The 102,440-nt window shown below is 38.4% G+C and overlaps 1 protein-coding gene across 9 annotated transcripts; it reads left to right on the forward strand.

Moving 5' to 3' along the window:
• The first annotated feature begins 22,737 nt into the window (after positions 1-22,737).
• On the forward strand, positions 22,738-100,260 carry EFR3A (EFR3 homolog A). Of its 9 annotated transcripts, none has more exons than XM_080611017.1 (24): positions 22,738-22,791; positions 27,815-27,868; positions 43,701-43,777; positions 45,520-45,647; positions 46,408-46,558; positions 55,571-55,692; positions 59,290-59,439; positions 63,963-64,100; positions 68,737-68,815; positions 69,710-69,845; positions 71,837-72,001; positions 76,181-76,295; positions 78,915-78,966; positions 81,941-82,113; positions 82,552-82,627; positions 85,479-85,640; positions 87,460-87,591; positions 88,100-88,167; positions 89,282-89,409; positions 92,846-92,934; positions 94,256-94,304; positions 95,374-95,477; positions 96,029-96,078; positions 97,290-100,260. In XM_080611017.1, exons 2-24 carry the CDS (start codon positions 27,859-27,861, stop codon positions 97,393-97,395), a joined length of 2,460 nt encoding a protein of 819 aa, XP_080467143.1. In that variant the 5' UTR covers positions 22,738-22,791; positions 27,815-27,858; the 3' UTR covers positions 97,396-100,260. The 9 variants fall into 9 exon arrangements, with proteins under 9 accessions (XP_080467143.1, XP_080467148.1, XP_080467144.1 ...); XM_080611022.1 differs by having other exon boundaries at positions 22,741-22,791; positions 43,625-43,777; XM_080611018.1 differs by lacking the exon at positions 22,738-22,791 and adding an exon at positions 23,143-23,186.
• The last annotated feature ends 2,180 nt before the right edge of the window (positions 100,261-102,440 follow it).

Here is a 102,440-nt window from a genome sequence, read left to right on the forward strand (position 1 = left end):
TGCAAGCAGAAGGGTAATAGTGCTAGCAGTGCTTCAGACAGTCCAGCTATTAAGGTGAGAGGAGATTAGATGTGCCTGAGCAAAGCATCAATGTATTATTTCCCTTGTTAGAAGCATGATTTAGCTCCTTGGGGATCCCGGCCCCATCAAGGAATGAACTGGTAGCAAGGGAGGCTGTGTGCAGCCTGCTGCCTTGCTGTCTTGAGCCCTGTACCAGCAGGCTGATCTCCCCAGGCTGGATACAGAGGCAGCAGGGAGAGCAGCATTCCCAGAGAGCAGGTCAGAGCATCTGGAGGCACCATCCTCAGCACTGACTGTTTGATTCATCCTTGATGAATTCCCCATCTGATATTGCAGCTTATTAGCTGAACACACAGATTAGGAAAACATGTCAATTTGGAAAACCAAACCCATCTCTTTTTTTTCTTAATAGAACAATCTGCTTGATAGAGGGATTTGTACAGGTTTTGGATTTGTCAGGCAAATGCTTTGTTTGGCTGTAGTAAATACGCTCATTTAGCAAGATTTCAGTTTGACCTTTTTGTACTACATTAAATACTCCCCCGTGACTGTGGTCAGGACACTAACCTAGATCTGTGCCCAGGGATATAATGAGCATTCAAAAGCATAAACAGGAGAAAATGAAAGGCTCCAGCCTTTCTAGGTGGGTAGAAGGGCATGTTTCTGAGTGGGATACAGCTGGTCCAAAGTCCACCCAAGTGCTGGGTAAAATTGAACGTGATCTTTCTCTCCCTTCTCTATGGCTTGTACTGCTGCAACCTTCTGATGTCTTGGCCAGGCCCTTCCACTCAGTACAGGCTATTTATCCCACCAAGGACCTGTGCAGTCAGCCAGCATACTGCATATGCTACAATTATGTTAAATTCACCATGAGGGTTTGCAAACAGCTTCTTACATTTCTATACACAAAGTCCCATGGTGAACCTTTGCCCTTACAAGTGCAGACATGCAGTACTTACATACCAAGAAGCAACGACACGATGTTTCCCCATAGTCATCGCTCTCTGTATGTACCAAAGTGATTCTCAGCACTTCAAAGCTGCCTGTACAGCTGTTAAAAACCAAAACAGAATAAAAGAAGTTCAGGACATGCTGTCAGTTAAAAAAGAAACAGAGTTGAGTTATAAAAGTCATATTAACTGCAAAGCAAAGCCTCACAGATGATGATCTATGTGTCTGTATGACATTTCATTTGGTGCTTTTTAGGGAGTTTTCAGAAACAATATATTTTAATGAGTCACGGTAATGACTTAAAACCCAGTTAGGAAAAGACACTTTCTGCAAAAGGCTACTTTTAATTAGGAATGTGCAATATTATTCAGGAAATATCAAATATCTGTTGCTCTTGTAATAATTTTTACAAACCTAATGCAAAACTTTTCCTTGGTAACTGCTGTTACATAAACCCTGGCCCAAAATAATCATTGTTATTTTTTTGAGTGGCAAAGAGAAATAATTTTCACTCAGATTCTTTATGGTTTATGGTCAGAACCTTTTTTTCAAAACAAACAGAATTAAGATTACTTAATACACAAAACAAATCTAAAAAGTGGCAATATCCATGGGCTAGTGCTGCTTCACTTAAGCACCTTTCCTTCATTCCATTTCGTTGTTGGTTATGTTGTGTCTAGTCTCAATGTGAAGCTCATGACAGAATGAGTGCCATTAATTTAATGAAGTTATTATAAAATGAATTTTTTTGGAGTTAAGATGATTTCTGAAAGGTAAGCATATGCACTGCTGAGCTTTCAAAGATTGGAAGAGGAAAAGCCAAGTAGGCAGGAAAAGATGTGCAGAACAGTATCCTAATGGACCCTGAGAAGGACTCAGGAGAAGGAAATGAAAAGATATGACCACCCGCCTTAGTGGGAGCTATCCCATAATCAATTACTGAGACCAGAGGACATTATTCTTACAACAGGCACCTTTTCTGGGCTGAGGAAGCAGAGGTAGTCAGTAAGCAGGAAGAGGCTTTCCCGAAGAAAGTCAGATAAAAGATTAAAGTAGTTTACATGTTCTGAGGCACACTCTTGGGTGTAACTGTGTCTCCCCAAACCCTCTGTAGCAACCTTAATGAAAGAAGCCTCTTACCTTAAGGAAATAAGGGGAGGCATACAGGGATGCTGAGAGGGACTCTTCAACAGGGACTGTAGTGATAGGACAAGGGGTAACGGGTTCAAATTTAAACAGGGGAAGTTTAGATTGGATATAAGGAAGAAATTCTTTACTGTAAGAGTGGTGAGGCACTGGAATGGGTTGCCCAGGGAAGTTGTGAATGCTCCATCCCTGGAGGAGTTCAAGGCCAGGCTGGACAGAGCCTTGGGTGAAATGGTCTAGGGTGAGGTGTCCCTGCCCACGGCAGGGGGGTTGGAACTGGATGATCTTAAGGTCATTTCTAACCCAAACCATTCTATGATTCTATAAATAAAAGTTAAATGCATCAAACTGCATGATACAAAACTCCATCATGACTATCCTACTACTTGTTTAGCTTTTCATCTGTAATTTTGCTGGTGAAAAGTGGAGGTGCCCAGAGCTAGATATCTAACCAGTCTGCATGGAAAAAAAGCACAGAATTCCATAAAATGGCTGCATTCTTCTCTTTCTGTACTGGACCTGGCATCACTATTTGGTGAAATTAATACAAATTCACAAAATCTCCTGGATTTTTCAGCTTTTATTATGAACATTATGAACAGATCAAATAAGATGACACACACGTCATAGAAGGAAGCAAGGAAAGCACTTGAGTTGATTGTGTACAGAGTGGTTGGGAAGTGGAACAGGAGTCAGGATTCCTTCGTAACCTATCAGGAAACTATTTTGCATTATGAAGGGTTTACCAGTGTTTCTGAACTGATTTCAATGAATGTATTTTCATGAAAAACTGGATCAGTTTGGTCTTTATTTCCAAATAATTAATGTTAAATTTAAGCTAGTAGAGCAAAAGTCTATTAATTCAAAAGAAAAAAAGTTGTGACTTTCAGGGAAAATTAAACATTACATGAAGTACCTCTCCTATTCTTTCTAAGAGATGATTAAACACAGGAAATTTTTTGAATCTATGCATTAGTAGTCACAACAAAGAGATTAAGAAAAGCATTGAAGGTGTTACAGAAGCAAGCAATAAAAGGACAAAACCCACAAGTACTGAAAATTATGAATAGGAATTGCTCATGGCCACCCAGTCTCTGAATGACTTATAATTAACTTCATTTTTCACCCACATAAAAATAAACAAAGGCTATGTTAAACGATTACACACAACCAGTTATAAAGGAATGTTCTAAATGCTTCACCCCTAGCAGTGTTCAAGGACAGGTCGGACAGAGCCTGAGATGACATGGTCTAGGGTCCCTGCCCATGGCAGAGGGGTTGGAACTACATGATCTTAAAGTCCTTTCCAACCCTAACTATTTTATGATTCTATGATTCTGTGGAATTGCCATGTATGGTAAGTGCTTAAGTATTGCCATAAATACAAAAAAGGAAACAGGAAAGGCACAGATCCTCCCCAGACTCTTTGGTCAGGGAAGGGTGGTTCTGACACTTTGTCTGACCTCGCTCCACACAGGTGGACCTGGTGAATATTTATTTCTTCGTGACAAATACACAGCACTCGGTGCTGGTGCTTCAGAAGGTGGCATTGTGGAGCTGACTCAGATCCTCCCTGGGGGGCTGCAACTCTCAGAACAAGATTTATCAGTTATCTGAACCATAAAACATGGTGCACCTGACATGAAGCAGGTCAGGAAGGCATGGCAAATTTTAGAAAAGACATAGAAACTCAAGGTCTAGTGACTTCTCATCATTAAAAGCCATGAAATCACTCCACCATTAGCTAAGTGTGAAAGTGCATGTCCCAACATCCCAAACATATTCCTGCTTGGATAATTCAAGTCTGCATGGCCAAAAACCCCTCTTCCTGTTGAGTGGACACCATCTTTGTGCCACCTTTTTCTTGGCCTCCTTTAGAACAGTTGCTTTCCAGGTTTCCTCTTCTGTTTGCATCTCTTTGTTTTGAATTTCTTTCCCCACACGTGTTAGCTCGAGTCTTTTTCCACGCTGAGTTTCATTTTGTTATTTTCAGCTTGGCTTTGAATGAGTTAGATTACGCTCATGCTGTAGAGCATTGCCAATTTGTCACACCATCTGTTTCAAAAATCAGAAAAGAAGCTGAATCCCTTAATGGGATGAAATAACTGTACTTTGCTCTGGGAGTTTTCTTCATGGGGTATGTATCCACTTGTTGATAGTTCCATCCTTCATGGCTCAGTAATTTAAATACCACTATGTTCTCTGCCATTATGGCTCTTTGAAAGCTTCATTTTGCTAAGACTGGTGACACTCTATACAATTCATTTCGCACTTTCAAACACAAAAAGATCTTTACAGGTTTTCTAAAAGCTCAAGCACTAAAGAAGAACAGCATGTTTTATGAGACAGTAAATAGGTAGCTCTCCCACCGATATTTAAGGCCATATAGATTTCTATGTTATCACCTAAAACAATAAAAGGAAGTCATTTTAGTACTCCTCTTTCAAAATGCTTGTGATTTTTATTTAAACTGAAATTTACTCATGCTCTTGTCCATATCCAGTTGCTCCTGCCTTCAGTAAATTAGACCTGGAGGATTTCTGAAGAGTCAGTGTGCATATGCCCATCTATCCCCATGGCAAATAGACAGAAAGCAAGCTGAAAAAGGTCCAAGAGAAAAACAAGGGGCACGGGAGCCTAATTAAAATGTGGCTATGAGAGTGAGTAAGAATTGTTTCTCCTGTGAGGACATATGAGCATGAACTTATTACAGGTCAGTTACTGCCATCTTCCTGCTCATCTCAGCAAACTGTCAGTGAAGGTGAATGCATAGGTCTGCAACAATTAGATATGATCAGGATGTTTTAATGTGAAGGCAATGATCATGTATACTAGAATTTATAACTATGCTTTCTAATAATATAGTCCTGTGTATTCATGAGAGTGAGGTGTTTCATTCGTTCATTTCAGGGTTTTCTAGTGACTGACTTGGACCTGGTTTCTCCAGAGGATGGTTTTCCACACTTACAGGAGAACAAAGAGCAGAGCTGGCAGGATCCTTCATGGCATGGGCCTTTCAGGAAAAGGAGCCACCAGGAATTTTCAAAGTTCACAGATAAATAGAAAAAACCCACCATTCAGTTTTCTCTGAGACTAAGGAAGAGCATGGCAATGGCAGGGGATTCGAGAGGAGCTGAAGACTTCACAGTTGTCAGAAGTTCATGCAATACCTGTTGACAGACACCTGTTTCAAGCACAGCCACAAGCTGTGGAGTGTCACAGTTATTGTAGTCTTCACTCTCTGCTAACTAGGTTTATCTTCAGCACTTTAAGCTTTCTACTTCCTTCAATTGACTTTTGTCTTCTGTTGGATTTGCTGGAGTTGTTCTGGGGAAGATGGCTGTAATTTAAGTGTAGGAATATGTACTAGAACAGAAAGAGTAGCCAGAAGGAAGTGAGTAGTAGGGGTCTATGTTGTCTCTCAAGCATATAAGCTGTGGGCTTCTCTATTCCTGGAGCTGGGCAGCAGAAAAAAAGTCACTAAACAGTTCTTAATTCCATCTTACCTCTTTGTTTTATGCACTCTCCCTTTCCCTCAGTATTATACATAGTCATGGACATGGATCCTTTTTAATAACAAGCTTTTACGGCATCATCTTCCTTTGTATATCACTGTTCTTGTATTTGTTTCAAAGGATAAGGGAGGAAAAAGCAGAATTAGAAAATAACGATGTCTATTAGGAAGGATTAGACTGCTGCTTCGATTCAAGGAAGAGTTTTTCAGGTCAGATAATTTTTAATAAAACACTCATTCTTCCTTCAGCTGATCTCATCTCCTAAGCCCTGGAGTCTTCTCATCTTTCTTCTTGTTTCTGTGGGAGTTTTGATTGCATAAGGACTGCACATGTTCACAAGATTCATGTTACTTTTAATTTTTTATATTCCTCTTTCAGATTCATTATTTATATGCACTCTTTAGAAATTATCAAGTTTGGTGTTACTAATTTAACCAACTCTTCCAGATCCTTTTGATGGTGCATTGTTATGCAGCTCAAGTCAATGAATAACAAAGCAACATTTTTTCATTCTAATTACCCATCACTTTTTTAATAGCCTACAAAATAAAAATGACAAAAAGTGATTTATTTTTCTGAGGCAATGACCACAAGTTTGGTACATACACTCTAAACCACTCTTCATCTTGAAAACATAAATCAGCCTGTGGCACTTTATGATGTTATCTGCACCAGACTAATGTGATGGATAACACACACAGAGCTGTGAATTGCTGCAGTGTCAGATGTTCTGGTAACAGAATAAACTTATGACTATACCACAGATTTCATGTTAACTAAAAACATGCATTTATGTTTTCCCCATGGCAAGTTCTGTGCTGACAGAAAATACTTTTTCATTCTGTTCCTTAAATGCAAGTCAGCACAGAATTCAGTACTCTCAAAGAATCGTTGCCACTAGGACTTAGAAAAATAGATGTTATTACAAGGATCTAGTCAGCCAGCAGGTTGATTAGTTTAAGCATTAGGTCCTCAAAGTTCTGAGCTCATGTTTCTTTAGTGTGTGGTGTCCCTGCCCATGGCAGGGGGTTTGGAACTGGATGATCTTAAGGTCCTTTCCAACCTCAACCATTCTATGATTCTTTGTGAATGAAATGAGCCGTACATGAATTCATTTTTCTTCTCAATCTGCACATTTTGGACTATTTATAGATACTGCCTCATCTTTTTTCTTTTTTGTTTTACTTTGTCCAAGATGGGCAACTCTCTTGAAAGCTTGTGAGAGCAGTAAATTGCCTGAAAATACCTGTTTATGCCAGTCAGTCTGTGATGATACCTGTTAATCTTTGCTGCAGAAAGACAAAATTATACATAAAACCAGACAAGAGTTATAAGAGATTCTCACACAGCCTCTACAGACCTCTGAAATTTTCTAGGCTTTTTTAGCTATTTAAATTTGAAGGTGCCTGAATTACCATCGACCCATGTTGTTGTTTTTACTTTTTAGATGCTAACAGACTTTAAGGGTTCTCTAACAAAGGCTCCTATTTATTGAGAGGACTTTTTACTCCTTTAATGTCTGTTGAGGAAAAGTCCAGCCCAAAACAAGGATCAATTTTTTAATCAAAATAGTGAAATTCAAGAATTACATAAAAATTACTATTCTATACAAGGAATACCCATAATACTTTGTTGATGGAAGCAGATCAGACTTAACAGAATTAATTCCTTGTTTTGCTCTTCTTGTATGGGCAGCTTTTGCTTTACCTATTAAACAGTCTTTACCCCAATTCATGGGTCTTCTCACTTTTACTCTTCTGATTCTCTCCTCCATCCCACTGGTGGGGAAAGGGCAAGCTGCTGTGTGGGCCCGAGTTGCTGTCCAAAGTTAAATCACAGCAGACGTCCTGGCATAGCTGGAGTACTCCTGGGATGTCAACATGCAGAGGTCTTCAGCAGGCATTTTGCCCTGAGTGGATAGGTCTAACCTGAGGATTGTAAATGGCAACACTGCACAGGACTTGTGCAGGAAGATTGATCCTGCAGCCTCCAGGGATGGCAAAAAAATTGTACTTTTACTGATTCATAATAGCACAATACTGTGTAACTTGTCCCAAATTCTAATTACATTTATCAAGGGGGCGGGGAGAGAGGAAATCTGCAACAATCACATTGCAGAAGGCAATCCCATCAAGAGGTGGTGCTGTATGTTCATTTTAGCGTTAAGTTTCATCTGATGCTCAGTGCTGGTTGGGAAAAAAGGGTGGGAAGCAAGTGCTATTCATCTACAATATGGTTGTTACAATCAAACCATTGACCTCTTTACAAAAGCATTACACTACTGTCTGCCCTACTGCTGCTGGCAGAATTTGTATCGACTCTCACTGAGAGATTTGTGCAGCGTAAAGTGTGCATCAGCCGATTTTCACTTGTACTTCAAATCAGTTGTGGCTATAAATTCAAGGTGACCTCTGAACCCTTCTTTTCAGTTGAAGTATTCTACAGCTTTGGTAGCAGATGTTTTTACTGTCACTGATGCAAAAATTGAACCTCTGTTATTGAGATTATATTCCACAAGCGTCTTGGCTCGGTGAATCATTATAGGTAGCTGTTCTACTACAAAACTTATAGGGAGAAGGCTTTTTTTTTTTAGGGATTTAACTCACCATATTACATGTGAAAACTGGAAGCTGTTATTAAAACATAATGGATATGCCATTTGGCCAAGAAAACACAAACCCTTGCTTGATTCAAAGTTTTGATTGTGATACTGAGCAGTAGATTTGATTCTGTCTTATTTTGCTGAAGGCAAGTTTCCAGAACTAGCAGAAGCATTAAGTGGTTCCGGAAAAATCAAGAACTAGGAGGTACAGGCTGGTCAGCCTCACCTCAATCCCTGGGAAAGTGATGGAGAAAATAATCCTCAAAACCATCTCTACACATATGAAAGACAAGAAGGTGACTGGAAATGATCAGCAAGGATTCATGGAAAGGAAATCACATCTGACCAACCTGACAGCTTTCTAGTACAAAATGATTAGCTTGGTGGACAAGGTGAAAGTGTATCTTGACTATTGTGTATCTCGACTTCAGCAAAGCTTTTGACATCTCTTCATTGACAAACTGACAAAATATTGACTAGATAATGGACACTCAGGTGGAATGCAAACTGGCTGAACTGGGCTCAAAGATTTGGCTGCTCTGCAGCCCCACGGCCAGTGCCTGGGCATGGACACACAATCCAGTACCATATGAACTTCTCCCCTTTTCCCGGCACAAATGCAAATATACTCTAAATCACTGAGATTGTTTAACGTTTAGGTCAAACCCCAAGAGCTGGAAAAACCTGATCTTCCACTGACTGCTCTGGCAGGAGAACTTACAATGCATGGCACTTGCAAAAGGAAAATAAGGAACAAGATGCTTCTTTCACCCCACTTCTTAATCATATACTGAGAAACAAGTTAAACTTGCCAACAGTGTATTAAGATAAATGGAATGGACTGCAGATTATCTACAGAAAGAAACTGTCTAAACATGTAGCTTCTCTGGTTTCATATGAATTATTTTTCAGGTCAGATTAGTCTCCAAATAGCACGCATGTAACATTTTTCTCTCTGCCTACTTTAAGATTAGTGTATACTCAGGACATTTATAGATGCAATTATGATTTCATTAGTATTGTATTTCAAAAGGTACTTTTATTAAAGTATTACAATGGGGGCAAAGTGAAGCAACATGCATTGCAGGGGGTAATTTTGTGCTACAAAGTATGTTTTCTGCAGTTTGCACTTTGCTTGGTTAAAGAATACAAGCCGTTTGTGGAAAAGTGGGTTGTTTTGCTATATTAGGCCTGTTTGAGCTGCCACAATTAACACATGAATTCTTCTAGGTATCAAGATCAATGTTCAGGACCAAATTCTAAGAAGCAGAATTCCTTCAGTTGTGTGGCTGCTGACGGTGGCTGGCAGACAGGTGCTCACTCAGCCACCCGCTCACTCCCTTGTCCTCTTGAGGGGAACAGAAGTCAGTTTGCAAAAGGAACACAGCAGTTCAGAATATCAGAGTTCAACTTGGACCTACAAGAACTACAATTTTATGTGAATGTGACACTAGAAATCAGGTAATGTAAAATTACACTGTGATAAAAAGCAGGCTGTGCACCAACTGCTGTGATTTTAGACAACTTATGGAATTCTGTATGTGTGCCAAAGCCCTGGCTACTGGATTTTAGAAATAGAGTTTCACATAAGAATTTAAGTCTCTGATTGCCCTGAATAAAAGATCCAAGTGTAACCGTAATTCTCAGACATCAGAAGGATCTAATTCTTGTTATTATTGCTTAAATCTTATGAAAGCAAAGCCAGCCTTATGGTTTGGAAGAAGCAGGAAGAGAAGCAGAACAGATGAACGCATTTTTAGAGCTTGGATTACTGATACTATGTGTGCCATAACAGGCCAAGATAGCAGGTGGAAGGACGGGCAGTTTGCAATGTTATCAGAACAACTTGCTCCAGTACAAGTGCTTTGCATTGGTAGAAGTGAATGTTCTTTATAGAGGATGCAACAATTATTGATCCCATTTCAAATACGTGAACAGGAGAACAGATGAAGTGTTTTGCTCCTAAGCACATTGTAGGGCAAGGACAGAGTTGGAGTCTTGAGTCCCTGCTTATGGAGAATTCATGGCAAGAGTAATTTATACAAACTATACTCTTCAAACAGCCAGCAAATTTAACAGGAAAGGCAAATTTGCAACAAAATGCTCTGACATGAGCTTTATTTCCTGCAGATAGATTTATTAATCAGAACTGGAAAATGTATAAAAATGTTCCTACAATCTCTGTAAGATACATTGTAAAATAATGTAGGAGGTAGGCATCAGTGTCTCAGCATATCCCTAGGGAGCCTGAAATTAATAGCTATATATATAACTCAATTATATTCTGAATCTTAGCAATAGCAAGGGATGTTATGTATGAGCTGAACCATACTGTTATTCTAGTGAGATACTGTCTTGTTAAAGGAAGCACATAATTGGGTCAGCAGGCAAAATTAAGGAGAGGAGGGAGAGGGCTAGTATTACCCCTTAATCATTTCTGAAATCTCAGGTTTCTTCCTTGTGGGTAAAACACAAGGGATTAATTCTGTGAAACACAAATATTAGAAGACCAGTGGATCCTTCTTGCTTTTTGTCTCCCAGTTCTGAATGTATCTTAAAGCTTGTGGACAGTCTCCTGCCTGTAACTGCTTGCACTTCCCCTACTCCCATCAAATGGCAGCCCCTGAAGGGTGGAAGAAGTGCCATGGAGAATGGCCTTGCAGACTCCCTTGCAAGGTGTCTCTTTCAGACACAAGCCTGAAACCTGCTGGTGGAGATAAAGAGAGGCTTTTGCAGGGTCAGTAGAACTGGGTGATAAAAGAATGGTACTACCATTCCTTTCACCCTTTATGTTCCTCTCACACAGCTTACTTGAGTTCTCTCCAGAGAATGAAGTCATCAGCATACGGGAATCTTCTGCAGTGCTGGAACACTTCATGTAACATTGAACTGTCAGTTAGCGTGTTACAAATGAGCAATCATATGCCGCTTAGCATCTGTATTCAAATGAACCATTTACTTCAGCAGATGTAACAATAGGTCTATAACAATTTATTTTATAAACATAAAATTCTACAGTACAGGATCTGTTAGCACATCCTTCACTACACTGCATCAGCTTGAACCTTAAGGGTACTTCATACATTAGGGGAAAAGCTGTGTAACAGAACACTATTTCAGCTGTTCATCATTCTGAGTCTGAAGTCACAACACAGCAGCCTGGGTGACATCAGCTACTGGCCTTGATTTCTTTCCTCACCAGGCTCATCACCACATAGAAAACTGACTATCACATCTACTAAACTGTAAGCATTCAGCTGAGATTTTCATTTCTTACTGGAGTCTTTTGAGCTGTTTGGTTTCCCCCCTCAGCAAAGTGGGATGGGAATGTAAGTAGGTGACATGCCTGTAGTAAAAACACAGCAGACAGTAAAAGATTTCTCAGTTAGACAGCATTTTTGTCAGCTAATTCTATCGAATTATCTGAACAATAAAACCATTTTAGTGGGAGGAAATAGATGACTGCTATTACAGTAACCCAGTTATCCTTCCATAAATTAAAAGTAAGAAAAGTACATGATATTGCAATAGTTACAACACGATATACTACTTCTAAGAGTCCTCTGAGATAAAAGTAGATATTTTCAATTACTTGGCTCTGTTCTTCCAAAGATTAAAAACATTATATATAAAGTCTATACTTAAATAAAAACCCAAAACTAAATCCTGCATTGAAAATCCATTCATGTGGCAAACAAGGAATGGTGCTTCCAGTTGCTACACCTATTTGCTTTCCTCTTCATATACCAGCAGGCTGTATACACTACTGTTGTGGTTTAAGCCAGTCGGCAAGTCAGCCACGCAGTTTCTACTCCCCCCCCCCCAACCCTTGGAGGGATGGGGAGGAGAATCGAAAGAATGTAACTCCCACGGGTTGAGATAAAAACAGTCCAGGAACTAAGGTATAACACAAATCACTACTGCTACCACCAATAACAATAATGATAAGGGAAATAACAAGGGAAGAGAATATGATACCATCTGCAGAAAACAAGTCCAACTGAGCAGAGCATGCCCTTCCAGGTAACTCCCAGTTACATCCCTGGGCATGACGTGCTGTGGTATGGAATACCTCTTTGGCTAGTTTGGGTCAGGTGTCCTGTCCCTGCTTTCTTCCGGCTTCCCCTCCTCCCTGGCAGAGCATGAGACTCACAAAGTCCTTGGTCAGGGTAAACATTCTGACCAGCAACTGAAACATCGGTTTTATCAGTACTATCCCCAGGCTGAAAGTCAAAAACACAGCGCTGCACCAGCTACTAAGAAGGAGAAAAAGTGACTGCTGCTGCTGAACCCAGGACAACTACTCTGTAAACGAAGCAACGAGCTGTTCATCTTTTTCTGTTCTCCATGCAAAACCACCATACTAACTTCTAAACAAGGCAACAAAAGATTCTGATATTTCAGGAGCATGCAACTACCTTTTACTCCCTAACCCATTTACAATATATATAACCATGTGCAAGGCACCCTAGGAATGACTGGAAGGCAAGTAGTTGGGAAAAGATTCCTGCAGAGTCTGTATTTGTAAAATCTGTCCAGCTATGTTGGATAAAAGGCATTAAATATGATACTCACAACCTATGGATGAGTCCTATCAGTACTGGTGTAGTATTATTGTATCTTTTTTGAGGTTCATGAATGAAAGGCCATGAAGAAAATGAATTATTTCCTCTTGGAAAACTCAGAAAGAACCAGAAATTAGCACACGTAAGGCCTGTGCCTAGTGCTGTTCATGTTTGCACTGCAAGAACTTGTGAATGAAATCATCATTCTGCTAAAATAAAAGGAATACCTTTTAACTGGTTCATAATTTCTTCCTATTTACAGTTATAGATTATGGGAAGAGCATCTCCAACACTACGATATCGAGGATTAAAAAAACCCCACCTTTTGGGTTTCCAAGGAGTTGAAAACTCAGTTTGAAGACCAGGCACTGCAAAAAAAAGGAATCTTTTATCAATGACATTTTGCTGGGAGAAGGGAGCTGTGTTATTATTTTAGCTCAACTAGAACTTTTTGTTTGCTTGCCTTATTTTCTTCAATACTCTAAGGATTTAAATTCAGGAGATTAAAAATTCATGCAAGCTCTCTTGTTTCAGAAACTTTAAAGTGGAAACCAGTTCAAGTATTACAGAGTATTCTTTTTATTCCTCAAAACCAACAACTTACTATTATTAACAAAAATGAAAGTAATTTTTTCTGCAGGCTATTTCAGAAAAAAAAAAAGCAAATATCTCTTTCATGCTTTCTTTAGAAGGACATTCATAAAGCCAGCAGAAAATAGAAGCAATTGGAATACATAAGCTATTTAGAGATACTTGCTTAATCTCAGTAATTACCTATATAGTAGAAAAAGGACTGGTTAGAAAGGGCTATTTTTTCTATTTACAACTTTAAAGAGTTTGCCCAAATGTTCTAGACACAGTATAAATGACCTAACTGCTCTTCTGTCAAAATCGTACCAAGTAGAGAATATGGTCAAGCAACAGATATTTTCTACGTAGCAGACAGAGCAGATGAATGACTCTGAGGTAAATTTGGTTCATTCACTTGTATACAGTCTTGCTTACTTCAGTGAACTCCTTCAAGGTAAGATGACGCCAGAAATCAACCCTGTCAATGAATTTCTGAATAGCATTTCTTAAAGTGGTTATGGAATTCAGCAATCTTGAAATCTGCATTTTAACACCAGTTCTCTTTACATTTTTGGTGTGTTTCGGTTTTTTTAGTCAAATCATATACTATTTCAACACACGCTCACTCCTTCACTTTCTCAATGGGCATCTCAATTAGCTTGGAAAAGTCAGATGAAGTTGAGAATCCCTCCTGTTCCCAGAGAGCAGAGATAAGGTTCAGGGGATTGAAATGGACATGGCACTTGGCTGTGCAAGTTCTAGATCACTTTGGGCAAACTTAGTACATTTCAGTGCCTAAAGGAAAAGAACATGAATGACAGCCAGCACCATGGTACTTTACTGACAGCAGTAACCTAGCTTTGGAAATGCTGGTCTTAGAATCATAGAATCATAGAATAGTTAGGGTTGGAAAGGACCTTAAGATCATCCAGTTCCAATCCCCCTGCCATGGGCAGGGACACCCCACACTAAACCATGTCACCCAAGGCCTCATCCAACCTGGCCTTGAACACCACCAAGGATGGAGCATTCACAACCTCCCTGGGCAACCCATTCCAGTGCCTCACCACCCTCACAGTAAAGAATTTCTTCCTTATATCCAATCTAAAATTCCCCTGTTTAAGTTTGAACCCGTTACCCTTTGCCCTATCACTACAGTCCCTGATGAAGAGTCCATCCCCAGCATCCTTGTAGGCCCCCTTCAGATACTGGAAGGCTGCTATGAGGTCTCCACACAGCCTTCTCTTCTCCAGGCTGAACAGCCCCAACTTTCTCAACCTGTCTCCATACGGGAGGTGCTCCACTCCCCTGATCATCCTCGTGGCCCTCCTCTGCACTTGTTCCAACAGTTCCATGTCCTTTTGATGTTGAGGACACCAGAACTGCACACAATGGTCCAAGTGAGGTCTCACAAGAGAAGAGTAGAGGGGCAGGATCACCTCCTTCAACCTGCTGGTCACGCTCCTTTTGATGCAGCCCAGGATACAGTTGGCTTTCTGGGCTGCGAGCGCACACTGAAGCCGGCTCATGTTCATTTTCTCATTGACCAACACCCCCAAGTCCTTCTCTGCAGGGCTGCTCTGAATCTCTTCTCTGCCCAACCTGTAGCTGTGCCTGGGACTGCTGCGACCCAGGTGTAGGACCTTGCACTTGTCATGGTTAAACTTCATAAGGTTGGCATCAGCCCACCTCACAAGCGTGTCGAGGTCCCTCTGGATGGCATCCCTTCCCTCCGGCGTATCAACCGAACCACACAGCTTGGTGTCATCGGCAAACTTGCTGAGGGCGCACTCAATCCCACTGTCCATGCCACCGACAAAGATGTTGAACAAGACCGGTCCCAACACCGATCCCTGAGGGACACCACTTGTTACCGGTCTCCAGCCGGACATCGAGCCATTGACCACAACTCTTTGCGTGCAGCCATCCAGCCAGTTCTTTATCCATCGAGTGGTCCACCCATCAAATTGATGTCTCTCCAATTTGGAGACAAGGATGTCATGTGGGACAGTGTCGAACTGGCTGACACCTTTCTGAGCAGTTTTATCCCTAAGGAATTTTGTCTTACAATGTGACACCTCATGTGAATCCTTAATGAAGGGCATAGGGCGTATAGAACCAGGTTGTAAGCACACAGGACCAGCTGGCATACCTGAGAGCAAATCTGAAGCTAGTTCCAAATTTGATAGTCACAGATGTCATATCAGGGCATGACCTCTTCCCAGGCTGCTGAATTCAACAGAGACTAGATAAAGGAAAACCTTTATCACAGTTTTCTATTTATGAACTTGGCATATTGGCATAACTAAATGCATGAAAAAGGGAAGGGATTTTTCCAGGAAAGAAGCAACAACATCCACTCTTCTCCACATATACCACCTTCAGAGGATTAAGAAAAGATGTACTTTAGACCTAGGAGAAAGACTGGAGTGGGAAAGCATGGACATACTGGAAGTGAGCACGTAGTTACCGGCAGTGACTTGCTTCTGGCAAGGGGCAGTTTCATACAGCAGTAGCAATTGCCCTTGTGTACAAATACTCCAAAAAACAAACAGAAAACCCCAACAAGTTTTCTGTATTGAAAACTTGACATCCCAAACCTTAAGCTCTCCGTGCCTCAGTTCAAATGAGGTAAAAGTGTCTTACATACTCATCTCAAGAAGTTGCTGTGTAAAGCAAATTAACATGTTATGTTTTGGGAGGAACTCAGATAAGTCTCAACAAGCACTAAGGCAAAAGTCCACCAGGAAATTAAGTTTCAAAAGCAAAATCTGAAGAGATAAAAATGCTCTACTGGGACACACACGGAACAGTCATTTGTTAGCTACCTCTAATCCCAGCAATTCCAGTTAGGCAGTACTTCTCACAAAGATCAGCTAACAGCAGAGGAGTGGTGGGATTCCTGTGTCTTAGAGGCTGTTCTCAGCACAGGAGAGGAGATGCTGTAGTGAGCATTGATGACTATTGTGGTTTAACCCCAGACAGCAACTAAGCCCCACACAGCCATTCTTTCACTCCCCCCGCAAGAAGATGAGGGAGAGAACTGAAGAGTAAAAGTGAGATAACTCCTCGGTTGAGATAAAGACAATTTAATAGGTAAAGCAAAACATGCACACACAAGCAAAACAAAACACAGAATTCATTCAGCACTTCCCCTCAGCAGCCATGTCCAGGGAAGGAGGGCTCTGTCATGCCTAATGGTTACTTGGGATGACAAACACCACCCCAAATGTCCCCCTCTCCTTTCTCCTTCCCCCAGTTTATATGCTGATCATGATGCCATATGGTCTGGAATATATCCCTTGGGTCAGCTGGGTCAGCTGTCCTGGCTGTGTCCCCTCCCAAATCCTTGTGCATCCCCAGCCTGCTTGCAGGTGCAGTGGGGTGAGGAGCAGAAAAGGCCTTGACTCTGTGTGAGCACTGCTCAGCAGTAAGGAAAACATCCCTATGTTATCAACACTGTTTCCAGTACAAATCCAAAATACACCTCCATTCTAGCTACTGTGAAGATAATTAACTCTATCCCAGCCAAAGCCAGCAAAATGACCTTGTGCATTTCAACCAAGAGTGGTTTCCAGGCTCTGGTCTCCTAATGTCAGGCCATGTTTTGCGGCGGACTGAAAGACACGGACTCAGTATGTGATCTGACTAAGTCATTTATTCCCTTTTTTTTGTCCTTTTTATAGTTACAGACAAGGATCTTGACTATGCAGCCAAACAGGATATTCATGTACTCGGCAGTCTCACCTCCTCAAGAACATGCAAGCATTGTCCCAGAGTTCTGAAACAAAAAGTCATCAGTTCTGCCCTAGTGGTCTGGGAACAGATCAAGTCAGCACAATAAGCACACTCTCTCACACACGCTCCTACACACGCTTCTTTTGCAAACACAGTTGTGTGCCCTTGAATTCCTGATAGTGACTGGCCAGGAACCCGTTATTCTTATTATTTATAATCTTGTTTGCTTTAGAGAGGCCTGAGAGAGACACAACTGCATGTCCTCGATTTTGAAGCATTCCCACAGTGTTTCACCATGCAACTGAGTCCTCCTCATAGTCACTGTTTTCCCTTGTATCCATGCTTCAGGCTTTTATCCCAGCCTAGGTCTTCTTGACAATACTACTTCTTGTAACAGGGTAAAGAACACTGAGAAATGTTTTGAAGTAAAAAGGGATGAATCTCCTACTTGGTTTTGATAGTAGATCTGAAAATAGTTAAAATTTTACCTTCCTACCATTACCTATTACAACATAACAGCTTTTCATACTGTAATTTTATACCCATTTTCCCTAAACATACTCCTGCCTAATTTTTTTGTTTATCTGTATTTGCTTGGAAGTATTTTTAACATCCTAAACCAGGCCAATTGGCACCAAGTCAGCACAACTCAATTCATGTCAGCTTAATCCTGCCAGTTCACACAAGCTGAGAATCTGGCCCACTGTGATAGGAAATTAAGTTGGATTTTTTTTTTCTCAGTGGAGGCTGCCACCCACAGTCCTTTTAGAGATGTTTATTTTAATGACCCTGACATGTCTTTCTCCAAAAGGTATTGACAGGAAAACATAAATATTATCTTTCATTGATCAGTGGAACAGGTGAAACCTGATTTCCCATGTGTTTGCATCCTACACACCTGTGCCTCCACTGTCATAATCCCAGTTCCTCTCTTTTTTATCATGACCTCATTCATTCCCTAATACTTTTAGCAGCTCTCCCACATTCCCTCACTATCATCTGAGAAGAAGGAAGTACCCATCAGGCCTGGCTTGGTGGTGTATCTGTAGCTTGTACGCACAGCATGCCTGAGCAGACCAGGCCAAGCAACATAAAGAATGAATTCATGTGATGCTTTTTTCTCTCTGGGAGGTCACCAACTCACATCAATTTTGCCCAGCTTTTTACAGGTTTTCACACAACCTCCAGAACCATTTTACCTGTGAGACTTCCATTTGTGTCTGTCTGTGGCTGAAATTAGCCTTGTGGCTCCCAAGATATCAGGGACTGACCAGTGTGATTGCAAAAGCCTTAGAAACTAAGGAAAAAGAAATAAAAATAAATTGCATGGAACATAATGTGCATTGTTTGTTATCAGTACTTTAAATGACAGAATAAATATTTTTTGCAGCAAAGCTGGAACATATTCATTCTTTTCTAGAGGGTTTTAATTGATTCTCAAAAAATAATCTAGCTGAGACTGAAAATGGACAAAAATAATTAGATTCTATTTTTGGCTGTTATGGTAATAATAAATTTTGACATTAATTTCCTATTATATAGCAGAGGGAAGAGAACGTCTCAAGTGAAGATATACAGAAGATGCTGAGGTACATCAGCTGCCCAGTGGAATGGGTTTGGGACTTGACTTATAGGTCACTGATTTGGAGTAGGAAAACTGTGAGGTGATCAACTGGCACTTATCCATATAGCCAGTCCTTGACAAACAACACTTCAGTAAATCTAAGTTTCACGTAGGGTATTTGAGGCATCACATTGCCATTCTGTATTGGTAAAAGTTCTCTACTTCATTCCCCTTCTGCCCCCAGTTGGACAAGTAAGTTAAATTTTAATAGCACAGACCTCATTTAAATATGGTATTATAAACCCATTTAGCTTATAGAAACACTACCCATCCTAAAAATAAAACCTATCAGAATTGCTCCAATCTGCCAGGAAAATTATAACTGTAGACACTCCTGATGCTAGAGGAAAGGATGAAGGGTATGTAATCCAATGGAATAAGAATGTCTCCTCTGAATAAAATTGTTATAATGACTCTTTAGACCAATTAATGATTTAAGAATAAAGCACCTATGTATCATAAACTATTATTTGTTATCAAATACATACATGTGTGTATATATACATCATATGAGAACTTTTCTTACATACCTGACATTTTCATGTTGACATTTTCAATTTTGATGTGGAATTTATTCTCTGCGTATCTATGGCCATAGTTTTGACAAGTATTTGGGGATTTTGGATGCAATTTGAAGATTCTTGCTCCGAGACATCTGCAAGGCACTAACTTTTCTGACAGCGGCTGCTCAGCACTTTCTGAGCATTTCTAAAAAGTTATAATCATTCCAATCTATTTTTGCTGTGCCCCTGACAGCTGTCTTCCTGGTGAGCAGAGCTGTCACCGAGAAATCTTGCTTGAGAAGAGACTGGGGATAAAAAAAAAAGATACCTACTAGGAAGAGGCTGGATGGTTGGGGGGGTGGAATTGGCATGAACTCTCTGCTCTGCTTTCAGGGCTGGTTCATATCGGCAGTTTGCATCCACTGTGCCTCCTGCCAAAATGAACAATGTAAATGTCTTAACACAGGCCCTGAGGATCTGATTGCTGCAGTCTAACTATTCTTGGTAGAAACATCTTCTATCATCAACTTATAAAATACTGTAATTACCACCCATTTATAAAAACAAGCATACAAATATGTGATTGGAAAAGTACATCACCAAATAACTATTAATAAAATTATTATTTAATTGGCAACTGATTATATAGATGAAATATATTTCAGTGAAATGCCTGTGAATGGTTTTCCCTTCTGGTAGCTGAGCAAACCATAGAGCTATTACTATGAAAACTACTGCCTTTTCACTACAAAAGCCCAAATTAATTGCTATAATGGATTTTAAAGTGCAGTGGTGAGCAGCTTAAGTCGATCACCAATTTGCTCTTTGCTCATTCTGTTGATGAGTACTGTACATTTACTTGTCTATTTTTCTCCATCTATCTAATTGTATCTTTCCTACACAGGTACAACATTAACTTTCTGCCATTCCTGCATTGTACTGCTGTTGGAGTACATTAATTGCTTTAGGATTTTTTACTTTCTTTCTTCTTTTTCTTTAAAACTCCTTGAAAAGAGCTCATAAAGAGCTCATACTCTTAGACCATCTAAGGGTAACTAATCATTTCTGTTACCCTTTTGAACCTCTACTAGCTTTTCAAACTAAAGTACTTCTTCCTGCTTGCTGCAGACATTGAACATTTGATTGTACTTTCATGTGACTTTAGTTATCCAATTAGAGATCATAGAACGCTACTGCCAAATTACTAATGCGATTCACATTTTAGTACTGGCCACAGAACAGGATGTCTCTGTCTCACCCTTTAGATACTTCAAGGGTGAAAGCTTTAAAAGTTATGCCTATGGGATTATTATCACTTTTAAAAACAATTCAAAAGCAGGCCACACAGGACACAGAGTTGTGTGCGTGTGTGGATCAATACATGCATGAACTTTTGGTCCCCAAGATTTAGGAGATGTTCAGTCAAAACTGGCTAGTTCATTTAGATGGGCTTGGGATGAGGGGAAGCAAAACCAGACAGTTTGGCTGCAAATTAGGCATGCAGAATTTCATAGGTATGCAATGGAACTTTCTGTTGATCTTACTTGGTAGTTTGATTGTCACCCTAGATATGACCAAAGGATAAGGTCCATCTTTCATAGATGGTTAATGACAAATTGGTGCGGGACAGAAAAAAGGCAGCTTGACGCTCTTCTGTTGTCCTCACTAAAATGAAAAACTCTTGTATTCCACAAGTAAATTTGCTACCTGTTACACAGCACATAAAGAAGCTCAGGGAAATCAACACATAAGTATTTAGAAGCTACAGCTTTTTGCTCTGAACTGAAATTGAATTAGGAAAACAGTTGTTTGAAACAAAAGCACTACAATTAAGCTAAGGACTTTCATGAATTTTATTGAATATTAGATACTACATGGTTTATATAATAAAGTCATAAAAAAGCCCTGCTTCCAAGCACAGCAGATCTCCTCAAACAAAGCTTAATTCCAGCAAGATATTTACTCTATGATTTGAGCTTTGCAAGTCTACTCCATACTCACAGATGTTTATAACATAATAAAACACGAGGAAAACATTTCAAAACCCCTCAGAGGTACTCATCAGAGACACAGGAGCTGTAACATTAGACAACTGAAACTTTGGTTTAAAACCATTTTAGTGTTTCTTAAACCAAAAGAAAAAATAGAGAAATCAGGATGGTACTCACAGTGCTACATTTAAACCTGTGAGTACTGGCTGAATGAACACCAACCTGGGTTGCTGCTTGTCTCATTCAAACAGCTAGTAAGAACTAGTATCTGCACTATTTGCCAGCGTTTTCCTGAAACCATATGGCATGACAGGTATGTTGGAGCCTGCATGCCCTTATGCACAACTAATAGACATTTGCCTGTTAGAGAAATATAGCTTGAATGAAACACTTCCATAAAGAGCACAGGCTGCCTATAGCTGGTGGTCAGAAGAAAGATCTTCAGACTAAAGCTGCATCTGACACAAGTTGGGTGGTAGTGAGGCACTGGCACAGATTGTCCAGAGAAGCTGTGATTACCCCATCCCTGGCAGTGTTCATGACAAGGTGGGTCAGGGCTTTGAGCAACCTGCTCTAGTGGAAGGTGTCCCTGCCCATGGCACAGGGTTGGGAACTGGATGAGCTTTCAGGTCCCTTCCAACCCAAACCATTCTGTGAATCAGGAGAATACCTTTGACTCATCCATCTAACTTGACAGTTGGACTGGGCTCTCTCCTTTCAGGAGGAGCTATCTAAAACAATGTATATATGTTTCAGATTTACTCTTGGCTGTCTAGAAAATCAGGCATCAAAGGCAACAGGTTTTGTACCTAGTAGCATTACTTCAAGGAGAATGGATTAAGAGATTACTGCCTCATACCAGGAGCTGTTTTGTGTGGTCTCCATTGGGGTTGTGCATCATGGCCTTCGTGCTGGACCCTTCCTTCAGTCGTGGTAACCAGAGCCGAGCACAGCTTCTGTCCAATTCACACTAATAATTGCAGAAACACGCCCGTTTAGGGTCCAACTTGCTTTGTCTGAAGAAAGGAACGCCTTTTCCCTCCCGGGCACCCCACTGCCCTTCACAGAAGTGACTCCATTTCCTCACACACATCGCGGCCAGGACAGCCACCATAGTCACAGCCTCATGTCTCCCAGGGAGAAAGGCTCTCCACCAGGGCTTCAGCTCACCCGGACAACCGTGCCCCTATTAGACCCCGGTGAAACCAGCGCCCCCCTCATGGCCCCACCCGGGGCCGGCCCCTGTACCCCATGGGCCAGCAGCCCGCACCGCAAAACATGCCGGGAATTGTGTCCGCCAGCGGCTTCGTTTGCCCGCCCCGGCCTCCCTTCGCGGTGCCAGGGCACGGAGCATCCCTTGGCCCGGGACCGCTGCACCTTGTCGGGGTGCTCCCTCCTCCGCCGTGACCCCTGGTCATTGCTTGTGTGTGTAGGGATAGACGGAGACAGGACGCGGCACGGCTCCTCACACGACTACAACTCCCGGCGTGCTTTGCGCCCGGGCGCCTTATGGGGGGGTGGGGGGAAGATGGCGGCTGGTAAAGCGAGTCGGAGAGGTGGCTGAGGTGAGTCTAGGGCCGTCAGGAAGCGGTCTCTTTTTTGTCTTCACCTTCACAGCCGTTTCCTTTCCCCGTTCTTTTGCTCACTTCCCCGCTCTCCGCGTTTGGGAGCGAGGAGGACGCGCTAGATAGGCGGGCGCTGAGCGGGGCAGCGGGACCCCTCAGGGCGGCGGGAGGGAGGCGGGAGAAGCAGCCTCAGAACGTCGCCTCAGCCCTGTAACTTGGCGCCCTGCATGCTGTGGGCAGCGCGGCTGACTCGGGATAGCGTGGTGGGTGCTGCCCACCACAGACTCTGTCCCGGGGGCCTGTGATAGCGAGCGGGACCCCCAAGTACTTTTCCCAGGAGAGGACTTGAGGTCCTGCCACTACTGAGTGGTCCCTGCGTGATGCTACTTCAAGAGGTAGAGACCTTCCATGAGGCGATCATATGTCAAAACCTTGTTATCAGTCGCCAGTCGTGTCTGATGTAGTGAGATATCCCAGTAGCTTCAGCCTGAAAGCAGCGAAGCAGTGGAGAACTGTGGCTTTGGGATTTCCCGGAGCTATTTTCCGTCAAATAGGCGATAACACAGCGAGGTATTGCTAAGCATTAACCGAGCACAATGCAAATGTACAATAGGGCTACACTGTGAGCTTTCTTAAACAGCTTCATCTTCTGCTTTAATTGTGCAGCATGGAGCCATGCTTTAGATAATTGAGGTGTAAGTCCACAAATCCTGTTACTGAGAACTAATTATAGTACAACTTCTCCTTTGTTGTGCTGAATACACCTAGGAAGGTATCCCATAGCTGAGATGCTAGGAAGAAAAGATCCTGGTGTGGACTGAGAAATCTCTGTGCTCTGTTGGAGAACTTGTGGAAAATCCTGTTACTTAGAAACAGCGCTTTAATTCCTACTTCAAAATAAAGTTTGCAATCTCAGATGTTTTACTTTATAAAGCTAAATCAAATGTTTGCTGTGCAAATTGAGTAGGTGAGCTAAACCCTGAATAACAGACAAGGCTTTGGGAAAATACAGGTCCTCTAATTCCTGAAGCCTTTGTAATGCATTCAGAATAATTGGAAGTCTTTTCTGGAGTAACTTTAGTATTCAGGGCATCCTGCTGGAAGCCTCTGGGTATGGATGCTCTGAAACATGTGAACTGTCCCTGAGAAACTGGTCGTTTGGGGTTGAAATCTTGATTGTAGTGTTCTGATATGCATAAAGGCTTATGCATAAGTTTTATTTACACCTTTCAATAACACTTAATATTTGTCCAAAAAAAGGCTGCTAGAATGGGATTAATTTCTGATTCAGGAAAAAAAAAACAACAAAACACAAATAATGGGAATTAGAATACAGTTTATAATTGAATAACTGCTTTAAAATTCAGTAGTTAAGTTTGCCATCCTTGTTATGTCGTTGTTATGAAAAAGTTTGCAGTTGATGAGCAATAACTTCTCTCTACTTCTGATCCAAACTTGTACAGGAGAAAAGAATAAACAAATTTTATATTACATGCAAGTGGAAGGAGGCATTAGAATGCTCGTCAGACTTGGCAGTTGAACTTCAAGTATAATGAAAGGGGTTAGTACTTCTAATTATGAAATCTAAGTTGTAAAATGCACAGGTTAGAAACAGCTTTGGTCAGTATCAGGCACGTTTAACTGCCCAGTCTAACTCTGTAATGAAGCAGTTATTGCAAAATTACTGTGTTATTTTTAAACAACTTTTGAAGACTTTTTTTTTTTTTTTTTTTTTTAGGTAAAAGCAAATCATGTTTTCTATAGTTAGATTAGAGCAAAACCTATTTATTGATGGATTTTTAACCCTCCACTGGCAACATGTGTACTGGGCAGAGGAGCATTGCTTTTAATTTTGTTAATGAAATGGGTATTGAGTTAAACTAGCCTTTGAGAAGGGGGGAAAGGTTGCTAAGGAACACTTATTTAATGTGCAAGGTTTTTCTTGTCCTGAAGCTGTCTGCTCAAGGCTGAATTCTCTAAGGTGAGGAAGGACAAATGTCCTTTTACGTGTGCCTGTTTAGCTGAACTGTCCTGGGTGGGCAGCCTCATTAATGCAGCCAGGCTCATGCAAGGGTTTCTTCTCTACCTGAGAAAGCTAATTTGAAATAAAGTCAGGTACTTCCATAGAACTGCACTGTGGTATGTGAATCCATCTTATATTGCATTTTTTGGATTCTGGGAATTACTGTTGGAGCCTATCTGTCTATATTTAGGAATGAGCATGTGACATGAATCTTGCATTGCACTGGACATTTGCCTGCCTTCAAAACTAAAGGCCTTGATTGATTTTTTAAAGTAGGAAATATGGGTGGGGAACCAAGTGATGTAAAATCTTAATGTGTAGTGTATTTTTATGTTTTTTAGTTCATGCCTGCCCAGCTTATGTTGCCTTTCTGACAGGTGCTTAAACCTCTCCTCTTCTTTGGCATAATTTGGAGGAGTGGATAGGTGCCCAGCTGGCAATTTTGTTTTGAATACTCAAAATCAAGTTAATAATTGGTAGCATTACATAATACGCTATCATAATCGTGGACTTACTGGTAGAAAATACAAAACCTCAGGTGTGCTGACTTCTGTTTCTTTGCTTGGAGCACAAGGGTATACATGTTTTTCTATTTTAGACCTTTTACAGAGATCTGTTGTTTTACAGCAAGACAAGATAAAGATGTCTGCTTTCCTGTTTGGCTTTCACTGACATTTATGGAATCTTGTGATAATAAGAAATAGTTTCTGCTTATAAACTATCTTTTAATTTCAGATCCCAGTTTAGTTAGAGTAATGAAGAAAAAAAATCACATGTAAGCATGTAATGGAGGAAGATGATGATTGGAACCAATAAGTCAAACCAAGAGTAGTTTTATTCCTGTTAGTGCAGCTTGAACCTTCTAGTACAGGGAATTGGCTTTGGATTTCCTTATCTTAGGCAAATCATTTAAAATCTCCTTAAAACTAAACTGATTTTTTTTTTTTGTTAAGAAAAATGACTTATGTATCATACAAGTGTTGATCTGCCTTTTAAGGTACATTCACTAGCATTACACTTTGATTACAATTGTGTTTAGAATTATTATTGCATCTTTAGGAAAACAGAATAACTTTAGTCCTCCACAGAAAGTAGACATGACTCTTAGTTACCTCTTTAGTATCCAGGGTCAGCTGCTTTGCTGCAGGAGACATTTTATAGGCACATAGCATCCTTAAGTTGCTTCTGGTCATCTGTTAAATACCACAAAATTACATGGAACATGTTAGTATGTGTTAGACTATTTAGGAAACTAAATTATATCTCATGATTTACCATCTCTCTGTTTTAATTATAACCAAGTTCTACTTCATAAAATTCTGTGTTTTGTTTTGTTTGTTTTTTCTTTTCTCTTTCTTGATATGCAAAATGTAATTCAGTGACAAACAGCAGAACAGGCTCATGATGGGAAGCTTCTTATTTTTAGTTCTGTTCTAGTGTAGCAGCTATCAGCATCTGGACGAGCCAGTGATTGAGCACTTTATGGAGAGGAAATTGTGTAGTCTGTTCTGCATGTAGAAGCCAGGCCACCTCCATATTGAATTTTTGGTCCTGTTACAGATCATAAATGATTAAAAATCTAGTGAATTATTTAAAAACAGAACCAAAAGTCTTCGAGTTGGATGCTTGTCTTAGTTGCTTGTGCAGCTTTTCTAGTAATTTCTGCATAAATATCTTCTAAAGGTTGTTGATTTTGCTGGCAACAAGAGTGTTAAAGTAGCAAAATATATTGAACACCTGATTGCTTGTGATGGTTAGTAAAGCAAAGTTTGGCGCTTGACTGCCTTGAACCTCTCATCAGGCTCTTTGCATTTTTATGTTCTAATATGTCAATAAATGTCTTCTGTAATCTCTCAGCCGAGTTCTTAACTACACTCTGTATTAGAGATTTCACTTTTCCATGTGTCTTTTGAACATCACAATCAACAGCACATTTCCTTGTAGAAAATTATGCTGCTACTAACTCTGTCCTTGGAGAGGGACATGCAGCCTTCTAATAGGGTAGCACATGTTAAATAAATTGCTTTGAAGCACTATTTTTAATCACAGTTGCTATCAGCAAATTAGAACCCCTGATTGAAATAAATGTACAATAAGAATAAGGTTTATTTTTAATAGCTATGAACACTGCTTGTGTCTTGTGACGGAATAAATGTTTATTCTCACATTATCATTGCCTGGAATTATAGGTATTTTGGTGTGCATATATAAACAACTATTAGCTGAATATTATTATTTTTTTTTTTATCTGTGGGAACAGTAACTCATTCCCTTTAACTGACATTTTTTTTATTGTATATCGCAAGGTACATTTGCAGGGAGGTTGCATTTGGCAGTTAATGAAACTCAGATGCGCTGCTTTAATATAGAAAAAACTTCACAGGTTGCATTTTAATGCTCAAGAATTAAATGGTAGATTTGGCTATTTTTATCCCCAAAATAGATTGTCCTAACTTCAGTTGAGTTCATTGTATTAGGATACCCAATTGCATCAAAAATCCTTTGAGCAACTATTGTTTATAGTAATTTGGTCTTTGATTTAAAATCTGCCTTTTTTTTTAAGACTGGGAGCAAAACATTCTAGAAAGTGCCTCACATCTTTTGCAGCCTCATTTTTCCGTGTACAGAACAGAAACCTTTGGCAGGTGTTTCTCTGGAGAAGTGGTATGATTTACATTTGAAGGGGAAGTATCCTGAAAGTCTGTATAGCATTTAGCATCCTAAACAGTGGCAGTTTGAAAGGTCACCCTAATAAATACAGAGAAAAATGTTTACTCAGGCATCAAATACAAGAGCAGAAGGACTAAATTTCTAGCACTGGCAAAGCCTACATTTATTCTAGTCAGATAAAGTGATATCTGGGTTTCTGTGGTAACAGTCTCATGCTGGAGCTGAAGAATGTGACTGTGGCTCATTCTGCATAAGTTACTATGTGTATTTGAATGTAAATTGTCTTAAATTATTGTCTTGACTTTTTTTTTTTTGTTGTTTTCTCTATAGTTTGTAATAGTTTTGCAAAATTGAAGACAGATTCCTGATTGACAATGCCTGGCAGTAAGTATTGTTAGCTTAAGTACATTAAAATGGTATTTAGGAGTGTTTACTATTATGATATTGTTGTTTGGGAGTTAAAAGTTCTACCAAAATTAACATTAAAATAAACCAAAAGAAAATATGATACTTGTAATCTATAAGATATTTCTAATTTCAGCATTATCCAGCCTTTGCTTTTGTGAATCTCTGTATCTTTTTCAAAGGAGCCTGGCATAGACTCTGCATTTTCCTTTTTGATCCGAATTTTACAATTTAACATTGAATTTTTTGATTTTAAAATATGTGCTGTAATAGTTGTATTAAAAAATAAAAAGACATTCTGATATGTCTATAAACTTTCCTGAGGAAAATTCCAAACATTGCTTATAGAAGATAAAATTACTATTTAGGATATGAAGTGATAAGACTTAAAATTTTTAACATTCAAACTTAAATGAGATTCCTGATGCAGATGCTTCAAAGAATCAAATTATTGTCTGCCTTAAAGAGTAGCAAATTTCCCTCACACAAAGGCTTAAGTTGTGAAATGTGTTGCAATAATATTAAATCCAACTAATTTTTAATTTTTCTATTTAGAAAAATCCTGCATGGTCTGTAGTAAAATTACTAACATCAGGCTTTGGGTAAAGCACTCTGCTTTATCCAGAAGATAAGGAAGTCTTCATAAAGTTACAGTAACTATCATATAGAATGCACTTTAATGATAGTTTTGTAATAAATTTCACAAATGTTTCATTTCATGAGGAAAATATTTGACCTTTTTTTTTGTTTTACAGTGACCTAAAATTTGTAGGAAGTTGTGACTGCTGGGTACCAAAAATGTTTTACAGTAATTCTATGTTATGTTGTTTGAAACCACAGTCATGTAGCATACCTTAGATGCTTTCTGCTTCTGTGGTAAATAGTTGAAATTATTTCTCTACGTAAGACATGAGGGTCTGTAACAAAGTAATGGCAAATACATATTTTATTGTACTTGTGCATAAGAATCAGCTGCCATAGATAGTTTTGACTGTGCTGTGGTTCAACTTTTGTAATAGTGTTTCACTGCTGTGCTTATATTAAGGCCTTTATCATAGTAGTCACTTCTGCTTTGTAGGAGTTTGTGGCTATTTTAAACAAACTGGAAAAACAGTATTATTAAACTGCAAAAGTAAGATGTTTTTGTTTTTCTAAACTGGGTAGGCTTATGTTCAGGGTTGTTATTAACACCGTTTATCCTAATGCATGTGGAGTCTGCATTACTACAGTCAGATGGAACTTAAAGGAGATGAAACCAACTGGTTCCAATCTTTACCTGTAGTGAGACATTCAGAACAATGAAGCCATTTAGTTCTGTTCTGTGTAGATTTTTAAGGTTTTAAGTGTATGGATGAAGGGAAGGTAACCTAACAGATGTGTGTGCATTGCAATTTGTATGAAGTAACAGAACTTTCTTAAATGTTTTCCTTCCAAAAATTGTGGTGATGAAGAAGTATGATTAGATTGCAATGCAAACAAGCATAACTTCTCATCAGTGTGCATTGAGACAGCCTTCAAGACTTCAACTTTGTTGTTTGTAAAAGGACAAGCTTCTGCCTGCTAATTTAGGATTGTTCTGCAGGATTCATTTTAGAGCATATTGACAAAACAGGTTGCTACTATTTAGTGGTATTTTGAAATCTGAAAGTATTTGTCCTTGAAATCTAAAAAAATCTCAGTTGTTTGTAAAGGCTGGGGTTTTATTTCTTTTTTTCCCCACATGGGGTTCTCTCATCCCACACATCAAGAAATGCACGGAGCATCTTTCTGAATAAAAGATGGAAAAGGCTGTTAGAGTGAAATATTAAAAAAAAAATGTTTTCTGTCATTCTAGAAAGATTTTTTTGTAAATAAAGTAGGGTAGTAGTATCTAGATAAAAGGAGAGTTTGATGGAGTTCTTGGGTCATACTGACCAACTCCCTCTCTTCCAGTGTTGTCATGCTTGCTTCCCTGAGTCTCTATATCAGTTAATATTCTTACCCCATTTTTGGAGTACAGTAGTTAGGGAATTCCTAGGTCTAAAAGTAGTGGCTTGGAAAATCTGGAGAGGTCAAGATACTGGCATTATGGACAGACTGGACAAGGAGACATTATTGGTCTTTCTGGGGACTTTAGCTGTTCATAGAGATGCTTTAGAAGTCAGTCTTGAAGTTATTGTACATGAAATGTTCACAGGACAATCTGCTTTTTGTCTCCTTTAATATTAACTGTTCAAAAAAAAAGTCATGTGGTCAGACCTGGGTTGTGGTATTGAGAGGGAGAGAAATGAACGTACACAGTTAACCAAAGGTAATGTTCATCTCATTTAACCTCATCTCTGTCATGTGCTGGTCTTTGCACTAGTTACACTTTACATATTGGATTATCAAAGCTTTCTATTAATGTTGCTATTTAGTGATCCTATTTAAGAATATGGGTACATAGTGCTCCATTGAGTCCTTAATAAAATAACATTAAAGTTTTAGTCTTAGTACAATAATAGCCCATAAATAGGAGATTTTCAATCTGCTCTCTCAATCCTAATCAAAGATTAAGATGTCAAAGTGTTTGTTTTTTGTCTAGCCATGCATGGTAGAATTTTGACATCTAGGCTGTAGTGGAGGTGTAGTGCTATAAAACTGCTGCAGCAGTGTGCAGAAAGCAAATTTTTTCTCACTTCTGTTATAAAATACAGTAGGAGTAGATTTGAGCCACAGCTATTTTATTAACTGATTTAGCTGTGCCTTATCACAAAGAAACCATGAAAAGATGAATTAGTCATTTTAGTTAAAAACAAAACCAAAGAGCTTGTAAGCAGACAGCCTTTGCAGTACAGCCAGTACATGTTTTACATTTGTCACGATTGTGCTCACAATTTCCCTTTTCAAGAGCTGGTGCAGGTTATTTTGTTTAGCACACTTCTGCTAGGAACACGGGTGGTTTTGGAAGGGTTTTGTTGGCCGCATTTGGATTGCAGTGTTTCAAATGCTTCTATTAAAGAAATGTTTTGATATATGAGTTAGCTATGCTTCTTTCATTAAGACTCTTCTTTTTGAACATTATGTTCCTGATATTCACACTTAATCAGATGCTTGAAACACTGTTTGGTAGATGAGTTGTTTTTTTTTTTTTTCAGAAACAGCTAACCTACTTACTTTATTAAATATTTAACTTAAAGGCAGATTTTATACTAAAATGAAAGTGCTTGGACCAGAAAAATGCTGTGTGATACAGGTGAGAACACCTGCTGTCTATAAGAATGTATTTTACTTTTGGTAGTTATGTGTAGTTTGGTGGTTTTTCCCATTTTTTTCTTTTTTTTGGTTCTTACTTATTCTATCAACATAATTATATCCTTGCTTTTCAAAGTTTTGTTAATAGTGATTGCTAGGTTAAAATGATTTTAGCTGCTGATTAGCAGGTCCTGTAACAAAAATTAAGAGAGCAACTAAATAAAAAGAAGGATTTTGACAAATGAAATTTTCCCACATTGTCACTTGAATTACTGTGGTGAAATTTAGTAATATGAGCCTCTCCTATGCTAGTCTGTCAAATATTTGCTAGTTAGAAAGAGAACACTCTGGTTTTTGAGATACATGTGTCAGTTTCGTGGAAAACCTTCCTCAGTTTGGCCTGTTCTTGGCTACAGTGCAGTGACTGTTTTGGTAACTTCAGAGTGCTTCTCTGAGTAGGCTCAAGGCATTGACTGCTTCTCACTAAACTATATTAAACATGTTGTTTCTTCAGTTTTCCATGTGGCTTTTTGCCAGTTGTCTTTGCAGAGACAGCTAGCTAGTCTGCAGTTGATGTGTACCAGGGGCTTCCCTGGTCTTTGTGAGATGAATGTAAATAGAATATTGACCATTGACTAGTGATTGTCTTTTTCTTTGATCTTGGCTGTTACTGCTTTCAGTTCAATTGCTTCATGATCTTTAAACAACCAACCAACCCCTGCCCCCCCAAACAAAAAAACCCTGTTAAAAATTATACTTTTCTTTTTGGCTAGAGCTTCCATGCCAAGTGTAGGAAGGAAAACAGCACTTGAAATGGAATTTGAAATGAATGAATTTTTAACTTCTGTTTAATGTTCTTAATGCATTTTAAGAGGGAGATAATCTTGCTTTGGGTTTCTTCCCTCAACATCAACTTTGGGAAATTAATTTATTTGTCTTTTAAAATTCTAATGTTTATTTTGTATATAACAAGTAAGTAATAACAAGACTGTTAATGAGAAGGGAAGATTTAGTTCCCTGTGAAATACCCATGGTGGCTGGAGATGTATTCGTAAATCTATCTGTATAAATATTTCATGGGCGAAGCATTCTAATGTTTTTAGGGAACATTAGGCCATAGCTCTAATTAATAGCTTTGTCCACTCTTTCTATCTAACATACATTTTTTTCCTCATCTCAAGTATGTTTCTCATGTACCCCTGATACTTTAAAACCCTAAATGGGACCTTCTATTTAATGAAGCATTTTTCATAATTGCTTTAATTTATCTTATAGGCATTAGGAACCCTATTAGTTTTCTGTTGGTATTGTTAACTACTTAGAATAGTGTTAAAATAAATACATTCTAATGCTATAAAATTTTAATTTCCTGGCTAGTAGAGAAGAGTCTCGTGGGGGAGTGTCTCAAATTGCTGTCTGCTGCTTTGTTCTGGTACCTTAGAGGATGAGAAACAGAAGCAGCCCTGTATCAAGTGCATCTTTCCGCTAGTGACCTAACCAACACAGGAACTTGAAAAACAGCTGCCAAGGGCATGTTGTGATTCGAGCTTCCTTCAGGTGTTTGCCATTTGCAAGATCTAGGCCAGTAAAGGAAAGTAACTGTATTTCAGGATATCTGTAACAGTTATAATACTATGGTCACAAAATATCCAATGGATTCTTTAAATAATAAAAGCTTTGGATATGTAAACACTTACAGGCTGGGGTTGTTTTTTTCTTCTGCTGATTTTTCAGGTGTCTTTTCTACACTGAAAAGAAAAAGTGGTAACTTCTGTAAATGTATCCTTTGACAGAGCTGAGTCAAAAATGCCCCCAACAAAACCCAAGATTTTTTAGCTGTCCCAAAGGTGCTTCCCTATTCTTTAATGAATCTCCATGGATTTCTTTAAAGCTTCCTAATTTTGAACAAGTGTTAATTCTCTTCATGTGCATCGTCCTAACCCCATTTGAGAAAGTGAATGTTTAGGAGGAGATCCACAGAAAATGAAAATCACTCATGTTAACAGGTTGCAAATATGTCTAGTAACCTCATTGACATCATTCCTCCTTTCATTCCTTCCATTTGTTTTGGAATACACTTAAGTATAGCCAAGAAAGGAACAATTTTGTTTCATCTATTCCTTATCAAAACCTGAAGAATTTCAAGCTGTGGTCATTTATGTATGCACAATCAGGGCATATAACACAGGAAATCATAAACTTTAGAGATTAACTTAATTCTATTCCCATCAAAGCCTTTTAAACTATACATGTGCAATTCATCAAATGTTAAAATGTAGCTTAATAGTTTTCTCAGGTTTTATTAAAATATAGCTATTGTTGTTATTTACAGAAATCGCTTTGCAATTGGTTTTCCTATCAGTCCATTAACCTTCATGCGCAGAATTGTTTGCTATTGATTTCTCAGTCATGGGACGAAAGGGTAAGAAGGCTCTGCTGATTATGCATGCAAGTGTCCTATTTTTTTATGCATGACAACAAAGGAAAATTGATTTTTGAGAAGGGGGGTAAATTTTCCACTCTGATTAAACGCATGTCTCTGTGGAAAGACCAGGGTAAACTGCTTTTAAAAATATTTTGGCTTTCTCTTTACATGGTGTATGGACTTTCTTTCCTGTCATTGACCTCTAGGATCCCCAGCGGCTCTCTAGAGAATCAGGTACCTTGTGAATTGCTGAGGATGGAAGTTAGCTGTGTACGTGACTCTTGGCTTTTAAAGATCGCTATTTCATTTCTAAAAAGTCAGCAGGAATTAGACGAGAATGAGTAGAAAGTGGGGGTAGGTAGATGAATGAGACTTACATCTACTAACTTGCAGATTTCAGCTAGTGATCATGTCCAAAGGTGAACAGTTTTGGATTTTGAAAGTGCTTAGCTGAACAGCCAAAGTTCTTCTTGATTTCATATTCTGGAGTTTGTGTCTAGGAGGTATACTAGCAAATTCTGGTTTTGGCTGATGTGTTCAAGGGCCTATGACTCTTTACTGATAACCCAGCTGGCTCAAAGAATACAACAAGCCTTTTGGTACCCATGTAGAGGTCAGTGTGAAATTTTCTGACATAGGGATGTGTCATAATTATTCACATTTCAAAAGTTAAAACAATTACAGAATTCTTGTCTTGCACAGGTATATTGAATAATCTTAAGACCAGAAAGTAATTTGTAAACTAAGAAACCTCTTAGCTTGCCTGTGTACGGAATACAAAGAGTGAATCAGTTATATCTATTTATGGAGTGCTTGCTGTTTTCTTGGAATATAAGTTCAAATCAGTAAATGTGATTTTTGTGTAGAATGAATATTGCAGTAGTCTGACTTGCATGCTTTTAATTCAGAGCAAAAAGCTTTAATTGGAGGTAAAGAACTGTTTAACCTTTGATAATCTACATGTGTTAACTGAGCTCATGTAATGAATGCCATTGAACTACTGGTATTTTGTGTTTAAGAATTTTGGCTTCTTTCAGATACTGAATTGTTCTTCTAAAGCCATGTCAGTAAGAATTAATCTTTTGTAAAGATGTGCAAAATCCCTGATAATTATTTGAGAAAAGGTAAAGATTTTATTTCAAAATAAGCATTTTTTATTGCTTTTAAATTCAATGGCTTTTAGAAAAAATAGATTTATACCATGTAAAGTTTGAGTAGAATTCTACACCTCAAGATTTTTAAGAATAGTTGGTGCCTGTATAACTCAGCCTCTCTTTAATGTCCAGCTTGAGATCTGTTAGAGGTCTTGGTCATGTAATTTTTCAAGAAAAGTGCAGTTGTGACTCCAAATTGTTCTTGGACATTGTACGCTATTTTGCTGATTAAGATCTGTACTTTGGCGTTATATGGGTACCGTGAGCCTTTAATTGTGGCTTGAGGATGCTTAGTCATTCCTTACGGAGAGAATGAGTAAGGAATTACAACCTAACACTTAGCTATATCATTATACTAAATCAGTGCTCCTTCCTGATACTTTGTAAAGCTGTTAATGTGAAAGGCAATATGTGAAGATAAATCTTCACAGATACTTTATTCATGTACTTCTGTAGTTCTACCAAGTACAGAATAATTTATGCAATTAAAACAGCTTTTCCTTATTTTCATTAAACAACATAACTGTTTAACGATAGAAAAGGGACTTTAAGATGCTGATACCCTACTTTTGAACTTCGTAGGATAAAATATAAACAGTTATTAAATTATAATTGATCTGTGTCTGGTATGATCGAACTAGCAGAGTTTTCTTGTAATAAATGCAGTGCATGCTGGATCCAGGGCTGTTTCTATATGTGTTTGGGTATTTTTCAAATGAGTTTGTAATTGATATTGACATTTTTCTTCAGAAGTAACAGAATATTATTTTTGCAAGCTGGAGCACTCCTAAGAGCTAATGGGAAGATAAGAACTGCAGGGATATTTTACAGTTCATTAACCTAGAAGGAGGGGTTTTGATGTAAATGCTGTCTTTCATGTCTCTTTTTAAAACTATTAATACCGAAAAGTTGTTGCATAAACTTCTGCCTGTTTGTCATAGCACAAAGTTGTTCTATGGGGGCAGGATGAACTAGGTAAAGCTGTCTACAAAGAAAAGAAAGTCTTTAAAATTAAGACTGTGGGCAGCTCTAAGGATCTGTTCATAACAATATGTAAAGAGATTTTTTTCAAATTTTTGGTTCCAAATTGTTTCATTGCTCTTCTGTGTGTATGTTGACATGTCCAAATTGCAATATCCTGTTTTGTAAGTGCCTTTTGGAAAAATCAAATGAGTAATTGTAGGCACTAACAGAGTGTAAACTTATTGGAAGATTAGTGAGACGATTAAACAAGAATTTGAGTTCCTAACCCTGTGTATCTTCTGGGACTCTGTTTTTCAGAGTAACATTGCAACATTTTTGTTTAAGAGTTTTATTCCAACTGCCCATGGCAGGGGGGTTGGAACTGGATGATCTTAAGGTCCTTTCCAACCCCAACTATTCTATGATTCTATGATTTTTCAGTAATACAGTTTAAACACTTTGTTGCTGAACAGGAGCAGACTGTCCCTGGAAGCATTCAAAAATCATGTAGATGAGGCTCTCAGTGATATGGTCTTGGCAGTCGTGGGGTAACAGTTGGACTTGATGATCTTAAAGGTCTTTTCCAACCTAGTTGATTGTATGATTCTAAGTTTTGAGCCGAGTGTGTGTGTGCCTCAGGAGATTGCTGTGCTGAGTTTTCTCAGTGTAGATGAGAAACACAGTATGGTTCTAAATTCACAGAAAAGTTTTCATCCATTCTGTCTTAAATTGCTTTCTATGTACAATGTGTATGTGTGGGGGCATCAAATGTTATGTGGTATTGAGCTACTTGTATACAGAAAGTTTTCTTTTTAATTAGGAAATGCTTTTCCATAATTTGTGTGTATGTACTGAAGTCTGTAGCTGAGTGTGCTTAAATGAGGGTAAAACTTGTTTTTGAAGCTTTGGCCGTGCTTATGCTGGCATTTGGGATGTTTTCATAGAAAAAAGGATATATAGAACAACACACTTGCATATCATATACAATTCAATGGTTTATGCTGAATTAGTTCAAATCTAGTTCCCTGAGCTATACCTTCTCACTGCATTAGCTTTAAGGCTTCCAGGAAGAAGGCCTGTGGACGTGAACCTTTGCTTTCTTGTCATCAAGACTTTTCATCATGATGCACATGCTTATTTTCTGCAAGGCAGGTGACAGACAGAGTTTACCAGTGCCATCCTTTAAGCTCTCTTCAAATGGTGTGAATGTGTTGTGTTGATAAAATCTTCATGACCTTTCAGAAGTAGGGAGTGTTTGACAGTTTCTTCTGTTGCTTGGTGTAGGGAAGCCACAGTTTCAAAACAAGAAGAGGCTACTAAGTAATACAGAGTTCAGTTGACCAGCAGGGTAGATCTTTAGACATTTTGACAGCTTTCCTATGTGTCAGGGGTCATTCCAGTTTCTTTTGTTATGCTGACCTTGGAATCAAAACATCTGCTGAGAAACAGAACTGTTTATGGTGTTTGAGTGACCATTTGTGTTCCAGTAGATACTAAGTAATCCACATGTGCTACTGCCATGAGCTTATGTCTTTAAATGTGCTGCAATAGAGTGGGAACAAGGTGATAAGAGAGGTACAGATGTTGCAGCTGTCCTTCTCAGTGGAACTCATGGAGGAGTGTAAAACAAGTTTGTTGGCCTTTGAGTGCCTACGAGGGTTACAGCATGCTTACCTGTCACCTGCAGCTGTCCTCTGCAGCCATGAGGTATTCAAGGATGCAGTATTCTGAAACTTGCTCATCTTGGTTAGAGAATAGGTTGAGGTCAAGGTGAAGCCAGGCTTTGAACAGGATAGCCTGTCTGGTACTGGGAGCTTACTTCTATGCCAGAGTCATCCCTGTGCTGGGGTGGCTCTGTTTGCCTGTATCTACTGGTCCTGGGAGGAACCATGTGTTTGGACAGGGAGAGACAGATCAAAGTATTTTGTGTTAAATAGTGGGAAGAGGAGGCTGATGTGATAATGTCAACCCTTCTTTACTTTTTTTATTCTGAATTAAATAGTAGGTAAAAGATGATCTTCTGGCACAGTGCGTTACTGAATGAGGCCTTTAAATACAGTGGGTGTTTTGACAGTGTTTGTTACAAATCTGCTCTGTGCTCTACTGCTTCCCTGGATGGAAGAATAATGCCAGTTCATGTGCTTCGGAGACTACACAAAGCATTATGAGCCTCCTTTTACCTCCACTTCTTCTTTAGTCCAGTAGTTTGCTTATGTCCCCATTTTCACTGATTTATGAAACATCTTGTTGCCAAGTCAGTATTTATTAGAAATGGGAGTATTATGACACACTCTTCTTTTTCCTCCTTTGGGTTTATCCCCTGGAACTCATTTCCCGACTGTGAACCCAATGTTGAAAGCAGGAATGAAAGTTGGGCTTTAGCAAGTGTTTTACTGTGAACAGGTTGTCAGTGCCAAATATGATGGAGAAGGGTAAAAGGAGATGTCTTAGATGTGTCTTTCCAGGTGTCTTCTGTAGTCACTGACAGAATTTCCTCTTCACTGATGACCTTGTTGTGGCCAACTTAATAGGAAGATAGGTAAGGGCAAGAACTAAGAAGCAAAATTCATAATAAGTCATAGAGCTTCTTTTGCTGGAACCAGATTAATTTTAGGTTTTCTTAATGCTGTATTAAAAATAGAGAGTGCTGGTACTATCTCAAGAGTAGGAAAGGAGGAGGCGGTGTTGAAAAGAACAGAAATGAGCAAGCGAAACAAAGTTACTCTGTGAAAACAACAAAGGTGGGAGAAAGAAGAGACAGTATGGAAACACTGCGGGCGGTGGAACTGGTGAAGAAGAATGCAACCAGAGAACTTGATGTAATGCAAAACTTCCTTTTAATGGATTAGAAGTCTTTAAAAGGCATCGTCCCAAAGATAATATCTTCCTTGGGGGTTTGTTTGATTTGCTACTGGGTCTGAAAGGATACTTCATTGAAGAGGCTTAGTGGTAAGCTTTGTAAAACTAGGGTCTTACAAAGACTAGGGTAGGGTTTGGGGTTCTTTTTCATACTTCTTACCGAGTAGCTCGACAGACATTGTCATTTCTCCTTTCCACAAAGAGTTCATATTCAACTTATTTTTGCATGCTTTTCCCTGTAGCATGCTGTGCATCTCTCAGTGTTGATCTGATCCAAGTATAGAATTACACACCTTGAAGTCATACTGCGCCAGAATTAGCTTTATAATTAGCTTTACTGTAAGAAGAAATTCTGGGGAGAAAGCTGTGGGTTTTTTCCATTTGTTTCAAATCAACTGAGCACCAAACTATTTTTAAGAAGAAATATAAAGTTGTCCAACCAAGGTAGTGGATGGAATTTTCCATGTTGGCTGTTACTGTGATTTTGCTGTCATGGCGGTCAGAAGTCCACATTGAGATGAATATCATACTCTCCAGACAGAGATTTCATCTGGACATTTTCTTTACCAAGTTTTGGTGGAGAGAGGCTGGAAACCAGCTGTTGAGAACTCAAATGACACCAGGGTGAGAGGTGGAGGAAAGGAGAGGTTTATGTGGGGGATGGGACCTCATCCTTGCTAAGTGATGAGGCCACTGTTCTCTCTGGGAGCACGCTCCAGGGACATTGCAATGGCTGATGAGCGCGTCCTTACAGCAGTTGTTCTTTTTATAGCAGGGTGAAGAATATTTTTAATTAACTCCCTTATATGGCCAGAATAATTTCCTTGTTCTAAAATATTTGATCTGTTTTTCATAGTGGAAAGGGAATGCCCTTGAAAATGAAATGCATCAACTGATATTAGCAGTTCAAAACCAAGCAGGTATAGTTAGTGTAGTGAAGTGTTACTTTATACACTTTACTCTGGCTATTTGAAACCAATTACTATTTGTTTGTATTTCTCATCTCAGATATAGACAAGTGAAATAAAATTTTAATGTATAAAAGTACTCAGTTTTTACATAATTATATAGTACATTGAGCAACCAAATGTATTTTTAATATTGCTCAGTTTCTTGATATTAGATTCAAACTTTTATGTTAATTATGCTATTTTTTGATAAGGTTCTTTTTAATTTTGTAAGACAGACAATAAAGGTACAGATGACCAGATACAAGCTTGAGACAACAAAAATATTCAGTGAGTGAACATGAAAACTTGGTTCAGGTCGTTAGTGTTCTGCAGACAGTTGACAGCAATATTAGCATTACAGAATTGTGGAAGAAATTCTAGCATGAGATAAATTATACAAACTATTTGTTTTCTGCTTTGGCAGATTTTGATAAAGAGGAAAATAATCTGGCAGCTTTAAGCTTGATAGGCAAAACTTGGTGTTTGATGTCTAAAGCCAGCTTGAAGGTTTTGTGTTTCTGTAATTTTTATGAGTAAGATGTAAGTGAAGATTCAGATAAACTCATTTCAAATAAAACTTTATTGCAATGGGTATTTTTCTGATTGTCACCACAGGGTTCCTTTAATAAACTGAGGTGACAGTTTCTGTGCAGCTCAGTCTTTTATCTGAGTTTCTTTGCGCTAAACGTTATGTTATTAGCACAGGTCTCTTAAGTTTAGAATTGGTATGGAATTGTTATTTGGTGGAAATTTTTAGTTGGGATTTTATTAAAGTCAGGACATTATGATTTCCATGGTTTATAGAAATGCCTATGTGGAAATCCTGTATTTGTGTTGCCCAAGTGGATGTAATGTAGGAAGTAAAACGATAAAATGATGAGATGTGCTGGGAAGCCAGAGAGGAATTTCAGAATGGTGTACCTCCAAACTGATTTTCTACCTGATGTGTCACAATCTTTATGAGTAAGGATGTAAAGGATTTAAATTCTGTAATCCTTGCTTCTTGAATTCTGAAGTATTATTAGAGATAATGTTAGTTTCATTAACCTATTAATTTTTTAAGTGCTTCTCTGATCTTAGAGATAAACCCTTTAGTTTAAAAAGCCTTTATGGTCAGCAGTCTGTCTTAAATAATTTTTTCTGGCCATTCTTCAGCAAGATAAGTGAGTATGTTCTGCCAATATATTTGTCACTCTGTAGTGATGTGTGGCAGCTGAATGTACACAGGTTTTCCTGAAACTCTACAGTTTTTTTAGCTTCTAGTCACAGAAATAATGACTGTGTTCTGGGGAAGTTAAAGTAATGAAACTGGCTCTGCAGTTTGATTTGATGAGCTGTGAATCACACATTGATGATGTATCTTTCATTCTTTTTTCTTTTCTTGTGCCTGGCCTTGTTAACAGAATTTGATACTCAAGTTTTTCACGTGCTTGGTGTAGGTGTCACAGAGCTCATCAGATAAGCTTCTAGTACTGCAGAGCCCTTGCCTGAAGTAACTGCTGCTGTGCTAGTGTGAGAGAGCACATTTCTGAAAAAAGAGAGTTCCCAGGGAGTGCGATCATATCCAGGATGAGGCAGTATGTTCAGGTTCCAACTGTTGAGCAAGAAAAAGCCTATGATTATAATTCTTCTTTTGATCCAAGACCATGTATGTGTTTGGGTAGGTGAAATTACCATTTTCTGATAATGTGGACTATTTCTTCTTACTGCTGTTGAGTAGAATAAATGTGTTTAAAAAGAAGAACCTGTACAGCTGGTTAAATACGTACAGTTTTTAATATGTAAAGTGCAGATTGCGGGACTCCTTTAGCAGGAGAGAAGGTGCATATTTAAACTCAGAAAATCCCATAATAAGTATTTTTTAAACCTTTTGTGTTGATTATCATGTAAGTGTGAACTTTTCTGTAGATACCGCTTTATCCTTTATATTTACTTGTGTAAAATGACATAGAGATGTCTTCTGGGGGGAGACTTAAATTGTCATAGGAATTTCTGTCGATAAACCTGCATAAAATGAAGTGGGTTCCTTTTGCCTGGCTTAGTGACCACGTTCTGTAGACCTACAAAACAGCTTATTTGTGTGAAGCGACTGTGTGCTTTGGATCAACTTTTTTATGGGTTAAATTTGTATCCGAGAAGTAGAGAATCCGTTTTCAATTGCTCAGCTTCTATCCATCTTTTACAACATTCATTTTTTCCAGTTTATGTTGTGAAATGTTCCTAGATTTTGTTTTATTTCTTTAAGTTCAGTCTATTTTCAATGTATGTTGTTAAGACTTGATTTTTGTACAATGTGTTGGGGTTTTAATATTCACACTTATTTTTTAACCTATTCCTATGGTTTCTATTAATCTTAACTGGTTATATCAAAACACTGAGCAATAGTTAATAGTTTTTCCACCAAAATCTATCTAATGACTGTTAATTGTTTTGGGATTTGCCTTTGGTTTCCTTTTTCTCTGTGTTGTTTGGGGAGTCTGTCACTTCATTATTTTTCTGATAGTGCTCTGCTTTAATTTCTCTACTGAAAATATCTTTGGAGGCTGAAAGCTTTGATAGATTAACTCTCACTTTGTGATACTTGAATGTTCTGTTGAATTTAGAAAGTTCTTTTAATGACATTAACATACTAATTTTAGTTTTATATTTTAATGGTAGAGAATTCTTTGAAAAGTTGTTTTGTGTTTGCTTTAGGGTTTTCTCATGTAAAATGTGCTACAGTTAAATACACAGCCGTGTAAAGATACTAGTGAAAATCCAGGGTGGGGGGAAGAGAAAATTGTCAAATCTTATGTTATATACTTAGCTAGGCCTTTTTTTTTTATGTCAAAATTCATTGTGTGCCATAAATTTGAAGAGCAGTATTTGAATAATACGGAGTTTCTATTAGGAGTTTTTATTTAGGGGGTTGGAACTAGATGATCTTAAGGTCCTTTCCAACCCTAACTATTCTATGATTCTATGATTCTATTAACTGAAACCGTCTGATACGGCTTCCAGAACAAGTTGGTGCTGTTACCTGATAGACTTTATCCTTCTCTAAGGAGTAATTCTATACAGGTTTTATGTTAAATTTATGTCATTAACAGAGTTCTGGAACAGCATTTGAAGATTTAAATTGCGTTTCTTTGCAAGGATTTTCTTCTTCTGTCACATAAAGAAGACACTAAAAGATTTGTTTTTAATTGCCTCTGTCTTGCATGCAGTTTTTACAGTATTTTCTGTTCTTGTTACGTTTTAGGTAGCTGAGGCAAAATATTTTGCTGCAGTTATTGTAAGAATATTTTGTTATACTGTTTACTCTGGACCAATGCTAGAGGTCCATAAAGTAGAAAATCAAGTAGGAAGACACAAGTACTAAGAGTCTTGAGCCAGGTGCAGAGCTGCGTATTTAACTCAAGAAACATTTAACAGGATGAAGTCTTGTTTTGGTGGATTTTGATGATCTTACTTGAATTTCCCAATAGTGAGTGGTATCTTATCCACTAACTGAAAGCTTTTTGATTTTCTTTTTGTACTGAGTTTTTACTTCAGGTGATATTTTTTAATATAAACTGGAATTATTTCAATATTCTAGTAGTCCTGAGAGCTAGAAAAACTAAACCATACTTTGTAGGTGTCTGTCTTTTTAAAGCAGGCAGTATGATACTTTTTAAATTAATAAAATTGCAAGTTGCATGAATTGTTCTGATGATCTTTATGTGTATTAGTAGTAGAGTAGAATTGAGATCGGAAAAATTCCTTTCTCCAAGTGTCTGTCTTTTGCCTGATGCCCAGTGAAATAGTGGAATATTGAAGCTAGCGTTTTATGTTGTGGTTTCTATTGCTTTATATATGTGCCTGTAAAACTTCGTAGACTTTGTGGAAAAGTGAACATAACACACATTTAGATATATTTTGAAATGGTGATCAGTCAGAATGAAGATGAAACAGCAAATGAAGTACTCTTGGTTTTAGTATTACTAAATTTATTTATCTTTCTGCATGTGTATTTTTTAGGATGGCAGGTACATTTCTAGTACCCAAGATGCTTGCATGTTTTCCTCTTGTGTTATATTAATAGTGTTGCTTATTTGACTTCTCAGTCGCTTTCAATTACCTTCATTTTGCTTTATTGCTGGTAGTAACTAGAAGCTGAACTCACTCTGCCTTTCTCCTCCTTGCTTGTCAGCTAGTCACTTCAAATGAAAACACCAGAGTTCCTAAAACTGAATTCTGAATTCTGTTGGGTGAATCTTCCTCTGCAGGAGTGTGCTGCTGCTGTGCTGCTTTGAGACCTCGCTACAAGCGTCTGGTAGACAACATATTTCCTGAAGATCCAAAAGTGAGTGATGACTTTAAAAGTTTAAGGGATATTTGAAAAAAACTGATTAGTAACTAATGCTTTATATTTTTTTTAATTTCCTATTTTAACGTTTTACAGTAAATTCTGGTTAAGCACTTTGTAGCTTTACTATAAGTTAGCAGAATAATTTAGCTGGAAAGAAACCTCTACAGATCATCTGGTCTAATTCTGAGAGCAGGGCTGTGTATATTGAAGAGTAAAATTAGGACGTTTTGCTCAGAGAAATAAAGATTTAATTAAACAGGGTATTCTGCAGCAGAGGTAGCGTTTAGTTTCCTAACTACTTAACAAAGGAAGTGTTTGTAGTTCTATGGTTGCAGGTGTGCACACTTTCCATTCTTCCACAAGATTTTAGTTTCCTAACTCTTGATGTATTGACTGTGTAATAAGTTTTTATTGTTCTGTAGACTGTTGTGATCCAAAAGGGTTTTTTTTTTTGGTTGTTTTGTTTTAATTTCTCCAGTTACTCATATACACTGGAACAGTCTCATTGCTATATTAAAGCCTGGTTCTTACTCTCTGAAAATAAGCAGCAGTGCATGTATCTGTATATAACCATGTGATGGTTCACACTGATCAAGAGCTTATGTATGGGCTGCAGTATTTTTTTAAATGTATTACCAGATTTTGTTCTCTTGTATTACAGCAGAAGCAAGCAGAACAGTCAGCATTTGTATAACATTTTCCTTATAGCTTACAAAGTATGTGGGCTTTTCTTTAAAATGTGTTGTTACTGAGTGCTGGTTACTCTCTTAAGTGTATGTCACTGAATTCAAGGGGAATGTTTTCTGCAGATACAGTGTGTTGAAGGCATGGAACAACATAGATTTATTTGTTTTAATCTACTTGTTTGGTACAGGTGTAGAAACACCCAGAATTACTACAGTTGTAGTCTTCCAGCTTTAATCTCACTCAGTAGCTCTGAGATGGCACTTCTTAAGCTCTGTTTTTTTAATTTGCATGGGCTCAGTGCAGGGCTGAAGCCAGGCTATGATGTTTTGCCTGTGTTAGAGGGAAACATACATGAGAAGACTTGCTTGATACAATGTATTAATTAATGGTTGTGTTAAAAGCGTCAAAGTCATTTATTTGAAAAGAAAAAGACAAAAAGCCTTATCCTTCTTATCTGGTAGTTATAACTACAGCCTCGTGTTGTATAACATATAACATTTCATGTTGGAACTAATATGCTAATCTTTGCTCTTGTTCTATACAGTTATGCTTCAGGTACCCTGTATGTCAGCGTTGTCCAAGATATGACACTGAAGAAATAAAATATTTAAAGTACAATCTTGTTTGTATGTAGTGTCAAAATTATTCATCAGATACACTTTCTCGGAGGTGAAGGGGAAAAGTAAAAGATTACATTGTACCAATAGGAAAAAAGTGTGTCTTAGAACTGGTGATACATCTCACTAAATAGTTTCTTTTGAATACCTGTCATGTGTTGCCTCCCATCCCCCCAAAAAAAAGATGAGAGAAATAGTTGCTTTATTTCTTTAAAAAATATTGTACTTACTTTATTATGTTGCTGATTTTTGCAGCAAAGCTGATGACAATTTTGCTCAAGTTGTGGGTTGTTTGGTGTTTTTTCAGTAGCTTATTCCCATGTGTATGGCTCAGATCTTTAAATGTTAAGTAGGCGAAAGGAAAAATACTTCAAAAGCTTTATACTTTCTGTGAACTTTTTTGCTTTATGTATTTTGTATGTCTGCTTTTAGGATGGTCTTGTTAAAGCTGACATGGAGAAGCTGACTTTCTATGCAGTGTCTGCGCCAGAAAAGCTGGATCGAATCGGCGCTTACCTAGCAGAGAGACTGAGCAGAGATGTTGTCAGACATCGCTATGGGTAAGGAAATAAGTCACAGCATTTAGAAATAGATGTTAACGTGTTTTTTCAGGCCTTTTGGCTAAATTGCATGTCAGTGGGAACTTTGAAACTCTTGCATACTCTTAAGTTCTACCTGAGCTCAAATTTTAAAGAATATAGAGTCAAAATAGGGAAAAGATTTTTAAAGAATGTGAGAATGGAGTAGGAAAATACTGAGTCTAAGAAGTAGCAGGATTTGGAAAAGGAAGGCAACATCCACCACAGGCCATCAGTTTTGGCTTTCTATGATGTCAAAAGCTATTTTCAGAAACTTTATAGAATGGATAAGTGTCCATTTTTTAGGGTAATTAATTTTGGTCACTGCTTTCTTTGCTGTTTTTATCTTGTTTACTTTGCATGTTGTTTGACTGTCCAGGAGCATGGCTTTCAAGACTGCAATTTGGATAGAAGGAGGATCTGCAGACTAGAAAGCTGGAATTTTGAAGTTAAACTAAAATGTGGTAGGAAAGAGAACTGGACTATATTTACTCTGTTACCAAGTATTATGACATTCCTTCTAAGAACACTCAATTCGCTGCTGCCTGCCTCCCCCCCAAAACAAGAATAAAAAATTAAAACGGATGTAGGAAATACCAGTAACTTCAGTTTTTAGACAGTGGGAAATCTATGCCTTCCATTCTTTCTTTTCTAAGTTTTGTTGTACTAAGGACCTAACTTGAGCTAATTGGAGTAATGATAAATGTAGCATGTCTTTTATGTAAGTCTCATTAATTTTCAGGTATGTTTTAATTGCCATGGAGGCATTAGACCAGCTCCTAATGGCTTGCCATTCTCAAAGCATAAAGCCCTTTGTGGAAAGTTTTCTTCATATGGTGGCCAAGCTTCTGGAATCGGGCGAACCAAAGCTGCAAGTTCTTGGAACTAATTCTGTAAGTAAATTGAGATGCTGAATCAAATCAAAGTAAAGCTTTGCTTATTTGCTATGGGAAAGTGGTTTCAGAAGTCACAAAGTACTTGCCAGTTACCATGAATTGAGAAGATTCTGTATGTGTCAGGGTATACCATTTTGCCCAAACACAGATCAGACACCAGCTGGAAGCAGAAATTCTGTTTCCTTCCAGTCTCTAAAATGTCTTTTGATGTCTGGCCTCATCCCCTGCAGAAATAATGTCATCTGGAAGGAACATGAAAACTGGTTTGAGAGTTTATATTTTGAATCTTTAAACAGACCTCCTGGACACATTGTGTAGATAAGAGAATGGTGGGGTTTTTTTTTAACTCTCCAGCAATGAGAGCAAAGGTGTGGGAAGGAGGACATAACATTCTTCTCCACAGCACTGACACTACACAGAAGAATTCCTATTAGCTGAAAAGTACCAGGGGGTAAAAATGCTCAGTGTTACAACCTCATCATTTTAGTAGCTTAAATATTTCAAGATTCAGATCCAGACTGAATGGGAATAACTAAAAGTGTCAAAATGAAGATTTAGAGATTTGGTTTTCCAAATAAAGTGATGGGTACAATCAGTATTCTAATTCTGTCACACTTGCCTTCTAGCTGCTGTATTTCCCAGGTTGTGCAATACAAATTTCATAAGTTCCAGGATTATGATATGGACTATTTTAACTTGGAGTGAATGCTTTTACATGAGTAAACAAGTAATGCCATTGTTAGCAGTGTCAGAGTTCTTTCTGGAGCCTGTAAAACAGCTGGGCTTTCATTTGGGCATGATTCCAGTTGATGGAATAAAACTTGAGTTGCAATTTGGGGAGATGGGAGGGCATCAATAAAGTGGTGCTACTCTGAAGTAGAATTCCTTATTGTGGTGAAATGCAGTGTTATGCAGGAGTGTCCCCTTGTCCCCCCAACTAATAGCTTTACTGATGGTAATGAGGCTACATATATCTCATTTCATTTTATACATATATATATATATAGAGAGAGATACTTATTTATTTTAACACATTTGAGCCAAACTACCCTACTTCTTTCAGTTTGTTTTGTATAATAATGCCTGGGTGAGATCTCTTAAAGCAAATAGCTTTGGAACTTACTTCCTGGGCTGCCAAATAGCGAGATGCACATCACTTTGCAGTTGTTTAAAATCCGTGGTGGCAAACAGTTATTGCCAACCTCCACTTCGATGTACAAGACATAAGTCACTTCTAATCGGATGCTGTTGACCAGAACTCCACCTCATGATAATTTGTTTGATATTCCTGTCAGTTCCTAATAAAGTCTTTTATAAACAAAGCAGATTAATGGACTTCCTAAATTAGGAGCTAATTTGTGTTTGTCTGTTGTAAAAACTCAGTAACCAAAAATTGTTACTTTTTCCTAAATAAGGTGTGGGATTCTGTGAGGAGAGTGAATCTATATGGCTCTTCAACAGTATCAAAAAGCTAATTTCAGCCTAATTGTGCTAATTTCCCTGATAGATGAAAAGATGGATTCTATTTGTGTTGACTGAAGAGGAGCAAAGTGTATTGGCACTGACAGCTTGTCTGTTACCAAGGACACTGACCTACTGTGCTCTTAAATAAATTCTGTTAGTCTTAGTGTAAGTTTCCCATCACATTTAGCCTCTTACTTTTTCCTCTCTTCCTGAAGGAAATAAACAAACAACAAAAAGAGTAGAAATAGAGGGACTCAATAATATTTCACATGCTTTAGTTATTCTGGTGTACCACTTTGGAGTGGAAATGAGTATTGAAGAGAAGAATAAATCGTGTATAAAGTGAAAGTCTTTCAGCTGATAAAAGTCAGGCAACCTTTAGAAAAGTTTCCATAATACTTTTAGGTTAAACTCAATTTCAGATCAATACAAATTTATAGTCTCCTTACACTTAAGAAGTTATGGAGTAAGATTGTGGCTATAAGATGATCCTCATTTTCCATCCCAAAGCTGCCTTTCAGAGCTTCACTGGAAAGCTCTCATCACTTCAGAAAGGCAGTTATGTTTTTCAAGTAAGATTCAACTGTAATACTCAAGTTGAATTTTCAGCCTCACAAACAGGTTTTACTTCAACTGTAGGGACTCATGATTGCCCAGAAGTCAGGGTTTCAAATGAAACAAATCTGTGTACTGAATGATCTGGGTAAAGTCTTGGAAAGATCTGGAAGCTCCCACTGTCTTCCAAGGTTGTTTTTGGTTTTTTTTCCCTGACTTCCAAATATCTGATTTTGGATGCAGATCTTATTCAGCTTCGTACTTGACATCATACAAAAAACCCTGTAAGTTTCATTCAGCTGTTTGTCTTCTTAAATTCTTTTTTGAAGTTAAATTTTGGGACTTAAGTTGATTCACTTTTAAAAAGCAAACGGAAAGATTTCTGGTTTAGATAAATTGTTTGTTTTTCATTTATATACTTTTATGCCTGATCTTCAGGTTACATATAATTAATTTCCATTACCTTTTTCTATATTGCATTTGTAAGTTAAGTTTGTTTCCTTTAACAGCAATGATTTTATTTTTCTTTTTCATAAAAATTGTAAATCTACTTTATATAGGCAGATACTTTGAAATTCAATAGTGGATATACAATCATAGTATAGTTAGGGTTGGAAAAGACCTTAAGGTCATCTAATTCCAACCTGCCTGCTGTGGGCAAGGGACGCCTCGCCCTAGACCATGCTGCCCAAGGCTCAGTCCAGCCTGGCCTTGAACACTGCCAGGGATGGAGCATTTACCACTTCCTTGGGCAACCTGTTATATGTTGAACACTGCTACTTTTTTTTTATGTAGACCAGATTTCAAATTGGCAGTGTCTATGAAGTTCAAAATGGCATTTTCTATCTTGGAAGATATTTTTATTAACCATGTGCTAGGAAAGCATATGCTGGTGAGGAAACTGAAAAAATGTGGTGGGGTAAGTGAGATTTCCTTGGCTTAAGTATTGCAGAATCTGAAGGCTGATGGCAGTAAGTTACATAGGAACTTATGGCAATGCTAAATTTCTCTCTCTGTTTTGCAGAATTTAAGTAACTGATTATTATGGAAAACGTGTCTCTCATGTAGAAGTAGTTGTGTTGCTTAGATCTATAGTGGTTATATTACTAGGATAGAATGAATTAATTATGCTTGTTCTTCCTGTCCAGGAGTGAAAAGCTGTAAAATCTTTGAACTTGTGGTCAAAATCTTTGTGACAAGAGAGAATTTTTTTAATAGTTTTAATTTTCTGCCAATTTTTTTTAAGAAGGTGCAGAAAATGTTTTTAGTGAGCAGCTGGCAAGTAATGGTAGGGTCATCTTAAACTGTGTTGGGAAAACTCAGTTGAATACAAACCATTTTAAGCTAATTTGGGATGCTGATGGGGTGAATTCTTCTTTGTATTTTGATAGTAAAATACTGTTTTTTCATCTGAAAAATAGCAGTTATATGTACAACCCAGTATTACCACACTTTAAATTTACCATAAACGCTTGCTTTAGTTGTTTGAGTGCTTTTTTTAAGAAGGGCACTTTCTTCTCAGGAGCAGTGAAATAATGATACAAACAGTGATAGTGTTTGGCTTTCTGTGCATGAGAAGATGACTGGTTTTGCTGGTTGTTATAATTTCTTATTTAAAAGAAGACAAGCAGTATCCCAAGCAGAGAAATGAGCAGTGCCTGATATAACAAGATTTCTGTATTTGTTAGTGTTAGCTTATAAAAGCAGTTGGTTTTGGCAGAATTGAAGTACATGTATATGTAAAAATAGTAGAAAATATCAAGACTGTGAAATTAAGGAATGTCAGGATAAATATTGCCAGTAGATTACTTATTTCTTTGTCTTGTTTGTCTGCAGTATAGTAATCTAGAAGTATGTGATGGAAACTTAACCTTTGTTACAAGATGTTTCTTTCATGACCAATCTGGAATTCATAGGATCACAGAATGTTTTGGGTTGGAAGGGACCTTAAAGACCATGTAGTTCCAACTCCTTGCTGTGGGCGAGGACACCTTCCATTAGACCAAGTTGCTGAAAGTCCTGTCTGTTCAAGGACCCCTTTAGGTACCAGAAGCTACTCTGAGGTCTCTCTGGAGCATTCTGTTCTCCAGGCTGTACAACCCCAATTCTCAACCTGTGCTGATTTAATATACGATAGAACTATTTAATCTCTAGGATCCCTGCTTTATCTTTTTTTACAGGAATTAAAGGTACAAAGTGACAGAAGTACACAAAGCACTCTTTCTCATCCTTTAGGTTATTAAATTATCTTCTATATTCTATGTCTGCATCTACTAGAATTTAAGTGATGCTGAATAAGTCACTTCAGGCAGTCCTGTTAGGGTCAGTCACAGTTATGTATTGCTTTCTCCACCTCATGCTCTCTGGTCTTGCAGTTTCATAGCCCCACTTACTAAGTGTCTTGTGAGCCAAGACACCATTAGTGGCTTTGTTACACAAGTGTACATGTGGCATTCAGGATAATTTTCATCCAGGTGGCACGAAGTAAAAATAGAAAATGAAACTATTCATCCCATACTGATAAAACTCAAAATTAGCAGTGTCAGCTGACCCTTCTGTTGCTGACAACCTTATCTTCTGATTATTTGTGGTCATTTCAATACTGTATTTGTGAAGTTAATTCATGAATATGGTGTTTGAAACTTTCCTGTTTAGAAAACTGGAAGTGTTTGTCTTGTTTGTATTTTTTGGTGAAGCACATGCATGTATTCACATACTTATTAGTGCTGTCCTGTGAAGTTTAGAAGAGTCTTCTGCATATAGGATATCATATTTCCGTATGTGATAGTTACCTACTAATGAAATACAGCAGTTTCATCTACTGGCTCAGTATCAGCGCTCCCTTTCCCCCATCTGAAACCTGTGAAAAATGCAGTCTGTGGAAGACAGACTGGGAGCTCAAATATAACAAAAAAATACTGCTCAGATCCAGCCTACTGGTTTTTTTTCAGGGAGATACTTTAAATACCATAACTGTAACTCAGATATGATGCATGCTGATTGTCTGTTCTTGAATTGCTGCAAAAACCTGACCTTCTTTAAAGACATCCAGGCTCCACTAAAGTTATGATTTTTCTCTTTCTGTACTTGCTATGTAAGAGTGATAAGGCAGTAGAAATACGTATAAGAAATTATGTCCTTAGAAATTTAATTTAAGAACTTGCATGATTTACTTAGAGGACTCACACAATCTCTGTCTTCCTGGTAATATGATCCAACTTTCTTGACACAGTCTGGAACAAACATCTTCTGACTAGATAATATATTTCTTCTTTATTTCATGATAGATCTATATGGTTTCATACTGATTGACTTTTATTGGTTTCAAAATTAATGGAAATAAGATATTACCAATGTCAGTTCCTTTTTGTACCTTCGATATTGTAAAAATATAGAAGATATTTGTACTGGCAAAACTGCCATAAATTACCAGTGGGTGATTGCCAGCATTTACTATGACTGAATGGCATGTTTACATCTCTAAAAGCTTTCTAAGTATATCCTAGGCAAGTTCTTGGACTTTCATAGGAGTTTTGTCCTTTTGTCGGTTGAATAATTTTTATATTTGAAGTATGGTTGAAAATATCTTAGGTGCTTAGGAGTGAAATATTTATTGAACAGCAGTAACAGTTTAGGAGCACCACTGCTAAGCAAGGAGAAATTGTAGGCTAAAGTGTACTGAAACGACTACAAATTTCTATAATGGAATGGAATTATATACTGTGTTGAATGACAGTGCAACTCAAAACTGTTGTTACAATTAAGCCTTCCTGTGGCCTAGATGTTCAGTCGTCTAAATGCTAATCCTGAGGTATGCTTCAGCAATGCTTCGTGTTCAGTGGGTGAAATTGTTTTGTTATATACATGAGGAAATAAAAGAAGTTTTGCCCTTTCTGGACATTTTTATGTGTGCGCCATTTTGAGGAGTATAACTTCTGGGTGCTTGCTTCCATGCTACAAGTCTACATCATGATACAGGGGAAATGTCCAGAGGGAGAGGGTCCCTGCCACTTTATTTCTCTAAAATTGTCATTTATCCTTACAAAGCAATTTCTTGAAACAATAAATCTTTCTTCTAGCAAAACGGCTATTAGGGTTGGATTAAGTTTTCATGTTGGAAGATCCTGTCAATCAAATAATTTTGTGTTTTAGAAAATACTAATATGCTCATATTAAATGCTGGAGGAATTAATATTCTCACAGCCACTCCTACAGCGTTCTGTTTCTTTAAACTTTTTTATTTCATTCTTTTACAAATTTTTTGGAAGTTTGCTGGGTGAATCAGTTGTAGACTTGAACACTTGAATGTCTGGAAAATACTAAGATCATGTTGAACTGGTTTTTTTTACCTCTAGATGTTGTGCTTTATGAAATTGTAGAGGCTAATTAGGTTCCTCTCTTCAAAAAACTTTAGAAAGATCTATTTCTGTTTTGTAATTGACAATTCTGTGAAACAAGCCAGTGAGATTCTATGTAAGACAACTTGAGAAGTCAGTGATCATTTTTGTAACTCGCTGTATTGAACATCACGTATGGTTTCTGTTTGCGTGCTGATTGTCTTTCAGACTGTTGCAGTAGCCTGTACAAAGTTGGGGTTTGAGTGTGTGTCATCACCTGACTGTGCAGGATAATCTCTACAGAAGGATATGTAAAATGGATTAGTATTACGCAGTTTTGCTTCTTTTCTCAGAGATGGCTGCGAGTATAGTTTTATGAACTGTATCATTTTCAGCTGTGCTTGTAGCTTTCAGTGGGTGAACTGTTAGTGCTGTTGAAAGGGATATGTGTTCTACATAAAACAGAAAAAAGACTAAAAAAAGGAGAAAAAATGGGGTAATTTTGTTTTTTTCTGAAATACACAGCTTTCACTTTCAACTTGAAAACTACCCACAGATCAGATCGTGCTGAAGTGATTTGGACTGTCGAGTTGAATGTGGGTAACGTGCTGATAAAAGCAGGTTCTACATCTTGGAAACTGCACAAGAAATGCCTCAGCCTGTGCTTCGCAGTTGGTAGGAAGACTACTGGGTGGGGAAAAGCTGAGGGATCTAAATGGGACAGCTCTCTGCTTCAGGGCAAAACCAGCACTGTGTTCAACCTTTCCTTTCCCTTTTTAATTCCTTCTGTAGTTCGTAAGACTGTCAGTGATGGAGAATCCAAAAGGTCTTTTGGCAGTCTGCTCTCTTTAGAAAGCAGAGGTTTTTAATGTCTGACTTAGGTAGCCTTCTCTTCAGTGTCAGCCTATCACTGCTTTTTCTATCGCTATTGGACAAAAACATTTATTTCTTTTTAAAGCTGTCTTCTGTACTTTGTAAGACTAATACCTTTTAGGCAGCTCTAGAGTAGATAATTTAATGTCTTTTGGTCTGTTTTAAAAGGTGTTTATCTAAAGTTTTGTTCATCCCTTGAATAATTGAAGGACTGCATCCGTTAATCACCATCTTCAGCTGTGATGCTCTAGCTGGATGCAGTACTTCATCTAAGGGCTTAGTGCAAATTAGGTGGCAAAAAAATTCTTCATTGGTGTCATGGATACAGATGTATCACAATATATTTTTTTCTTTTTCATGCCATTGTAATGGCATTGACTTCTGTGAATGTGCAGCTTATTATAACCCTAAGTTTCTTTTCTGCATTCAGCTGTGTCTGGCTTGTATTTGTGCAGCTGTCTTAAAATGGCATTTTGCATTTGCCATTCCTAAATTGCTTTCTTGATTTTTCAGGTCCTATTTCCAGTTTGTCAAGAACCAGGCATCAAATGTGCCTGCAGCTCTGGCCAGCTTAGTGTTCTTTGCACATTTGATGAGCCCACTCTGTCATCTGAGTTTCTAGTGTAACTCAAATACTGCTGTGTTCAGACAGGCCCCCTCAGAAGTTCACTCAATGCATTTTTGTAGTTTGATGTCACAAGTGTTACTGTATTTTTTCCAAACCCTTTTGCATCTGCCGTATGGGAGTGCTCTTTTGACACTGTTTTTCTAGCTTTCCTTCTAGGATTTTGTGTAATTTTTGTTACAGCATCACTGAAGTTAAGATATGACAGATGCTGCTTCATCTGGATTTACAAAATCTATTTCCCTATCATAGGGATAATTTGGAGTGAGTTGATATGATTTGTTCTTGACAAATCCATGTTGACTGTTACCTACTCTTTCATTACTTTGTAGATGTTTGCAAATTGGATTTTTCTTTTAAATGTCTTTCTGTGAATGGAATTAAAGTTGACTGGGTTCTAATTCCCTGACTCCACCTTTTTCCCTTTTGTAAAGATAGACAGAATTGACAGAATGCCTCCAAATTTATTCCATTGCATTTTGATAAGTCAGAATGTTGCTAGTTAAGCTGCTAGTGACAGTATACTCTTTGATTGCTTGGGCTGCTGTCTACAACTACCTGAAAGGAGGTTGTAGCAAGGTGGGGTCGGTCTCTTTTCCCAGGTAACAAAAAGCAATAGGAAAGTTGCACTAGGGGAGGTTTAGATTGGATATTAGGAAATGTTTTTTTTCCCTGACAGGGTTTTCAAGCATTAGAACAGGCTTCCCTGGGAAAGTGGTGCAGTCACCATCCCTGGAGGTATTTACAAGATGCATAGATGTGGCACCTGGGGTCATGGTTTAATGGTGGACTTGGCAGTGATGGGTTAAAGGGTTGGACTTGATGATCCTAAGGGTCTTTTCCAACCTAAATGATTCTGCGATTCAGTGAATTGATGACACTCACTATTGAGATGTTTCCATATTGCATAGCATGTTGTATTTGCAGTTGCACCCTTTCCTAACGATCTAAATCAAGTTCCAGTGGAAAGGCTTTAAAAGGAAAACTCTCCCATTTAACTTTTTCTTCTCTGCAGTGACATATTCAAATGTTGTCAGATTTGGGTTCTTTCCTAATGCAATGTTTTATGTTACTTCTTTAATGAAGCTTAGTATTCATTATGCTTTTTGGGGAATTCAGTATTGAAAGTTTTTTTTAATGTATTTTATTTTCCAGTTCGTCAAATTTGCCAACATTGAGGAAGACACACCTTCATATCACAGACGCTATGACTTCTTTGTGTCTCGATTCAGTGCCATGTGTCATTCATGTGACCATGATCCAGAAACACAAACCGAGTAAGTGCCATTCTGTATGTGTTAAAGAAAAATGTCTTAACATGTTAATATAGTCTGTAATACAGCTTTTCTTGTGATACTTTGTGCATTATTTCATTCCATAGGGAAGAAAATAAAAGCCTGACATTTTAAATAGCAAATTTAAATATTGCAAATGTGAGATGGCTAAACCTCCTGGAATACTTAAGTGGAATTTTACCTGAATAATTTCTCTCCAGAAAGGCTCTACTTATTATTGTAAATGTGTGCAAGTTGCATAACTCCTTTGAGAAATTAATGGGGCTACTCATATGAATAGCAAAAGCATGTTTTGAGTCTGCTATTTGAGAATTACTCATTAAAATTGAATTCTCATAGATGTGTGCAGTATGAGACTGTCTGAAGCTGAAACGCCTTCATGCGTTAGTATTACAAATTTGGGCATTCTTATATAAGCTCCACGATTGGTTTTACTTCAGCTCCCCCTAGCAGATGTGTTCTTATTGTTCAGCTGTATTTGACTCCTGAGTATCTTAGAAAACTTAAGGTATTTCAGATTATATTATTTGTATCTCCATTATACTCATCTTTTCTATTTCCGTGTGCTAAATTATTTATCCAACTATGAAAAATCCATGTGCTTTATGTTGGTTTAACCCTTTGGGTGTGCTGTTTTCATGTTCATTGCAATACATAAGGATTTATCCAAAAGTTTGCAGTTTTAAAAAGAATGAATACTTTGTACATTGCTTAGGAGAGAAGAAAAAAACAAACCAACAAACACAAGCCAAAAAATTAATTTCTCATTTGCTGTAATTTGCTGCCATCTTATTTGTTGCCCTGTTGTGGTGTGTAGGTTCTGCTGTAAACTGTGTCTCTAAAATGGTTACAATTAAATCTGTCTGCTTCTCCTCTACGTTTAGCCCTGCCCCCATCCCTTTGCCCTTTAGGAGGATTATTCCAGTGAATGGTTTTACAGGCTGACCACGTGAATTGTATGGGGAAGACCTGAATTGTTTTGAGGGACAAAGGGCAAAGGGGATGGAAACTTCTTAAGCAGGTAGCACTAGTGAAGTCAGTTTGTCCACTGCAACTACCTCATAACTTAGGCTTCTGCCAGGTACAGACTATTTACCCGAAGCTGAGGATTGCAAACAGTATTCATAAATGTTTTAATGAGCTTTTGGGGATTTTGCCTTTTTAGGTTTAGTGAAATAAAAACATAAATGTTAAACTGCTTACTTACCGTGCAACATTTCATAGAGGATATGATATGAAGCTCAGCTCAGGATTTTTAGTACTACTTTCACCTTCATTGCCCCCGGCAAATGAGAGGTAATATAAGTAATGAGCTGTGACGTGGAATGAATGAAGAGACAAAAACATCCCTTATTGGTCTATCAGGTATGTTTTTCTACTCATAAGGTTACCCCAAAATTAAAACACCTCAAAATTGTGATTGCTGTAGGAGTAAGAGAACTGTGCTAATCTTTTGTTCTTCAGAGTGTCAGCCTGCACCTTATCTGTGCTGCAGTTTGCAATGTTGTTGTACCCTTAGACAGGGAGGAATTTCATCCTAGTGACAGAAGTCTGTACGTGACCTTGATTTAAATGTAATCTCTGCTTTGATACCTATCTAAGCGTTACTTAGAGCAATGTGATGAAATTTGATGCTGCACCTTTCTCAGTAAGTCAACCCTTGTTTTTCAACCTCCTGTACAGTAGTAAGAACATGAAATCACTTCTAGTGGTACTCTAGTACACAGGTGTGGCCTTTTTTCCCCTGTGAATCAATTTTTTACTCAGGTTAGCCAAATGTATGGCAATATTACTTTTTACTACTTCATTCTAGATAGCTTAAATGTATCTCTTTCAAAAGAGATCTTTATGAACAGCAGTCATTGGAGTTGGTGCACCGATTTACTGTATGTTCTGAGGTAATTCAACAAAAGAGCTGAGTTGTGACAGATTACCACTTTAAATGCAAATACCACAAGTAGTTGATTCTGTGGATGGGGACTGGGGAGTCATTCAACTGATCCTAAACCAGACATAGAATCATAGAATGGTTGGGGTTGGAAAGGACCTCAAGATCATCTAGTTCCAACCTCCCTGCCATGGGCAGGGATACCTCACACTAGACCATGTTGCCCAAGGCTTGACATTTGAAGTTGCTGTCCCCCTGCATAGCTTGAGGTTCCACTGAATTTTCTGGTTTGGGTGGGAGCTTGAACATCATCTACACACATAATCAGGTAATGTAGGCTTCTGAGACTGAAACGGACTCTGACCTGTAAAGTGAAATTTCACTTTCAGGAGCAGAGGTCAGTCGTAGTACTTAATGAATCTAAACCTGCAGTGTCAGCAAAGCTTGATTACCTTGAGAACTCATAATTAAAAGGCAAAAAAAAACAAGTTTCAGTGATGGAATTTTGGAAGCTCTTTTCTTAAATGTCACTCTTAGATCCTCAATATTGAAAATTTAATATTGGATACTGCGCTGTCGTTACAGTGCAGCAGTAACATAAGCTTTTCTAGCTGTGCATCCCTTTTCTTCCCTGTTTTGTATGTAACCCTGGTAAAATTGTCTTGAAAGGTCTAGAATGATACCAGATGCACACTGAATGCATGTGGTTTGCTTCAGAAATAGCTGAAAACCAGGAAGCTACAGAGTTAAATATTTACAGATTGAAATCTAAAGAAAAATATTACAGAGTTTAGTGAGCTCTGTTCGTCTAGCAAATATCTTCATTCAGCAAATTCGTCTGAGCAAAGGAGAGTTACTTGTCCATTCTGAAATTAAGATCTAAAATAGAAAGGATGGATTTTTAATAGAAATAACTTTAAATTTTAGCAAATCTTGTGCTTATTTCACTTGATGGCTGTACCACCCTTTCTTCTACTTGTTTTCAGTAAGTAAAATCCTATTCCTACCATTTATTATAGTGGCTAATTTGCTACTACCACTTCAACAAAATATTTTACCATTCATTTAATTGCACAGGTTCTCCTGCAACCTATTTTTAACAAAATAACAAAACTAGCTAACAGGAAGGCCGAGTGGCTAAGGCTTTTTCGAAAACTAATACTATTTTTTCTTTTTATTTGTTTTATTGTTGTTGATCAGATCTAAGTTAATTTCGTTCAAATGGGTTTGGGATAAAAATGGCAGTCCCTCTTGTGCATTGGGCACAATTTGATAGCATTATCCTTTGCTTTCCATCCTGTGAATCTTGCATAAATCTTTAAAACTTGGCAATGATTAATCCACAGTCTTAATTACAACTTCTAAGGACATGATCACAACTAGATATTACTATTATTTTTACCTATTTGCCTTCTGTTGGAGGTGGTGCACACAGCTTGGGTATTCATTGGTCAGTGTCAGCATTATCCTTATCCTTACAGATCATCTTCTGTTTGGTTGTTTGAGCTTTAAAGGCGTTTAAAGGCAATATGGGCAACCTTAAGGAATTGGCCAAATTTGCATAGAACTGCTTGTGAGAACCCAATGGAATTCCACACCATGTAGTTACTATTGCCAACTAGGGAAACAGCCATACTGGGAGGTGCTGTGTTTCTTCCCCTTTTCACTAATTCCTTTTCTTCCTTCCTTAGGATCCGGATTGCTGGAATCAGGGGCATTCAGGGAGTGGTTCGAAAAACAGTTAACGATGAACTTCGAGCAACTATATGGGAACCTCAGCACATGGACAAGATCGTACCTTCACTGCTGTTTAACATGCAGAAAATAGACGATATTGACAGGTATTTTTATTCCTGGTCACTCATGTGTTTTAAGCACTTTTATTGCTAGCACTGGGAAAATTCCCTAAAACCAATCTCAGCTATGCAAAGAAGCTTAAATGTTTGTTGCATGTCCAACCATAGCTGCTTCAAAGCTTGCTTGGTAAGTAGGCTCAGCAGCCTTCTTATACCACCACGCATTTCAGGCTTTCACATGACACTCAGCTTGCTGAATCTGTCAGGTTTCTCATTTTTAGTTTGTTGGGTTTAGGTGGTGTGTTTCCAATTCTTCAGCCTCATTCTTTTCTCATAACTGTCAGTACCTGTCTTTTCTCTAAAGCAGATTTTCAGACTACATAACTGAAATCAATTGTTGTCTTTCTGTCTATGCTTTATTTATTTACTGCATAAAACTGAGGGCCCACACAGGATGTACAGAAATATCTGCCTGGATTTTACATCTGAAGAGTGTTCTGAATAAGAGACAAAGGTTTATGGAAGTGCTGTTTGAATAAGGAGAGCCTAGTTAGGCTTTCCTTGTTCTTACAGGGATTCTACATGCAGGTTGGCCATTTAGCAAAAAATTAAGCTAATTACTGATGGAAAAGCTGACTGAAATAGGATTTGGATCAACCATGTAAAGCAGATCAGTTTGTATGTACTGCAGGACCAATTTCTATCATTTGTTGAGCAATGCAGTAGTGGTGGTGGAAAACAAATCTGTCAAAAAGCAACTGTTAAATATCTGAACTGACTGCTTGAAACTTTCTCTGTAATGCACATTCAACAGAAAAAAAGAGTAATGGTTTTGGAGGTGACAAGCAGAGGCCTTTATGATGTGCATATGACAGAAGCTGAAAATAGTATTTATAAATTGTTGATCTCCAGGCCTTAAGTGATGTTACAGAGAATTTCTCATCTTGTGATATCATATGTGTGGAGCACAAACAGAGACATCTGGAGGAGTGGGAGTCAGAAGCACATTATTTTGGCAGATGGAATCAAAGTATTATTTGAGAGAGAGCAGAAATTCCAGAAAATACCCCCATCTTACTTCCATAGAAAATAATCATTTTTGGTTAAAGGCTGAAGTACATGTAGTTAAAGCTTAGCTTAAAGATCAGCATAATTTTTACTTGTGGGACCTTACTTAGTAGCTTAATCCTAGATTCTTGTGAGAACTGTTAGATGAGACACTTTTTGGAGTTTTTAATAGTTAAACACTTTAGAAAGACAGTTGTATTTGTGGGTGTTATTTGTCTGTATATCTGTATGCACATTCTAGTTACATGACTATCAGAAAAAATTGCAAGCGTAACATATTCTAAAGTTCAGATTGGGTTTTTTCTTAGTTGTACTTCACCATGATCCTGTGTTACAAAATAATTGTCATGTATACATATGCAGTATATAGTATTTACTGCTACCCTGAACTGGTAGAACCATTCAAGGGAGTAATTCCTGCCCATTTCATTGCAAAATGCATTTCATGTTTCACTTCTCTGGACTTGTGGTAGTACAGTAAGTCTGGATGCAGAGAAATAGTAGTAATTAGTTTCTTTATTTAAGTGTTGCAGTTGGATTTTGTTGGATCTTTGTTTAAAAAACAGATCTTTGTTTTCTGATCTTTGTTTAAAAACCAAGTCAGTGAAAATAAGTTGCTCATTTGACTTTAGAACCTTGAAAGGCTGTACAAAGCTTTCCCTTAAAACTGTAAAAGTTAAAACAGTTTTGTATTCATTATCTTTCATCTGATAATGCAAAAGGAACTCTTACTGAGAAATAGTTACAGGTAAATGCTATAAAAGTTTAAAATAAGAAAGTAATTCCTACAGACAAAGGGGAGACAATTTTGAACATTCCAATGCAATCTGAAGATTCATGAAGACTGGATTGCAATTTCTCTCTTTAACCTCTTCTAAAATAAGACTCCAAGCAATGCTGAAAGGCCACCTTCTGTAGGTTTTTCATATACAAATGCTTAACACATAACTTATTTTTACTGGTTTAACTAAAATTCTTCCAGACAGACTGACTGTATGTTCTGCAGACTGCTTTCTTTTTTCCCTTCACCCACCCACTTTGTACTGCTGCTGTGTTCTTGGGAATCTGAGTCAAAACAGCAATGGGAGTAACAGTCCTGCACGGTTGTTTGTACATTCTCTGCACTGAGAAGGATGCCTGTCTGTCTGGATCAGTCTAGACAGTATAGGGAGAGAAAAATAGGCAGATTGAGGGGCACAGCAGTTGAATGAAGCTGCAGTTTAGTGGTGCTCATGGTGGGTTATGTACAAATTGTCATGCCTTTTAAAATTCTAATCATTGTATATTTGTAAAACTGTTTCTCCTTACTGATCTAACAGGGTGCCTGGGGCTTTCCTATTATTAAAATCTGACAAGCCAGCAATGTTATGGTAATTTCTGAAACACTGATGTTACCAGAGGGAACCGGACTTGTATATTGCAACTTTAGACTGCAGTAGTCTTGAAGCACTAGAAGATCTTCTGCTATCAGAAGATACTACAACTATGATGTTAACATGTTCATTTGACGAGTGGCATTTCAATATTTCACTCGTTGAAGTGCTCTAAAGCTACACGTTTTGGATGCTGAGGAGTGTACATTAACTAAAGCTGATGCACTTGATGAACACTTCTAAACATATTTAACACATAAACTTGCACTGCAGAACTGAAAGTATGTTTAAGATTTTAGTGTACTGATTTCTGCAGACTAAAATAAATCTCTAAACACATTGATACATAATGTTAATGTGAATGAATCCTCACTTAAGTTTCTATAATGTGTTTTGTGCAAAAAAATATGTGTCATCTGTAGCTACAGTTCTTCCTGATAAGTGCTTTAAGTGCTTTAGAAGAAGCTGTTTTCTTTCTTTCTTCTTCAGTCTTCCAGCTCTCAACTGCTCCGTTTAAATGAAATATTATTAACAGTTTAATGGTATGGTGTGTGAAGTGCTTTAATTCAGAAATACTTTTCAAATGCCTTTAATTTGCTGTAGTAATTCAGGTCTCTGTGTACTAAAAAAGAAATGAATTTGAGCAAGGAGGAAACAAAATGACAAAATAAAAACCCAACAAAAAACCCCCCCACACACCCCCCCCCCCCCCCCGAAAAAAAAAAGAGCCAAAAAAACATTTCCAGGGCCTGCATCAAAAATGAGAAGTGGGAAACTGGAAACTTTTCTGGAAGGGCTCTACTTTTCACTGTTTACAGTGTGGGTGATGATCTTTGCTCTTCCAAGGTGAGACTGTTGCCTTCAGAACTTGGTGATAAAATTTGAGCCTCAGTAGGTTTTAGTTTGTTCAAAATATTTTGGCATTCCTGTAGCTTTGCTTCTCATGTCTGGATTCAGTCTTCAATTTGGTAGTTTTACTTTCTTTCTGTACCACATTGATTTTAAATAGTCAGCCTGATTCCCAGTCACAGAGAGAAAAGAAATAATGGGAAGTGGCAGTATTTGAACCTTACAAAAGTTTGGTAGTTGCCATTTGATCATTAGTATAAAAAATTCAAGCCTTGCTTTGCACAGAACGTTTTATTAAACTCCAAATTTGAAATTTCCGTATGAAATGAAGTTGATATTTAAATGCTGGGTTTTAATTCCTTCTAGCTTAAGAAAAAATATTTTACTTTAAGTCATTCATTGGGGTATTTTAGCACCTGAAGAAATAGTAGCTGTATAATAAATTCTTTCCCCACCCATTGCTTTTTTCCTCTCGCTTCTGTTGTTGTCTTTTTTATTGTTTTTTTTATTCATAGGACCATGGAATGGTTTGAATTGGAAGTCCATCTACTTCCAGCCCTTGTCATGCACAGGGACATCTTCCACTAGAGCAGGTTGCTCCAAGCCCTGTCTAACCTGACCTTGAATACTGGCAGGGATTGGGCAGCCACAGCTTCTCTGGGCAGCCTGTGCTAGTGCACAGACACCCTATACAATCCTCTCCATAGTGATGTTGGGCAAAGTTAGAAGGTGACTAACTTAACTTCTACAAATCTAGTTAGAGGTAACCGTGTGGGTGATAATGTTCTAATCAGTTCAATCAGACATTTTTCAACTCGTAAGCCATCTGTTCCTGCAGAAGTATTGGAGATTTATTTAACACTCACCCACAGTGTGGATTCAGTAGTGGGCAGGTGAATTAGATCATTAGTCTGAACAAAATGATTTAACATTCTGCCTAACATTTTACATGGTTTCATAGCCTTTGTTGTTAGCAATGGGTTATAGTTTGTAAAATGCAGTGGGTAACAAGTTAAGTCAGTGTTAACAGCCATTCGTTTTGCCATATGAATATTTACCAATACAGTGATCACTGCTGAGTGGACAGATGATGATTTATAGTCCTGCTATAAGAGAATAAAATATTTTATTCCAAACTCTGGTTTGATGCATATTTGAGATACAGGGTGTTTTGGATCAAAAGCGTGACTTGTGAACATTGTAGAACCAAGGGTGGGTACAGTAAGAATGATGAACATGAAGCAGTAGTAAAATCAATGTATTTTTGTCTTACTTCAGCAGAGTAGGCCCTCCATCCTCACCTACAGGAGGAGAGAAAGAGGAAAATCCTGCTCTGCTGGCTGAGAACTGCTTCAGGGAGCTACTAGGAAGAGCAACCTATGGAAATATGAATAATGCTGTCAGACCAGTTTTTGCGTAAGTTGAAAATTCATGGAAGGTCTTATCTTGAGACTTGCTTTTTATTTCATCCTCTAATTATGTTGCATTAAATTCCTTCCTCCTTTTCAACCTAAGGGATTCCATTCATGTTTCTTCAAGAAATTGCCCTTCTCTTAATCTCAAGTCTTAGTTGCTTATCCACTTGGAAGATAGTTAAGAAGAAACATGGCTCCCATTTTACTGATTTTAGAAGTGCAATGTAATGATTTGGAAGGATTTGCCTCAACTGGCCTTTCTTTTGAATGTGGAACTGTTTATTCTGGATATTGACATCCCATAGATAACTGTTGCAGTCAGTGAAGAGACAAGCCACATAAAATACAAGTAGCACAAGCAATCACTGTGCCTGGGTGAATACGTAAAATTAAGATTTCTACTTTCTTGCAGTTTTCTTCCAAGACCTGTTTTGATATTCTGTGAGGAATATCTTTTAACAGCTCACTTAGTCATGAATGGCAGATGTGCACACAGTAGGGACATTATACACAAATGCATGCAGTACAAATTATAGCTGATGTATTAACTATCAAGTCCAGTGTTTTCAGTTCTGTGCTACAGTTGCTTCCTTAAAAAAAGTGATGTGAAAAAAGCTACAAACACTGAGATAACTTAAATCTGTTTCTTTCACCTCTAGCATCTAAAAAGTAGGCATATTCTCAGGAAAAATCTTTACAGGAAGCTTTAAACTCAGAGATACAACTTTCAAACCCCGCTTTTCTTGGTGAGGAGGAGACCTGTGTGCTCCTTCTTGTAGATTTTCAAGATACCGACCTGTTACGGGCACATCTTCACTTAGATGACCTAGTTCTTCCTCCAAGACTTAAGGATTCCATTCCTACACTGAAAGACTTTCAAGCTTCCAAAAGCCCTTTTTTTACTACTGTTAAGTAAGAACAGAAGTGTGAAAAGAAAATGGGATAGGTATTGAGGACAGAAAACTTCTGTAGCCCCTTGTTTTTCACCCAAAAGCATTAACTGCAAAGATCTTACTTTCCATGTGTACTTATTATACCAGTCTGATATGAGTTTAACTGTTGTAAAATTGAGTGCTTTATTAATAAATCTTCAACCTTTCCTACATGTAGACTTTGCATTCCTCCAAAATACCTGCCACTAGAGGGAACTGTGTGCTTTGTTTCTGAGCTGAAATCAGTAGATGATGACCACAGTTTACTCAGAATAGAGTCTTTGTGGTCACCATTTTTGTGTTCCATTTAGAGGAAGAATTGCCAAATAAATTCATCTTTTTATAAGTAACTGCTATAAAGGTTTAGTGGTTTTGAGAATAAGAGGTGCAGAAGATGCAGCTTCCAAGCTGTTTTTCCTAACCAAAAAAAGGTGTGCTGTATATAATAATCAGCTTCACATTGTGAATGGGCAGAACTGGTAGAGTGGAAGTTTGAGATAGTGAGTCCATTGTATCTAGTTGAAAAACCTGACTTAGTTTGTGCACACTTGCTTAGAAAAAGCTTCTCCTAACAGTTTTCAACAATTTCACTGGTTTTAAGAAAGTTCTGGAAATAAAGAAAAGGCCACTTACTACAGAACTAACACTGAAGATGCAGGTTCAGCTCCCCACTTGAAGGCTTCCTTTATCTTGCCTTGGAGTCTCTTCCAACCCAAACCATTCTATGACCAGTCCACATGCCATCACTTCCTTGCAAAACTGGGAGAACAGTACTGCTGCATCATGATTGAGGGTAATAAAGACAGTTGAAATCTGGAGTCAGTCTCTTGGTATGGTTTTGGATTGACTTTAATTCTCCTTGCCTTTGGCAGAAATTCTCCATGGTTAGAAGTGTCTGCATCTGGAAAGTCACAAATTCCTATTTTTTAATGAAATCTGACAGTTCAATCTGGCAAACTGCTTAATGAAAGTCAAAAATTTCATATTAATATGAGATGAAAAAAATTTGTATTTTGTGTCAGCAGTCACAAGCTATTTAGACTTACTTAGCATGAATTTGCAATGGTGAATATATTATACAGATCCAGGGGAATACAGTGAATATAAACAACTTCCCAAGTATAACAAGTTATACCCTATTCATCTCACTGTATTTCCATTCTTGTGAGTTATCAGATCATCAGTGCAAGAGTTCTGAATATCAGAAGGCTGGTGTTTAAAATTCTTCCAGCAAACATAGTGCATGAGAAGATTATTTCATACATTTCCATACATGCCTCGATTCTACCTTCTAATCACCAGTATCAGTTTATCATTTTGTACTGTAAGGATTGCTTGCATGTGTGAGAAAGTGAGTTGAATTCGGACTGTTTGTGGCTCTCACTTGATAAAGTAGTTATTTGTACCATTGCTTCTGCTGTTTGTTTTAATTTCAGAAACACAATTGTGCACATTAGTTACATATGTGCAGCAGATCTTAGTAGAAGGCAGAGTTCGGCATTTGTTAATCCAGCAATAAAATGTTTTGCAGTCTCACATAGATATTTTTTGTTAAAGGAAATGTAATTGGAAAAAAAAAAAAAAAACAAACCCAGGCAAGATGTGACTTGATTTTTAACTAAACTAAATGCAGCGTGCTCAAAATAGCATTAACTGTCTTTTACACAAGCAAAACTATGTTGCATACACTGCCTGCATTCTGATGAGTAAAATATATCACCTACAATAATCTAATACTCCTTTTCTTAGGAGGAAAATTCCAGTATACAAAGTATGCTGCCCATTGAGCTACTACTCAAAACGTTAACTTGGGCTGTCATCTTTCCCCTTCCATTGCCCCATCAGTTTATGTACCTGATGCAGCTAATTCTTTGCTTATCTGGAAAAGGAAAACTGTGTGTCTTGTTTTGAGAAGAAAAAAACAAACTTGACATAAGATGTATAATTTGACCAATAATCTTAACCATAACCTGCCTGAATGAATCCTTGGGGCACATAAAGAGGTAACAGAGAAAGCATGCTACCCTGAAGGATGAAAGGTTCAGCTGCAGTCAGAAGCCAGTGGAGAGTATGATTTTGTGTTTGGTGAGACAAAAATAAAATAGATTAGCTAAAATAAACTATCATCCACAAGTGATGAGCTGGACTGGAATGATATTAGGGAGAAAGAAGATATGAATAAATATATGATGAACCACTAAGCCTTGAAGGATTTAAAGAGGTAATTTTGTTTGTCTTTCTGTCCCAAGGCGGGATTAAATGTACCTTTGTGTTTGGCATGTGCACAAGAAAGGCAGCTATCTCCACCAGGTAGTCCAGTTCAATGTTTAGTAATGCAAATATGCTGTTACCTTGACAGACAGACACCTTTAATATTCCTGAAAATATTTCCTGTAGGGATTTCTTTTTAAAGCTATGTAATGTGTCAAAATGGCTGTATTTCTTTTAAGCTCTGCAATGGACTGCAGCATAATTTAGGGCACGGTGGAGGGTGGCTTTATGCCAGCTGGTTTAATCAACCTTGAAGGAGACCTGTGTACTCAGCTAGGTCACTAGGCTGGTAGCAGCTGGCCAGCAAGGTAATTGAGACCTTCAGATTCTAAACAAAGTAAGTTAAAGCATCCAGTCAGTCCTCCTGCTTTCAGGGTAGTGGCTGCTTTCACCTGTATGCTCTCAAATTTGTTATTTGGAGCATCTTTATATGTTTGCTCTGCTCTCTGAGAAAGGACAGATGAGTAGTGATTCTGTAGCTGAGATTTCCTGTTTAGAAAGACAAATTCAGTTTCTGTAAGGAAGTTTTTTATTGATTTTGTTTGGTTTGATTATTGTGGTTTATTTGTTTTTTGGTGTGTTTGGTTTTTGTTTGTTTGAGGGGAGGTTAACCTAAATCACACCAATTAAAAGGCATCCAAAATTACTTTTTTCAGACTTCAGGATTTAAATACGCATTGGTTTTTGTCGTGCTTTTCTAGTTACTCAGTTCTTTTTGGAAGATTTTATGTTTGCCGTATTCATAGCTTTCAGCATAGTGCTTAAGCAAAATTTCTGTCTGCTTGAAACTGGCAGTGTTTCATTGGTGGCACCTATCCCATTTAAAGGGAAACTGATGCATTTATCATTCTGATTCTGTTTGGATAATTCTTGCAGAAAGTGTTGAAATGCTTCAGAGTGATAAAGGAGTATATACACAAAGAGTAGCTCTTTTTTTTCTTTTCCATATTTATTATTCATGAAACCACTGTGAAAATGAAAGTAATTCTTAGAGTCTCTATTCTGGATTTAACTTTCAGTGATAATTATTTTGTAGCTCCTGATTCAAAACAATTTATCTTAAGAGTTTGTCAAGGTATAATGACCATCTTCTTCAGTGTTTCTCTTCCTTATAAATAATGTCACAGCTATTTTTATGTATGCACTTTGTATGGAAACAGTATATTCTTAACTGTATATCTTCGGTATGACTGGTTCCTTAAATTCCCACAACTGGAAGATCAGGAGTTTCTGTTACAGCAGAATGTTTTGTGACCACATCCTAAACCTTGACACAAAGCTTTTCTGAGGTTGTAGTTTTCTTACCTAGTTATTGCTTGGAAGCTTTATGTAAGGAAATATTCAATTTGAGGTCAATTTGGGGAAAACTGTAAGTTGACATTTATTATATCTGTGGAATGGCATTATTTCAGGTCCCTTAATTTTTGGTTACAGGCATTTAGACCATCACAGACTATGGGATCCCAATGAATTTGCTGTTTCTTGCTTCAAAATCATCATGTATTCTATACAGGTAGGATTTTCTCCAGGGATTTTTTTCTTATCTCATGTACGTGTTTTGAGCAGATGAGACAGTTTTAAATGCTCACCTCACCACAATAGTGATAGACAATAGATGAAGTAAAGATGTCTTTCCATAACTTCTTAGCCTTATTAAACTGTTCAAATAATAACCTAATAGTGGTTTGTGATGAGAAGTTACCTGATTTACTTTCAATTACTGTACACTTGTAGAACTATAAAAGATATTAAGGAATTCTCAGTGAAAGGTAGGGTGGAGGTCCTTCAGCCAGCTCAGAACAAGGAGATGGATAGTCATACTGACCTGGCATTGTGCTTGATAAGTAAATCTCTCTTAAGGTGGTCATTTCTCATGCCAATACAGCTGTACTGCTATTGCAATCCAAGAGTCCATCTTCACATGGAACTGTGCTGTGCTAATTGATTTTTTACTAGTGGGCAACCTCTATTGTCTGTTGTAAACATGATCGAAGTCTGCTGCTTGGCTTGGATCAAGCACAGACACCCAAAAGATAAAGTTATGGAACTGTAAGTTTGTAGAAGACATCTGACTTTTCTCAGTGACACTTTTTCATAAGAGCAGCTGAAGGCCCGGGACTGCAGTTGGCTGAATGAAGTACTGCTTCAGGCCTCCTCTGTTCTTGTTAAATGTTCCTGAGTATTTTAATCCTATAAGCTTTTGTACACTGGGCTGGATGGCTTCATCAGTCATGGTAGGTTTTAAAATCCATAAGTAATCACGAATTGATTGAAATCTAGATACGTTGCTGAGTAAGAATGTTACGGAATAGGAATACGGTTGTGTTTGTAGCTGAATGGTCTATGAGTTTATTCTCATTAAAGTCACAGATTAAGCCTTTCTTTCTGTTTGTTTGAATTTTAATAGGCACAGTATTCCCATCATGTAATACAAGAAATTCTGGGACACCTTGATGTTCGTAAAAGAGACTCGCCACGAGTTCGTGCTGGCATTATTCAGGTTCTTTTGGAAGCAGTTGCAATAGCAGCCAAAGGATCAATAGGTAAGTTGTCTTCAATTAAAGGCTTTGATCAAAGGATAGATTTGAAGGGTGGTACTTATTTTTGCTTTGTTTTCAGACTGAATGAAAGCATATATTTTGAGAAGGTTTTTTATCTTACTTGGTTTACAGTTACTCAAATGTATTTACTTGGTTGTTTCACTGTTTATAAACCTTTGCACTGAAAAATGAGTAGATGCATTTTTACAGCCTTGTGAAAGGCAGAAACTCCTGTTTGGTAGGAATTCACAAAGAGAGCTGTGTGTGACTCTATAAAATGTCAGTAGCACTGTTGCTTTGTGATACAGCTGCTGTGAGATGAGTGGTAAGAAGGGAGTCAAGTAGAATGATCTTTGTGCGTTTTTACTTTTGTAGTTGTGAGGCAGCTGAAAAGGTGAATTATGTCATTTAAGGCAGCTTACTTCTTTGAAACAAAAGTAGTTATGAATATGGGTACATACGTGCTCTGCTGTTGTTTTTCCTTGGTCTTCTACTGAAACATTATTACTTTGCTTCATTAGTCTGAGCCTGTTCTTTCTCTTAGTACAAGATCCACTTGCATGCACAGACCTGTCAGAGTTGTGATCAGAGGACTGGAGCAGCTCTTCTGTGAACACAGGCAGACAGAGCTGTGCTGTTCAGGCTGGAGAAGAGAAGGCTCTGGGGCAACCTTAGAGCAGCTTCCAGTGCCTAAAGGGGCCTACAGGAAAGCTGGAGAGGGGGTTTTTACAACGGCATGTACTGATAGGATAAGGGGGAATGGCTTTAAGCTGACAGAGGGTAGATGTAGATTTGACGTTAAGAATAAATTCATTACTGTGAGAGTGGTGAGGTGCTGTCATAGGTTGCCCTGAGAAGTGGTGGCTGCCCCATCCCTGGCAGTGTTCAAGGCCAGGTTGGATGGGGCTTGGAGCAAGGTAGTCTAGTGGAAGGTATCCCTGCCGATGCCAGGGGGTTGAAACTGAATGAGCTTTAAGGTCCCTTCCAACCCAAACCATTCCATGTTTCTGAATTGTGAATTCTTTTACTATATTAATAAAAGAGCTCAGTGTTTGATGCAATACAGAATTGGATTTCAGTAGCAGGTTTTGAAATAACTCAAATTTGTGTGCAACTACCACTTGTCTAACATAGTATTGATGCTTAATTTCAGCAACCACTCATATTTTCTGTGTAAAACTTGCCATGGTGGGTTGCCTCCATCCAACAGCCATTTACTCTCCTTTCCCACAGGACAGGGAGAAGGTAGAGAGGTCAGAAGTCTCATGGATCAAGAGAAAGGCAATTCAATGGGTGAAGCAAAAGCTGCATCCACAAAGAAAGCAAAGGAATTTATTCAGTACTTCCCACTGACAGGCAGATATTTAGCTGCTTCGGAAAGCAGAGCCTCAGCTTGCAGAACAGTTACTTTGGAAAGCAAATGCCGTATGAACAAATGTTCCCTAATTCCTCCTCCTTTCTTTGAGCTCTTACTGCTGAGCGTGATGTTGCATGGTATGAAATAGCCCCTTGGTCAGTTTGAGTGAGCTGGCCCATCTGTGTCTCCTCCCAGTTTCTTGCACACCTCAGCCTACTCTGTAGACAGAATGGGAAAAATAGAAAGGCTTGATACTTGCTAGCACTGTTCAGCAACAACCAAAACACTGGTGTGTTGTTGTCAGCAATATTTTAGTCACAAACCCAAAGGACAGCACCGCTCAGGCTGCAAGGAAGAAAGTTAGCTCCATCCTAGCCAGACTCACTACAACTTGATAGTAATGGCTTATGCATATACACAGGATTGAATTTCCTGATTCCAGATGAATTTCTCAAATATCAATGTGTAGGCACACTTCAAAAGCTTATCCCGAGGCCATATCCCTCAGACAGTGAATTTCATTTGTTCTTTTCAGCTTAATCTGATTTCTCCTGGAAAGGGATTGAAAAAATTGATTTTCATTTCCTTAAGGCATCTTTCCCTTTACAGCTGCAATCATTGTGTGGTTTTTTTCCAGGCCCAACAGTTCTGGAGGTTTTTAACACCTTGTTGAAGCACTTACGCATCAGCGTTGACTTTGAGCTGGGTGATAGGCGCAGTTCAGCAGGAAGTGCCACTTTCAGCACAAGCTCCAAGGAGAGTGATGAGAGGATTGTCCAAAATGCTATTATCCAAACAATCGGTGAGTGATGACAGTAGCGTGGTTTCACGTAAAATTCCTTCCCTTCTGCATCATCCTCAATGAAATGGTATTAAACCAGCTTGATTCAAAAAGGAATAATGGTGAGTATGGTGTCTCTGGTTATATTTGCCTGTAAATCTCAGGCTTACTTTATGTATTTGACTTCTGAAAAACTGTTGTTTTAATTGTTAACTGAGCAGATAGCCAAGAAGCTCAATGAAAATTAAAAATACTTGTGGACTTACATTTGTTGGTTATATTATTATATAGTACTTGAAATATAGACATCATTCGGTCTCAGAGGTACAAAACTAATACTAGTTCTTTTATGAAAATCATATTGCAAGCAGTCACACAGTAATATGTTTGAGTAGGTACTACTTGAAAAAACAATGTTAAACATAGTGGCAACAATGACACCTAATGGCTGGTTCTGCTGCATGACTTTACTGAAGTATTTCTTAGCACAATACTGAAAATAAGAGCAACAGTTTCTGTGAATTATTTCATTAAAATTGCCTCTCCTGTTTTTTCAGATTTTCTCTTGATAGTAGTGATATAATATATTGGAGTGCATTTATGGTGTGTATTCCTTTACTTAAAGAACAAGAGGGAATGTAACTTCCGTGTTGTTCACTAATCTGTACCTTTGATTATGCCATGAAGCTTTCTACAGCCAGTAGCAAGTATATAGTAGATTATTTCTCACCATTATGGTGAAACTCTTGAGTTAAAATGTTAACATCCCACCTCCAAAAAAAATCCCCCACAACCCAACCTTTTAAAGTAAAGCTTCTTTCTGTCAAAGTGACATTTATTACTGCACAACAATAGAATAAAATAGGTTACTTCAAGTTGGAAGAGATCCATCAGGATCATCAAGTCCATCTCCCTGATTCTCTCAGGACTACCTAAAACTAAACCATATGACTGAAAGCATTGTCCAGACACTCTGAACTCTGACAGGCTTGGTGCTGTGACCGTGTCCATGGGGAGCCTGTTCCAGTGACTGACCACCCTCTCTCTTGGTGAAGAACCTTTTCTTAATGTCCCATCTCAATTTCCTCTGATGCAGCTTTCCCAATATCTTGTTTCCTATCTCTGGTCACCAGAGAAAGGAGATCAGCCCTTCCCCTCCACAGCCACATGAGGAAGTGTCATGGTTTAAACCCAGCCACACAGCTTGTTCACTCACTCCCCCCTCCTCCCCTCACTCCCGGAGGGACGGGGACGAGAATCAGAAGAATGTAACTCCCACGGGTTGAGATAAGAACGGTTTAGTAAGTAAAGTATAACACAAATCACTACTGCTACCACCAATAGTAATAATGATGAAGGAAATAACAAGGGAAGAGGATATAACACCTCACAATCCATCGACTGATACCTTGCCCCCAGCCAGCAGTGAACCAGCCTGTCCAGGTAACTCTCAGTTACATCCTGGGCATGACATGCTGTGGTATGGGATACTTCTCTGGTCAGTTCGGGTCGGGTGTCCTGTCCCTGCTTCCTCCCAGCTTCCCCTCCTCCCTGGCAGAGCATAAGACTCAGAAAGTGCTTGGTCAGACTAAACATTTGAGCAGTAACTAAAAACGTCGGTGTTATCAGCGCTGTTCCCAGGCCGAAAGTCAAAACCACAGCACTGCACCAGCTACAAAGAAGGCGAAAAAATGACTGCTGCTGCTGAACCCAGGACAGTATGCACCCCTTATTCCATAGCATTCACGTCATGCTCAGATCCCACATTTTCAATATACCATCACTGTTATGTCAGTGCACTGTTATCTTAGTGCATGAACCAATCCCTCTAAAGCTGCTGGGTCATCCGGTCCATGATGTCAGGCGCCATCTCTTGTAACAGTTTTTACAGAGACTGTGTGCAGTGTTCACACTCATGAATAACCTGGGCAGTAGTGTCCATTGTTAAGCCCACCCCTCGATCATGAGTCCATCTGTATGTTGCATCTCTGCCCTGATGGCCTGAAGTGTCATGGGCCCACCAGGCTCAAAATAATTCACCCCCCCATTCAGCAGTTTTTGCAGCTTGTCGTTGGGACTCCATACAGCTGCCTTCCATCTCCAACGCTTCCAAAGCACTGGAGGGGCCCAGTGGACTAGATACCCATACTGTCCCACACACCCTGCCACTCATGACTGTCCAGCCTCGGGGAAAACCTCTTGGTCCCCCTATATCGTCGTCTAACCCCAGACAAGACCCAAACCTGACTTTGCTTAACTTTTGAGATCAGACAAAATGGTAATGGGTAGAGCACACTCTGTATGCGTGCCAACATGGTGATCCCCATCACAATCAGCAGGCAGGTCCCAAGGGTACCCAAAGGCTATTCAAAACCTTCAGAACTCTCAAATGATGCTGCTGTACTTGTCACTGGGGCTGGTGTAGCTGCTGTGCTTGCCGGCTCTCTCACCACGAGTTTCCCTTTTTCTGAGTCCAGATTTTTCTCCTCTGCCTTGCTGGGAAATGCTGTGTGGTCTCCCGCATCCTCCTGGGGCTCAGGCTCATGGGGCTCAGTGGGCAGCTGCTGGAGGATGGTCTTGGCTGCCATGGGGCTGGGCTCAGCCGTGGGGTTCGGCTCCTCCGCTGCCTCCTCCCGCTGCTCAGCAGCTGCCTCCTTCCCCTCCTTGACCGCCCCGACCTCCTCCACTGGCAGCCGCTCCCCCCGGCCTCTGGCCCCGCTCCCACTGCCGCTTGGTCCCCGAAGCTGCTCTCCCGGGCCACTTCGGCCACCGGCAGCTCCCGGGACTGCTCCCCATCGGTTCCCCACAGCCTCACGAAGACGGATGCAAGGACTAGGGCCAGGACGGTGAAGAGCAGCAGGACGGCCAGGTACAAGTCCGGCCTGCCCTGCTGCCAGAGCCCACCCGTATTACAAGCCATTACCATAAAGTACAATGAAACAAAAACCTTAGCTCAAGGCCCCCAGCTGATAAACACTAACACAACAAATACCAACTCTAAGTAAGGTACGACATGCTGAAACTGCGAGATCAAAAACAACAACTTTGAGAGCCAATAAATCAGCATTGTGACGAGTGACTATTAATCAGAAACACTGAATGCTTATCACAAATACGATTAGACACACTCCAGTCAGATCTGTTGTTATCTCAACACTTTGAGCCCCACATTGGTCGCCAAAAAGAACTGTCATGGTTTAAACCCAGCCACACAGCTTGTTCACTCACTCCCCACCTTCCTTCCCCACTCCCGGAGGGACGGGGATGAGAATCAGAAGAATGTAACTCCCATGGGTTGAGATAAACATTAGTAAGTAAAGTATAACACAAATCACTACTGCTACCACCAGTAATAATAATGACAAAGGAAATAACAAGGGAAGAGGATACAGCACCTCCCAACCTGTCAACCGATACCTCGCCTCCACCCAGCAGTGAACCAGCCCTTCCGGGTGACTCTTCAGTTTCATCCTGGGCATGACGTGCTGTGGTATGGAATACCTCTTTGGTTAGTTTGGGTCAGGTGTTCTGTCTCTGCTTCCTCCCGGCTTCCCCTCCTCCCTGGCAGAGCATGAGACTCACAAAGTCCTTGGTAAGACTAAACATTTGAGCAGTAACTAAAAACGTCGGTGTTATCAGCGCTGTTCCCAGGCCGAAAGTCAAAACCACAGCACTGCACCAGCTACAAAGAAGGAAAAAAAATGACTGCTGCTGCTGAACCCAGGACAGTAAGGAGTAGGCTGTGATGAGGGCATCCATCATCCTTCTCTTCTCCAAGCTGAACAAGTGACCTCAGCTGTTCTTCCTAAGTCTTGCCGTTGGGCCTTTCACCATCTTGGTGTGTCCTCTGGACACACTCTACTAGGTCAATGTCCTTATTTTGAGGCGCCCAAAACTGCACACAGTATTTGAGGTGAGTCCACACCTGCACGGTGTAGAGTTGGACAGTCACCTCCCTCAACCCACTATCGGTGCTGTGCTTGATGCACCCCAGGGCGTGCTTGGTCCTTTCAGCTGCTAGCGCACACTGTTGACTTATTCTCAACTTGACATCAACCCAAACCCCCTAAACCAAAGCATAGTTTCATTCTTCATCTGTTTTGATCTTGTTAATGTATTCTTTGTTTTTATAAGGCTTTTCTTGTAAAGAGAAGGACCCTATATCTCTTTCATGTGTGATTATATTGCATTTTTATTTAGGCTTTTTTGGAAGCAATCTCCCAGATTACCAGAGATCAGAGATTATGATGTTTATTATGGGAAAAGTACCTGTTTTCGGGGCAACGTCACAGTCACTGGATACCAGTCACCTGGGGTTTGTATATCCTGCATTTTTAATGTCTAGTTAAAAATTTAGATTTTAGAATCCTGATAAATTAAGAAGTGAAAACATTAAGGAAAGTGAATGCAAATTCTCCTTCATTCAGGGCTATGTTAAATATTGTGCAGAATCAAGACAAGCACAGTGTTAGAAGTGTGAAATTAATACCCAGATATGTTAACTGATAGAAAATACCTGATTGGAATGGAACTTACTTGCACTGAAACATTAATTCTCTCCATGGCTGTACAAATGTTTCTGAAATTGCCTACTTAATGGTGGTTAATTCCATAACTCTACTTGTGTGTTTTATGAATGAGGGAAGTTGAGCTAAGACTAAATTTTTTTCAAATAGCTCTATGAATTACAAATATTTGGGGGGGGGTGGTGTTTCTTCATTCTCTACAAGCTGACTTCAGATTAAGAAATAAACTGCAGAAATTCCAATGAATTTGGTTTGGTTAAATTTTCCAGATTCATTTAGAAATAAAGCCACAGGGGGGCAGACTTCCGTTGTAAACCCATAATTAAAAAGCTGCCATGTGCTGAAGTAGTATTTTTCCCCTTTATCATTATGTTTAAAAGATTGCTTTTTCCCAATATGGGGAAAGTCACTGAAAAGGTTGTAGCTATTCTTTCCAGGTATGCCTGGACACTTTGTACCACATATGTCTGATCCCTTGCAAGCATAAGGAGGAAGTCAGCATCATTTTCCTGGTTTCTTAATGGCTTTTGATACAGTATTGTGTCCCTGCAGTATGGGATGGTATTCCAAGATAGAGATTTGTCTCTGCCAGGCAGTTGCCACTCACTGAGAAGGTACCTGGAATATGAATCTATTTACAATTCTGCACTTGGGTTACCAGTTGGGGTGAGGTGTTTGGGATTGTTTTTAACTGTACAATTTTCATTCATGGGATTCTGTGTAAACATGACTGTTGTGCAATGCACATGTGTCATTGTGAACAAAGGAGGCTTTCTGACTGCTGATAAAATCTTTCATTACTTACCTGAAAATTTGATCTCTGCTACACAACATATGAATGATGCTGCCAGTGGGATACAGCCAGGATTAGAGCCTGTGAAGGTGGAATTTTCCACTGTTATGTAGGGCCAACTTTTGTGAAGAGGCTTGCTCTTTCCTCATGCTATTTGGTGGGCAAAAGTGTTTGTACCTTGTCTGCTTTCTTGGCAGGGTATCTTTAAATGTCTCTACAAGGGAAAGTGTAGGGTACTGCACCTGGGAAGGAATAACCCCAAGTACCAGTACAGGTTGGGGGCGGACCTCTACTGGAGAGCAGTTCAGCTGAGAAGGACCTCGGAGTGCTGGTAGATGGATGATAAGTTGACCATGAGCCAGCAGTGTGCCCTTGTTGCCAGTGGGGACAGTAGCATCCTGGGGTGCATTAGGGGGAGTGTGGCCAGCAGCTCGAGAAGAGTGATCTTTTCCCTTTACTTGGCCGTAGTGAGGCCACATCTGGAGCACTGTGTCTAGTTCTGGGCATCTCAGTACAAGACAGGCAAGGAGCTACTGGAGAGGGTCCAGTGGAGGCCACAAGGATGATCAGGGGTCTGAAGCATCTCTGATGAGGAGAGATTGCGGAAGCTGGGCCTGTTTAGTCTAGAGAAGAGCAGACTGAGAGGGGATTAATGCATATAAATATCTCAAAGGCAGGTGCCAGGATGATGGTGCCAGACTCTTTACAGTGGTACCCAGCAACAGGACAAAAAGCAGTGGCCATAAACTAAAACACAAGCAGTTTCACCTCAGCAGGAGGAAGAACTTTTTGTTGAGGGTGGCAGAGCACTGCAACAGACACTGGAACAGGTGGAGCACTGGAACTGAAACTGCGCAGGAAGGTTGTAGAGTCTCCCTTTCTGGAGATACTCAAAACCCACCTGAACATGTTCCGGTGTTACCTGCTCTAGGTCTCTTCCAACCCTAATAATTCCGTGATTCTGTAAGCGGAGCAATTTATTCCAAGTGCTCTTTTATTTTAGTATCTTGCATGAACAGTGCATATATGACTATATACCAGTAGGTATTTAACTTCTAGTGCCAGCAGATGGAAGATGAGAACAAATGAAGAACAGGTTAAGTGGTATTCCATGTACCTTCCCATGAGCTGAAAACTGAGGGTTCTTTCAGGTTTTCTGGCTGATTCTTGCTGATAGCTTTTTCTCAGTCTCAGAGTTTAGGGTTCTGATTTGAAGAAGTGTCCTGGTCTCTTCAAAGACTCCATGACATTTTAGTTCAGAAGAAATTCTGAGTGCTGATGCTTATGAATAGTAGGTCAAGCATGTAGTGGTTGAACATTTCAGATGCAAAGAGATTTCTGAATGAAACATGAAGATTTAGATCTACTTCCCATACATAATTTAGTCTTTTCAGTTGTATGTGCTTCTTTTTTTTGCACCTTCTATAAATGTCCCTTTGAAAAACATTAGTTATTACACTTCATGTGGAGAGACTTATTTGTGGTCAACCAGCATCCCTTCCAAGACTATTGTAGTCACTTGTGAAAACTGCAGTTGTTAGAATGACGTCTGTAGTACAATAATATTTTGAAGATACATAAAGAAGCTAATTTTCATCTTTTTTTCCAATTGTAGAGATTTGGGAACCAGGCGGATTCAAATTATGCTGTTGAGATCTTTACTTATGGTAAGCCTTCTGTGTTCAGTATATTATAAGCACACAGTGTTTCACTTTATATGTTTATACATGTAAGTACAGTATTTCAACTCTGTATTATGAAATTAAACATACCTTCATATTACATAGATCTGTAGTTCTACTGGGTAAAATTGTGACAGCGTTTTTGCAACTTACATTACAAGCAGCTCAAGAAATATTCCTCCATTTCTGTGGATTAGTGAATATCAGTTATAATTGGATCTGCAGATCCAAAAGAACATCATAGAGTAGGTTGAGTTGGCTAGTTCTGTCAGCAGTGCTGGCAACATCAAAGTGAAATCACTGTTGTCTGACACCAGAAAAGCTGTAATTAGCAGGATGACTAATATTTTTAAAACCGTAGGGATGGATGCCTGTCTCCAAGCCTTAGAGCCCCAGGCACCATTGTTCTTGCCTTCCTAGTATTTCCCGAGTTTCTTTTAAGCTCTGATTAAATGTTTTATCACAAATATGTTTTTCAACTGTAAACCTTCAAAGAGTATTTTTGGAAATACATCCTGATGGCAGGAATCAGAAGTGGGTAGTAAAGGAGGCTCTTGCCTGTAGAATCCTGACCTATTTCATTGCAGAAACTGAAAACTGTTTTGTGACTGAAGTAGAGAAAATAACATAAAGAATGATTTCATGACTAAAGCAAAAGAATACATTCCTGGAGAATGAGTTTCTACCCCTGCTTTGATATTAAACTTGTGTGTGGTGTTAGGCAAATCAGTTAAACTCTTCTTGCTTGTCAAAATATGAAATGCTAGATTCTGGTGGGCAGAAGAGCTAAGCATTCAGTTACAATTCAAAGGCAGAAAGCATGTTAAAAAGGACCTCAGGGGGCCGTTTTTCACATTGTTTTCATTAAAGATAGACTCATCTATGCCTAAACTGTTCCTGACAATACTCATCTCACCAATCCTAAAAATTTCCATTGAAGTCAGTTCTAATTATTTGGGGTGCTGCACAGCCTGTAAGTATGCTTTAAGGGATTCAAGTTGTGCATGTGGAAAGAATTTAACATTTTTAACACTGAATTTTCATTTGGAGTCTCTTTTGGAATATGAAAGTAGAATACCATCATGGCCCAGAGATGGGAGAATGAACGTTTTGGTCCTTAATAAATTACTCAACATTGACAAATACTGGGGAAAAAATGTGGGAGGGAATCTGTGTTCAGAGCAAAGCTTTTGTGGTGTATGAGGTTTAGTGTGCACATAGTAAAGAATTAGAAACTACTGAACCTTACCTCTTCTGTGTACTGAACTGAGCATTGTACATCATGTATTCTTCATAAAAGAGTAATACTTCATAACCTAATTAGTCTGTTGTCATGCATACACACGGGCAGACAACTTCATGGTGTGTAGGCAATTAAAGTCTGGCACTTCGTTAAAAGTATTCACTTTTACTTGCAGCCTTACTGCATGTAATATTAGTAATTTTCCATTTTCAAAGTGATTTATTAGATACCTTCATGTACTCTCATGTTCCTCTGCCAACCAGTTTCCTTTCAGCAATTCGGTTATACTGTAGGAATAGCGCTTGCTCACGTGTTGTGGTTTAACCTCAGCAGGCAGCATAGTACCCCCCAGTCACTTGCCCACTCTTCCCCAGTGGGATGAGGGAGAGAGTCGGAAGGGTAAAAGTGAAAAGAGTAGGTTGAGATTGAGACAGTTTAGTGAGTAAAAAAAGAAAGCAAAAGAAAAACCAAGAAAAAGTGATAAACCAAAACAAGACAAAAAAACCCACTTAAACCCCAATTACTCACTGCCAGCCAGCTGATACACAGCCAGTCCCTGAGCAGTGGCAGCCCTTGCAAACTCCCCTGTTTTGATGCGATGGTCTTGGAATATCCCTTGGGTCATTTGGGGTCATCTGTCCTGGCTCTGTACCCTCCCAACTCCTTGTGCACCTCCAGCCTACTCACTGGTAGGTGGGATGAGGAGCAGAAAAGGCCTTGGCTCTGTGTAACCGCTTCTCAGCAGTAACTAGAACAACTCTGTGTTTGAGTGATCCCTGTCCCTGTAAAACAGCCACTAAAACAACACTGTTTTGGCCATAAATCGGGAACACAGCATCATATGAGCTCATATGAAGAAAATTAGCTATTCCACCCAAAACCAGTCCGACACAGTTCACAAGTAAAAGCTGTAATGGTAAGGAATATGCATAATGAAGATAAATTATGTATAGTCTTAGAAAAAAGTATGTTTGCTTTTATTATAATTCTGAATAATTTTGCTCCCCTCATCCTCAATAGTTGATGCTTGTCCATTTCTGAATCCTGTTTTTTCTGAGATTGTAATGTTCTTGTAGCCTCTGTTTTAAGAGAAGGTAAATTTTGAACATTCCTGACTGCTGTAAATGTTCAGGGGGTTAATATTTAAATTCTCACGTAGAAGTTAATTTTTCCTTATGTACCTACAGAGCTTGATTTAAATAAAAGTAATCAAATGAGGCAAGTCGGGAGTAGTATCAGTGTAAAAAAAAAAAAAAAAGAGGGAAAAAGCTGTTGTACCAGATTTCTAAGAAAATGGTGTTTGCTGCTTGCTTTCTTATTTGCAATAAAGTAATATCCGTAAATGTTGAAGATGTACATCTAGGCACCAGTTTTCTTCACATCAGCATACTCAGTACCATATACGAGCAGCTTAGTGCGTGAAGTGGAAGAGTCCTCATTTCATGCCCTGCAGCTTTTCTAAAGGATTTTGTGATACCTTTATTTTTCCTTTAGGGTGTTTTGGTAGAGGAAGAATCCTGAGAAATAAACTTCAAAACAGATGAGGGAGTTCATTTGAACATGGGCTCTTTCAAATTCATGGTGAGGTTAGGAATTTTCAAAACTCATACAATACTTCAATTTGAATCCACCTGTCAGATGCCAAAGCGAGCCCACTAAAAAGTGATAGCTGCAAGAATTTCTTACCCACATAACTTTACTTCCACCATTGAACAGGTGACTTCAGGATACAAAGCAACAACGATAACTAATGCACTTCCTCCCCCATTCCTGGACCCATTATTGTCTCCTTCACTCATGGAAGACTCTGAACTAAGGCAGCTGGTTTTGGAAATACTGCATAACCTCATTGATCGGCATGACAACAGAGCAAAGCTCAGAGGGATAAGGTAGTCCTTTTTGTTTGCTTTGGCCTGTTTGACATTCTAGTTTAATGTCTGACTGATAAATGGATTTTAAAATGTTTTTACTTATATGAAATGTTAATGTACTCTTTTGATAAGTGCACAGTGCTTAGTGTCATTTATTGGTGGCAGGAGTTTTATAGGTAAGCCTCAGTGCACAATACCTTTAAGGACTGTTCCAAATATCTGCTGGTTTAATTATGGAAGACAGTATGTGGTATTTTATATACAGGAAAAAATATGTGGTTGTCATAATTCTGTTTATGGCTCTTCCTCTTCAATTGAAATTTGAATGTCATTGTTACACATGGATATAATTAAAATGGAAATTGCTTCAGGATTTGTTTGAATAGTTCATGTATTTCACATCCTCTTCCGTTTCAACTTCTTTATGCTAAACTGACATTTTTGTTTCCTTTGTAGAATAATACCAGATGTTTCTGATCTAAAGATAAAACGAGACAAAATTTCAAGGCAAGACGTGAGCTTCATGAAAAAGGTAATAGAATGAAAAAGTTAACTTTTCTATCTGGAAAGAAGATAAAAGTAACTGAGCCAGTTGCTTTGCTTTTCTTCTACAACTGTGCTTTTGCAACAAGTTGCGAAGATCAGTATCAACTGATTTTAATTCTAATTACAGTGATTTCAATCTTGAGGTGCTCTAGAGACTTGAGATGTTATTCCGTGGAATAAATCTGTCTTCAGCGAAAACCCTTGCATGCATGAAATTAGAACAGTGTGTATCTAAGCCTTGATACTGAAAAGACCAACTCCGTGCAGCTTTTCATTTATGCTCAGTGGTAGTTTTTCATTTGTATGGCTTTTATTTTGCTGAATTTTCAGATATTTTTTTCTTTTAAATTCTCTTTTAAAAGCCTTAGTAGAGGGACTTAGGTCTTATGTATTAGGCAAAGATGTCAAAGAAAGTTAACTTTGAAGAAAAAAGGCACCTCCTCACAAGATTTGTTTTTACAGGGCATTGTGCCAGTTGACTTCTGAGAATGTTTTGTTCTAAAAAAAAAAAAGATACATATTTTTTTAGATGATGCTTATGCAGAGTGAAGTTACTTCTTTACAATATACACCCTATTCTCAGTGTGTAGATAAACACATATAATAAATGTATTCTTTCATTCCTGTCTGTGGTTTATCTGCGTTAGGGATGTTTGTAAACAAAAAAGATGCAAAGTACTGAAGTCATCTCAGCCAAGCTTTACCATGTTTGTCACTGGTATCTACCTGAGAAAATACATTTATTTCTTACAGCTATCCCATGCTGCTCTGGTCTTGTTTGCTCTTAGCTGTGAAATAAAAAATGTGTGTCTTCAGGGTGCTGACTTAATATTCTAATTATAAATATCAGAAGAATTGCAGTTTAACTTGTCCAGAGGCAAAGATACTGCATATATTATAATAAGCTAACTAGAGATGCTCAGCTTTCAAGTAGTATTGCAAGATAAATGTTCTTGCTAGGTCAGCACAGTTGGTATTCCTTGCAGTGTATTTACACCTGGTTTGATTAATACTGGAATAATGCATGAGGAATACTCCAACACTGACAATTGTTATTAATGTATCTTTGTAAAAAGTGAATTAAATGTTAATTCATCAATTTAATATCTAGGATTTAAAGCAGTTTGGCTAAGTTGTATTTGCTGATTTTTGCTAGATGAAAATTTAATCATCAAACTAAATATTTGACTTGTTGACACTCATCAGAAAAGAGGGCAGGAGAGGAAAGGAGACTCTGGCAGGTCAAGAAAAGATTAGTCTTCTAAAAAATGTATTAAGGAATGCAGTCATTCATTCTAATTATCTATGTGATACTGTTTCAAGTGTGTATCATAAACCTGATGTTACTCTGCCTAGTGTAGATGTGTATGTTAGCAGCCTACTCTTCCTAGGTTCCCTGCATAATCTAAGGAGAGGGGTGAAGCGTCTACAAACATCCATTAAGACCTGAATGACCATCTAGGCCTCTTTGATGTTAGATGGGGATCCTAAGGCAGCTGTGTATCATACTTAAGAACTTCAGTACCTAAAGTTAGGTGAAACCAAACCAGACATACACACAAAACTCTTCCATCTCAGTCCACTAAGCCAGGAGGTTTACTTCTGTATTTTCTTTCAAGGGAAATACTGAACTACTTATATTTTGCAGGTTTCTAGAAAGATCCTGTGTGTCAAGAATTACTACATAATAATTTATTTTCATACCTAACTGCAATTCTTCATCAGTGGGATAAATAATTTCCTTACTTTTATATTCTAAATATGCTGTGTCTTTAAACAGTTAACATTCTCTGTGCTCATTTCATAGTAGCTTCTGGGCTTTGCTAATAGCTCTGTTTCCCTCTTTTCTAAGTAAAATGTATATTTGAACAGCTATATATTTGATTTTATATGTAATAAAAAGGCCAACATCATCTTTATTATTCCTTAAGTGAATATGTCCTGCTTGAAAAACAGATGTTAAAAATGAGTTTTCTTTCTCCTTCTAATGCTGAGCTAGTACTTCCAGAGATAAAGTCCTTAGATCTTGAAAATTAACTGTGTCAAATGGTAGAGACTTGTATCCTCTAGAGATTAAGAATGCTGGAGTGGTAGAGTTGGCTTATCCTGCCTTTCTGTGTTTTGATTTTTCTTGTGTGTTGAGATAATAGTTTCTTTACAAAGATCTGGTTACACAGAGTGTTATGAGTTAAGGAAGGTCACTGTTGAAGTTGAGAGGTTTTCATTAGATAACTCCTGCTCTCCACTAGCTAGAGCCTCCCTATGCACATTGGTAGATGAGCTCTACTCACCCTCTGGAACGCCTTCAAAAAGACTTTTTTCTGCATTTGTTACTCAAGGAGACTTGGTTAATGAACAAATTTGATACCATTACAAGGATAACCCTTGAAGCTCCTCAGTTACTTGAACATTCTTGAGAATGTTTCAAGATCTATTTTTTGTTTTCTTCTTTTCATAACCAGGCAATTTTATTTTCCTGAATATTTCAGTAGGAAGTAGTGCCAGTGTCTGATGCACAGTGCAGTATTTATGTGCAATTCTCTGTATCGTCTTCTCTGTCTGTACACTTTCACATAAAATAGGACAGTACTGTATTGATAAAGAAGCTGTTGTTATAAGCTAGTGGTCATCTTGATTAATCATATGTGTTTGTATACAAATGTGTATGAATGTATTTGATCATTTATTATTTCTTTAATTCTTCATCTAAAATGATCTGATATCAAAGTTGTCTCTACTTGGAGTAGGGAGTTGGAGTAAAAGACCTTTGAATATCCTTTCTAACCTAAAATATTCTGTGATTTTAATATTCATTTCTCTTCTTTTGTCTTTCATAGCATGGTCAGCAGTTGTACAGACACATCTACTTAGGCTGTAAAGAAGAAGACAATGTCCAAAAAAACTTTGAACTTCTGTTTACATCTCTAGCTCTTACCACAATTGAACTAGCCAATGAAGAAGTGGTTATCGACCTCATTCGATTAGCTATTGCTTTGCAGGTATGACTCTCAGTCAGGGTTGGGTTCATTGACTGACAGTTTATATCTGTAATTGGAGATGTGGATAACTTTTTTGTTTGTATATTGACCTTCAAATTGACAGTTGCATCATTCAGTCTGAACTTGATCGATCCATGAAGGCAGTGCACTTGTACATACCACTTACTAATAGGGAAGCTTAAACTAATCAGATTTGTTAACATTTCTTTGCAGCATGTTCTCGTCAGGAGAATATAGCAGATATATATCTACATACAGCAGATATGGAAATGTGTTCAAACATTCCCCAGGATCACTGATATATTCATTATCATACCGAGAAGATATTCTTACAACCTGTGATCTTGTGTCAGTGTTCCATATAAAATATATGGACTCTGCTCACCTTGGAAGAAAGCTTTTGGTTAATTCATTAGTTGGAAATATTTCTCAACAAGGCATTTTAGTCTTATGTTGGAGAAAAATTCCATCAGTGTGTTGTCAGGCTTTATTCTTTAACATTTGCTTTACAGGATCAAACATTATTTCATACTTACATAGAGTCCTTAGAGAAACTGTGCATCAAGCGGAGCGTGACCAGCAGGTCGAAGGAGGTGATCCTGCCCCTCTACTCTGCTCTCGTGAGACCTCACTTGGAGTATTGTGTGCAGTTCTGGTGTCCTCAACATAAAAAGGACATGGAACTGTTGGAACAAGTGCAGAGGAGGGCCACGAGGATGATCAGGGGACTGGAGCACCTCCTGTATGAAGACAGGCTGAGAAAGTTGGGGCTGTTCAGCCTGGAGAAGAGAAGGCTGCGTGGAGACCTCCTAGCAGCCTTCCAGTATCTGAATGGGGGCTATAGGGATGCTGGGGATGGACTCTTCATTAGGGACTGTAGTGACAGCACAAGAGGTAATGGGTTCAAACTTAAACAGGGGAAGTCTAGATTGAATCTAAGGAAGAAATTCTTTACTGAGAGGGTGGTGAGGCACTGGAATGGGTTGCCTGGGGAAGTTGTGAATGCTCCATCCGTGGTGGTGTTCAGGGCTAGGTTGGACAGAGCCTTGTGTGACATGGTTTAGTGTGGGGTGTCCCTGCCCATGGCAGGGGGGTTGGGACTAGATGATCTTAAGGTCCTTTCCAACCCTAACTATTCTATGATTCTGTGTGTAACTTAGTAGATCTATCTGTGTTGAAATTAAAGCATTCACAAAAATAGTGCTAGCATGTGCCATAGAAATTTGGTGAGATTGTGTCCTGTATTCCTAGTTCACTCTCTGTCATTAGTCTTATTTCCTGATATACACCTGAATTATGAAACCTCTGAAATGCAGAGTGCATCCTTAATTTTAAAATATGTCTCTGGAATAAATCCTTGATGAAAATTACATTAGGAGTTTTACTAGAGCTAAAATAATACTATCTGGATAAACATAGACATGTTAATAAGAATTAAGTAGTTCCCTTTATGGTACTGTATCTGTGACTCACAAGAGTGATTTTTATTATTAAGCTACTGTTTCTAATTTTCCTGAAGAAAATGGTGATCAGCAGGTGGTAAACACAAGAAACTGCCAGTCATCAACCTATTATAGTTGAGTTGATTTATTTCTCTTGATAGAGGTTGAACCCTTTAAGTGCTCTAACTTCAGATCAATATGTAACTATTCAGGAGTGAGCTGAAAGACTGGGATTTTAAGCTGAGAGGTATTAAATGATAAATTATACCAGATAATCATCCCATGTCAGCTAGTGTTCCTGATAATCATTTTGACTTCCATATATTCAGGACAGCCTGTTATCCTTGGAAAGTATAATGCTATCCTTTGTATTTCAGGACATTGCCATCATCAATGAGGATAATCTGCCAATGTTTAATCGTTGTGGTGTCATGGCATTGGTTGCAGCATATCTAAACTTTCTGAGTCAAATGATTGCAGTTCCTGCCTTTTGTCAGCATGTCAGCAAGGTAACACATAATTAAGTAGTTTCAAGTCATTTAGAAGAGCGCACATTCTACTGTAAAATGGGTAAATAACCCATTGTAATTATGGTGTTGATCTCCTGTGTTTGTGTCCACTGACATCACTTTCGGGTCTCTGATGGCATTACTTGCTGACTCTTAAAATTATGTACAGAATAGTCTTCTCTCAAGGTTTATATAAGCATTTTTATTTTGTTTATGGAACCGCATATAATGGGCTAAGTCCTCATCTGGTATTAAGACTTTACAGCCTCTCTGGCTTTGGTAAAACAGTAGTGGCATGCAGAAGACCATGAGAACCTGATTTTTAGTCTAAAGTGTGAGTGCAACAATCTCTGCTGGTTAAAAGAAACTATAAAGGCCTACTATGTGCTGAGGTGGATGTTAGTGAAGGGTTGGTAATCTGCTATAACAGAACCTCTTCAAGCAACTTGGTCATTGGAGAAAATAGCTATGGTACTCCATTTGTTCTATTTGTCTTGGGTTTTTTCAGGTCATTGAAACTAGAAGTCTGGAAGCATCTTATTTTCTACCAGAAACAATTTTCAAAGACAAATGCAAGTAAGTAGATAAAGAATGTGAGTTAATGAATGGTGAAGTACCTATTTTACTATTAAAAAATAGTATATCATTGAAATGTGTTCCATACATGAAAAATAATTTAGAGGTTTAATAGTATACAAGATGGGCAGAAGAAAACCAAGGATTAAAAGCACATATGAAAAAAAATGTGGAGTTTGGATGTTTTTAATTGTAGCTAGAGGGAATTATATCTGCACAATGATGCTTGGTGTAGGTGCTAGCACAGCAAAATGCATTTCACTGAATCACAGAATGGGTGAAGTTGGAAGGGTCACACAGGGCAGGCAGTCCAGGACCACATCCAAGTGGCTTTGGAGTGTCTCCAAGGTTGGGGACTCCACAACCTCTCCGGGGTCAACCTGTGCCAGCACTTGGTCACTCTCACAGTAAAGAGTGTGTCCTGATGTTCAGTCTATGTTCCCTCTGCCACTGGGTACCACTGAAAGGAGCCTGACTGTCTTTCCACCCTGCTTCACTTAAGGTAGTTGTACATACTGTTAAGATCCATCTTCTTTTCTCCAGGCTTAACTGTCCCAGCTTTGTTAGTCTTTCTTCATTGGAGAGATGATCCAGTCCCTTAGTCCACCTTAGTGGCCCTTTGTTGGACTCTCTAAAGTAAGCCCACATCTCTCCTATCCTGGGGAGCCCAGCACTTGACCCAGTACTCCAGGTGTGGCCTTACCAGTGCTGAGTAGATGGGAAGATCTCCTCCCTCCCATCTGCTGGCAGCACTCCTCCTAATGTAGTCTAGATAGCCTTAGCCTTTTTTGCTGCTCTCTGCTGGCAAATGAAAAATACTACTGTTCTGCAGTTTCTGTTGTTTAACAGAGGCAATATTCTTCCAAGACGTAGCAGGATAAGTGAGGAGCATATTTCAGATAACCAGGAAGTGTCAAGGTAATTGAAAATATCACAGGTATTCAGTGGGCTAATTTTGGGGTGTATGCGTTCCTAGAAAGATGAGCATTTTTTATTTCCGTCTAATCATTACCATTGACTGTTTTCAGTTGCTTGCAGACACTGGAAAAATGCTTTACTTAATGAACAAAATCTCCACCGGTAAATAATTAACTTCAAATACATATTTTGACAGTCTTCCAAAATCCTTAGAGAAGCATGAAAAAGATCTATTCTTCCTCACGAACAAGATTGCAGAATCATTAGGAGGCAGTGGATACAGTGTGGAAAGACTGTCAGTCCCATATGTACCTCAGGTGACAGGTAAGTAGCAATTAGTGGCAAAACTACTGAGTACCTGTAATTAAGAATGCTTTCTTAATGTGTTGTGTGAACATGAAGTGTAATGTGACTGCTTGGCAACAAAACTTAATCGTAGCATAATTCCCTTTTCTCAAGATGTTCTTTTTTCTCATTGGCTGCTCTGTTACTGCTGAGAAGTTTCATCTTTCTGACCTTTTAAGATTTATTCCTTTTTCCTTAAATTCAGGAGGTGGGATGGGAAGTTCTTGAATCCACTTTGACTCTTTTCAGTAAAGTCTTTTCTGTCAAAAGAATACCTAAGAAGCAGGTAGTGATTGTTACTAGTTTTCTGTATTAACTTGAGTTAGCAGTCAAGGAAAGATTGTACAGCTCAGTGTTCTTTATCCTTTTTATGTCAATACTGGATGGAACATATTCAATCCTTATGCTATATGGCCTTATGCTGGCTTATTTGCCTTAGTCAAATTCTCAACGACCACATGTTGATTTAATCAAGAATGTTGTATTTTCCTCCGTTAGATACCTATGCTAGCTTAGGTATCTAATGAAAATAGAAATGTGCCTGAGGAAGGTTTGCAAGAGTTCTTGCTACCCAGGACAGGGCTTTGAGCAACCTGGTCTTGGTTGAAGGTGTCCCTGCCCATGGCAGGGGGTTGGAACTATCTTGAGATCCTTTCCAAACTAAACCATTCTATGATACTGCGTGAATGACTAGCTGTGTGTTACATTGTATGGTTGGGCTTTTCATGGATTTCCAGCAGCCAGTTGAACAATTCACTGAAAAAGAAAATTCACATTGTTTGAAGAATTTTTTATTAATCATGAGTAGTTTGTGCCTGTACATAACCGATTGCTCTGGTAATACACTGTAAGGCATCCCAGTATGAAGTATTGTACCATGTTCTCTTCCTTATTTGGGGGTGGGGAAAGCTGATAATTTAAATGTACATTTAACAATTTTTTGTCTATACATACATATATTAAATTTAGCTCTATTTCCATCAGGCAAAAAGCCTCATAAACGCAGACACAAGTCAAAAGGTAAAAATGAGTTGTAGGCCAGCCTGCTCTCCTGCTAGCAGTGGTGTGTCTGTATAGGATGTGCACAGTCAAAACCAATATGCTTTTAGAAGGCCTTTAGACTTTTAGCCCGGCAATTGTGTTGTACTTGGTGTACTTAGCATTTCCTTCTGCTTTTTTTTAATCTCTATATGCATGGAGCAATGTGAGGTGCTGCAAGTTTTGCTTTTCTTTTTACTGTGTTTGGAACTCTGCAATATCGTAGCTTCCTATTTTCTTTTCCTGAGAAGGTATTAGGCTATAGGTATCATTTTTATGATAGTACTCATTACCTCTTTGATTGACAAGAGCTTGGTAGCAAGTTGGAAGAAGCTCTCAGCTGTTCGTAAAACAGTGATTTATCCTACTCACTGTTCAGGATTAAGGCTCAGGGCATGGCCAGATACATGTACTGTTCAGTAAGAAGTTTACTTGGGAGCGATGCTTTTACCCCCTTATCCATTTTTCTTGCTTGCTCCTCCTCAAATCATCTCAATCCTCGTTTTCCCCACCCTTGCTTCCTCCCCTGAGCATCCCATACTAAGCTTTGTGCAATCCCATGTGTCCGTACCTATCACTGCTCAGTCAGTAAGTTAACCCAGATTGCTGCTCCCATTGCCCCATGGAGTGAGTGCCACCCCTGGACCACGGGACCACGGATCCCGGGACAGCCCTCGCAGGGTCTGGGGCAGTGGGTATCCAGGCTCCACCATCACCTCTCTCATGACCCTAGGCTCCTTCATGTGTGTGGAGATGATCTTCATATCATTTACAGAAGAAAATGCCATTTTCACAATTTTTCACACACTTCATTTCTTAAAATTAGAGACAAATTGGCATTTTAATTAGGCAAGTATAGTCAGGCATCCAGAGAAGTCGCAGACGTGTATCTTCCAGTGCTCAAATGTCAATTATAGAGAAAGCAGCAAGATGGCAGCAAAGATGTAGTTTTGTCTTCTGTTTACTGCTGAGGGCTAAGGGTCTTTCCTCAGACTCTACATGTATTTGTTCGTGTACCAGTGAGCCATCAGGGATTAAATATTAAGCAAATCCTTCCAAATGCCACTTCAAATGCTCAGGGTCTCTGAGAAACTGGCCAAGGTAACTACAATTCAGGTGGTTTTCACTAATCTTGTTCTTTACTCCCTCTTGATCTTAAAATAGCTTTCATTTATATGGCTTCTGAGAGATATATCATGATTTTTAAATGCTGAGTATGTTCAGTTCTGCTGGAATGAATTCTGTTTGTTCATGCTCAATATTTGCACTGCAAAAGCACTTTGCTAAAAGTGGTTTAAACAAAGGTTGCGGAAGAACCAGCATAAATTACCTTGTGGTGGGAGAGTTTTACAGTCATTATCTTAGTGTCAGGTGCCTGCAGGTCCTTCTAACTATGTGCAATGCAGCAAATAATAATGGCCAGGTCCAAATGGCTCGATCTTGGTTAAAATGTAAAACGTGACATTGCAATTCAAGGTTTTGTAAATGCAATACATGAAAGTCATTCAAGTCTCCATTTGTCAGAGGATCCTCATGACACAACTGTAAACCTACTTTTACTGTTTTTACTTACTTCACTTTTACTGGTTTTTTTAATATTTTAAATATGATGTTAATATATTACACGTCAAAAATGAGAAAATATTGTTGTATTGTCTCAGGAATGCAGTCACAAAAGGAAACTCCATCAACTGATGGATCATTTGATCATAATCTGCTTATACAGTAATGGAATTACTATGCTTCTTTTATTATCAGCACCGTTGGTCGCATTCTGACAACTTTTTAGGCCAGCTGAACTTGCTAAAGTGTTTGTAGGAAGTTAGAAATAGAGAGAATTTTTTTCACCAAGTAGATTTTTTTTTTTAGGCTTGCTGAATATGGTGCTTGTAGCAACAAGAATAAGGAAGGATTCTTGTTCATTTCCATTCAGAAGTCTTTATTTCTTCTGTCAGTGAGTCATCTTCCAAAGAGCCCTTTTCTGCTTCAGAATACCTGCAAATTAAGACCTTAATATTTCAATTTCACAAAAAAAATAAGTTCAGGCTTTTGTGAATGACTCTGCAGAAACACATCATCATGTGCTATGTTATTTATTACGTATTGAAATAAAATCTTATGTTTAAAAAATTCTGGGCTTTCAAGGGAAAGTTGGCAAAATCTGGGATGAAAAGGGGAAGAAACAATAAAAAGGATATTTTCCTTCATATCTAATAATTTAGAGCAGTAACAGCTTGCTTTTCACAACAGTCCAAATGATAAAATAGATGATCTTGGATTAAATAAGCATATAGAAAGAAATCTGCATCTCATGTGTAGAAGTTTGATCATGTTTCAACTGCTATACGGAAAGTGAGGTAAATTGTTTTTCTTCTAGATGAGGACAGACTCTCCAGGAGGAAGAGCATTGTGGACACAGTGTCTATTCAAGTGGATATTCTGCCTGGCAACAACACAGAGGATAAGGTATGAAAATCGTAGGATGTTTTAAAGCAGCATCTTTATAGGGAATGCAAATGAAGTTTCCCCAGAAAGTCTAATACCTCATTGTTTTAGCAGTGTTAAATGCTTTGGGGTTTTGATGGTTTTAACTCTTTGTGTGTAGAAATGTGTTGTCAAAGACTCTGCTACTGATCTTGCTGTATAACAATGCAATATATTTTGTCACCATAGTTTTTACAGATAGTACTGCAGAATACAGGGTAACAATCCCTCCACAGGCTGAACAACTTATATTTTATAAGTAAATATTCTAAAACATTTTCTTTGCATTTTGAGGGATCAGATGAATTCCTGCATCTGTATCCCTGCATCATTTGAAGTTTCTGAGGGTCTTGTTCATCAACATGGGGCTGACAGATACATGACTAGTGGGAGACCTGCTGTCTTTGGGAGTGGCAGGTAAAGACTAGGCAGACTGCATACGCTGTGATGTTACGGTATTGCCTTTTCCCTTCCAGAAGAGTTTAGCACACAGAGCTTTAAAGTCATGGGAAGGATAAGGCAGCAATAAAAGGTGTGTATGTAAGGTACAGGAGCTGATGCTAATTATCCCTTAGGAAGACTGCATTATAATTAAAATTATTCTCCATCTTTTGACACTTCATTTGAAGTATTTCTTAAAATACATTTCTATTTCTGTTTCTATTTCTACTGGATCTTTTTCAAAGTCCTGCTGAGTTTTATTAACCAGATTTCTGCTGACTGTGGTGGAGATTAGCTGTTGAAATTGAGGTGTTTGTACCTGCAAATGAATCCTGCTGTTAGCATCTTCAAGCAGAGACTAGCTAGCGACATGAAACAGAGTGTGTGGTTGGTGTCAAACTGAACATTAGTTGAAAATGAAATATAGTTATTGCAAAATGAAGCAAAAATCAATAACTGTTTTCCCCTCTACCCTCCACTACTATCTGTTATTTTAGAATCACATTGCTGGTAACTCAACTAGTCTCAGGAAGCAGTTGCTGTTATTTGCAACAGCTGTCTGAGAAACAGTACTGAGGCTTAGCAATATAGAAGCGCCACAGCATTTTCCTGCCAAAATCCAGGTCTTTTTCCAAAGTAATATTGCCGTAGAGCATCTTGCTTAGAACTTGGAAAATTTTCCTTGATCTCATTTGATGAAAATTTCCTCACTGGTTGCAGTGTCTTAAGAATTTGCAGTAGTGATCTCTCACAGAAACTCCAATAAAGCTATTAGAAACTTCTGTATTTTTCAAATTCCTTATTTTTTAGAATCTTATATATAATATGTGAGTTTTAAAGGCTTTTGTTTCTTTGTGTTTAGAATGATAATACTGAAGAAATCACCTTTGAAGCTTTGAAGAAAGCAATTGGTAAGATTTAATACAATTGTATTTATCCAGCATAGTTCTAGATTACTATGGATTTGCTAGAGAAAATGGTGTGGCCAGAATAACATAATTTAAACATTACATGTGTTTTTCATCAGCTGGTAAATGTATTTAAAACTTCAGTTATTTATTTCTGAGTTTCTGAAATGACATCTTGATATTTTTAGTGAATTCAGTTTCTGAAGCTAAGTTGACTGAATGAAAAGCATCTGGAAATGCCTGTCATCCATTAAATTTGCCCTTAGAGACCAAGCTATAAATAACATGAGATTTTCAAGTTCCATTCAGTGATTATTTATAAAGCGACTTAAATAATCTTTTGCATATTATTATTCAATGTGTGCAGATAATAGATTGCAAGGTACACACTGTGGCCTTCAAAAACACTCAGTTTTCTTAAAAGAGTAGTTTTCTGACAAATGACCCAGGTACCAGAACTTAGAATTATCCGGTTTCCTTGTTTAATATTGCTATAAGTAATTACTGATTAATACTGTCCAGTCCACCAATGGATTAGGTGTTGATATTTTAAGCAATAGACACAGATACTGAAACAAGAATTCAGTCTGTTTCTCTATCACTGAGGTACTTAAATTCGTTAGATGCTGGAAAGTTCCAGCTGGCTGTAGGTTTACTCAGCCTATGGAAGTTGAACTTGCTTGTCCCAGATTCTGGTAGAAAATTCTGCCCACCATTCTCCATGGTACTGGGAGGGAGGATACTCCCTTCTTTTCTCTTGAGGCTGAACTTGAGTGCATTGAGTGACAAGTGCAGTCTTGAGTCCAAATAATAAAGCAGAAGGAAGCCTGGATGTACCACTAATTAAAGCACAAAGTGAGAAGGGGGCAAACAGGGGTCGTCAAACCAGCACCCTGAAAACCTGCATTTTTGCTTTAGAAGCAATGGCAGATGACAGCTTACTTGAGTATGGCTGCGTCACTTCAAATACAGTGCTTGTTTGCTTCTGCATTGCGCATTTGAAGGCCTATATCACTTACAGGTGATAAGCAAAGGTTACTTATGTCTTCATTTTTTATTTCATTATTTTAAGATAACAATGGGCTTGAAGAACAGGAAAAAGAGAAAAGGCGCCTTGTGATTGAAAAGTTTCAGAAAGCACCATTTGAAGAAATTGCAGCACAATGTGAAACCAAAGTGAGTTTCTGACAAATGTACATCATTGAAGATACCAGTGTAAGCATTAATGGGGATGTGCTGGCGAAAGGTGATTTGTGTTGCCATGTCACTGCTGCAGTTACTCCTAAAGAAGTTCGGTTCTTTGCCTTTAGTTATAGTCTCCACTGTTATCAATGTTGGGAGATTCCAGTTATTTAAAGCGTGCTTTTGAGTGTTCCTAGAACATTTGGAAAGGAAAACTCATATCCTCTTCTTCTTAATGTTTTCCTCACTATCTTTGAAATCTAAATTCCCAGTTTGTTTGTGTTTCATCCTGGGACAACTGGAGCACTTTTTATCCCATTATATATTTTGAATAACTAAATGTATTTCAGGTTTGTTAAACTGCTAGCTGTAATAGCAAAATTTACTATGTAATTCCTTGCACTTCAAGACAGGCTCACTCAGCCTCTTCAGGGCTTAGAAGCCTTGCAGCAGTGAGTCATACTCACTGAGTATGACCTGGCACATTGATTTTAACTCAGTTCAACACATAGTAGTTAATAATTTGATTTTAATTCCTTTCCTAGGCAAACTTGCTTCATGATAGACTTGCACAGATACTGGAACTCACCATTCGGTAAGACTTTACGCATGAAGAATGTGATGCATGAAAAATGAGTTATAAAGCAGTTGTGACTACTTTCAGATGGTCATATCACAGTGTTCTTAAACATGTAATAATTAAGGCAAGTATTATCTGCCTGAATGTTGTGGTTTAACCCTGATAGGCATTTCTGCTCCACACAGCCACTGGCTTACTCTCTCTCAGTGGGATGTGGACGCTATAAAAGTGAGAGAACCCATTAGTTCAGATAAGAACAGTTTAATAGGTAAAGCAAAAGCCCCACGCACCAGCAAAGCAAAATAAAAACTTCAGTCACAACTTCCCATCAGCAGGCAGGTGTTTAGCCACCTCCAGGAAAGCAGGGCTCCATCATGCATGATGATGACTTGGGAAGACAAATGCCATAACTCCAAACGTCCCCCCCTTCCTGCTTCTTCCTTTTTGCTGAGCATGACGCCATATGGTATGGAATATCCCTTGGGTAAGTTGGTGTCAGCTGGCCCAGCTGTGTCCTCTCCCAGCTCCTTGTGCACCTGCAGCCTACTCAGTGGTGGGATGGTGTGAGGAGCAGAAAAAGCCTTGGCTCTGTGTAAGTGCTGCTAAGCAGTAACTAAAATACCCCTATGATATCAACACTGTTTCCGGCACAAATCCAAAACAGAGCCCCAGTCTGTGGAGAAAATAAACCCCATCCCAGCCAGAACCAGTACACTGAAAGAGTAGACTTCATCTAAAACAGTCACTTTGACTTTTCTTGTTATTATTTTCCATCTTTTATATAGTGGACAATATGCAGAAACCATGTCATAGTATACTTGTATTTCTGTGTATATCAGTAGTATTGAAGAATAATGTTGTTTTCCCATTGCTGTATGCTTGAGAAAGTAGTTAGATATTGAACACCCAGAATAGTACATGACAATATTATAGTGTTTTGCACATCCATTATGCAGTATAAACAGGATGTGTTTAGTAATCAAATGCATTTCCATAGTTCTGTAACATCACTGAAATTGATTATCTAGACCAGAATACCAAAAAAAAAACCCCAAGGCATAATAATTTCCTTAGAATTTCAGGAATAGGATAAAATACTGATGGTTGGGGGGACAGAGAGGGGATGGTGGGGTTTACTTTTTGTTTCTCAGTTATTGGTTTATAAACTTAAAGAAAAAAATTACTACAATTATAAATTATATATATTGATTGTGCTTCTCACACAGTCCTCCACCCAGCCCCTCAGGAACGATGACCATTACTGCTGGACATGCTCATTACCAGTCTGTTCCAGTCTACGAGATGAAGTTTCCAGATCTTTGTGTGTATTAAGTGTCTTCTGAAGTCTGCTGGACAGTATTTAGAGTAGAATACAATAGAAAGAACAAGATGAGTTTTCAAATTTTATTGTTTATTTCCTCTAATGATGGACATGAGCCAAATAAGGATTACTGTAGCCAAACATATGAGACTGTCTTGTTTTCTTCTGTAATATATTTGAAGTTAGGTTTTTCATATATCATGTTTCTTCATTTTCATATTTGAGTACATGTAAAAGCCAGGTTTAAAACTTGTCTTGCTATACAGGTAAATATTTCAGTTACTCTAGGAATTTGTATTTCTGTAAATTCCTTTAATTTCAGGCACTGTAACTGAAAAACCTGTTAAAGCCTTTTACTTTTTTGTTGTTGGTGGTTGGTTGTTGTTTTTTAATCCTCCTCACCTCAATTATCTATCTTAACAGGAATGCTTTTGGCTTGCTTCGTCTTATTAAATGTAACCAGTGGAGCACAACCTTAGCTCCCTTTGTTCATGCTGTCATAGGTAGCCAACTTCTTTGTTTTGGAATATATAGAAAAAACCCGATACCTTACATGTGTTCAAGTACAGTAAATGAATTAATGGGCACTTATTAAGTAATTTTTTTGATGCATCACATAATATGCATTTTAGATACATATGCCCAGTGTATGTCCTGCATTTCTTGTTAAAATTTAACTGCTTTGCATAAGAGATGAGAAGTCTCCTCTTGAAGCACTGAACTGTGCAATACTTTTAATGTCTTAAGGTGTATGGTTTACAGACTGTACTTTTGAAAATGCAGTAGTATTTTACTGTCTGCTTTGGTATAAATACGGGAGAGATATATTTAGTATAGCAAAAAATAAACTGAGGGCATTTTAAATCATAAATACAGAAATTGCAAATATATTCTATGAGGTATTCTATTCTCTGTAGTTTATTACAGCTTTGTAATGATATTTTAGAAATTGAAAGAAAACTGGATGAAACAGTTTAAAGACCAAGAATTTATTACATGTTTTCAAGCAAAAGCATTTTTAGAGAAGCATTTCTGTGTTTGTTTTTGTTCCATTTCTCAAATCCTTTCCAGAACTAAAGAAAATATGGTATCTTTCATAGGTTTATGTATCTGAGTATACTACTCAAATGTAAAGAAAGGAATATATATATAGTAAATATATATTAGATATAGGAGATCACTGAATTTTGGATAATTTTCAAGGCTGTCTTTATGACTCACCAAATTCTGTAGGCAAAAAGAAAAAACTGTTCATTGATGGCATGAATAGTAAATTTTAAGTCCCTTAATCCATCTGAATCTGACTGGAGCAGCACAAACATCGGTGGAAGTTCTCAAATACCTATAATCAATGTAAGGCACTTAAGTTAGCAATTTAGATAAACAGCGATCAGGCTATGAACGAAGTCAGCTAACTTCAGTTCATCCTGCTTTGAGCAGGAGCTGGGTTTAGTTGACCTTCACAAGTCCCACCCTAAATTAATCCATGACTCTGAATGGTTCTCTGCCAGCTATTGTGCTGGCTGAGCATTTGCAAACCCACTGTAAAAAGGATTTTAAGTTTTTATAACTGTAGTACAGTATTCCACTGGGCTGCTTTCAAAAGCCTGATGTGACATAATATCAGAGAAATATCAGCTACTTAAACCTATGAGATAACATGCTGAGACTTTCAGAAAGCATTCACAAAACTCAAAAGGTAATTGAGACCTTCTTTTCAGTTTAACAGTGCAATCACAGCTGTTAGTGGATGACGAAACAGCCCCTTATCTACAGCATTCCGTTGTGATTTTTACTGCTGCAGCGGTTCAGCCTGATCAGACCACAGTCTACACATAAATAGGACTCTAGCTTTTAGTTTTCACTTTTTGGGGGGTTTTTAAGGTAAGACGTAATAGTTTTGTGGCCTATATAAAGAGTGTAATTTTTTAAATAGTAAATCTAGGGATACAATGTAAACCTCTTGTCCACTCTGTCATTTTCTAAGAATAACACTGCACTTTTGTACAAAAATGAAATACAGAGTCTAAGAAATAAAGAATGTACTTCTGTTTGCACTCTTGCAGTATGGAGACTGTGCTGTAAATACAGGATTGTTTCTGTGATTGAATTCTGTTGCATGAATGCTGCATGTGAAAATAACTAGATTCACCATTTCATTTTCTGTTCATGAAGTATTTTTCATTTGTGCTAATGGTAAGGTTCCACGTTTTCAATGTTCAAATGAGGTTTGTTTGGGAAATGCAGGTGTTGTGCAGGTATTGTGCAGGGAATGAAGAGCTTGTAACACTCTGTGTGTTCACAGGATAATTAATTTCTTCCTTTCTGGAAATTCAGGGAGTCTGTAAGTTGAGAATTGGTTCACTCTGGCCTTTGTAGACAGCTGGGAGATGGGAGTGACTGTAAAATGTATTGGTTTGGTAGCTGTTGTTATGTGTAGTCAGTGAATGAAACCAAATGAATTAAGAATGCTGTTGTACAGTATAAAGCTGCTTTTTTTCACGGGTCTCTTTTATGTTCTTGAGGCAAGTTGCAGAACTTAAAAGCTCCATATGCATAGTGGCCCTGTGTTATCTGCAACACACTGAGTACTGTCACAATGGTTATAAATCCAGCTGTTTCAATGTGTTCCAGCTTTTGCTTTGGGTTCTTCTTCCCATTATGTCCTTTTGAAAAATTACAGATTATGATAGTGGGTCATCTTAAAGTAAATTTAAATCCTTGTTGATTTCAAAAGATGAAATTAATTGATTATCCCAAATCAAGACTAGGGCTAATTTGTCTGTTGTTCTGATGGTCATATATTCTGTACTGTATGTCATGAACCAGTTTCAATCAATGTAAGAACACACTGTGCAATCTATATTTAAGCAATAAAACCCAAATTTAAAATCAATCTTTTCTAAGGTGTCAGTTAATTTTTATTGCTCACAATTAAAATGTCACTGACATTTTTTAGCATTTAAAATAGGCCTCATTTTACACGTTTTTTTTTGTCCTTGCAAATGTTATAGCATTGCAACATTGTTAAACTACTTTTATTTATGATAAAACATTGCTAAGGCCACCAGAATTTGAGAAAGGAACAATACAAACATAAATTTCTAGTGGCAAATAAGCTTCAAAAAGATAAGCTGTGCCTTCCAGGCCTGCCTCTCTGGTTAGAAAATATATTGACTTTGTATTATCAGTTTGAAGGAAGAAAGTTGTCAGTGTGTGTGAAGATCTGCATGCAGTTCACCCACAAAGAGCTTTCTTCAAACAGTGGTGCCATCTAATGGGGCTGAGTATTACACTGATGTTTGTTACTCACTTCTGGGAGCACCCATTTATTGGAATGTTTAGTATTTGTTTTAATAGTGCACCCTGAGAGAAGGGGGAAGAACAATTCTTTGTTTCTATTTTGAGGAAATTGGGACCTTCTGTAGCTCACATGACACATATAAGACACTCATGTCAAAAAGACAGCTGTCTGCAGGGTGCATACCCAGCTAAGCTCATTCAGGTGATGACTACAAACTGAACTTACCTTTTGAGTTGGCAGGGTGAGCATGCCCTTCCTGCACACTCTGGCACACAGATGCTCTGTTGCCAGCACTCCTGGTCACTGCTGCTCCTCAGACTGCTTCTTGTAAGTACTTGCAATGCCCAGACCCTTCCAGCATCTCCCATGTAGGCTGACTGCTCCAGGTCTGCAGCATTTCCCAGCCTCAGGAAACTCCCCTGTACGCCAAGATCTGCTGTGCTGGAGCAGCTCCCCTCAGCGACTGACTGAGAGCTTCAGTTACACTCTATATAAATCTTTTATTCTAAGAGCGGGTTTAAAAAGTGAGGGAAATTTGAAATATTTGGAATAAAAATATTTTGTAAAATTATTATTTTGCTTCCCACCTCCCCAAGTTAATAACAAGTAAAAAGGTATGCCTTTGTTAAGCAAACTGAAGCATTAAGTGTGAGAATTCTTACAGACATTTCTAATTCCAAGAGAATGTGAGGCATGTATGACTTGATCCTCAAATCAATTATTGAACTTGTTTCTAGATGTTCAGGATCACACAAACCTGACTCCTTAACTGTCAAACTTACGAAGAACAGTATGTAAAACAGGCAAACTTTGACATCAGTGTTAACCTTCTTTTTCAGCCTACTGTAGGTTTGCAGGCTCAGAATCGTACAACTTGGAATCCAAGTGTCTCAGGTAACACCTTATGTTGTGTTTAACGTCCGTACACACCCCAAATGGGAAGTTAAATGACCTTGTTTATTTCTGGTTCTATGTCTGAGATGCCTGGGAAGTTAGGCTGGGACATAAACCCAAACCCTGAACTCAAAAGTGGTTGAGAAGGGATGCCAGGCTTTGTTTCTATCGGTGCTCAGCACAGAGGAAGCTATTGCTGTGTGTGAGGTGCTGTTACTGCTTCTTAGGGAGGGAGGTATGGTCCTAGGGACCACAGATGCACCTGAAGAGTATAAGACAAAGGAACACCAGTATGATATAGCTGTATAAAAGAATGGTAGTCACCAATATAACATAACTCACGAGTGATGCAAACACAGCGCAAAGTCAGTTACGGTAGGTCAACAGATAAAGGGTCGAGTTAAAATGACATGATTGCTTTTGATCAAGAATTCAAACCTTAACTTTTTCAGTTGTGTGTGTTTGCAGAGGAAGTACATTATTACTATGGGTTTGATTTTGCAAATGCATGCTCAGAGAAAAAAATGAGAATCACACTGAATAAAATGTTATCTGTCCTTTTGGACAGGTCCCCTTCTGGATTTAAGTGGTGTGTTTGCACTGCGTGTGCTATACAACTGAAATCTAATGAGAAAGATACAGAAAGATTCTTCCTTTGTGTGCATCTTTCCTGTCAAAGTAACAAGGTTGCTGGTGAGTTTGACCCTAGCTGAGTTTATTTGTTGTTTAGCTTTATTATTAGCCAAGTTCTAGTAGTTTAATTTCTTGTGACAATATTTTATGATCAAAGCATAGTGTAGATTAGCACCTTATCAAGTAAAGGACGTACATATCCTTTTATACTGCTGTTGTCTGATA

This window comes from Psittacula echo (assembly GCF_963264785.1).
Source record: "Psittacula echo genome assembly, chromosome: 2".
NCBI lineage: Eukaryota > Metazoa > Chordata > Aves > Psittaciformes > Psittacidae > Psittacula > Psittacula echo.

Coding starts and splice junctions, on each gene's coding strand:
- EFR3A (XM_080611016.1), top strand. Junction 69,846..71,836: donor AGCAGCCAAAGGATCAATAG/GTAAGTTGTCTT, acceptor GTTTTTTTCCAG/GCCCAACAGTTCTGGAGGTT. Junction 88,168..89,281: donor ATTTTCAAAGACAAATGCAA/GTAAGTAGATAA, acceptor ATATTTTGACAG/TCTTCCAAAATCCTTAGAGA.